The 144,179-nt window shown below is 43.1% G+C and overlaps 4 protein-coding genes across 5 annotated transcripts; 3 read left to right on the top strand and 1 right to left on the bottom strand.

The window, feature by feature from the left end:
* The first annotated feature begins 25,674 nt into the window (after positions 1–25,674).
* On the top strand, positions 25,675–69,992 carry PSMF1 (proteasome inhibitor subunit 1). Of its 2 annotated transcripts, XM_012755087.2 has the most exons (8): positions 25,675–25,843; positions 30,453–30,596; positions 37,884–38,036; positions 39,566–39,648; positions 46,089–46,274; positions 67,730–67,783; positions 68,896–69,054; positions 69,559–69,992. In XM_012755087.2, exons 2-8 carry the CDS (start codon positions 30,468–30,470, stop codon positions 69,608–69,610), a joined length of 816 nt encoding a protein of 271 aa, XP_012610541.1. In that variant the 5' UTR covers positions 25,675–25,843; positions 30,453–30,467; the 3' UTR covers positions 69,611–69,992. The 2 variants fall into 2 exon arrangements, with proteins under 2 accessions (XP_012610541.1, XP_075867120.1); XM_076011005.1 differs by lacking the exon at positions 25,675–25,843 and having other exon boundaries at positions 30,306–30,596.
* Positions 69,993–81,642: 11,650 nt separating this feature from the next.
* Positions 81,643–88,080, bottom strand: TMEM74B (transmembrane protein 74B). The gene is made up of 2 exons (XM_076011004.1): positions 87,858–88,080; positions 81,643–84,909 (listed from the first exon to the last, which is right to left on the bottom strand). The coding sequence occupies exon 2, from the start codon at positions 84,866–84,868 to the stop codon at positions 84,170–84,172; it is 699 nt and encodes a 232-aa protein (XP_075867119.1). The 5' UTR covers positions 84,869–84,909; positions 87,858–88,080; the 3' UTR covers positions 81,643–84,169.
* Positions 88,081–101,822: 13,742 nt separating this feature from the next.
* C16H20orf202 (chromosome 16 C20orf202 homolog) lies at positions 101,823–106,036 on the top strand. Its single transcript, XM_012754641.3, has 2 exons — positions 101,823–101,968; positions 104,635–106,036. Exons 1-2 carry the CDS (start codon positions 101,903–101,905, stop codon positions 104,866–104,868), a joined length of 300 nt encoding a protein of 99 aa, XP_012610095.3. The 5' UTR covers positions 101,823–101,902; the 3' UTR covers positions 104,869–106,036.
* A 7,473-nt stretch (positions 106,037–113,509) lies between these two features.
* Positions 113,510–141,602, top strand: RAD21L1 (RAD21 cohesin complex component like 1). Its single transcript, XM_076011003.1, has 13 exons — positions 113,510–115,732; positions 117,220–117,349; positions 119,257–119,350; positions 120,467–120,573; positions 124,111–124,281; positions 124,927–125,022; positions 125,952–126,065; positions 127,783–128,009; positions 128,241–128,340; positions 129,172–129,296; positions 131,308–131,403; positions 133,635–133,712; positions 138,892–141,602. Exons 1-13 carry the CDS (start codon positions 115,574–115,576, stop codon positions 139,078–139,080), a joined length of 1,686 nt encoding a protein of 561 aa, XP_075867118.1. The 5' UTR covers positions 113,510–115,573; the 3' UTR covers positions 139,081–141,602.
* Positions 141,603–144,179: the final 2,577 nt, after the last annotated feature.

Here is a 144,179-nt window from a genome sequence, read left to right as displayed (position 1 = left end):
CACATACAGGGCCTTGATAAAGATCTGTTGAATTAATTAACTAATTAGTTGAGTCTCTGAGAGTTTGGGATATAGTTGAGTCTCTGCTACCTATATGAATGGAAGTTTATAAATAAATTAAGTTTTTTCCATCCAAGTTGTTACAAAAAATAAATAAATAAATAAATAAAGTTTTGTATAGAAGAAATGAAGTTATGTTTACTATAATAGAATTTGTACCTGGCTCATCTGTGTTTGGTATTAAGATAGATTTTTTTTTTAAAGTCTTCCTGCTTTTAAGATCTGCCCTGTGTTTGTTTCTAAGTTTCTATAATAGTGAGAAGTGTATCGAGGACCCTGGAAATCCTGGCCTTGGCTCTGGACAGCTCACCCTAAAATGTAAAGCCAGATCTTAATGACTGCAAGATGTACAGGATAAGCCAAGGGCACCCAGCTTGATTTCACACAGCAATTCAGGCTCGAGGGGATAATTGAAAAGATTATCACCAGGAAATTGTTTACAGCAGCAAGCAAGCTCCAGACATGGCCATCACCACCTACCACCTCCAGCCCCCGCCTGGTTTTTATTTCACATAAGTGGTTCTCTAGGCAGAGCAAAGGGTAGAACCCTGTGTGATTTTGTAGATTTGTGTACCACCAGGAATAAAAGGGGGCACCCACAGAGGCCAGGGATGTCCAAGTCACCAAGGAGAAGAGAAGGTTCTGAGAACCTGGGTGCACCATGAGGTAACAGGATGGTCCTGGCCTGGGGCCTGAAAAGCCACACACCCATGGGGACCAGGCAGGTGACTTAAACAAGCAAAGATGGCCACGTGGGTGCTAAGGCAGACAGGCCATCCATAGCCCTTCTCAAAGGGGTAACTCTGATCAATTTTTGTCAAACAAGGATGGAGGTCCATTGTAGCCAGATTTTTAAATTTTTCATTAAAAGCCAGAAATTCAAGTTTGTATGTGAAACCTCCCTATTTTAAATGTTGGCAACAGAATCAAAAATTTTAGAAGCACAATTTTCCAGTTAATATTTCTGTGTAACAAACCACCCCAGATTTAGTGACGTGAAGCCAGTATTTTATGATGTCCATGGATTCTCTGTGTCAGAGGGTAGACAGGGCAAGTGGGGACGGCTTGACTCAGCTCCGTGGTGTCTAGGGCTTCAGCTGGGAAGACTCAAATGGCTGGGGCTGGAATCATCTGGAGGCTTCTCCGCTTACATATCTGGTGCCTGGGATGGCTCAGAAGATGTGTGCAGCCGGGCCTGTCTACAGGAGCACTTACTCATGGCTGTGTTCTGAGATGGAGTGTCCCGAGAGTGGGGACTGCAGGGGAACCAGGCGGAAGCCGCATGGCCTTTTATGACCCAGCCTCTAGTCCCATAGTGTCACTTCCACCCCACTCTACTGGTCAAGCGGCCCCAAACCCACCTGATTCAGGGAAGGGAGCACAAACTACACCTCTTGATGGAAGAGCATCAACGAATTTGTAGCCATTTACAAAAGCATCACACACTATGTGGGTCATGCCAAATGGCAGGCTGGATTTGGCCAGAATGTTCTGGCAGCATCCTGGAAGGGCAGATGTGGGTGTGGATGCAGCTCACATGTGGAGTGAGGCAGTGATGTCCCTAGAACATGTATAAGGGTGTGGAGCCAAGAGCAGAGGTGCCCCTGGAGCACATGGCCACGCGGGACCCCTGCTCCAGACCCCACGCCAGGGACTCAGGCCCGTCCCAAGCCACAGCCTGACCCCAGAACACATCTTCAGCGTGGCTGAGGCATCCTCTTCCTCATGGACCCAGCTCCCCAACTATTTTCTTTTCCTCTTCCTCTCCAGGAACACATTTCCTTAAGTTCTTGGACTTAAAGGGCTGATTTCACCCTTTCTCCAGGTGCCATAGACTGACTGTGTCCTCCCAAAATTCGCATTGAAACCTAATTCCCAATGTGACAGTTTGGAGGTGAGGCCTTCGGGAGGTAGCGCCCTCATGAATGGGATTAGTGCCCTTATAAAAGAGCCCCAGAGAGATCTCTTGCTCCTTCTGCCATGTGAGGACACGGTGAGAAGACCTCAGGAAGAGGGCCCTCATTAGACACAAAAGCTGCCAGTGCCTTGATCTCGGGCTCCCCTCCTCTAGAGCTGTGAGATGCACATTTCTGTTATTTACAAGCCACCCAGTCTATGGTGGTTTGATCAAGCAGCACGAATAGACTAAGACACTAGGCAATCTGTAGTAAGTGCCGCTGGTGGCCCAAGGATTCCCAAGTGGGAAAAACCTTCCTTGTTGATTACCCCTTCAGAGTGATCCCCAAGAGAATGCACAGGAAAGGGTGTGCTGGGGACAGGCATGGCCAATGTGCAGGGGAGGGGCTCACACTGGCCTCATGCCAGGCATAGTGCTGGCCTCTTTACATTGGTCCTTTCATGTAACACACACAATGACCCTGTGAAGTAACTGTTCCCATTTAAGAGATGAGCAAACTGAATTTCACAGAAAGCACAGAACTTGCCCAGGGTCACCCAGGCAAGGGAGTGGGTTCACACCAGGTGGGAACTATGGAATTGACTCTGAAGCACAAGTGGGCAGAACAAGAGCAAACCAGCCTGCTTAGAGTGGAGGAAGCGAGTTAGGGAGAAGTGAGGTGGGCCCAAACTATAGGGCCTTGCAGGGCCGACAGACAGTCATGAACTTAATGAGTCAGGCAGTAAGGAGCCATTCAAGGTCCTTCATCTGAGAGGTGACTTCACCAATTAAGGCCAGTGGTGATGCAAGCAATTTCTCATAGAGAGCTATATTTTGCAGATCTTCTTTTCCATGCATTTCCTCATCTGACTCCCACCTGTGCACTTAGGCTCCCCGTTTGCCATATAAGCAAAGTAAGAGTCCCAGAAGTTACAATATGCCAAAAGTACTAGTGGCAACGCCAATACGGAGTGCAGGCCTGCAGACTCCACACCCTAGTCAGCAAGGGGCAGTGGGGACTGCATGATACAGTGGTCGTCTGCCATTCATTCTAGCCACCTAGCATCTCTCTTCTTCATCCCCTCTTTTCCTTTTGGGAACTCTCCCTCCCATCTCTGACTCCAAGTGATTCTAGTGGGGCTGTCAATCATGTAGTCCTATGGGGGAGGTGGGCACAAGGCCAAGCTGACCAATCAGAGTCCTTTCTATGGATTGACATGGATGCTGGGGAAGAGACAGTCTCAGGTTTTCTCTAGCCTTGCCAGTGGTTAGGAGCCTCTGGCAACCGTCTTTAATGTCATATGGGGAATAACTGCTTGAGAATGAAGCCAACGAGCATGACAGCTGAGCTGAGAGATCAAAGAAGGGAGAGTGCCCCAGTGACACCAGTTAAGATCTCCCAGATTCAGCCATACCTGGGCTTCTGAACTTTGAGATCCACTTTGATTTGGTTTGCTGTCACTTGCACCTGAAGGAATCCTTGCACCTAAGTCTTACTTAGGAGTAAGACAGACTTGGGCTTTCTCTAAACCTCAATGTCTTCATCTATAAAATGAGAATAATCAAAATACAAAACTTACAGAGTTTATAGAGGATTAAATGTACTTCATAAACTATAAGGCAATAAGAAAAGAAAAGGAGAGAAGGGTATAAGAGCCCCGGAGTGTGAGGTTGCAGTGAGCTATGATGACACCACTGCACTCTTCCCGGGGCGACAGAGCAAGACTCTGCCTCAAGAAAAAAAATGAAAAAAGGAAGGTATAATGGGAAAGGATAAAATTTGCTGCCATTTGCAAATGAAATAATTATCCTCATAGAAATTTCAAACTACAAACTATTAGAACTCTTAAAAGAGTTCAGCAAAATTGCTGAATAAAGGATCAATATTCAAAAAATCAATAGTGTTTCTGTGTGCCAACAATTACAAATTGGAAAATACAATTTTTAAAAGAGACTCCATTCACTCCAGCCACAAAATCTATAAGATTCCCAGGAACAAATCTAATAGCAGATGTGCAAAACCTTATGGAGAAACTCATAAATCTGTCTTGAGGGACATAAAAGAAGGCCTAAGTAAAAGGTGAAATACAGCAAATTCATGGATGGGAAGGGTCAATATTATAATATGGCAATTTTCCTCCCAATTTAATTTATAATACAATGCAATATGATCCTAAAGTTCATGTTAGAGAATAAAGAACCAGAAATATCAAGCCTGTAAAAGGAGGATTCATCCTACAAAAGATATCAAGATTCACTCACTCTAAGGCTATAATAATGAAACTATGACATACTAAATGCAAATTCATTGTTATGCCCCCTGTAAAGAAATTCCTTTCTGGCTTACTAAACAATCCAAAGCAGGCAGTATTTTAAAACAGGGTGGCTGCTTTCAAAATGACAGTGTTAAAAAATTTTTTAATTGTGGGGTCACTAGGCTGAGATGGCTCCCATGCTTTGGGTTCCTATAAAAGCAAACCAAAGCTCAACATAAACAATAAAATAAAACTAGAGACTTAACCAATCAGAAACTGCCAATTAACCTCTAACTAGAGACTTTCCACCAGATTATGGCCAAATAAAGCAAATGCCTAACTTTTGTAGCCAATAAAGTAATTTCTATACTTTGCTTTCACGTTCAGCCTATAAAAACCTGCTGCTCACACTGCTAAAGTGGAGCTCTCTGAACCTCTTCTAGTTGTGAGTGCTGCCCAATTCATGAATTGTTCTTTGCTCAAATAAACTCTGCTAAATTTAATTTGTCTAAAGTTTTTCTTTTAATAGCAGTGGAATATATCTTTTATTCCCAAAGCTCCCTCTCTCCCTGAAAGAGGATTATACTTCCTGTGGCATTGACATCAGGCCTGGCCATGTGTCTTACTTCGGCCCATGATACATGAGTGTGGGTGATGTGATGCTACTTCTGAGCAGAACCCTTAAGAGCCGGCACATGTTTCTGCTGTGGCTTTTTTCCCACTTCCACCAGAGTGTCATACTCCAAATAGGGTTGCTGCATCAGCTGGGTCCAGGAATAATAGAGTTTGGCCAGAGCTGTAGCCAATCCTGGATGTAATATGAGCAAGAAATAAACATTTGTTGTTGTAAGGCAGAAAGATTTGATGGTTGTTTGTTATGACAGCATAACTTACGGAAGCTGACTAATACAGAAATATAATCTAATGAATTGACAAAATGCTGCCATTGTTTATGCTTCTTTAGAGTATAAATTACAACTTTTTGTAAAACAGCACATTGTTGCTTTACACTGCTTTCTCATTGTTCTGCTAAAGACATGCATTTCCCAGAATGTTTATAGGATTTATGTTTTTTAAAAAAGCATTTTGTGAGCAAGACAAGCTTGGGGAAATGCTGCCACAGCCTTTTTCATGAGATCCAGCCCTCATATTAGCATATTAAAGACTCTAAAATTCCTGCAGTAAAGAAACCTTAATTAACTCAGTATTTCCTGAAATCATTTGGTGATAGAACTTTAACCTGCCTGTTAATATATCATGAGAGTTTGGGATATAGAATTTTCTCAAAGTGAGTTTTTTCTTTTTGCTATCATGCATTTAGCATGAGGTGCTTTACCTGCATTGTATCATTTAAATCTTGTGAGAGAGGCACCATCAGTCATTAGTCTCAGCTATGGCTGAGAAGAAATAAGGCTAGGAGAGATAAGTTGAATTGCTCAGGAAAACCACAGCAAAAACACAAATGAATGAATGAATGAGGGAGCTAGGGCTTAGATCCAAGTCTGGCAACAAAGACTGAGCTCTTAACCTACCTTCCTCTTACCTCTAAAATCAACTCCAGGCTTCTGGAGCTAAAGATGAAGGTCCTTCATGAGTTGATATCGGCACAATCCAATCCTCTCCACTATACTCTGAACCACACCTTCTCATGCTCCACCTACTTTCTTCCTGGTCATTCATGTCTCACTCAGGGCCTTCCTTCCTGCTTCCATCCTTACACTTCTTCTCCATCCTTACGCCTTCTTTAAGTCTTAGCTCATAACCCCTCCTCCAAGAAGGGGTAAACTTTTTCTGATTTTACTTGCATAGGTAGCAGAGCAGAACATTTCCCTGGAATGCAAATTCTCATATACCCCTTCAGACCTACTGAATCAGAACTCTGGGGATAGGAATCAGCCATCTGGGTTTTAACAAGCCCTCCAGGTAAGATACTGAAAGTAATTCAAGTTTAAGAACAAATGTGATCTAAGCCAACCATGTTGGTTCCTTTCCCCTGACTAGCAATTAGCTTAGTAAGAAACATTGAACAAAATTCTGGACAGAGAGGTGAGGGGAATTGGTAGGGAGGAGTCTTATGGGGGAATTTCCTCATTCCTAATAAAAGACATAGGAAGAAGGCTATATCCATTAAGGTGTTTTTGGTTTGAAGCAATGGAAAATCCAGCTAACAGGAGCTGAAATAAATAGGAGTTTCATTCTTTTCACTGTCAAAAAATCTAGAAGTATACAGTGACTAGCATTAGTTTGATGACTCAGCAATGGCTGTGCTTCTCTTGATCCTTCCCTCTGAACACAGGATGGCTGCCATGGTTCAGGTATCACATCATATTCCAGGCAGGAGGAGGAGGTAGGGAAGACTGCTGCAAGCAATGACTGTCCCTCTAATCAGGAAAGTAGAGGCTTCCCAGAAGCCCCCAGGAGGCTTCCACTTATGTCTCATTGGCCAGAATTGGCCACATGGGCATTTCTGGCAGCAAGGGAGGCTAGGAAAGTGGGTATTTAGCTTTTCCAACCTCTATAATGGAGACAGGCACAGAAGGGCTAAGGCTGTTATAGAGCCAGCACATCCACAGTGCCTTCCTCGCTGAATTGAGTTCTAGCTACTCACTGCTGTAAAGCTTCATGATCATTTTCTTTCTCAGTAGTTGGAGGGATTAATAAAGCGATGTAGGATTCAGGCCCAGGTTCAGCTCAAAAACTCAATGAGGATCCACCACAGTTGGTATGGGCTTCTCCAACGTGTCTTTCTATGTCTCTTCTTTCATTGTCTTTTTGTTTTCTGCAGAATCATTCATCATGGAATATTGGGGGGGATGGGCCCTCAGAATTCACTGGACGAGTGAACAAGGTGGAATAGTTCAGGTTCCAAAGTGGAAGACCTTGGGCTAACTTCTGGTCCGTCACTTCTGCCTCTCTGACCCTCTGTTTCCTCATCTGTGAAACTGGGCTAAATGAGAACCCCTATATCTTCCCCAGGGAGGTATGGGGATGAAAGGAGATCAACCACACAAGGTAACAAGCTCAGTGCTTAGTTCTAAGGTAGGTGCTCAGTGAACTGGTATCTATTGTGATTATTGTCATTATTTTAGTGGAAGCCTATTGCTGTGGAGTTGAGGAAGTTGTTGTTCAGATATCAGGAAATTAGTGGGCAGGTTTCTCACTATACCTCCTTAGAGGGCTGCTTTCATAAAACACAAGACTAAATTCTCATTAGCACGTCGTCATGTCCATGTACTTGAATGTCATAAGCATGAACGCGGTCCCCTAGAGGGTGGGGGACACACCTTCCCCCTCAGCGTCTTGATCCAAAGATCCAGCCCAGTGGGAGGAGGGGAGGTCAGTGACTGTTCCCCCCACTCCAGGACGGAGGTGGCCAGCATTCCTCGCTGCCCTCTGCACTTCCTGACATTTGTGGTTTAATCAAGCCTCGTTAATCCCTCCCAGTTTCAAAGCTCAGCACAGGAACCACAAACTCCCACCGCCTCTGACGGGAATCGTGTGGCTAAAGCCAAGGGGAACTCTTTGAAAGGTAATTAGCGTCCTTTGAATCCAGGGTCCTTTGATTTTGCTTCCTGGCTTTAAATGGTCACAGGAGATTTTGCAGAAAGGGGAAACAACAAAAGAAGCGGCAGCTACAGCCCCTTTGGCTGGGCCTTCTGCTGCCTTTCAAGTTGAGCCGTGGCCTGAGAGAGGACACTTGTGAGCGTGATCAAGGGTGGGTGATCAGGGGCCATTCATTCTTTCAGGCTGACATACTACGGGCCAGACACCATGCTAAGCACTGAATGTGCAGTTTTCATTGTTCATTCATTCATTCGATTGACTATTATTTCTGTGTCAGTCTCTGAGCTCAGCCCCAGGGCTATAGGCTTATAGTGGGAGAGGCAGACAATAAACAAGTAAATAAATAAAAATAATTGCTGTTGAGAATAAAGCACTAAAAACTAAATAAGCTGAGTATTCATCCAGAGGAGAGCAAAGGATCATCTTTATAAGAGGTTCTGAGGGAAGGCTGCTCTGAGGAGGGAACAGTGCCTGTGGGCACCATGACACTTATAAATCAGTTATTCAATGCAGGGCAGAGGGGATATGGGGCAAGAGAGGCTTGTACTGTTGCCATGCTTGGGAGGATTCAGCACGCTGCAGAGAGCAGCTGGACGAGGCAGTACAGGCTGCTGTCGTAAAGGCTCTGAGGTCTTAAACCACAAACGTGGGGTTTTTTTGCTAACTCATATGTCATGGCTTGACTGTGGCTGTGGCTTTGTTCACACTTAGTGTTGTATAAAGCCAGGGGTTAACAAACTTAACCTATAAGGGGCGAGATAGTAAATATTTTAGTCTTTATGAACCATATGGTCTCTGACACAATGATTCTACTCTGCAAAAGCAGCCCTAGACTATATGTAAATGAATGGGTGAGGTTGTGTTCCAGTAGAATTTTATTTACAAGAATAAGTAGCAAGCCAGATTTGACCTGAGATGATAGTCTGCCAACCTCTATTTTAAGCCACTACACTTTGCAGTTTATTATGCAGTAATATATAACTAACCCACTCCCTGAATTTGTAAAGTGGCCTGAATGGAGCACGTTTCAGATGAGGCACACTGTCCGTGATTCAGAGGGCAGATTAGAAGCTGATGATGGCAGGGTGAGCCTCGAAGGGCAATGGTCCCAGAAGAGATGATGGGCCCAGGCTTCGGCAAGAAGAGGTATGAGTCCGGGAGACAACATAAATGTCCTTTGTGCTCCCTGCCAGCCAACATGACAATGATGATGCTAAAACCAAAATGGAGACCGTTCCCTTTAATTCTCCCTGCGCTGTGCCGTGCTGCCCTTGGACAGTCCCGTGATGAGTACATGGGGCAGACAGGGAGGAAGCTTTTCCCCCAGCAGCACTGTGAAAAGCTCGCAGAGCTGGCACAGGCAAGCTCCTAAGCTGGTAACAAGGCCATCGACACCAACTGAGCCATGAGCCAGAATAAAGAAACGCCTGGGGAGGGTCCCAGGACCACTGCCTGTTGCCTCGTCACTCTGCCACTTCCGTGCACCTTCCATGCACTTCCACAGCCCTTCTGTTGACCCCATCCCCGCCCCTACTGGGTCGGGGGAGCAGCTGGGCCCACACAAAATAGACAGACCAGAGCCTGAAACACCTGCAATATGGTGGGTAGGGCAGCTGGTGGGAGGGGGAAGAAATAGACAGAGGAAGGAGAAATGAAGGGGGGTTCATTCAGAAAGAGGAAAAGGAGGAGAAAGAGGAAAAGGAGGAAAGGGGAGGGAAGAGGGAACCAGATAGTCCAGGAGCGGCTGGATACAAGGGTTTAAACAACGCCATCAGAACCCGGCCTCTGTCTTAATCCATGAATGTGGACCCCATTCTCCAGCAACCGAAGTAGCTACAGCTTCTAGATTCCAAAGCCACACCAAGCAGGGACAGTCTTCCAGCAATTCCAGCGGCAGTTCTGGGATTCACTCCAATTGGCTCTCAGGTCACATGCCCATATACCTGAGCCAATCATGGTGGTCCAGGGAATACCTAATTCTGATTGGCTCTCAGCTCACAAAACCTACATATCTGAACCAATCACCATAGTCCAGGAAATACCTCACTCTGATTGGCTTAGGATCAGCACTCCCTCCTGCCCTCCCTGACCGAAGGAAGGAAAAGGCTGAATCCACAAAGAAAAGCAGGGCATTTTCCAGAAGAGTGAACACACGCAAGTCAGGATAAGAGTCACATGCTGTAAATGGCCTGTAGGGTTCAACTTCCTGCTATAACTTCTGGGAGAACCATTTGTCAAACATCTTCCAGGCTGGCTTAACCATTTGAGGCTGTAAGTAATTATTAATATTAGATACCTACCATGAGAGTGGAATAGCTGGTTGAAATTTTCCTTTTTGGTCCTTTCCTCTGATTAGGCCCGCAGAGGGAGGGGATCAAATTCTAGGTCTGGGGGTACCAAGTCCAACACTCCCTGGCAGCAGGGAGGCCATATAAGCCAAGTTCCAAAGAAGCCAGTGGGTGGGAAGAGTTAGTAAGCACAGAGAGCAGGGAGGAGGGTAGGGCCTCTCTCCACAGGAATTCTCCCTCTTGGGCTCAGTCTTCCTTTGAGGACTTGACAGTCTGGTGAAGGAATGAGACGGGGGGATGAGTGTGATCATGGCATTATAGAAGGAAACATTGCAGAGGTGGGCAGGGACCCTTGCCCAGCTTGGGGAGGTCAAGGAGGCTGCCTGGTAGCAGTGATGTTTGAGCTGAATTTTGAAAGATGAGCATGAGTTAGCTAGAATCAGGAAAAAGGCCTTCCAGTGATGGGAACAACATACACAAAAGCTCACAATGTGGCTGTAGAATGATAAATGGCACCATGTGACTGGATGTGCCAGTGAGAAGTAGGCGAGGAAGCTGAGGATGTCAGCAGACCCTGATGACAGAGCTCTGTGGCTGAAGCCAGGCAAAGGCTTGACTTTATTGTCCTAGCTTTGGGGGAAGACAGAAGGGCAGGGGGATTTTAGGATGGGGAGTGACCATTTGTAAATATGCAAATGACTTTGATCTTAGGGTTGGAGGGTGGTACAGGTGTGTGAATCAGGACTCCTGGTTGTAAGGGACAGAAGCCAACCAACTCAAACCATCTTGGCCCAAAGTGCTGTTTAGGAAGGACCCTGGGGCAACTCATGTTATCAATCCAAGTCATGTGAAACAGCCGTAGGGAGGTGATAGTGTACCTTGGTGTTTTCTTTCTGGAAAGCAGTTGGGCAATATGAATGAAAGCCTAAAACATAAATATTCTTCAGCCTAGAAATTCCACTGCTAGGAATTTATTCAAAGAAAATCAGTAAAGATGAGGGCACAGCTATAGCTTCAAGAATGTTCATTGCATCCCTGTTTATATAGGAAATAATAAGAAACAATCTAAATGTCCCACAGTAGGATCCTGGCCTGTTGTAATGACTGGAAGTCTGATGATGGACTTCTCTTCAGTCATTTGAGCTCATTTGAGCTTTTGCAGTGGTAAAGATTGATAATTTCCAGGAATTTTAGTCCTTAGGCTCAGACTGCTCTATGAAAAAGTTTTTGCTAGTTTATGGCAAAATCAGAAAAACAGAGACAACAGCACGATATGCTCATAAACCTTTTGCTTTCTGCAACATTATCTCTGTTCTACTTATTTGGTGTGGTGATGCTAATGGATGTTAACTTTTTTCTTCTTTCCAAGGCACAAATAACAAAAAATCCAATTAACAGTGGCATAAACAAATAGGGAATTGTTTTGCACATAAAATGAAATCTGGAAGTAGTGATGGCTGGGGAAATGTAGTGCTCACCAACCCTAGGCAGGAAGAGATTTCTATGAGTCTCTGCCCTTTCTCTCGTGGGCCCAAGGTGGCTGGCACTGCTCTTGGCATAGTACTCATGTTCACGACAGGAAGAAAGAGGATGAAATGGTGCCAATGACACTTTCTCTTTTACAGCAAAGCAAAATCTTTCCCAGAAGTGTCCAGTGGATTTCCTCATATGTCTCACTGGCTAAATTAGGTCACAAGGCCACCCTTTGCTGCAAGGGAGACTGGAATATCAAGAATCTGGCAAAGGGAATGGGATTACCATGTTGGGTTTACTAATGATGATTAATTGCCTGGGACAGGGTTCATGGCCCCTCAAACTAAACCAAGAAAGAAAGGAATAGAATGGTAGAAAATGGCTATTGAGGAAGCAGCTAGCCATTCCTGCCACACTTGATGAAAAGAAAGGTGGCAGCCCTGGGTCAGTCCCTCCTAATTTTTGGAAGGTAGGATGTACTGGTCCAGGAAACACTAAAGACCAGGAAGCACTAGAAAAAAATAATTGATTTCCAAACCAGATTCCTGTGTTGCCCAAAGTTATTTAGGGTCTGCTGTTAGGGTGGGAAGGTGGGAAGAAGAGCTGGGGGTTCAACCCAAACTTTTCTGCTCTTATCCAGACACATAAATTACACTTGATGTCAAGTAGCCCCCCTCATCTGCAGGGGGTACATTCCAAGACCCCAAGTGGACCCCTGAAACAGCAGATATTACTGATCCTGACTGCCACCCATCAAAACAGGTTTCTGCTCATGTCTTCCACTCACAAATTTAATGCCTTTTGCATCTTAACTAAGCACTTATCACATACTGCGACTGTAACTTGCAGTTTGGGGTAAGACAGCAAAATCAGCATGGATTTCTTTTTCCTTCTTCACAATTTCACTGGTAGAAGATTTCTGCTTATCAGAGATCTTAGCAACTTCAGCATATGATTTTTTTCTTTCCTTATTAAGTTGAAAACTTTCACCTTTCCACCTAAAGGAAGTACTTTACGGCTTCTCTTTGGCATATATGACTTGCCGGTGTCACTACTCTTGAGCTTTGGGGCCACTGCTAAGTAGAATAAGGGTGACTTGATGCTGGGTGTCCAGCAGCAGTTGATCTGATAACCTGGCTGGCAGTTAAATGGCTAACGGGCAGGTAGTGACTCAGTGTGCATAAGCTGGGCAAGGGAACGATTCAATGCCAGGGTGGGACGGTGCGAGATGGCAGGAGATTTCATCACACCACTCAGAACGGCGCACAATTTAAAACTTTTTAATTGCTTATTTCTGGAATTTGCCATTTAATATTTTTGGACTGTGATTGTTGATAACTAAAACCGTAGATAAGTAAGGTCTAATGAATATGTGTATATGTGTGTTTATCTGTCTATATGTGTATCCTTATTTTTATGTATACATATATGCATATAATGAATATACATAACCATATATAAAGATCTAGATGGATACCTAGCAGGGGATTTCAAACTAGTGGCCCCTAGAGCCTAAATCAATGTCTGAGATCTTTTTGACTTTTGAATGCCTTTACACTTGGCTGCATGCTCTCTATTACTTCACAGATTCAGACATTCTTGGTATTGTTTAATGTCACAGTTTGCATATTTATATCAATATTAATTACTTCACCCTACCCACGCACTTATATTAATTTTACTATCACTCGATTCACACGTTTATGTTAATTTAACAGCACCCAGTTCACCTTTACATTAACCGCCTGGCCCTGTGGACATTTAGTCCGTGACTCCGAATATACCCAGGCATTCACACTGGCTCTCTCTGGGTCATGAGTCGTTTTTAATTTTTCTTTTTCCTGGTCTGTCCTGTCTAATTTTGCTAAAATAAACAGACATGGCTTTTGTAATAAGGGGTAAAGACGCCATTTTAATTAAAAAGTAATAACAATGTGGGCTGAGATCCTGTGGGCTGTTCGGGCCGCACTCCACGGCCCCCACTGAGCCTGGCTCTTCTGGGCTGCTGCCCTTCCTGCCTTGCCAGCCTGCCTCGAATGTGTCGCCAAGCGAGTGGCCGGGGTCCCTGCCTTGCCCTGTGATGCCTTGGGATGTGAGTGGGAGCTGGGGGCTGGACACTCGGAAGAACGGGCCCTTCCTGGAAGAGTCTGGAAATGCAGTCGGAGTCTGAGGTCCTTTCAAATGCTGAACTCAAGCGTGGGGACACAGCCCCTGCAAACGCCAGCTGCTTTACTCTCGCTGGTGCTGTTGATAGATATATTGCTCCATGCTAATGTGGCATTATCACAACACGGTTCCACGCTCAGCTACTGCGAGTCACCAGAACAACATCTGGTTTGAATCTCTTCTCATTATGACCTAAAAAACTAAAAGCTGCAATCCAAACCACCACTTTAACACTCTGTCCCTCTTCCTTCTTTCTTCCTCTCCCTTTCTTTTTCCCTTCTTTCTCTTTTTCTCTTGTACTCCAGAAACTTAAAATGAGGTGGAGGAATGTAGAAATTATCTGACCTAAGTGTCCTTTTCCCCATTTTACAGATGGGGACAACTGAGGCCCAGGGAGGAGCAACGACTTGCTGTATCACCTATTAGGTGACCTGTGGCAAGCAGCTCCACTCCCTCAGGTTCCTATCTACAAGACAGGACAGTGCTGACCTCCCCCCATCACCCTCTAGGGCTCTCTTCGAGGAGACAGGATAATGGGCAGGAGAGGGCCTGGTGATCATTAAGGAACCTAGAAAGGCATTAGCTATTGTCATTCTCATTCAAGGCCTTCTAGTTAATTGGTAGCAAAATTAGGGCTTTCTAGAACTCAAGTCCTCTGATTTTCATTATAATTACAATTTACTTGATAATGTCATTTGTTTTTTTTTTTGTTTTGTTTTTGTTTTTTTTTTGAGACAGAGTCTCACTTTGTTGCTCAGGCTAGAGTGAGTGCCATGGCATCAACCTAGCTCACAGCAACCTCAAACTCCTGGGTTCAAGTGATCCTACTGCCTCAGCCTCCCAAGTAGCTGGGACTACAGGCATGCGCCACCATGCCCGGCTAATTTTTTCTATATATATTAATTGGCCAATTAATTTCTTTCTATTTATAGTAGAGACGGGTCTCGCTCTTGCTCAGGCTGGTTTCGAACTCCTGACCTCAAGCAATCTGCCCGCCTCGGCCTCCCAGAGTGCTAGGATTACAGGTGTGAGCCACCGCACCCGGCCTGATAATGTCGTTTGAATTACAAAATGTTTTGATTTTTTTCTTTGGTTGCTTTGCTTTAGGTGTCATATTGAAGAAATCATCACCCAATACAAGATAATGAAGACTTACTCCTAAACGTTAGTCTAAGAGTTTTATAGTGCTAGCTCTTAGATGTAAGGCTTTGATCCATTTTTAGTTAATTTATATATATATATATGAATTGAGACGGGTGTACCTTCAAAAGATTTAAGAATCTTTTGAAGGAATAGTACTGGAATACATAGATCTTCCAAGTGAGCATGGTGGCTCATGGTTATAATCCAAGCTACTCGGAAGGCTGTTGTGGGACTATCACTTGAGCCCAGAAGTTTGAGACCAGGCTGGAAAACATCGCGAGACCTCATCTCTCAAAAATGAAAAAAATTGGAATTCCTATGTAGTTTAGTACTATTTGTTGAAAAGACTATTCTTTCCCCCATTGATTTATCTTGGTATCTTTATCAAAAATTGATTGCCAGAAAATGTATGGATTTATTTCTGGACTCTCAGTTCTATTCCAGTGAACCATATGTTTGTCCTTATGTCAGTACCACACAGTCTTGATTGCTGCTGTAGCTTTGTACTAGATTTTGAAATAGGAAAGTATATTGTCCTTTTTAAGATTATTTTGACTATCTAGTCCCTTGCATTTCCATATGAATTTTAGGATCGGCTTTATCAATATCTGAAAAATTGTCAGCTGTGAATTTGATAGGAATTACAATGATCCATAAATCAATTTGGGGAATATTGTCAATATTACTTCTTCCAATCCATGAACATAAATGTCTTCCTATTTATTTAAATCTTCTTTCATTTCTTTCAATGGTGTCTTTGCAGTTTTTCGGGGTGGCTCATGCAGCACTTTGGGGGGCCAAGGTGGGAGGATCACTTGAGGCCAGGAGTTTGAGACCAGCCTGGGTAACATAGCAAGACCCCATCTCTACAAAAAATTTAAAACTTAGCTGGACATGGTGGCATGATTCTGTAGTCCCATGTACTTGGGAGGCTGAGGCAGGAGGATTGCTTGACCCCATGAATTTGAGGTTGCAGTGAGCTATGATGATGTCACTGCATTCTAACCTAGGTGAACTAGGGTAAGACCCTATCTCAAAAATTTAAAAAAAATTTTTCCAAGTCTTTTCCTTGACCCTACTAATATTTGACTTTCTAGTTACCCCTCTGACCTCAGGTCCTCTCCCTCCACTCCCTCCCTGGGCTCTGGACACACATATCAGGATCACTGCCACCTCAGGGCCTTTGCACTTGCTGTTCCATCTGCCTATGATATCACCTGCCTCCCTGGCTCATCTCCTTTAAGTCTTTGTTCATACATGCCTTGTCAGTGAGGCCTTCCCTGGCCTCCCTAGTTAAAATGTCTCATTTATTTGTAACCCCACTGTCTTCTCCCCGCTTCATTTTTTTTCCTTAGGACAATTTTGTCACACAAGCCAATAAATTGCTTTTTTGCCCAAACCAGTTTGAGTTCTCTTTCCTGTGCAAACCAAGTATTCCTATACATTACAGCTCTTGATGAAGACTTGACAGCTGAACTCTCTGAAAACAAGAATTCCTCCTTTGACCTCACTGAGGGCTTGGCATGGAGTTGGGTGCATTGGAACAGTGGCATGCAACCTTTCTGGCACCAGGGACCAGTTTCATGGAAGACAATTTTTCCATGGATAGGGGTGTGGGGGTGTGGGGAGAGCTCTATGGCCGGGTCCCTAATAGGCCATGGACCGTTAGCAGTCCGTGGACTGATGGTTGGGGACCGCAGCATTGGAGGCTTGACCCAAAGCAAGACAACTCGCCTGCTTCTGCAATTGGCACAGCATGCTCTAAGGTGACAGCTGTATGCAGGATGACAGCTGGACCACAGACAAGACAGGGAAATACTGATTCACATGGAGCTGGCTTCTGCCCTGCCCTTTCCATCCTCGCCAACTTGGGGGTTTGACCCAGTAATTGAAAAACATCTTTTCCTTTTCTCTAACTGTTGAAGTCCAGCTGGGGCCGGCCCTTTCCACTAGGCCATGTGAGCAAGATGGAAACTATGGCGGTTCTGGACGGGCTATGGTTTGCGTGCTGGGGCTGGACCTCATCCCTGCCATGTCCTGCCAGCCAGCTGCCCTGACCTACCACACCCATGCCACCAGCCCGCCAGGCCGTTCCCAGAGTTGCCAGAGTGGCAGCCGTGAAGCATCCCACCGAGTGGAGGGAATGGAGAGGATGTCACTCTGGAGGCCAGCTGACACAATGCTCCTGGACAGACGGGCAGACCAGAGCCCACCTGGGGAAGGGGACTCGCCAAGGTCAACAGGCATTGGACAAAGTCACATGGCTTGTGAGACTAGACAGACCTGGGTTTTAACTCAGTTTGTGCTTACTTTCAAAGTGGCCTTGGTCAGGTGCCACCTCCCCTGTGAGCCTTGCTTGATTCCCTAATCAAAAGTTACAATGGTCTCTCTTGTATTGGGCTGTGAGGAGGATGAAATGGGCAGCACACACAAGCAAGGTCAAGGTCAACAATGCACCTGACGCACACCGTCACTCAACACGTGGTGGCTCCTAGTAAGAACAGGTCTGGAGGTGACAATTTGCTGTCTGCAAGACTCATGCCAAGCACGCTGCCAGCTCATTTCTTCTTCGCAGCAGCCAGGAGGCGATACAGTTAGTAACCCCATTTTACAGATGAGGAAACTGAAACCTAGAAACACTGAGAAGTGCTGGATAAGAAGGCTGGAATCTTCAGGCCAGAATGGGCTATGGAGAAAACTATGTGATTCTAGCCCTGTTCAATGTGAGCTATTTTGCACCTCTTCGTAAATTGTAGGTGTTGGGACTGGAAAACAATACTCCCAAATTTGGCCTCAGAAGAGCCTTAGAAGCAAAAGTTTCTCTCTGACCTTCTCCTGCCCTCCTGCCTCTCAGTTCCATTCTCCCCAGAGGCAAGCCACAGAAATGAGAATCCCTCTACCCTCAAGGTGGGTCATAGAAACCAGAACCCCTTTACCCCAAAGCCAGCCATAAAACCTAAACCTAAAAATATTACTTTAACTTTCCTCCCACTTTTCTGTGTAAAAAACTGGCCATAAAGAAATGACCTGACCTACTATTTGACTGTAGGTCACAAGACCCCCATTGAAGAGATGGTCCTGCCCCATACCCAGAAGAAGGGAATGCATGTGCAGAGAGGCCAGGAAGAATCTAGACTGATTCCTTGCTGGGTTTCCCCACTCAGACTATTAGCACTAGATCATACCCTCATTGTCCAAATATATTTCTACACAGCTGTCTATACTTTGTAGAACCTAAACATGGACAGTTTCCCCCATATCTTTGGGTCTTCATTCTGAAGGCTCCTGTGTACACATTACTAATAACTTTGTATGTCTTCTCTTTTATTAATCTGCCCTTTGTGAATTGATTTTTCAGTGAAACTTCTGAAGGCCAAGAGGAAGTTTTCCCTTCACCACTACATAGGTAAACTGATAGATACACAAACCCTGTCTTGTCTGGTAGAATTGACTCCCTTCCCCTTTGTGGAAAAACTAGCTCTGCCTCCATTTATAACTCAGTTCCTTTACTCCATAGAAATTTGCACTTTCTTGACCTTTCCTTTAAACCAGTTATAGCATCTGTCTTGTTCACTCATTTTCTAACAAGTAAAATAAAATCTATAGTACATGTTCATTTTCATAGCTATATCAGAACCATGATTTTAATCTTTTTCTGAAAACTATCTTTTGACAGTGCCTTATAAATCCATGCCTGATTCTTACCGTAATAGTCCTGGAAACCAAGCTTCCCACTCCTCCTTGCTCACCTCCAGTGCTCAGGATTCAGCCACTCCATGTGAATTTTCTACATAATCCTCATACAGGTTGCTAACTGTCACCTCTCAGCTTACAAACGAGCAAATTAAGACTCAAAGAGGCAAAACAACTTGCCCAACGTCACACAGCTAAAGCGTGTGTGTGTGTGTGTGTGTGTGTGTGTCCTGCCTGCTTGACTAGATTGTCACTTCATCTCCAGGTGGAGTACTAGGGACACATTTGGAGACAGTCTGGGGCTTCATGGGGGCCAGGTGACACTGTGATGAAGGAGCAGGTTCCAAAGGCCTTGGCAGGTCACTCAATGTCCAGGCAGTGAGACTGCAGCAGTACAGTTGGTGGTATCTTTGACCCTCAAAATCCCCAGGAACAGTCCAGGCCGAGGTGGTGGCCCACTTCTGTCCCTTCCTAGATCTCCCCTCTGAGAAACGTGCCCAGCGTCATACTGTTTGTAAGTGAAAGAGCCCGGACTTGCACCCAGGAAGACTGACCGGAGACCTTGCATGCTGCAGGCTTGGAGGCCGGGACTTAAACCAAGGTTGTTCTTCTCAGATATGCGACCCTGGGAAAGTCACTTAATTTCTCAGAGCTACTTAACCTCTTATAAAAGTTGTCCAGAAAATTGAATTGGCTAATGTGAGCCAAGTGCCAGATACATGGCAAATCCTCAATAAATAGGTGCCGCTTTCCAAGGCCTCATTATTTCAAATAATGAGCCACCACGTAGGAGCCTATGCCATGAGCCAGGCACTGTGCGATGCACTTTACTACATCAACTCCAGGAATCCTCCCAACAACCTTGGGAGAGTTATCATTATAATCCTTATTTGATAATTTGGTAAGTCTTTTGCCCAGAGTTGCACAGTGAGTAAGCAATGAGGCCAAGATGTGAACCCGGGATTCCTGACTCTAAGACCTCAACACTTGCCCATGCTATACATCTCTTAATTTATTCATTCATTCAACAAATATTTATTGAGCACCTACTATGTGTGCCAAGGACTGTTCTAGGTCCAGAGGTAAGGTACAGCAGTGGACCAGGCAGACGCAAATCCCTGTGCTCAGGGAGAGGATGTTCTAGTTTGGGCGTTAGGCAAAGCCTCTGGCCTTTCAAGGTGAGGTCAGTCACGCAGGTCACCTGCCTGACCAATGTGGGCAGGTGTCTGATGGGACTTTGGGGCTGGAGCTGGACATGGCTGGGGAGGGTAGGGGAAGGGATCAGGACCAAGTCTGAGACAGAATGGAGACAGCGATGCCTGCCCAGGGAAGCAGGGGGCACGGGAAGGAGGGTGGCCTCAGAAACAGACCGTCTGTGTCCCCAGGACTTGGGTTCTCTGAGGACTGTCTCTTCCTGAGGTCAGTGATGCTCAGAGCTAAAGCAGATATTTTCAGGTGTGAAAACTGACTGCAGTGTGGACAGAGCCTGCCTGGGGCCTCCCCTCTAGGGCTCCCCTGAACCTCCTGGTGGAATGAGTCAGGATAAAAGAGATGTGTACATCGCCGTGAGTGGCTGTCCTCTGTGGGCATTTGGGTGGGCCCGGGCGCCCTCTTGTGGCTCCCCTTGTTTCTGCATGGACCCTCACGTGTCCCTGTGGTTGGAAGGGCTGCCTATGCCTAGCCAGACATCCTCAAACTATGGCCCGGGGGCCACATGCAGCCCGCCAAATTGATCTATCCCACCGGCCGGGTGCTTTTGCTGCCGCTGCCTGTCCTGCTTAGCAGCCCACTCGTCCCAGGCCCACAGTGCGCATGTGTGGAGTGTGTGCTGCACTTTCCAACGGCCCTCCGACGGTCTGAGGGACAGTGAACTGGCCCCCTGTTTAGAAAGTTTGAGAACCCCTGGGCCCTAGTCCATTTCTTTGTCCCCAGCTTGGGCGCTTTTCTCTATTCCCAAGGGCAAGCCTTTCTTGTCCCCTGACAAGGCCTGAAAAATGGTCGTTAGTTATGACCCTCACCTTTTCCTGCATAGACCTCAGAACTCAGTGCTTGGATCCTGCAAGCCCTTAGTGATGCTGCGGGAGGCCCGGCGCTACCGTGATGGGGCATGTAGGCTTACCACCTGGTTCAAACCCTGACCCTGTTGCTTGGGGACAACTGTGTAGTAGCATCTCTGTACCTTACTTTTCTCATTTTAAAAATGAGGATCATAATGGTTTCTACCTTAAAGAGTTGTTGTGGGACTTAAATGAGATAATATACACTGGGTAATTTGTCTGTTAAAGCCTCAGTAGAGGCCAGGCACGATGGCTCAAATCCTAGCACTCTGGGAGGCCTAGGGGGGCAGATCACTCAAGGTCAGGAGTTAGAACCCAGCCTGAGCAAGAGCGAGACCCCATCTCTACTAAAAATAGCAAGAAATTAATTGACCAACTAAAAATATATCTACAAAAAATTAGCCGGGCATGGTGGTGCATACCTGTAGTCCCAGCTACTTGGGAGGCTGAGGCAGAAGGATTGCCTGAGCCCAGGCGTTTGAGGTTGCTGTGAGCTAGGCTGACACCAAGGCACTCTAGTCCAGGCAACAGAGTGAGACTCCAACTCAAAAAAAAAAAAAAAAAAAAAAAAAAAAAAAAAAAAAGCCTCAGTACACACACATCTTCTGTGGCCCTTCCCTGTATATCAGGGGCCTGAAGCCTAACAACTGCCATTTTTCACAATGACTTGCCAGCAGGGTTCCGAGTTGGATTCAGCCAATGGGAGGCAGAAGCAGAGGCGCATTGCTGTTTCTCCAACAGCAGAGGCAGAATCTGCAGTTTCTGGATTCAGTTTGGCAGCAGCCCCTACAGGTTTCCCCAGGGCAGGAAGCTGCTGTGACCATTGCTGGTGGTTTCTGCAGCTCCGGTGCCTTCCAGACTCTCTGAAAGCTGGTGGCGGCTCTCCCTAATCTTTACATTCCAGCCTATCCACTGGTGGAGTAAGCACCACAGTTTTCGTTTTCAATCCCTTTCTGCTGGATGCGGAGCAGTTAGGGCTCTCATTCATTGCTGGTGGAAGTATAAATTGGCAAGTCCACTTTGGGAATCCATTTGGCAGTTTTCTATAGACATACATTCTCCCATATGATCCAGCAATTCCATTCCTGGGAGTTTATTCAAGACTAATAAAACCATATGGCTGCACCAAGCCCTATACACATATATTTGTAGCAGCATTTTTCATTATCACTCAAAACTGGAAACAACCCAAATGTATATCCATAAGGGAATGGATAATGTGTATTGGCACACCAAAACAATAGAATGTTACTCAGAAAAGAAAAGGAATGAACTGATACACACAACATGAATGAAGTTCAGACATGATGATGAGTGAAAAATGTCAGGCATGAAGGAGAACATATTTATGTCAGCCATGGAGGGGTGCCGATCTCCCTTAAAAAAAAAAATTGCCAAGCAGCTGTGAGGAGTGCAGTTTGCTAACAGACCCAGCTGTAGCACCACTGGGACAATGCTGAAGCTGTGATCCTCATGGTCAGCCCACTGGGCATGGAATGAGTACCAAGGCATGGCCATTTCAGCCCAACATGGTGCTCTCTATGGGAAATCTTGGTGCTGGAGTTCCCTGGTCGGCTGGCTGAGACTTTCTCAGAATTCACTGAAGCCTGAGGCTTTCCCTGTCCAGTCCTTATTTGTTCCCTGTTTTCTTTCATAGGTTTCAGACCTGCACAAAGGCCTGAAGGTTCTTCTCACATACCCCTATTCCCACTCCCCTTGTCTTTTGAGAGCCTCATCCCAAGTAAATGTCTGACAATGCTAACTCCATCTTGACATCTGCTTTTCGGGGACCCAACTAACATATATACATTTCACTTAAGTGAAATTTTAAGAGCGACAAAATTAATCTATGGAGGTAAAAGGCAGATCAGTGGTGGCCTGGGTGAGAGGTTGGGGAGATTAACTGCAAAAGGACATGATGAAATTTTTTGGAGTAATGTAAATGTGCTATATTTTGGTCATGGTGGTTACATGAGTTTATACATTTGTCAAAACTCATAAAGTGTAATTGAAATGGGTGGTTTTATTTTATGTAAATTAGACCTCAATGAAGATAATTTAAAGAAAATCTCTTCCTTCTGGAAATACCTAGAGGGTATGGTAGCTGTAGGACTGTGTGCAATTGTCAAAACTCACAAAATTGTACATTTAAAAAGGAGTTATATAGTACAATATATAATGTATACTTTCATGCAAAAAGAATGAGCCAGGAAAATAATATTTCTTACCGATTATCATCTGATTATTACTGAAACTAATTTTGTCATATAGATGAGGAGGGGAGTATTGAGAAGTTATCTGTTCCAATGGTGGATTCACACTTCCTGATTTCAAAACTTACTACAAGGCTACAATAATCGAAATGTGTGATAAGGATATAAAGACAGACATGTAGACCAATGGAGCAGAACAGAGAGCCAGAAATAAACCCTCACATATATGGTCAAATGATTATCAATAATGATACCAAGACCATTCAGTAAGGAAAGGATAGTCTTTTCAACAAAAGGTGCTGGGAAAACTGGATATCCACATGCAAAAGAATGAAGCTGCACCTGTAATCCTAGCACTCTGGGAGGCTGAGGCAGGTGGATCGTCAAGGTCAGGAGTTCGAGACCAGCCTGAGCAAGAGTGAGACCTGTCTCTACTAAAAATTAAAAAATTACCCAGGCATCGAGAATTGCACCTGTAGTCCCACCTACTTGGGAGGCTGAGGCAGGAGGAATGCTTGAGCCCAGGAGTTTGAGGTTGCTCTGAGCTATGATGACACCACTGTACTCTACTCTGGGTGATAGAGTGAGACTCTGTCTCAAATTAAAAAAAAAAAAAAGAATGAAATTGGACTTCCACCTCACACCATACATAAAAATTAACTCAAAATGGATCAAAGACCTAAACATAAGACCTAAAACTGTAAAACTCTTAAAAGAAAACATAGGGCAAATGCTTTACAATATTGGATTTGGCAGTGATTTCTTGGATATTACATCAAAGGCATAGGCAACAAAAGAAAAAATAGGCAAATTGGACATTATGAACATTAAAAGCTTTTGTACATTAAAAGATACTATCAACAGAGAACAAAGGCAACCCCACAGAAAGGGAGAGGATATTTGCAAATCATATATCTGATAAATAAATAATATTGAGAATATATTGAGAACTTCTAAAATTCTACAACAACAACAAAAACAACCAGATTCAAAAATGGGCAAAGGACTTGAATAGACATTTTTCCAAAGCTGTACAAATGGCCATAAGTACATGAGAAGATGCTCAATATCACCAATCATTAGGAAAAGCCAATCAAAACTACAATGAGATACCACCTTACACCCATTAGGAAGGCTACTATAAAAAAAACAAAAAAACAAAGAAACAGAAAATAACAAGGGTGGCTGAGGATGTGGAGAAATTGGAACCCTTGTACATTGTTGGTGGGAATGTAAAATGATACAGTCCCTCAGGAAAATAGTATAGTGGTTCCTTAAAAATTTTTAAATAGGATTACCACATGATTCAGCAATTCTACTTCGAGGTATATACCCCCAAAGAATTGAAAGCAGGGTCTTGAAGAGATATTTGTACAGCCATGTTCACAGCAGCATAATTCATAATAGCCAGAAGGTGGAACATCTTAAGAGTCCACGGACAGATGAATAAACAAAATTGTGGTGTGTATACACAATGCAATACTATTCTGTGTTATAATAAAAAGCAAGGGAATCCTGTCACGCGCCACAACATGGATGAACCTTGAGGGCATTATGCTAATAATGAAGTAAGCCAGTCACAAAAGACAAATATTGTATGATTCCACTTAGAGGAAACACCCAGAGTAGTCAAATTCATAGACACATAGACACAGAATGGTGGTTACCAGGGGCTAAAGGGAGGAATAAACAAGGATTTATTATTTAATGGGTACAGAGTTTCAGTTCTGCAAGATAAAAAGAGAATTCTGGAGATGGATGCTGATGATGGGTGCACAATAGCATGAACATACTTTGTATCACTGAACTGTGCACTTAAAATAATTAAGATGATAAATTTTATGTGTATTTTACCACAATAAGAAACCAATAGAGTTACATTAAAATGATAATACATTTCAGAAAAAAAAACAACTGCTCTGGGTATCAAGTATGCTGGGTAGCCCACTGACAAAGGGAATGGGAAGTCTTGGGTGCCAGTTAGCTACTTGGTAGAAACAAAGAACAATATTAACTGTGTAGGGCTTCCTGGGGGAGGTGATTTGGTTGTGCTAATGCTAGGCCAAAGGAGAAGAATTACAGTGGTGAATGATTCCACCTTGGTGCCCATCTAAGTACTGCCCTCTGTCATGGCCCGTTTGCAGGATGGAGGATGAACACAGAGCACAAAAAGACACACAGACACACACAAAGACGGTTACAAGACTGTAGTGCCAAACGCACCAGTCGTTTTATTTTTATACCCCCAAAATCAAAGTTAGTTCTACCTGCCCACCCAGGCGTGGCAGAGATAGCCATAAATTCTGGAACACGTAGCCTAAGGACACAGATGTCTCCTGACTCAATGCTTCCAGGCAGTTGCTTGAGGCGCCAGGCATAGATCACAGACTGAGATTAGCAAGGTTGGGCAAGGCCGCCACTGGGGGCATTTTTTGTCCCCAGTTCCTCTTAGGCCGATCCCCTGTGTCTGTGCCTGGCTTAGGTTGCCCCTCCCCTGAGGGGTCTTACCCGTCATTGACTAACCAGCCATCTTATGGGATTAAGCAGCAATCAAAAGAACAATGTGCTTATTGTTTGGCTTCTGGGCCTCCACTTATGGTGGGGCTGGGCAGCTCTTGCCTCAATGCAGAAACTCAGGTCTATTATTATGCCTCTAGGCAGCAACCGTGTTTGCCACAAGGGCCTTGTCCACAACACATTACTTTCAAACGCTCTGGGCAGAACATGGACATTACTCACTAAATTTAAATCTTAAACTAGGAAAATATGTCAGTCCTCTACAGCCCTCAGCTCCCTTCTTCATGGTTTCCAGGGAGACAGGGAATTTGGAATACCCACATTGCTGTCACTTGGCAACCAGGAACTGGTGGCTGCAGCCACCTGCTGAGTTCTTTCCATCATCCTGGGCCCTCATCTCTGGCATGGGCTCTATTCTTCCCAGGTAGTGGGGACTGAGCCAGGGAAGCACCTGCCACCTGCTTCCCTTCTCGGCTGCTCATAGGCCTGGGGCAGACTGGGATACCTGCTGATGTAGGTAAGTCCACAGAAAGTGCTGGATGGACCAGGGGCAAGACACATCAAAACTCTAGCCCCAGGAGATGCTCCCACTAGTTCCCATCCCTGGAGGACCCTGGGGTTCAGAGCAGATAGGACACAGTTCTGGCCCTGAGGGCAGGAGACAGAGCTCACTCCATTCTTTTTTTTTGAGACAGAGTCTCAATTTTTTTTGCCTGGGCTAGAGTGCCGTGGCATCAGCTTAGCTCACAGCAACCTCAAACTCCTGGGCTCAAGCGATCCTCCTGCCTCAGCCTCCTGAGTAGCTGGGACTACAGGGATGCACCACGATGCCAGCTTAGCTCACAGCAACCTCAAACTCCTGGGCTCAAGCAATTCTCCTGCCTCAGCCTCGTGAGTAGCTGGGACTACAGGCATGCACCATGATGCCCGGCTAATTTTATATATATATATGTTAATTTCTTTCTATTTATAGTAGAGACGGGGTCTCTTTGCTGTTGCTCAGGCTGGTTTCGAACTCCTGGCCTTGAGCAATCCACCCTCTTCAGCCTCCCAAAGTGTTAGGATTACAGGTGTGAGCCACCATGCCACGCCTCACTCCATTCTTTCAATACACAAATGCTAATGCCTACTCCAGCATGGCTCACCTTTAGTGGGTGGGGCGGGGTGGGACATAGCAGATTCACCCCTGGGCAGTCACTTCTAAGCACCAAAGACTGCTTCCTCTAAATTCCACAACTCTCTGCCTGAGGGCCTTTCATAACCTCAGAAGCAGCTCTCAACCTGTGGCAGATGCCTTCAATTGGAACAACTTTATTTATTTATTTTTTTATTTTTTGAGACAGAGTCTCACTCTGTTGCCTGGGCTAGAGTGAGTGCTGTGGTGTCAGCCTACCTCACAGCAACCTCAATCTCCTGGGCTCAAGCAATCCTTCTGCCTCAGCGTCCCGAGTAGCTGGGACTACAGGCATGTGCCACCATGCCCAGCTAATTTTTTTCTATATATATTTAGTTGTCCAATTAATTTCTTTCTATTTTTAGTAGAGACGGGGTCTCACTCTTGCTCAGGCTGGGTTCGAACTCCTGACCTTGAGCGATCTACCCGCCTCAGCCTCCCAGAGTGCTAGGATCACAGGCGTGAGCCACTGCGCCCAGCCTGGAACAACTCTTGAGACATGTCCTGCACTGCCTCCCAGAGCTCCCCACAGGCCTGAGCCCCAATTGCCCACAGAGGTAAATGGCCTGATCACACTCCCTCTGTTGCCTGCTTCCCTTCTTGTCTCAGTTCTCCACTCCCCTACTCTTATTTCCTGTAATCAGCTCCCAAATAAACCGTTCGAAGCCTTGTCTCACCATTGGCTTCTGAGGGAACCCATGCTAAGACAGGGATAATGGTGTAGAACAGGGAACCAGAGTTGTGCAAGACACATGCTACAACCAATTACATGCAAAGCAGTGTTGAACCAAGGTGAGGGTGCTGTCTGCTCAAGTACATTGTCTGTAAAAACTTAACAGCAGTAATAGAACTGACCAAAAGCCAGCCTGCTTTTTTTTTTTTTTTTGAGACAGAGTCTCACTTTGTTGCCCAGTCTAGAGTGAGTGCCGTGGCATCAGCCTAGCTCACAGCAACCTCAATCTCCTAGGCTCAAGCAATCCTTCTGCCTCAGCCTCCCAAGTAGCTGGGAATACAGGCATGTGCCACCATGCCCGGCTAATTTTTTTATATATATATATTTTTAGTTGGTCAATTAATTTCTTTCTATTTTTAGTAGAGATGGTGTCTTGCTCAGGCTGGTTTTGAACTCCTGACCTGGAGCAATCCGCCAGCCTCGGCCTCCCAGAGTGCTAGGATTACAGGTGTGAGCCACCACGCCCGGCCCAACCTGCTTTTTATAATCACCCTGAACCAGCAATGCTAGTCAACTTCAGTGATGAAATTCTTCTCCCCACTGAAGCTGACAGCTCCCACTGTCCAATGCCCATCCTCTGGAACCCCACTGATGCCAAGTGCACTGAGGAGAGAGTGATTGATCATAGACAAAAGAGATGAGCGAAGGCCTGCCTCACTTAGGAGGCAACATTGACCCTCTAATCACACAGAACTAGCTGCATTTCACACCTCTATGCCTTTGCATGTGCTGTTCCATTTTACTGGAACATCTTTTGTTCCTTAATCCACTCCCAATCTTCCTTTAAGGTTCTGTGAAATCAGGTCAAGAAGCCACCTTTGACCTCCAGCCTGAGTTAGATGCTTTCTCTGGGCTTGCACAGACCTCTGAGAGCCCCTCTATCATGGCAGTTTTTATACTAGGTTATGTTAGTCTGTAATTTTTTTAAAACCACCAGACAGTGAGCTCCACAGAGACAGGAACTTATTCATCTGGCTCTGTTTTACAGTAGGCACTTAGGAACGGGGCTGCCACCGGGAAGTCACCTTTGTGCAGTGTACATCCTGCACCACCATCCATGGCAGCTGCACCTATGGAGATTTATTGATGGAATGAATGAATCTGTGGGAAAATTTCCATAACTGGGTAAGGGTATTATAAGCAGAAAGGAAAGAAAAAATGGGGAAGACTGAATGTGCAGGGCTTCTCAGTGGAAAGAGCAAATAGCTCTATGCTACAGGCAGTACAACTCAGAGAAAGTTCCACAGCTACCCACTTTAGCATCACCTAGAATGTTGTCAACATAGCTGCACTCCACCTCAGACCTGCTAACTCAGAATCTCTGCAAACGAGGTTCAAGAATCTGGGCATCTCAGGGAAACCTAAGAATACAGAATTTGGAGAGGCACAGGTCCAGCTGACAAAAGTGACTAGTGGACCATAAAGGGGTGAGACTAGCCTGATTGGATTGGTCCTAAGGCAAGAACTCATTCATTCAGTACTCACTCATCATTTCTTTCAATAAGTATGTATTAAGCCCACAAGGTACTCAGGTACCTCTGTGTTCAAGACAGACGTAGGCCCTGATCCTTTGTCACAGACCTGTGGGAAGACAGTCATCAAATAAACAAGCAAACAAATAAATAATATATAGTGTCAGGTCACGATTAATGGGGTGGTGGGGGAAGCCATCTGTTGGGGCTGCTAGGAAGTGAACGAAGGAGTTATTTGATATAAACTAACAAACCATGCAAATATTTGGGAAAAGAGCATTCCAGAAATAGGAATGCAAAATCCTGGAGAACAGAATACGCGAGGAGGGAGACTGGTTGGGAAGCTAATACAATAGACTAATTGTGAGATGCTGGAGGCTCAGACCCACCTGGAGGCAGTGCAGTTGGTAGGAAGTAGTCAGATTCAGAACACACCTTGAGTAGAGCCAACTAGCTTTGCTGTTGGATCAGGTTTGTTTGTGAGAGAAAAGGGGAGCCAAGGTCATTGCAGCCAGGAGTAAAGGGGATGAGGACACAGTTGGAAGAGATGGCATCAGAGAGATAATGGGCTGGTGGGGCTTCTGGGGTGGAGGTTCCTGCAGACCACAGGGAGGACTTTACTTTTCTGTTGAGTGTGATGGGAACCCTGAGAGGATTTGAGGAGAGGGACATGGTCTGACTAGTATTCTAATAGAATCTCTCTGGTTACAGAGTGCAGGACAGACTGTAGGGAGTCTAGGATGGAATTGGGGCAGTTCAGAGGCTGACACCAGATATCCACCTGAGAGATGACAGTGGCTTGGACCAGAATGCTGACTGGGATGGGGAAACTAATTTATTTGAGTGAAAACAATAAGTGAATTTCAAGAAATGGTGTTGAAGAAATAATAGGTGGTAAAAACCATAAAGTGGGTAGGCAAATCAATGATTGAAATTTGGTAGTGGGTCAGCAGTTGTGTCTTCTTGGGGAAGTGGGCTCAACTCTATGAGCCATTTGTCATCTGCAAAATAGGGATGAAAATGGAGCATGCTTCATAGAGTTGTTGAGCCTGTGAGGTAAAGGTTTTGGCACAGGATGTAACATACAATAAACACTTAATAAATGTTATCCTAGGAGCCAATATGCCAAGTTCCAGTACCCTCTCCACCACTCACTGGTTTACTGTGTCATTTTGGTCAATTTATCTCTCTGTGCCTCAGTTTCCTCATCTGTAAAGTGAGGCATCTTAATCATGAATACCAACGGCATAGGCTGGGTCGTGAACACTAAATGAATACAAGTAAAGCATTCATAATAATGTGGCATGTAGCATACACGCTAACAACTATACTGAATATATTTTAGCCATACTTTTCTGGCCTCTTCCCTGGCTTCCCATTCCCCATTTTGCGGATGGGAACTCCGTGTCTCACAGCAAGGTGGCCGCTCTAGCAACGCCCTGAGCAAGGCAGCGCTGCCGCTGCGGGCGGACTCGGGAAGTGCAGCTTTGAAGGGCCGCACTCCCCGCGAGCGCTCCCTGGCGGAACCTTTAAGCGTCGCGTTCGCGTTTCCAGCCCGGCGCATCTTGCACAGACACGCCGGCTTTTGGAGCTACTTCCGGCGGCTCCGCCCCACCCCCTGCGCGTCTCCATTTTGGCTGTAGGTGTAGGAGGGGCTAGAACCCGCGGAAGAGCGGTGCTGAGTTACAGCTGTTCAGAGGACTAAGCCGACTCACTGCACTCTCCGCCTCCCTTCCTCCGCACGTAGGAGCCGCAGGCGCTCATGGCGGGCCTGGAGGTACTGTTCGCGTCGGCAGCGCCGGCCATCACCAGCACGCAGGACGCGCTCGTCTGCTTCTTGCACTGGGAAGTGGTGACACACGGCTACTACAGCTTGGGTGCCAGTGACCAGGTACGCCACGGAGCCAGCCATGGGGGGGAGGGCTGTCTTCTGCCCAAACCCGGACTACCGAAGACCTGGTCCAGAGCGTCAGACTTTACCCCTCCCCAAGTCCGGGGCTCAGGACAACATTGGTAAAGTTTGCAGGTCAGGGGTGCTCAAGTGTCCCACCCCAGCCCGGAGTCCCTCACAATACAGCTGACACAACACGATTTGTAAACCCAAGGCCGGAAACTCGCTTCAACACAGCCTGGGAGTCTCTTAGGCCAGGATTGTGTGGACTTGGGACTGAGACAGGGGTTTATCTCCGCAGAGCATTCCTCACTCACCTGATCCCCTCTAGGCCCCCTACCACACAGCCTCAGGTGAGGTTGAGGGGACTCACTCAATCCATCACACATCTGAATCCAAGCATGGGTATGGAGCTGAGCTTTGACTTACCCCGCCCCAGTTCAGGGCCCTTCCTATATCCCTCTCTTGGGCCCAGAGAACTCGCACACCCTTCACCCTTTACTGAAGGGCCCAGTGTAGCCCATTGTCATCCCCAATTCAGACTGGGAGAAAACTCCCTGCATACATGCTGAGTGTCAAATAAGCTATCCCCACAGGGCCAGCCCTCCTGCAGTTGCATCTCATAGCTCTGCCTCTGATAGCTAGGGACCCTGTCATCTTCACAGAGCCCCAGGATGGCTTTGCCCCACCCACCTTATTAAATCCTTTTTTTGAGCACAAGAGTCTCACTCTGTTGCCCGAGCTAAAGTGCCATGGCGTCAGCCTAGCTCACAGCAACCTCAAACTCCTGGGCTCAGCCTTGCAAGTAGCTGGCTATAGGCATGCACGCGCCACCATGCCCGGCTACTTTTTTCTATATATTTTTAGTTCTCCAGCTAATTTCCTTCTATTTTTAGTAAAGATGGGGTTTCACTCTTGCTCAGGCTGGTCTTGAACTCTGAGCTCAAACAATCTACCCACTTCGGGCCTCCCAGAGTGCTAGAATTACAGGCGTGAGCCACCGTGCCTGTGCCCGGCCCCACCTTACTAATTCTTTGCTCTGCCATCTTCCCTGTTCCCTCCCTGTGACCCTAACCCCCACATCATCCTACACATCAGCTTCCTGGGAGAACTGGGTTTCACCCACTTACTGCCCCTTCATTTCCCATCTGTTCCATCAGAGAAAATGTCCTCCCAACTGTGCTCTCCACATACACACACTTGGGCTCTCTGTACTTCATGCCTGCTCCTTGGTGTCACCGTCCTCATTCTCAGAACCAAGACCAGCTCTGGAAAGCAGACCATCCACCTCTTGCATCTTGAAGTGAGATTTTAACCTTCCCCTCATTTTTAACTGCTTCGATTCTCAACCCATTGCCCAGTCTTTCTAATCCGCTTTTAGCTTCTCAGATGTACATAGGAGTCTTATTAATTTTCTTGTCCTAACTTAGCTTTAGTCACTTCTCCCCAAACACACTTTATACATTCTGAGCACTTAGGCAGGTATCCCTCTCTCCCCAGTGCTGTCCCCGTTATTCTCTGTCCTTAGAACTAAGGACCAAGACCACTGTACCCTTCTGTCTTTTTTTTTTGAGACAGAGTCTCACTTTGTTGCCCTGAGTAGAGTGCTGTGGTGTCAGCCTAGCTCACAGCAACCTCACTCCTGGGCTCAAGCGATCCTCCTGCCTCAGCCTCTGAGTAACTGGGACTACAGGCACGTGCCACCATACCCAGCTAATTTTTCCTATTTTTAGTAGAGATGGGGTCTTGCTCTTGCTCAGGCTGGTCTCAAACTTCTTACCTCAAGTGATCTTCCCACCTTGGCTTCCCAGAGTGCTACCAATACAGGCATGAGCCACCACGCCAGGCCACTGTGTCCTTCTCACTCTATACCCCCATCAGCAGGAATCAGAGCACAAGAACTATCATGGATTTATGGCTCTTTTTTTTTTTTTTTTCAGACCTCAAATATCTCACTGGGACCCCAGGTACACATATTCAGCACCCCCATTCTAACCTACAGACTCACACATACTTCATCCCTCACATAGGCTCTAAGCCTAAAGACAAGGCTAGAAAACAAAGGTTAGTCTTTCTGATATACATACACACACACCTAGAAGCAGAAACCATTTCTTCCTCCCATATGCATCTGTCCTTGGCCCTTCTGTTAATACTGCTCTTCATTTTGCTCTTGTCTTTCAGAATTTCAGACCCCGGGACAAGGTAGAGATAGCTCCCCTTCCCCAGTCACAAGTGTCCGGCCCCCATTTCAGTGCATAGTCCTCCCAACAGACATCTCGTGTCTCCTCACTTGCCCTACTCTCGCTTTCTAATCTTTAATAGCTCTTCACTTGCCACAGTCATTTCATTTCATCTCTTCCTGGAAAGTGATGTGTAGGATGACGCAAGGTACAGTGTGGTTGGAAGGAGGAGTAAAACTTAGTTTTGACCTTGGAGCTCCCTCTGCTCTTTGCTCTGTCTTTCAGATGGAACAGGTCTGCCCTGCTCTCTGTCCCTCCTCGAGTACCTCACTCCCTTTATATACTCCCTGCTAGCTGCTTCTACTCTGTCACAATGTCAGAACCCCTTCCTCTTCTGTCCCCAGGACCAGGAACTTGTTTTAGAGGACCTATCTGACTCCCTTCTCTTTTTGCCATTCCCTAAGTACGTATCAGGGCTGCAGATCTGCTCCCACCACTCATTCCATCACTCATCCTGTGTGACTGTGTCAATTTCAGGACATCAGTTCACATAGGTTGGTGCCTCCTTCCAGCTGGCTTCATCTCCTTGCCATATACTTGAGGCCCCAAATTTTTCAGGTGATGTGCAGAAAGAATATTATCTCATTAATGCTGATTTTTAAAAAAACAAAGGTCCTTGACTGGTTCCCAAAGGTCCATATAATTCTACTCCATTCATGGTGCTATGTGTTGAGCCTCTGAAGACCAAAACCAGATGCTAGTTCCAGACATCTTCGGGGAGGCTGAGGAGTTTGGGGAATGGGGGTTTTGTAAGGCATTGCCCACTGTCTGTCTACCTCAGCACAAAGTCTTTCATGCCCCCTGAGGGGACAAGTGTTTGGATTGTGAACCAGAGTGTGATGTATTTTTCTCTCTGCCTTTTCTCCTTAAATGCCATGGGGGCTCAGGTTCCACTTGTCCTTCTCTTACTTTTGCTGAGTCTACTTTCATTCAGAGTAGAAGCTGTTTGGAGAGGTATCTTTCCTGTTAGTTTATTTAAGAGGAGGTTTAATTTTCTTGTCTGGGGCCAGCAGACTCAGCTGAGCAGTAGTGTTTGCCAAGTTCAGATGTTTGTGTTGCCCCTCCATCCACCTCCTGCTCCCCACCCTTCTGGGGGTGGTAAGGAGAGGAAAGTCCCAAGAGTGTGTACTTGACCATATAATACAGCAGTTAAATAGAAAGCTAGATTGTCTGCCATTGGCTTCAACAAAAACCCAATATTCAAATTTCGATTTCTTTTTTGACATCAGCATGACTCCTCATAAGAGCTTTACAGCTGTGTCGAGTGATTTAGGTAGCAAGGGGATAGAGATGGCTATACATGTAAATTAGAGAATTTTGGGTTTTGTTGTAGGAAATCTAGGGATTATGATGAAAGAGAGAAAATGCCCAAAATGATCTGTTCGAGTTTCTATGGATGCATTTTAGCCCAGAGGGACTGGGGTGAACTCATGGCCATTAAAGAATGCTTCTAGCCCCAGGATTTGCCTAAAAGACAATTATATTTACTCTCTGGATGCCAGTCTGGTGCACCTGGTTGCAAAAAATCTTCTCCAGCCATAGCCTGGACACCCAGGAGCTCTGAATTCTAAACCCAGTCATGTACCTGACTTGCTGTGACCTTGGGCAGTTCTTAGCTCTTCTCAGGCCTTAGATTTTTCATCAGAGGGAGTTAAACTACACAGCCATGTACTTTGGCTACTTTTCAACTGTAGCTTTCTGGGATACTTGATATTTGATGCCAGGGGCTGCAGGGCAGTTGATTGCCATGTTTGGCCTGATATCATCGGGGCTTGTCCCTCTCAGTCCCACTTCTGTTTTGGGGGGAACATCAGTACCACTGCCGTGAGAGACATCAGCCTCATCTGACCTCAGGGATTTTCTCTTAACTCTGGAAGCCAAAGTTGATGGGGTGATGAGCAGACCAAATTATCTATATTCCAAGAGAGAACTCTGGTAGTTTGAATGCTGTACATAGAGGATGTAATAGAATATAAACTGAAAGGCCCTTGACAGAACAAAGATTAGGCATGTCATCAAATTCCTGACTTCCAAAGTAAACCTTGGATCCACAACACTGAACTATTTACAGGAAATTTATCTGGTTTAGGGTGAGGGAATAGTTTCTCTTTCTCACTTAGAACGGTTTGATTAGTTTCACTTTCCTTTTGATCACTCTCATTTCTCTGCCTCAAGCCTGTGAATTTCATGGTCATCCAGCCAGGTTTTAACACAGGCCAGTTGTGACACCTTGAATTTTATTTGGGGCTGCTTTCCCAATAAATTCCTGAGCACCGAGGATCACTCACAGAGGAGAGGCCAGCGATTCTCAATTCATAGTCTCCTATAGCCTTCGGTGCCTGTAAAGTCCTGCTTGTTGGACTTTCGTCTTTTGCCATTGTTCTTCACCCCTGGTCCCATTCCCTCCCCTCCCACCATATTCTTGTGAATACAGATCTTCCCAGTCTACCTGCCCGTGTTGAGCAATATAAATATGCATCTACGAAAAAGATATGTTGTATTTTCTGTGTGTTTTTTAAAATTTTACATAAATGGCTGAGCTGTAAACCTCATTTTTTCTGAACTTTTTTAAAATGACATTTTTTATTATATATATAATGCTACATTTAGACCAAGTTTATTTCTTCTGACTGCTATATAGTATTCCACTGTAAGCATATTTTGTATTTTACCTCCACTTTGGCTACCCTAACTAAGGCTGTGATGAAAAGCCCTTGTCATATCCCCAGTATGTCCATGCTTAGGGTTTTTCCAAGAGTAAGGGATTTGGGGTCATAGGGTATTGTCTCACCTAATTGCACTAAATACTGGCAGATTTCCCTCCAAAGTGGCTGTACAAGTTTAAATACTCACCAGCAGTGCCTGGAAGTTCTCATTCTCCCCACACCCACATAAACATGGCAAAAAAAAAAAAAGAAAAATGGATAATACCAGTCAAATGGGTGTTACCTGGTGTCTCAATATTTCAACCTGTGCATCTCTGGTTGCTAGTGAAATCAAGTAACCCTTCATATGCTGTTAGCCACTCTTGTCCTTGTTTGTATTTTTCACCAGTTTTGAGGGTCCTCAATTCTTATTGTTCATTTTCTAGGCCTTTATATACAGGTTATTAATTCTTTTTCATTTGCAGCCATGGCAAATATTTCTTACTAGTCTGTTGCTGCCTGTTAACCTGGTCCATAGCATCTGGTTTTGAATATATGTTTAAATTATGAACAGTCTCACAGTTGGGCCCAGTGGCTCACGCCTATAGTCCCAGCTACTTGGGAGGCTGAGGTGGGAGGATTGCTTGAGGCCAGGAGTTCAAGACCAGCCTGGGTGATATAATGAGACCCCATCTCTAAAATAAATAAAAATAAAAATAAGGTCTAAAGATTTGCAGCAATTATAAATAGTCTCAGAGGCAGCATTTTTTTTTTTTTTTTTTGAGACAGAGTCTCCCTTTGTTGCCCAGGCTAGAGTGAGTGCTGTGGCATCAGCCTAGCTCACAGCAACCTCAATCTCCTGGGCTCAAGCAATCCTGCTGCCTCAGCCTCCTGAGTAGCTGGGACTACAGGCATGCGCCACCATGCCCAGCTAATTTTTTCTGTATATATTAGTTGGTCAATTAATTTCTTTCCATTTTTAGTAGAGACGGGGTCTTGCTCTTGCTCAGGCTGGTTTCGAACTACTGACCTCAAGCAATCCGCCCGCCTCGGCCTCCCAGAGTGCTAGGATTACAGGCGAGAGCCACCACGTCCGGCCTATCTGTGGATCTTGTTTAAGAAATCTTTCCCCACCTAGAAATCACTGTATTCGTTTTTACTATAGAAATAATTTGAGAACTATTTCTCAAACTTTAGTGTATAAAGGAAAGTCCTAGGATTATTAAAAAAGAAAAGATGTCACAACTTACAAGATGCATTTTATACCCACTAGGTTGGCAAGCATTAAAAAGTTGGACAATAGCAATGTTGCTGACCACAAGGAACAATGGGAGCTCTCAATACATTGCTAGTGGGAGTGTAAATAAATGCCTCTTTGGAAAACAATTTGACCTTGTCTTATGAATTAAAAGTTCTTCCTCCAGCCATAGTCTGTAGAAATGTATCCACTTGTATACCTATTGTGTACAAGAATGATCACAGCAGCATTGTTTATGATAGCAAAACAAACTGGAAATACTCCTAATCACCATCAACAAGTGACTGTGTCAATCACAGCATGTTCATGTGTTGGAATGCTGTGTAGCTATGAGTGTGAATCAACTATAATCACATGCATTGACATGGATGAATCTCAAAAAACAGTATTAATAACAGGCAAGTGGCATAAGTGATGTCATTTATATAACGTTCAGAAACCTTTGAATCAGCATATTATTATGGTTGCATGTATAGTAATACAACTCTAAGGAAAAACAAAGAAATTTTTTAAAATAGGGAGTAATGGGTACCCTTAAGGCAGAAGGAGGACATTCATTGGGGTATGCTACCCAGGGCTTTAGTAATAATAGTGATTTTCTGTTTCTTAAGCTCGTGATAGCTGTCATACACAGGTGTCCATTTTATAATCCTTTTTATCTGGTACATATGCTACATTTTATGTATTAAAATTGTTTATAATTTTTGTTAAACCACTGCAGTAGGGGGCTAAGGTATTACATTACCATCTGTGTTTTTAGTCAACACTTTGGTGATCCCATTGCAGATGGCCCAAGGTCTAAACTTTGAAAAACGCTGTTTTAGAATTTTACAATGTCCCCTACCTTACTCTTAGCAAGGGGATGAGGAGATGATTATTAAACAAAGACTGCAGACTCTTGACAGGTTCCAGTGCAGTGTCATAACGGCAGCCAGACGTGAGGAAGAGAGCAGAATACAAATCCAGAGACCTTGGTCCTAGACCTCTAACTTGCTCTAAGATCTGACACAAGTCACTGCTCTTGACCTCTGTGTCCTCAACTATGAAGTGAGGGGGTGGGATTAGATTATCTGTAGGGTCCTTTATATCTCTGTGTTCTAAGGTCATGATCTTTCTCCTCTCATCCCTGGTGTCCTCTCAGCCGAGTCCCAATGATAAGAAATCAGAACTGCTGCCAGCTGGGTGGAGCGACAATAAAGACCTCTATGTCCTCCGGTATGAGTCTAAGGATGGGTCCAGAAAGCTCCTTGTGAAAGCCGTCACCGTGGAAAGCAGCATGATCATCAACGTGCTGGTGAGTCTCTGAGACACGCAGGAGTCTGCTGCTGAGAGTGGGGTTTGGTATGGCCCTTTTGAAACACCCTTTTAACAGTATGGATCCAGAGCCATCAATGTTTGTGACCTATATTCAGTGATTCTACTTCTGGAACTTTTTCCTGAGGTGAGAACCCTAAATACAGAAAATATAGAAATGCAGATAAGTACACAAAGGTGTTTACTCCCTGGTATTAAGCAGGAAGGACTTTCTGTCAACAGGGAAATGGTTAAATAAATGAAGGTGAACCCATTCAGTGACAAGACAGGAGAAAAAAAGTTATTATAGCCCCAATGGGGTACTTTAGTTCCTTAAATAAGCCAAGTTCTTTGCTGCTTTGGAGGCTTTGCACTTCGTGTTCACTGGGCTGGAAGACTTCTGCCCTCTACTGCCTGCCACCTTACACATACACATGCATACACACTGTCTCCCTCCCTCCGTCCCTTTCTCCCGCTCTCCCTCCATACCCCTACCATTCCTTCAGCCTGGCTAACTCCCTCTCATTTTTACTTTCTCAAAAAGCTCAGTTCTGTCTCCCTATCCCTACCTGCCAGAAAAATTTAGATTATGCCTCTCTAGTCCATCATTTTATTTTCCTGCCTGGCACTTGTCACAGCTTGTAATTATGTAGTATTTGTGCTTTGCTTTAATGTCTGTATTCTGCCACTGGACTATAAGTGGCAGGAAGACAGTGACTGTTTTTTGATTAAAAGTTTTGTCTTGGTTGTCTTTGTGTGGTCATATCAAAGTATCCTGCTATATGTATTGTACTGCATCTTGCTTTTTTCTTTCAGTATGTCTTGGAGGTCTTAACATGGGAATACTATAGATAAACTTTATTTACTTTAACTACTATGTAGTATTCCATAATACCATAATTTATCCATTTCCTTTTTGACGAACATTTAATCTTGTATCAGATAGAGTTCTTGGTTGCAAACAACAGAATCTGCTCAGGTTAGTTTAAGCAGAAATGGCTTATTAAAAGAACCAGGATAGCAGCTTATTGAAAGAGGTTCAAAGCTGGGCTTCCAGGAACAGTGTCCCAAATTGTGCCGTGGAAACCACTGCTGCTGCTACGTCTGCCAAGTATTAGGTACTGGCTGATACCGTCCGCCCTGGTACCCTTCTCTCTTCAGCTGTTGATATTGTGACTCCTGCAGCCTCTGTTGCTACCCTCATTAGCAAAGTGGCTGGTTCTTGCTGGGCCTGCCTTCAGGTCAGAGCTGACACATCCGTTTAACACCTGGCTTATATGCCTGTGCCTGGGCTGTGAAGGAGCCTGGGAAGTAAGTTTTCTGGCCTCTGCCTTGGAAAGGCCATATTCCCAAATCAGAAAATTCCCCAAGCATTAAGGAGGGTCTTTCATATATCATAAATAGTCCTTATGTATGTCTCTTTGTGGATATCTGTATTTCTTTAGGTTGAATAATTGTTGCTCTCATCCAGCCCACCCACTCATTAGCCACAAATATTCCAGTCTCTCATTTCTGTTTTCATTTTTCTAGGAATATGGCACACAGCAAGTGGCAGACTTGACCCTGAACTTAGATGATTACATCGATGCAGAACACTTGGGTGACTTCCACAGGTACTTCTAAATGATGTCTTTTCCCTGGGAAAAAGAGAGAACTATTGGCAACCATATAATGAATCTAGTAGAAGTGTCCAAAAAATTGAGGATGGTTAACAAAGGAACCTTTCACTCTTGCACACAGTCACTTCTCAATTCTCTTTTCTGTTTTTAATTTATTTGAAGAGAAGACACACATGGGAAACGCCACATTAAAGAAGGTGATGCGAAGAGTCCACAAGTGCTTCAGTAGCTACAGAGTAGAGCTGGGGCCAGGCAACTGGTTCAGTCAGAGTAGGTTCCTGGGAAGAACTGTACCTAATCAGGTCCCCACTCTACCCTAACTTTTTTTTTTAATAGTCACTATTTTTTAGAGCAGTTTTAGGTTCAAACAGAATTGAACAGAAAGTGCAGAGTTCCCGTATACCTTCTGCCCCCACAGCCTCCCGCATTGTCGGCCCACATCAGCATGGTACATTTGTTACAGTGGATGAGCCTCCATTGACACGTGATTATCTCCCAAGTCTGTAGTCTATATTAGGTTCCACTCTTGGTGTTGTAAACATTTTGAAAAATGTTTAATGACATGTGTCCACCATTATCTTATCAGGAATAATTTGATTGCTCCAAAATCCTCTGTCCTCCTATTCATCACTCCCTTCACCCTGGCAAACCACTCCTAACTCCTGGCAACCACTCATCTTTTTTACTGTCTGCATAGTTTTGCCTTTTCCAAAATTTCATATAGTTGATATCATATAGAAGTATGATTCTAGGTCTTTTCAGTGGATAGAGCTAGGATACTTTTTTCCTTAAATTATGAGTTCAAACTGACACCTCTATTTTCAATATAACATCACAGGATTCTTCTTCTCTTATTCCAAACTTGTATCTCCTTTCTCCTGTGACAAGAACCCTGATTCCTGATAGCATCAATATATTTACTCATTTGCTTGTATTACTCATTTGCTCATTTGTATACATACAAATAGTTTCTGAGCTGCTATATCAGTACCCACCAAGAACAAACCTAAGTAAAGTTCCAAATGATTTCCAGTTCTTTTTGTCCTTTGACTATGTCCTTCTGAGGACATAGATAGTATTTTGTTCAAAGTACTTAGGTTAATGGTTATTTTTTCACCAGTGTAATGAAGTTATTTATTGGATATATAGTTAGGCTAATTTATTTCTGCATTATTCACTTTAGGGACTTTTCCCCCATCTTCATTGACCTCCTCAGGGTTTTAGAACAAGCTCAGCGTCACTGTATATTGATAGTTATCAAACCTTAACTGAATCTCAGAATTACCCAGAAACTCTATTGCATTTAATTGCATCTAGTCAGCAGTTACCACTTTGAATTCTTTCAGTTCCTCTCAGACTTTCACACCACCTGCTTTCATCATTCTGGCCACTGCTCTTTGTCTCCTCCCCTTGTCCTTGCAGCTTCTGTGTGAGGAAAACACTTATATGTTCTGCCCTTGCTCACCACCCTCCAGTGGATTTCCTACATAGCAGTAGGAGCAATCTTTTTAAAACGTAGGTCATATCATGGTTACAGCTCTTGCTTGGAAACCCTTCAGTGATACTACCTCACTCCCATTAGGACGGCTACTATCCAAAAAAACCCAGAAAATAAACAAATGTCATCAAGGATGTGGAGTAATTATTAATAAAACCCTTGTGCACTATTGGTGGGAATGTAAAATGGTGTAGCCCCTGGCAGTTTCTCAAAAAATTATATTATCACATAATCCTGCATTTCCACTTTTGGACATATACCCAAAAGAATTGAAAGTAGGATCTTGAAGAGGTATTTGTACACCCACATTCATAGAAGCATTATTCATAATAGCCAAAAGGTGAAAGCAAACTAGGTGTCCGTTGACAGATGAAGGGATAAACACAATGTGGTATATACATACAATAGAGTATTTTTCAGCTTTAAAAAGGAAGGAAATCCTGTCACATGCTACAACATGGATGAACCTTGAGGACATTATACCAAGTAAAATGAGCCAGTCACAAAAGGAAAAAATACTATATGATTCCATTTATATGAGATACCTAGAGTGCTCACATTCATAGAGACAGAAAGTAGATGGTGGTTGCCAGGGAGTGGGAGGGGGAGAATGAAGAGTTATTATTTAATGGATGCAGAGTTTGTTTTGCAAGATGAAAAGAGTTACAGAGATGGCTGGCAGTAGTGATTGTACACAAATGTGAATGCACTTAATACTACTGAACTGGACCGGGCGCAGTGGCTCACGCCTGTAATCCTGGCACTATGGGAGGCTAAGGCGGTGGATGGCTCAAGGTCAGAAGTTCGAAACCAGCCTGAGCAAGTGCAAGACTCCATCTCTACTAAAAATAGAAAGAAATTAATTGGCCAACTAAAAATATATAGAAAAAATTAGCTGTGTATAGTGGCACATGCCTGTAGTCCCAGCTACTCAGGGGGCTGAGGCAGGGGGATTGCTTGAGCCCAGGAGTTTGAGGTTGCTGTGAGCTAGGCTGATGCCATGACACTCTAGCCTGAGCAACAAAGTGAGACTCTGTCTCAAAAAAAAAAAAATACTACTGAACTATACATTTAAAAATGCTTAAGATGATGCATTTTACGTATATTTACTACAATTTTAAAAAAACCTTCAGTGAATGTTCATTGCTCTTAGGATAAAGAAAAAAAGTCCTTGATGAGGCCTTAAAGCTTCATCCCACCCCTCCAACTTTGTCCTGCACCACTTCCCCTCAGCCCCTGTGCCTCAGCCACGGTGTCATTGTCCTCCACCCCTCTTCAGCCCTCTTTCTTCTGCCTAGAGCACTCTCCCTAACCTCACACAGCCATCTTCTGTTCATCCCTTGGTTCCCAATTTAAATGTCAGTTCCTCAGATAAGCCTCCTCTGGCCCCCATGTCTGATACTTCAAAACATTCTTTTTTAAGCATTTAATAAGTGGGTATTTTATGGTTAACTTCTTCAAGTAGGTCTTCCCCATTGCCATGATCTCCTCGGGAGCAAGGCTTGGGTTTGTTTTGCATATAGTAAACAAAAGAATGAAGGAAAGAAGTGAGGCCAGGCCTAGTCATGGCAGAGAGCTGCTCTTCTGGGTGTTGCACACTCCATGATACCTCCAGCCCCCTTAAGGGGGTAAGGGAAGGACATTTGGAGTCTGCTGTCTCTCTGGACTTCATTCTGGAATTCCACTGGAAGAGAAATTGACAAAACCTGTGGAAGAACCCAGGAACTGTATTATCCATTCATCCTCATTAGAGCATTTAGTCCCCTCAGCAATACTGAGAGAGAATTGTGATTGTGTCTACATTTGTTTTGGGGCTTTGTGTGTGAGGGGGAGGGTGTATATTTTGTTTTGTTTTCTTCTTTGATTACTGTGAAATAGTAACCATGTCAGAGTGTTTTCTGAGAATAAAATGGAATGTCAGCAGACAGAGTGCTTAGTGCTGAGTCCAGCTCTTGCAAATACACAAAGGAAAAAAGTCTGACCACCAGGAATCATCTCCATGGAAACTGAGGCTGTGAGAGCTGGGGTATGGATCTGCGAGGCCCTCCCTTGCTTGCCTGCTTTCCAGCCAGTAGCACTCAACCCCCTTCCTCTCTCCAGCCCTCCTTGTTAGGTCATTGTGGTGTCTCAGCTCTTTTAGGAATTTGTGCCTCTCGGTGAGCAAATTCTGATTTGCTAAGGAGTATGAACCTATTGTTTATACTCCTGCTATGCTGTTTCTGTGTCAGACGAGATGATGGGCTGTCTTTTGCCACTACCAACATGGGGATTTTACTACCAAGGCTTAGAAATTGTACAAAAACTCCTTCAGGACTTGGTGGTCTTTGAATCTGGCCTGAGTTTTACACCTACTTAGGGAGATCAGAGGCCTTCCTCTGATCACACAGCTCATCTGATTGAAAGATAAATCTTCCACCCAGCTTAGTCAGGCAAGCAACAGAGCCCCTAAGGCTCTGTATTCTAAGTAGGAACATGATCTTTGTAAGATTTAGGCCAAGGTTCTTGTTTTTACCTCCGGAAATCCAATAGCTCCAACACTATTTGTTATTCCTTCATTGAATTACTTTTACAACTTTGTCTGAAATCAATTGTCTGTACTTCTATGGATCTATCTCTGGATTCTCTATTCTTTGCCATTGATTTTATGTATATTCTTCTGCCAATATTAATCTGCCAGTATTGGTTATTGTAGCTACAGAGTAGGCCTTAATATTGAGTAGAATGATTTCTCCTACTTTTTTCTTTGTCAGTATAGTTTCAACTATTCTAGGGTCTGTGCCTTTCCACATTAACTTTAGAATAAGCTTGTTTATGTCTATGAAAAACCTTGTTGGGATTTTGATAGGACTTGCATTAAACCTATAGATCAATTTAGGGAGAATAGACATTTTTGCTATGAACATGGTATGTTTCTCCATTTATTTAGGTCTTGATTTCTGTCATCATTTTGCAAATTGTAGCATAGGGATCCTTTATATGTTTTGTTATCTTTTTTAAGCAGGAAAGGAGGTATTTATAAATGATATTCTCTTCTTAGTTTTAGTTTTCAAATGTTCATTGTTAGTATATAGAAATGCAGTTGACTTTTCTGTTTAGATCTTGTATTCTATCATCTTACTGAATTCAAGGTGTTCTAGGAGTTTTGGGGTACATTCCTTGGGAATTTCAAGGTAGACTATCATGTCATCTGCATATGGGCAGTCTTATTTCTTACTTTCTAATCTGTATACCTTTTCTTTTTCTTGCCTTATTGCAGTAGCTGTAGCTTCCAATATTATAGGTTAAATAAGAGTAATGAGAAAGAACATCCTTGTCTTCCCAGTCTTAGGGGCAAAGTGTTCCGTCTTTCACCATTAAGCATAGATTTTTAAGATTAAGCTGTAGATTATTATAAATATTCTTTATCAAGTTGAGGAAGTTCCCCTTTATTCTTAATTTGTTGAGTTTTTATCATGAATGGATTTATTGTGTTAGATTTTGTCAAATGCTTTTTTCTGTATCAATTGATATGATCATATGATTTTTTTCTTTACCTTATTAATATGATAGATTGCATTGATTGGTTTATGATTATTGAACCAGCCTTGCATACCTAGAATAAATCCTACTTGGTCGTGGTGTGTAATTCTTTTTTTTTTTTTTTGAGACAGAGTCTCGCTTTGTTGCCCAGGCTAGAGTGCCATGGCGTCAGCCTAGCTCACAGCAACCTCAAACTCCTGGTGTTCTTAGTATTCTTGTATTATCCTGTCAGTGGCTACAGATCTGTTTTTAATATCTCCTGTTTCTTGATATTGGTGATTTATGTCTTCTCTCTTCTTGTGTTTGTTAGTCTTGATAGAAGTTTGTCAATTTTATTCTTTCTTTTTCTTTTTTTTTTAAGAACCAGCTTTTTGTTTCATTAATGTTCTCTATTCTTTTCATGTTTTCTGTCTTATTGATTTCTGCTCTTATCATTATTACTTCCTTACTTCTATTTGCTTTGAGTTTAATTTGCTCTTCTTTTTCTGGGTTCTTGAGATCAGAATTTTGATTATTGATTTGAGTTCCTTCCTCTTTTCTAATGTAAGCATTTAGTGTTATAAAAGGTTCCTCTCAATGATGTTTTAGTTATATCCTACATATTTTTTAATATGTTGTATTTTTTAATACTTCCTCTTTGATCCATGAATTATCTAGAAGTCTGTTGCTTAATTTCCACATAGTTAGAGACTTTCTGTTTTGATTTCTAGTATGATTCTGTATGGTCAGAGAACATATTCTGTATGATTTCAGTTCTTTTAAATTTGTGAGGTTTGGTTAATGGGCCAGAATGGGGCTCGATTTACCAGTTTTTGAGCAACCTTAGAGTGCTGCCCACTCTCTGTTACCGCAGCTTGCCTCAACACTTCAGCTGTAGCTCACCTTGCTTGTCTCTCACAGGCAGAGAGAAGAGGTCTAGGCAGGATGGCATTGATGTTAGTGGCAGCCTTCTGAGGACCCCTGAGTTAGTGACAGAAGTGGACTTGGAATCCCTAGAGCCCTGACTCCCTGTCCCTGGAACCTACTTCATCCTCCCCATGGAGACTTTACCTTCCGTGACCCTTCCCATGACACGCGATGAACACACAATGAAGCTGGGGGGGGGGGTTGGGTGGGGTAGGACAGAAGAGTAGCCAGTCCAGGCCCTGTGCCCCTCCACCCTTACCTCTTTCTAATGGGGTGGTAAACGAGGAGGGGCAACTCAGATGCCTAAGAAGCTTAGGCCCCAATCTCGGAGACAGCGTCGGGCTGTTGCCCCCCTCACCCAGGACCGCCGGACGGCCTGCTCCCACCCTGGCAGAAAGGCCAAGGGCAACGCCAAGAGCTCTCAGGGCCGCCGCCAGTGCCGCCGTCAGAGTACTGTTTGCAGGGTTGCCAGCCAACTGCAAGCAGTTGACTCCTCTTCTACTCCCCACAGTACCTACAAGAACAGTGAGGAGCTTCGGTCTCGTATTGTTTCTGGAATCATCACACCTATCCAAGAGCAGTGGGAGAAGGCTAATGTAAGCCATCCTCGCCGAGAGTTCCCCCCTGCTACCGCCAGTGAGGTGGACCCACTCCGGATTCCTCCACACCACCCACACAGAAGCTGGCAGCCTCCCTGGTGAGTACAGATCCTGCAGCGGGCAGCCCGTGCTTCTGCAGAGGGGTTCCAGCCAGTCGTCCCAATCCCGCCACTGGTCCCTTCCTGGTCCTCATATGTTTCCAACAAAACTGTCAAAGTCTTAGTGCATGGAGGTAGAAAATGAAGATAATAAATGAAGCAGTGAATTCTTGTCACTGCTCCTAGGCACCCTAACTACCCAGCATCTGAAGCCACCCAGAGTCCCTGAGTCTCCCCAAGGGTCATTGCCTTCGGGGCTTACATCCAGTAATCCAGGGTTGCTGCCCAGGTGATTCACAGTTCATTCATTCCAGAGGTCTTTTTTCAGGCCATAGGCCAAGCTTTTAGAGAAAATGCAAAGATGCAGACGTATTATACTTTCCTAGAGGGGATGTCTTAATTTCTTACCCATTTCATTTTATTTCATGGTAGTTTCCCGACCTCTCTAACAATTTTAGAAGTTTTCCAAAATAGCATGGGGTATAAGCAAGTCACATCCAAGGTCTTCTGCAAATTAGGATGCACAACATTAGGACAGGAGACTTCTGCTCTGAGAGAGGAGACAAGGACCAGGGGACCTTAGTCTCTAGCTGAGACAGCACTTCCCAGTTTGGAGCCCACATTGTGATAGTAATCAGTGGGGTTGGCGGGGAGGGTTGGCTACAGAGCATATAATAAGCACTTAATAAATGTAAACTACCATTGTTATTTTATTCCGGTTTGCAATTACATACCTTTGGTTGGTTAAAAATAGGAAATCAATTTAAATTTTACAAGTAATAATTGGCAAGTCTCTTTGGCAAGATCTTCAAAAATATTGGGTCCTGTGGAGAGAGTAGAGAAAAATAAAAAGTGGCTAAAAAGGTTGGGAACAGCTTGTCTGATCTAACCTTCTTATTTTACAGAAGAGAACAGAGGTAAGATGACCTGCCTAAGGTCACCAGCCACTAACAAAGAGGCAGGGCCAGGGCTAGGGTTCAGGTGTCCTCATTCCCAGCACTGTGATCTAAGCAGCGTATGGTGGCAAGATTGAAGATTAAGCCCTGGACAGTAGTCAAGTTGAAGAAGATTTTTAGACCTGAAGTAAATAATAATTCTCAGATCTCTTAGACCCACTGCCCATTTCCAAACAAATATTCTTTGAAATATCCTTTACTATATTGAGGTAGAATTCATAATCTATTAACTTACCTAATGTACATTTTAAAACAAATCAGTATAAAGTCATAACTATAATATATATGGAGAAAAGAAAGTAATTAATAAGATGATAATGTATATTTCAATGTGTAGGTATGTAAGCATGAGTATACTGGAAAACACTGATGCTTACATCAGTGTATGTGTATGTGGAATTATCTCGAATTTCACAGTAACAGATGCTGGCTTATACAGATGTATTATATCAACAACTCAAATACCACAAAAACTGTGTTGCTATTATTAACATGACTGTTCTGAAATGGTAAATAGCTCTTAGGAGAATTGCAAACAAAATAGTGGTTGGACGGTGTTTATTCACTTACACCATAGTTACATTCCCAGAAAAATGTGCTTATGTCAAAACAGTAGAAAAAAATACTTTGTGTTCATATATAAAATGATCTTATACTGAAGTAATTTATGTAGGCTTTATACATTTCTAAGTGTCTAACAAGACATTCAAAAGTTGTGTGGGATGCCGGTCATTGTTCATCATGCAGAACTCTGCTGTCGTCAGCATCTCTGCTCTCAGCCAATAAATGCCAGGAGGGTCCTCCAACTCTCGTGACAAGCAAAACGCCCCCAGGGCTTCCACAATGGTGTCTAGAGTCTGTGCCCCCTTAATTGGGAATCATAGACCTAGAGTCGAGAATTATGAAGGTAAAAATCCTAGCCCTGAAAGAATTAGAAAGTCACCATGTTGCAACTTCTGCTGAAATGATTTACCTAGTCACAAATTATCGATGGTTGCTAAAACCATTAGGTAAAGGTTAATAGGGGACTTCATAACAGATGAATCAGGCTGATAACACCTGAACCAGTTGATCAATGTTAACACTAAAAGCGGAACAGCCAGACATTGTACAATATTATATAATAGTAGGTTCACAGCAACCTTAATCTAGATCTAACTCACAGTTTAAAAGTTTGAAGGATAGAAGAATGAACTAAACAAACCCATGAGGTTATAACAGCCAAAATCAGAATGTGGAAAGTTTTTACAGGATAAATTGACCTTGATTTTTCATCAAATAAATGAATAGCATGGGGAGAAAAGGGAAAAGAAGGCCGTTATTAAAAGAGCCATATCAACTAAATACAATGTTGGACCTTGTTTAGATCTTGATTTAAACAAACTAATTCTAAAACTCATTTTTTAAACATTTGGGGGAATTTGAGCATGGACCAGGTATTATACAACATTAGGAATTACTGCTAATTTTGTTAGGTGAAATAAATACATTCTCATTATGTTAAAAGAAAAAGAAGTCTTTATCTGTTAGAGAAATATAGTGAAGTATTTAAAGGTGAAATGCTATGTCTAGGACTTGCTTTAAAATAATTTCAGCCCCACAAAAGAGTAAGATCTTAGGAGAAGGTGGTGTAAGTGAAATAAAAATGGCAGGCTATTGATAATTATTGAAGTTGAGTGGGAGGATACACAGGAATTCATGATAATATTGTTACTATTTTTTGGTATGTTAAAAAATGTTCTTAATAATGAGTTTTTTATTAATACCAGTTCTTCACAAAGTCTTCCAAAAATTAGAAGAGTAGGCAATACTTCCCAACTTCTGTGAGGCCAGTACTACCCTGATATCAAAACCAAAGATATCATAAGAAAACTATAAACCAGTATCCCTTATGAATACAGATCTAAAAACCCTCAACAAAATACTAGCAAACCAAATCCAGCAACATATAGAAAGCATTATATTTTACACCATGACCTAGTGACATTTATTCAGGAATGGTTGATGTAACATCTGAAAATAAATCAGTATAATTTACCATATTAATAGAACAAAGGACAAAAACCCACATGTTCATCTCAGTAGATAGAGAAATAGCATTTTATAAAATCCAACATTCTTTCATGATAAAATCATTCAACGATAGAAGGGAAATTTCACAACTCAATAAAAAGAATACCTACAAAAAGCCAATAAACAACATCCTCCTTAATGGAGAAAGATGGAATGCTTTCCCCTTAAGATCAGGAACAAGAGGCTGGGAAGGCTCACACCTTTAATCCTAACACTCTGGGAGGCCCAGGCCTGCGTATCATGTGAGCTCAGTTCAAGACCAGCCTCAGCAAGAGCGAGACCCCGTCTCTACTAAAAATAGATAGAAATTAGTTGAACAACTAAAAATATGTATAGAAAAAATTAGCCAGGCATGGTGGCTCATGCCTGTAGTCCCAGCTACTCGGGAGGCTGAGGCAGTAGGATCGCTTAAGCCCAGGAGTTTGAGGTTGCTGTGCTAGGCTGAGTGCTAGGTTGAGTGCTAGGCTGACGCCACGGTACTCTAGCCCAGGCAACAGAGTGAGACTCTGTCTAAAAAAAAAAAAATATCAGGAACAAGACAAGCATGTTTGCTTGTGCCACTTTTATGTAGTATTGTGCTTGAGATTCCAGCCAGTGCAGTCATTCAAGAAAAAGAAATAAAAGGTACCAGGTTAGAAAGTAAGAAGTAAAAGTATCTGTATTCGTACATTACATGAGATCTTATATATAGAAAATCCTGAGAAATCCTCTAAAAAACTTAGAACTAATAAACAAGTTCAGCAATGTGGCAGAATATAGGATCAATAAACAAAACTCAATTGAATTCCAAATATTCTGTGTTGGAGGGGAAGAAAAAATATCGATTGTATTTCTATACTTAGCAGTGAACAATCTGAAAATAAAATTAATGAAATGATCCCATTTATAACAACCTCAAAATAATATACTTAGGACTAAATTTAACAAAATAAGTACAAGATCTATACACTGAAAACTATAAAATGTTTAAAGAAACTAAGGAAGATCTAAATAATGGAAAGAGATCTGTATTTTTTAATATTAGCAATACTCCCCAACTTGGTCTGCATATTCAATGCAATCCCAGTGAAAATCCCAGCAGGGTTTTTCTCCCAGTAATGGGCAAGGTGATCCTAAAATTCATATAGAAATACAAGAGAACTAGAATGGCTAAAATAATCTTAGGGGGAAAAAAACAAAGTAGGAGCATTCACAATTCCCAATTTCAAAACTTACTACAAAGGTTCATTCATCAGTAACCTACTTATTGGGAGAAAATGTTTGAAAGCCACATATCCAATAAAGGCTTCATATCTAAATAAAGATCTTACAAAGCTCAACAGCTTAAAAAATCCAATCATAAAATGGACAAAGGATATAGAGGTAGTACACTGAAAAGGTTATACAGATGGCAAATAAGCACATGAAAAGATGCTCAGCATTGCTACATATTAGGGAAATTGAAAGTAAACCACAGTGAGTTACTCCACACGTATCACAATAGCTAAAATAAAACATAGTGATGATATCAAATCCTGGAGAAGGTGCAGAGAATCTGGATCTTTTATGTACTACATTGCTGGTGGGAATGTAAAGTGTTATAACTACTCTGGAAAATCATTTTGCAGTTTCGTAAAAAACTAAACATGCTTAATAATTAGATCCATGAGTCACACTCCTGGGAATTTATCTCAGAAATGAAAATTATACTCAACACTAAAAACCTGTACACAAATGTTCATAGCAGTTTTATTTATAAGAGCCCCAAATGGAAACAACCCAGATGTCCCTCAGCTGGTCGTGAATGGTTAACCAAACTGTGATACATCCTTGCTGTGGAATACTACTCACCAATGTAAAGGAATAAACTGTTGAAATTTGGATAATTAAGATCATTGTGTTGAGTGAAAAAAGCCAACCCAAAAGGTCACATATTATATGATTCTACTTATATAACATTTTCAAAATGACAAAATTATAGAGGTGCTAAACAGTTTAGTGGTTGCCATGGTGACGGATGGAGCAGGGCTGTGGGTGTGATGATAAAGAGCAGTAGCATGAGGGAGATCTTGGCGGTGGTATAACTATTAGGGGAAACTGAGCGAAGAATACCTAGAACCTCTCTGTACTATTTTTTTAACTTCCTGTGAATCTTTAATTATTTAAAAATAAGATTTTATAAATTTAGATGCTGAGGAGCCACTTAGGTTCTTAAGTCCATGGCATTTATTGAGCTCACTGTGTGAGGGGCACTGGATCTGGCCCTGGGTGTTTCACAAAGGCCCATGAGGCCACCTGCCCTCCTGCTGTCCCATCTCATCTCGTCTCATCAGGGCTGAACGATGTATTTGGGAAAGCGAGTAGAAAAAGGAGCCTGAACCACACTTGGTATTCAGGGAAGGCTTCCGCAAGGAAAGGACTGACCACTAAGCAGGCTTCTAAAGAATAAGGAGGAGATAGGCAGAGAACAGGACAGAAAGGGGCATCCCAGCCTGAAGTCCTGTCCCGTGCAGAGCCCTGGAAGGACATGCAGTGTAGCTAGAGCTGGGCAGGAGTGGATGGACAGGGCAGGGTTACAATACTCCTTATCAAGGTGAAGAATTACCAAGTAAGTGGTGTGGGCCTCAGTTTAGGGAACCTTTACTAAGTGAAAGCTCTGAGTCTTTGGGCTGAGAAAGGCTTTGGGGAAGATGCGGATATTTTACTAGGCCCAGAAGGTGGGGAGGGAGGCTGGGCATGGTACCAGCCAAGCACTGGCCTGTTGCAGACACAGCAAGTCCTGCCCTAACCTGCCCTTCAGGTTGTTTTGGTTGACAAAAACCCCTGGTTCCCTGTCCTTGGAGTTCACCCCATCTTTGATAATAACACCACTCAGTTATTTTTATCTAATCCTGAGATTATGGCTTTTTTCAAAGTACATATTTTCTTTGCTCACTTTTTCACCTCTTTGTAGCCCTGTCACCTGGACCTGTGTCTGTGGGCCGTCTATTCAGCAAACGTTTATTTTCCTCTGGGTTCAGGAGTTCCTGGGGCTGGGCCTCTACTTTGCTGTGGGAGACGGGTGAGTTAGTTAAATAGATAACTGCCGTTTCGGAGGTTAGCACAGAGCTCCTGCAGGGGTAGCCTGGGAGAGGCCTCTTGGAGGAGGTGCTGCCTGAGCTGTGTCTTCAAGAAGAGACATATTCTGTAAGCTCGCTCTTTTCGAGTGTCTGAATTATTACATAACAGATTTCTTTTAGAGAGAAGGTTGTTCCAGGCTGAAGGAACAGTAGAATAGAGGCATCAAGGTCTAAAAAGCATGAGACGGGTTTGAAGTTTGGCTAGAGAAAGACTTTGTGTCTGGAATCCTAGGATACAACAGCTGTAGAGGATTGGACCAGATTTTGGAAGGCCCCTGATGTAAAGTACATGAATCTCCTCGTGGACAGTTGGAAACCACTGAAGTATTCTTATGAGGTCAGCAGTACATTTGGCTGAAGAGCCTGCTGGGTTGAGAGGGTAGGGCAGAAGGCTGAGCCTTACTCTTCCATATCACTCTTACCAGGTTGGGCTTGGCCCCCTTATTTCTGCTACTGCACCCCAATCCTCATGTCAAGGAGAGAGTACTTCATGGCAGTTAGGAGTGTAGGCTTTGGAGATTCATCAGCTGGGTTCAAACCCTGAGCTTGCAGCTTTACCTGTCTTTCATTGAGCCCAGTTAGACTCTCAGAGCCTCGATTTCCTGATCTACACATTGGAAATAATTATGCCTGTCTCAAGTTTTGTAGGATCGAATGTGAAGATGGATAGCACACGTTGAGCTCATTGCTTAGAATATAGTAAATGTAGCCAAGAGTGGTGGCACATACCTATAGTCCCAGCTACTTGGAGGGCTGAGGCAGGAGGATCTCTTGAACCCAGGAGTTCAAGGCTACAGTGACACCTATGATGGCGCCACTGCACTCCAGCCTAGGCAACAGAATGATATCCCATTTTCAATAAATAAATGGATAGAGAGAGGATCCCATTCAGGTAGCTGGCAAAGATGAGAATAAGACTAAAGGTGTAATGAGTTGAGGGTCCCCCAAAAGACAACCTTGTTTTATTTTTTTAAATACTGAGCATCTGCCCTCCAAAAAATGATTTGATACAATGGAGCCACTTAGTTGTGAGAGTGTCAACCCAGAGGAAATGTTGGGCAACTGCATTTAGGCTGTCGCCCAGCCCATTGTGAACATTGTTTCCTGTATCATCAGCATGCTCACTGTATGTAAAGGATAGAAGTAACTTCCATTTCTTGGCTGTCCACCATGCACTGACTGATGAACCATGCTTTCAGTGATGGTTGCTCATCTTCCAGATAGCCCTACAAGATTGGTGCGTCCCTACCTTCCTGGAGAAGCAACAGTGGATGAGGGAGGTAGCATAAGTCCCCAGGGTTATCCAGTTGGGAGAGTGAAGACTGGGGCTTACCCCTAAGTGGGCCTGGCCCAGCAGCTTATGCTTTCTCCACCACCCATCAGCTTCAGTTCATATAGAAAGCAATGTGCACAAATTAAATGTAGTACAGACTGATGGTGGGGAAAAATCCAATCCCTTTCCCCTCCTCGATGCAGTCTTTCTCAAGCAGGCCTATCTCCCAGGTCTGTGACACTGAACTGGATGAGATGATTGGAAGAGGAGGCAGAATGGTTAGGAAGCTTTTTGTTAAACTTTAGCAAGTTGACAGCCTGTCATCTTCCCTATGTAGTCACCTTACCTGCTCCCTGCTTACTACCTTGCTAGCCTTCACATAGCCCCACCACTGTGTTGCTTCACAATCAGGCACTCAACAATTCCACCTTTGTGTTTCTCCCTCAAATGTGCAGTTTGGGGATGGAGCCCCCGGGCAGGGAGGAGTGGATAAGCAACCCAGAAGCTGTCCCCTCTGGCTGCTGCAGGGTGTTAATTACGCCATCACTGAGCAGCCATCATGGAGCTGCCTTGATTGGTGCTGAGCAGAAATAGCCGCCTCTGCCTCTTTCCCCAGGACACAGTTCTGTGCCTCACCCTTCACCTTCCACATCCCCATTTTGCCTCGCCTATACCTGGAAATTTCCAAATGCATACTGAAGTTGGGATGTGTGCCCTAGTGCATAAAGATACTCGTTTCCCTTTCCCTAAGTATAGTGACATGTATCCAGAGCTTGTCACAGGATACTGGGTCTGCTATGATACTGGGTACTTCTAAGCGTGCAGTATAGCTGGAGAGAACATTCCATTGTGGCAGAGGATTGGGGTGAACAGTAGGGTCTTTCCTACTTCTGAGATATCTAAGAAACAATTTTTGAAAACAACCCATCTGTAAGGGAAAGATTTTTTTGTTGAAGCCTAAACTTCATATTGTTGTCATTATGGGTCTAACCCATTTCCCTGTGCTCATTCTGTCCTCAGATAGGAAACTGTATGCCCCTAATCCTGTTCCCTGTTTTGAAAAAGCAATTTTTCTATGCTTAACCAGCTTCACTAAAAATAAATCTTTAGATATAAAGCTCTTATTTATGTCATTCTGAATTCATTTTTAATCTTGATCAGTCTGTATCTTTACATATTTTTAAATGTTCAAAATTGTTTGTGTTCCACATTTTCTTTTTAAAATTTCCTAGTCCATTTACTAAATGCTAAACATAGCTCTTTTAGAATCTGATGTTTGGATTTACTAGTGCGCTATGGTTTGCCTAACCTCCAGGCAGGTATTTCAAGCACTTCTAATTTTCATTGTAGATGATACAGCTATGAACATCTATATATATTAGAGGTTTTATTTTTCTTTTACTTCCTCGTATTATATTCCTTATGCTGAAGGCTCTCAAACTTTGTGGTCTCAGGAACCGGTTCCTCCAGCACTTTTAAAAATTACTGAGAACCCCAAAGAGCTTTTGTTTGGGTTGTGTCTATCAGTAGTTACCACATTAGAAATTACAAATGAAATTTTAAAAATATACATTTTAAAATAACAGTAAACCCATTATGTGTTAACGTAAATAACAGACTTTTATGACAATACCTTTTCAAAACAAAACATTTAGTGAGAAGAGTGACATTGTTTTATATTTTTATAAATCTGTCTTAACAAAAGACAGCTAGATTCTCATTTCTGCCTCTGTATTCAGTCTATAAGGGATATATTGCTTTCGTTGAAGCCTTGCATAGATAGGTTGTTGGAAAAGAGAGTGGCTTAATAGCCTTTTCAAATAATTGTGGGTATTCTTCTTTGCTGTTACACTAAAACTTGACAAGTGATAGTTTCTCTAAGGGTTAGTTGCAATATGGAATCTGAATCCTCTATCAGTGAACTTTTTGTTATCTGTTAACATTAAAATCCACTAGTCTGGCATGCCCTTTGAATGGATCTTTTACCCATGCATGATATCAGGAGATCATGTATTTGGTCATTTGGAAAATATTGATTTCACTAAGATATGCAGACCTGCTCAAAATTCATATATTTGGTTATGTAATATCAAAAAATCATATTCATTAATATTACTGATCTCATCAGAAAAGTACTGGGAAGCTGTCAAGCTAATAATGGTGGATACAAATTTTCAAATTGCTAATTTTTGCTTAAAAACTTGAATTTTATCATTGGCAACAAGTACCATCCATTGTTTTCCTTAAAGTAACAGGCTCACTTCCTTTTGAAGAAAATGTCTACTATGTAGCCAAGCCTGAATACCCCTGGTTTGTCTGTCAGTCATTCTTTAAAGTAGAAATGGTTTTTCTTGAAAAACTAGCCAGTTTGGCAAGCAACTTAAACTGCAGAAGGACTTTTCATCATGACAACCATTGTACTTATATATGTAATATAATAGAAGTACATTATTCATATTTCCCACTTAATGCAAAATATTTAGAAAACATGTGCTTGAAGATTGAGATTTTAAAAAACTTGATCAACCTTCATCAGGAATATTCTAAGTGAAACTGGATGTGGGTGGCTGAGTGGTGAGACAGGATACAGAGAATACTAGGTTAGTGCCACCGCTTTGATTCTTACGAAGGCATCAGCAGTTCTACCCATTATTGCTTTCGTACCATCAATGCAAATGCCCCAGAATGAAAAAAGGAAATAGCTTCTGAGATAAAAGAGTTTTGGCTACATGGTCCAGACATTTTTTTTTTTTTTGAAGTTCACTAGCCATTTGTATTTCCTCTTTTGTGAAGAGTGGATTCAGATCTCTTGTCCATTTTTTATTGGGTTGTCTGTCTTTTTGTGAATTGTACACATTGTTTATATACTCCATATTTAAGCCCTTCTTAAGTATTACAAGCGTCTTCTCTCTGTAGCTTACCTTTTGACTCTGTTAATGGTGTTTTTTTATTAAAACCTTCTTAACATTTATTTAATCTAGCTTGTCAGTGCTTTGCCTTTATGTTTGGAGCTTTTGTATGTGTTCAAGAAATCTTTGCCCTACCTGTAAGTCATGGAGAAATTCTCATATATTTTCTTTTAGAAGCTTTAATATTTTACCTTTTATATGTAGATCTACAGTCCATTTAAAATGAATTTGTATTTGTGGTGTGAGATAGATTTGTATTTTTTCATATTGATCTCCAGTTGGTCCAGCACTATATTTTGAAAAGAGTATGTTCTACCTATACCACTTTAATAATTTAATTTTCATTACTTTTGAAACTATTATTCCCTGTTCCTAAAATTTGCCTTCATCCTTTTTCTCTTGGAGCCAAATAATATTTATCCCTTTTGTTTTTTTCTATGGACAACAAAGTTAGTTCAATAATATTTGTATAGCTACTGGTAATTGAGTGCCAACTCTTCAAGACAACATGCTAAGCATTTTATCCATGTACTCTTATTTAATCCCCTCAACAACCTCGTGAGAACAGTAAGGGCTATCCCCATTTTACAGGTAAGGAAAGTGAAGTTCATGTAACCTTAAGTAACTTCATCACAATTGGTAAGAAGCAGAAGTTGTGTTATAATAATGGAATATTGCCTTATTACTGAACTCTTTATTATGTATTAGGCACTATGCTTTTGTAAACATTCTCCTTTAATCTGTATAACAACCCTGTGAAATGGATACTATTGTCTGTATTTTACAGTAGAGAAAGCTAGCGCTTGGAGATTTCATGACTTGCCCTGGGTCACACAGCTATTAAAAATGGTGTAGGCAGAATTTGAACTTGAGTCCTATCCTTAAAGCCTTTGCTTTTTCTTATCCCCTAAGTCAACCTAGTTAAGTGTCCATTATGTGTGAAGCACTGTGCCAGGCACTGGGAATACACGATGAAGTATAGACCCACCTGTCAAGGAATTCACAGTTGGTTAGGGCCAATTGCCCTTTTCATTCCAGACCAGAAGTCTTTTCGAAGCAGTGACAGAAGTATGTCTGAGATCTGCTGAAGTACAGAGAAGGGTAATTAATCTGCAGGATAGAAGGAAAGGCTTCACAGAGATGATGACTGGTGAGCTAAATTTTAAAAGGACCAGAAAAGTTCTGTGGTTTGGGGGGGTAAGTGATTTTTATGGCCTAGGGAACAGTGGGTACCAATGGGACTATGAGGGAAGTGGGTTGTGATTCACTCATGCTGGCATGTCAGTGTATGGGCCACTATGTGCTAAGGAGCTAGATCTGATCCTGGGGTGATGGGAAACATCAGAATGTTTTTGAAAAGTGATTTGGTTGAGAGCCCTTTAACCACTGATTTTTTTTTTTTTTTTTTTTTTTGTCTCTCAAAGAGTCCCAGTTAGAGTCTGACAGCTAACATGCTAACATGGTTAATATTTATTGAACTCTTACTGTGTGCTGAGCAGTTACATTAACTACAAAATATATGTAAAACAATCTCTTTTAATCTTCATAATAAGAGAATGAGGTAGATGTTGTTGTTATCCTCATTTTATAGAAAAGAAAGCTGAGACACCGAGAAGTTAATTAACTTGCTCAAAGCAACTTACCTCATGAGCATTAAAGAAGATTCAGTCCTTAATATTTCCTCCTTTTGAAGCATGTATCATCAACAGACAGTCTTGGCTTAGGTTATTCCAAGAACAAAGAGAAAGGTTATTCCAAGAACAAAGAGAAAGTTGGTGTGGCTGGAACAGAGTACACCAGTGGGGCAGAGAAATGGGAGGTGACACTGTGGGGTGAGCATAGGCCAATGCATGTAGAGCCATGGGGCCAAGATCAGAGCAGCAGGAAGCCACTGGATGGGTTTGACAAGGCATATTGTTTACATAAAAAAAAAAAAACCCTCTAGCTCCTTTATAGAGATGGACTACAGAGGGACTAGAGTAAAAATAGGAAAATAGGAAGACCAGGGAAGAGGCTGACACAGGCATCCTAGCAAGAAATAATGGTGGTAGGTGGTGGTAGTTAGGTAGGTGGATCTGGGGTATATTTGGAAGTATACCTGACAGGACTTGCTGATGGGTTGGCTTAATGAAGGGAGGAAAAATCAAGGATGATGCAAGGGTTTTTTTTTAGCCTAACTCATTTCTAATTTGGGCTACCATAACTAACGCTTCAGTGGACATACTTTCTATGCAACTTGGAGCATATCTCTGAATATTTCCTGTAGCATACATTCCTGTAGAATTAGTACATTAAGGACTAAGCCTAAGATTTTGACACATACTGCCCAGTTGCTCTCCTAAACAGTTATATTCTTTGGCATTCTCACTATGTTTCAGTGTTGTTTCCCTACCCTTACCATGTTGGAGTTAGTCTCGTTTTTTCTTCTAAATTACTTAAAAAAGCATCATCCCCATAACAGTTGCAAGCTAACTGAATGCGAAGTATAAGGTAAGTAGACTGGGGAAACTATTTACGGCATATGTGTATTAATTTTCTATTGCTGCAAAACAAATTGTCATAAACTTAGTAGCTTAAAACCTAATGCTCATTTGTTATCTTGTAGTTCTCTAGGTCAGGATTATGGATATGCTTGGCTCATTTCAGTCCCTGGCAGAATTCAGTTCCTCCTGGTTGTAAGACAGGTCCCATCCCTCCCCATCAGTTCCGTAAGACCTCCACATTTCTCCTCATGTGGCCTCCTCCATCTTCAAAGCCAGCAGTGGTGTGTGAGTCTCCTTTTCTGCCTTCCAGAGTTCTCTGGTTTTAAGAGTTCTTGTTATTAGATTAGCCTACCTAGATAATCTCCATTTTTTGAGATCAACAGTGCTGTATAACAAAATAATCACAGGTATAACAAAACAATCACAGGAGTGCTTTCTCATCATCACATTCTTCAGTTCCAGGAATTAGGAGTTGTAGAGTCTTGAGAGGGGACCAAATTCTGCCCACTGCATTCTGCCCTCTGACCTCCCAAATGTGAACTACATCTTTCCAACTCCAGACTTGCAAGAGTCTTACCTCATTATTACATTAACTCATCTTAACTGTATGTCATCGTCTAATTTTGTTGAGGCTCCATAGCATAACTCGTTTCCATCTATTAGCTAAAGAAACAAGTTATCAGCTCCCAGTGCTCCCATAACACAGTGGTGGGACAGACAGAGGGTTAGTTACCAATTTGTAACATAGAAAAAAAACAAGTGCATGAAAGTTATTACATACAATATTACTTATAGTTACACACACCCAGAAGCTATACCAATCTATAGTAGGAGATTAAGTAAAATTTTTTAATTTGCTACACTTGAGTAAATATTGTTGGCTATTAAAAATGTTAATAACACCTAGCACTTTGGAGGCCTAAGCGGAAGATTGCTTGAGCCCAGGAGTTTGAGGTTGCAGTGAGCTATGATGGCCGGGTATGGTGGCTCACGCCTATAATCCTAGCACTCTGGGAGGCCAAGGCAGGAGGATCACTTGAGGTCAGGAGTTTGAGACCAGCCTGAGCAAGACTGAGACACCATCTCTACTAAAAGTAGAAAAAATTAGCCAGGTGTGGTGGCATGTGCCTGTAGTCCTAGCTACTCAGGAAGTTGAGGCAGGAGGATTGCTTGAGCTCAGACGTTTGAGGTTGCTGTGAGCTAGGCTGATGCCACAGCCCTCTAGCCTAGGCAGCAGAGCGAGACTCTGTCTCAGAAAAAAAAAAACAGTTGTATTAGTAACTGTTAAAATTAGTTACTGTAACAGTTAAAATGTTAATAACAAAGACAACTTGGGAAATAAATGCAGGACCTATGTGGATGAAAATACAGGAAATTCAAAATTATAATATAATTGTATAAAAACACACTTGTTAAAGGAGACTAGAAAAGAATAGCAAAAATAATCATTATGTCAGATTATGGATGACATTTTTCTTTTCTGAATGCTTTATAATTTTTTAGTATAATTTTTGTATATCTTTTGTCTCTTTCTCTTTCTTTAAAAAAAATCTTTAATTGCTTAACCTAAATGCAGTATTTCCCAACCCTTCCCAGTCTCTGGTTCACTCTTGAACTCATAGGCTATCCTCAGAGTGGGGAAAAGGAAAGGTTTATTGCCCCATTTTGTCAGGGCACTGTGACTGGTGCTATTCTTGGTTATGTACACACACACACACACACACACACACTTCTCTACAGTTACTGGCATCTCTACTTCCCCAATCCTAAGTTTCCACACTTGGCAAAACAAGATAAAATAAACCCAGACCACGAAAATTCCACAGCTGAACTTGTACCCTGACTGGGAAACAGCCTAACCATCTGTACTCCCCAGGCCAGCAGTGTTAGATATGATCCCCCTGGGAGCTTAGGAAAAATGCAGAATCTTGGGCCCCACTCTTGATCTATTGATTTAGAACCTAAAATGCAAGCTCTCCCACTGATTTGTGTGCACGTTACAGTTTGAATAGCACTAGCCTAGGTGGTTCAAACAACACTGGGGAATTAGGGGTTAGGATCTCAGGTCGTTGCTGCTGGGTGCTCCATGAAAGCACAGCTGGAGAAGCCTGGTGTGCAGGTAGAGCATTCACACCCAGCAATCAGCCATGGGTGTAGACCAGCAGCTGCATTCAAAGCAGCCATATTGGTGTTCTGCACTGATTAAGGGGGTTCTATAAAGTCCTTTAAATAGCCTATTGAAACAAAATAAATAAATAAAAAGAAGGTTCTGTTCTGGAAAAAGCACATTCCATCCTCACTTTCCCACTCATTGCAGTAGCTGTGTGAGGACTTTGCAAAGTCTTCAGATTGGGAAAGCAGATTGGAGAAGGGTAGAGTTAAAAGTACCACCAATTAGGCAGTGAATTCACCTTTGTCCCCTTTGTTATCTTCCAGTCTGAATTCAGAGAAGCCCAAAATGAGGAAGTAGACAGTGCTCCAGGAAAGCCCTGCACTTCTGCCTAAAGGGATAGGAAGGGTATCTACTAATGCTCCGAGAGCATAGGGAAAATCTGTTTTTATTTTTTCTTTTCTCCATTCATTTGTACCTTAGCCTGTGGCAGTCTGAAAACACCCAAAGGTAAGCAAGAAGAACCTTCCTTTCTAATAAGAGGACTTGTGGTCTCAGGAGCATGAGGCAAACCAACAGTTGCTTTTTTCCCCTTCCTTTTTCTTCCCTCCATTTGATTCTAGACACTGGCACAGTGATGGGAAGAGCATGGCAGAGCAGGGTAAATAAAGCCCCAGCTTTCTGGCCATAAGACCCAAAAGGGAGCCCCCTAGGGAAATGGAAAGTACCAAGGAGACCACAGAGAGGGAAGAGCTCAGAAAGCACCCCATAAAATTGTTATGGCCCTACCCATACACTGTATATAAGTGGATCTGATCCTAAATAGCATACCAGAGACTTTGAGAACAGAACTACAGGATAGCCCACTGTTCAGGTCCCAGACTGGCCACCAGATAGCACACACACGTATAGCTCTGAGTAGTAGTGCCAAGGCTTCAGAAACAGAATTGACATTGAAATTAGAACTTAAAGCCCAAACCCAGTTGGTTGATTGCCTGCTAAACCAAAAATACCAGGATTTCCCCAAAGCCTATTGGAAAATGTTGAAAATGTCTGGGATAAAGTCCAAAATTACTGAGCATAAGAGAACCAAGAAAATTTCAGCTCACCAAAAGACAATCAACAGATGCCAATACCGAGATGACACACACAGATGTTAGAATTATCTGACAGAATTTAAAGCAACTATTATTATAAAAATGCTCTTAAGAAGTGAGGGCAAACAGTCTTAAAACGAATGAAACAATAGAAAGTCTCAGCAAATAAACAGAAGATGTAAAGAAGAACCAAATAGAAATTTTAGAACTGAAAAATATAATAATCAAAATAAACACTCACTGGATGACTAAGCAGAATGGGTTTGACTGAGGAGTCAGTGGACTTGAAGATAGATCAATATAAATTATCCTATCTGAACAACAGAGATAAAAAAGATTTAAAAATAAAGTCTAAGGGACCCGTGTGACAATAATAAAAAGTCAAACACTGGGACCATGGAAATCATAGAAGGCGAGGAAAAAAAGTGCAATACAGAGAATTATTTAAAGAAAATAATGGCTGAAAACTTCAGATTTGGAAAAAGACATAACCTACAGATTCAGAAAGCTCAGCAAACCCTAAGTAGGATAAACCCAGAGAAGTCCCTGCCCAAACATATCATAATCAAACTGCTAAAACGTAAAGACAAGAAAAATCTTAAGGCCAGGTGCAGTGGCTCACACCTGTAATTCTTGTACTCTGTGAGGCCGAGGTGGGAGGATTGCTTGAGATCAGGAGTTTGAGGCCAGCATGAGCAAGAGTGAGACCCCACCTCTACTAAAAATATAAAAAATTAGCTGGGTGTGGTGGCACATGTCTGTAGTCCCAGCTGATTGGGCAGCTGAGGCAGGAGGATTGCTTTAGGCAACAGAGCCAGACTCTATCTCAACAACAACAACAAAAAAAAGAAAAACAAAAAAAATCTTGAAAGCAGCTAGAGAAAAACAACGTATTATTCATAGAGGAACAAGGATTTTAATGATTGGGAATTTCTCATTAGAAACCAAGAAAACCAGAAAAAAAGTAGTGCAGCTAAAGTATGGAGGAAAAAGAACTGTCAACCCAGAATTCTATATCCAGTGAGTATTTCACCTTTGTTTCTGAAGGATATTAAGATATTCCTAGTGAAAAGAAACTAAGAGCATTCACAGTTAACAGGTCTTCTCAAAAGGAATAACAAAAGGAAGTTCTTCAGACAGAAGAAGGGAAATGATACCAGATGGAAACTTGGAACATCAGGAATAACAGGAAGAGCAATAGAAATAGTAAATATGTGGGTAAATATTATAGACTGTTCTCTTACATTCTCTAATATGTTTTATAGTTGAAAGCAAAAATTATGAGATTGTCTGATGGGGTTTTCAATGTATGTAGAGGTACTATATGACAACCATAATATAAAGAGGGGAGAATAGAGGCGCCTATGTGTGCTGGTAAGGTTTCTGCATTCCACTTGAAATGGTAAAATACTGTTTCTAAGTAGACTGTGAAAAGTTGAGCAGATAGTAATCTCTTGAGCAACCGCTAAAAAAACTATACAAAGAGATAGTCAAGTTAAAATTATAAAAATAGGAAACAGCAACAAAAAAGACGGAACAATTGGAAAATCAATAATAAAATGGTAGTTCTAAATCTAAACATAACAATAATCACATTAAAGGCAAATGGGCCGGGCGCGGTGGCTCACGCCTGTAATCCTAGCACTCTGGGAGGCCGAGGCGGGCGGATTGCTCGAGGTCAGGAGTTCGAAACCAGCCTGAGCAAGAGCGAGACCCCGTCTCTACTATAAATAGAAAGAAATTAATTGGCCAACTAATATATATACAAAAAATTAGCTGGGCATGGTGGCACATGCCTGTAATCCCAGCTACTCGGGAGGCTGAGGCAGGAGGATTGCTTGAGCCCAGGAGATTGAGGTTGCTGTGAGCTAGGCTGATGCCACGGCACTCACTCTAGCTTGGGCAACAAAGCGAGACTATGTCTCAAAAAAAAAAGGCAAATGGTCTCAACACACCAATTAAAAGAGCATGGGTTTTGAAGTTGGGCAGGCATAGTATAAATCCTACCTTTGCCATTGGTCTTGTGCAAGAAACCTTCTCTGGGCCTCAGTTTCCTCATCTGTAAAATGGGGATAATAATCATACCTACTGAGAGAGCTGCTGCAAAGATAAGATAATGTGTGTAAGAGACTCAGCACATTCCATTCATCTGTCAAAAATGTAGGGGAGAAACATTTGCTTATATATGCAGAATATCTTTGGAAAGACATATAAGAAACTGGTGTCATTGCTTGTCTGTGGGAAGACTTGGTGGGCTGGGAGACAGGGATATAAGGGAGATTTTTTACTATTACGGCTCCACAATCTCTTGACTACAATTCTGAAGTCAAAAGATCTCTCAAATGTTTGCTTCATAAACTTAGTTGCAAAACCTAACCTGAAATGGCACAAAGCTCTTTATATATTTCATTTATCTCATGTAAGTGTTAATATCTATTCATTTTGCAGAAATATTAGGATATCAGTTATAGGGTGCTGCTTGGAATATTATACAAAATATGTTGTTGTACCTATCTAACCTTTCTAAAATATGAAAAAATACCAAATTCCAAAACACATCTAGCAACTGGTGACTGCATTTCTTCAGAAAGTTAAATTTTAAAAATTAATCTTTTAAAAACTAAATTAAAAAAAACCTAAATTTGGCACAGCATCTGACACAAAGCAAGCTCTCAGTAAATAGCAGTGGCTGCTGTTATTCCCTTCTTCCAGGCCTTTCCTGTCAACAAATCTGTTCATGTCCAAAACTACATTTCACCATCATGGCAGACCCTGTGAGTGTTACTACTTAAATTTTGTATCTTAAAAGACTGAGGTACAGTAGTTTTGTGGCAGGCCCTGCCAACCAGCTAGATAATCCTAAACTCAAAGTCCAGAGTACATCTTCTGACTCCCAGTCCTGAGAGTTACTTCACCAGGCCACTTCAGCCATAAGAAAGATGTCAGCTGAATTTGTGTGCCAAAGGTGGGTGTGTTGCTTTTATGTAAGAGAACAGGGGAGCACAGAAGGAGGAAATATATGTGTTATAGCTGGAACGTACTGCCCCAGTGGGCCCAGCCATGCAGTTTTTTCTGCAGGGTTAGCATGGCTCACTCTTTCCTTCAGTTGGCTACCAAATGAAGTAGTAGGTGCTTGAGTACACAGGCCATGTACAAAAATGACTTTTTAAAAAATCCCTAGAGTCTTATTTAGCACATCTAACACTGAGACTCAGCCAAGGGGGTTATGGAAAGAAAGACAGATCCTTGTGCTATTTGAAATGTATTCTAAGGGTGTACACAATGAGTCACTGCGTGTGTTGCAGTGAGCCTGTGCTGAGTGTGAGCCTACTGAATATGCTGTGACAGTGTTGAGTACACAGATGATTGGGGTGGGCCCTACAGCTGCTCTGTAGCCGCCTTTGTTCTCTGCTGCTTCCCTCCTCTCCACACTCTGGTCCAGAGAGAAAAATAGAGATGGCTGCTTATTTCAGGAACAATCAAGGCTCTTTATTCCCTGACCTTTTAATAGCCTCTAGAAGCCCCCTCTGTTTTCTGCTTTGTAGGGAGGGGGCTCACCTCATGGAACCAGGTAAGAGGCTTGCTGCCCTCCTGGCACCACCTGGTCTACCTCCAGTGAGACAGGAGGCTGGAGAACACCAGAAATTTTTACTACTGGCTGCAGGAACCAGGACTTGGGAACAGTAACCTAGGTCAGGAAAAATTCCTTCCCTTGGGAACCTGGCCTAGTCCACTTACCTTGCAATATTCTTTCCAGCCCACTAGGTGGAACTGACTGGATTCTTTGGATTTTTTCCCAGTTCTCAAATGGCTCTTACCTATAAGCTTGGATTAGCGGCTGTTTATAAGGCTTTCCTGAGGTCTGGCGAGCTCCGCCCATACCCCAGAACTGCAGGTATCAGGTTTGTATTGCTCAGCAGGGCTCCAACACTGATTCCAAAGCACGGGGTGTTTTTTTTGGTTTTTTTTTATTATGAGACAGAGTCTTGCTGTCACCCAGGCTAGAGTGCAGTGGTGTCATCATAGTTCACTGCAACCTCAAACTCTTGGGCTGAATCAATTCTCCTGCCTCAGCCTCCCAAGTAGCTGGGACTACAGCCGCACACCACCGTGTCTGGCTAATTTTTCTATGTTTTGTAGAGACAGGGTCTCGCTCTTGCTCAGAGCTCTTGTATAGGCTTGTGATCTTGAACTCCTGACCTCAAGCAGTCCTCCCACTTCAGTCTCCCAGAGTGCTAGGATTATAAGTTTGAGCCACTGTGGCCGCAAAGCACACTTTTTAAAATACTAAATTTTTTATTATTGTATCTATATCCTTTATAGAAAAAATGAAGTATAAAGTGGAAACTCACCACCTAGGAGTAACTGTCACTGTTTACACTGTCAGTATGCTTCTTTCTATTGTTGTTTATACACAAACACACATTTTTCTTAGTTGATTTCCCTAGGCTATTGATAATCTCCTTTTCCCCCACACTTAACAACTAGAGCATGAACATTTTTCCACATCATTTTTAAAACATTCTAAGAACATTATTTCTGTTGTTTTCATGGCTGCATTTAGGGATATACCATGATGTACCTAACTGATCCCCATTTAGGCTGATTCAAGTTTCGTTGATTAAAGTTTTACTGGATATATTTTAATTTGAATTCTGTGTTCTTTCTTTAAGATAGATACCTAAACATAAACTTAGATCATAGAATATAAAGGTATATGACTTTCGAGTGATAGATTATATTTTGTGTGTATATATATTAGAGAATATAGAATTGTTCTGTGGAATCCATGCACTCATTTATGCTCCTTCTAGCTCATGCATTCTCAGTAAAGGAAAAAATTGGTTCTTGGTAGGACAAAGGGGTTTGTCCTAGAGATTACAATGGTTTGTGCCCCTCCAGCAGGCTACAGTGTGTACACAAATATATAGTATATGTGTGATACTAAAGTTTCATACAGAGACCATAATGACAAAAGATTGAGAAGCACTATTGTAGTTATATATGACTCCACACATCTGTCTCACTCCACCTTGAAATCTTTTAAATCTTAGCCTTGGAATTTTGGTTTTTGGTTTTAGAATAAAACTGTTCTGATACAAAACTTCTTGGTTATTTATATGAAGTTGAGGAATTTAACAAATGTGTGAATAAAATAAAATTCATCTGGAGTTTACCACTGTTAATATTTTTATCTTTATACAGAATTGAGCTCATCCATGTTTTAGCTTTGCGTTCCATCCTTTTCACATAATTGCCATTGAAATATTAAAAGTGTTAATCTGGGCCACAGACCACTTGAAATATCCCTTGTGCTATGATCTCATGTAGGGGTTTTCCCTGTCCTCCATGCCTAGTGGTGCATTTGTGACCCCACAGGCATCAGGTTCTGGCTTCTGGGAGCCCAGGCACTGGCTGCTCTGGGACTTGCGATAATTGTCCCTTGTTTGTTTCAGGTGTGATCCCCTGGGCCAGTTTGCTGTCGGTGGAGAAGACCTAGACCCATTTGGGTGAGTACTGTTGGGGAGGTGGTAGCAACACAGCTTGCTTTCGTGGCTTTTCAGCCCTAGCTCATCTTCTAATTTTAGAGTTTTTCATCAGTCTCTTCCTTTGGGGTGAAGGAGGCAATTGTTGCTGAGCTCTGCCACACGGAGAGCAGTGCAGGAGAGCTCTGAGTGCTGCCGGAAGCTGAGCAAGCCCAGCAGGCGGCTCCTCAGTTGTTTCCCAGCCTCCCCCCCCCCCACCCCTCCCACAAACACACACCTAGTGGAGGACAGTGGCCCTGCTTTGGATGGAAGGATACTAGAGGATTTATTGGGTGCATATGGTGGGCCACAGACCTTAGGGAAGCTCAGGGCCATTCAGACCTCACTTAATAAAGACAGGACTCTGGTTCTTGCCATACACCTAACAGAGTTCTGGCAGCTTCAGCTATGTGCCATCTTCCCTGAACGATTCACACTGGATTGTAACTTCTGCTGCAGAGTGACCCCAACTTTAGCATTTCATTCCTAGACAGAGGGGAAATCACTTAAATCTACAATGCAGCTTGAGCAGTGACCTCAAAATTTGGGGAACATCAGCCCATTCATCCTAGTTTGAGCACATGAGGTCAGGTCCATGGAACTCAGTGAGCAACAGATGCTATCAGGAGCAGGACTTGGGCCACCCACAGTCAAAAATTGCCCTGAGGCAAGGAGCAAAAAAACCTAGCATCATGAATTGTCTCAATGCTATTATTAGTCCTTAGATCTAGAGAGTGCCCTCCAGAGCCTTGCGAGGGTTCTGCATTGACCCTGGCCAGTCCTGGCTCCTGTTCTTGATCAAATTGGCCCCCTTGGGTGTGGGACATGGCAGGGACCTCAATTTTGTGGGCTCAGGGAACCCTATAGAACCAAGCCCTGCAGAACCAGAAATACTTAGCAATAAGGTGTGCTTTTTGTATAGGCTTGTGTTCTGGCTCTTGCCCACTTCTTGGTGGCTCTCAGGCAGCCATCCACATGTCTGCGTAGACTATCTAGAATAGACATCCAGTCATTCTTAGTCTATGCTCACCTCTCTCGCCTCTTCTCCAAGGGCAGTCCCTGCCACACCTGCTTACCTATCTCTCTTCTTGCCTCAGGTGTCGGAGAGGTGGCATGGTCGTGGATCCCCTGAGGTCTGGCTTCCCAAGAGCACTTATTGACCCATCTTCAGGCCTCCCGAACCGACTTCCTCCAGGCGCTGTGCCCCCAGGAGCTCGCTTTGACCCCTTTGGACCCATTGGGACCAGCCCATCTGGGTAGGTAGTCACTCAGGTATGCTGATAAGTAGGACCTACTTCAGCAATGCAGGTTTCTGGCCTTAGGCACAGAGTTGCCACTCCCTCTGCTTATTGCTGCCAAGAGAGTAGTCTCCTCCAGGCCCTGCCTGATTCCTCCCTGGAGCCTTCCAGGAGCTCCCTATTCCTTAGTGCCTCCCTTCCCCCAGCTTTCCTCCAGGGAGGACTCAGGAGGAGGAGGAGGAACTAACAGTTCTTGAAAGTTAAGTGTGTGTCAGAAACTTATTGGATCCTTATATCAACTGTCTCGGGTAGATAGTACTGTCCACATTTTACAGACTCAGAAATTGAGGCCCTGAAAGATTAGGTGACTTATTCCAGATGGGGGAGTCAAACCCACGCCGTCTGGCTCTAGAGAACATGCTCTTAAATTCCATGCACCACCGTACCATTCTGGGTCGTATCTGCCTGTGTGCCCCTGGCCCCTCCACCACTCCAACTCATCAGCCCCTCTTTCCATTCCAGACCTAACCCAGACCATCTCCCCCCGCCGGGCTACGATGACATGTTCCTGTGAAGGCCTCAAGAATGTAACATCCCAGCCTTCCCTCCACTCTCCTGGAGCTGCCACCGCCGGCCCTATCAGCAACCGTGTTCTTGCGGGCTGGGGGCAAGGGACTCTGCCCATGTGTTTGCAGGCTGGCTGGGATTGCTTCCCCACCCCTTACCAGACCCAAGGCACCTGCTGCAGCTTTCCACCTGGCTGCATATAGGTCCCAAAGAGAAATCAGTGTGTCTCTTTCACCACCAGCTCCTCCCCACCTCCCAAGGGGTACTCCGGCAACATATATCCTTGACCTAATGCAGTCCCAGCGGCAGCCCTATGAGAACAGAATGCATTTTGGATGTTATTATTAAGAACGAAATGTCAATACAAAATTCATGTTGCCGTTCTCCCACTTTTCTTTTTAGTTTATTGCACATCCCCTTCCAGTCTTTTTAGGGCTAAATGATGCTTTTCCTGCCCAGGGCCCATTCTTGCTTCTCAGGCACCTTTCTTTCCTAAATTGCTGTTGCTCCTGACATCATGAAGATGGGTCCCAGTGTGGCTGCATGGATGGAAATGAATGGCTAGAAATTTCACAAGGGCAGGCACATTGTCGAAAGATGGCAGCATTCTGGTGAGGGCAGAACCCTCCAGTTGTTCCTGTCTGGGTCCATCTGTGCCTGGGCAGCAGCAGTCTGTAAGCAGAGGAATAAACCAAATAGACCTGAATGCCAATCTCATTTTGCCACTAACTGAGTGACCCTAAGCAAATCCCTTCTCCTCTTAGGGCCATGTGCCCACCTGTGAAAATCAGAGGTGCCTTTCCTGCTCCAAACATTCTCATGTCTTCCTCCGTACAACAACCCCTAGAAACCGAGGCAAAAGGAAAAGGATGAAGGTTCCAGGTGTTATGTGATACTCACCTGTAGAGTCTGTGACTGATTCTTGGCCCTCTTGGGTCCCAGGGAGGAGTAAGGAGCCCCAGCCTCTGGAAGCCTGTGCCCTGTGTCCAAGCCCACCTGACCTTTGGTGTTCTCCGGATCCTTTTCAGCCCGAGGCCTGACAGACGTGGGCAGTGATGAGCCCTTGTGCTGGAGTGGAAAGAGCACCACAGAGCAGCAGGCTGAGAGGCACAGGATCGAGGCGCTAGTCACTTCTGCTCCACAACTAGTCTTTCAACCACGTGCGAGTCCTTTCATTTCCCCGCTCCTTGGATGCCTTCCCCTAAATTAGAGTGTATTATTTACCGGTAGGCAGCAGGCTACCATAGCTTTTCAGAGGTGTTTGCTAGGCTATTTTCTATAGCCTAAGATTGACTGACTGCTCAGCTAAGAATGGATAGGGGTACACTAAACTGACAGGCCCAGGGTCAGTCTCAGATGGATGGTGGGCCTACATGGAGAGGCTAGCACGAGCAGCTCTCTAGGTATTTCTGACGGTCCCATGCCAAGCACTGATTTAGTAAAAGACCCTGGAGACAAGGGAGCTGACTACCTTAAAGCCTTTAAAACATCACTGTTCTGGAGAAAAACCTAGAGATGAGGCAGAGGTGCAGTGCAGTCAGTAATCATTACCTTCTTCCTTGAAGGCTGGCAAATGGTGGCATGTTAGTTTTTGCTTTGGAATTGGACCACACCTTCAACCAAAAGGACTTGGAACAATTTGCACATAAAAACATCCTTTATTATAAAAGAAAGCATTTAAAGGAATATCAGACTAGAGACCATCAGACAGTGGGGAAAGGGTGTAACTTTTAGGACCCTGATTTGAGGAAAAGACAAAACTTAATAAATTTGCCACTGAGATTTTCTAGTAGCAAAGGTCGAAAAGATAGTCATGTACATAATTCTGTTTTCTGGAAACAGAAAATTGAGCGATTCATCTGCAGAATCAGCCATTTTTTGTGTAGGTCTCCTTGCATCAAGGATACTAGGAAACACAGATGATGTCTTAGATGTTATTTGGCGGAAAGTAAGTGGAGTTCTTAGGAACTTCCAAGTCAAGCTGTTGGTGTTTGTTTTGGTCTGGGCCATTTTTCTCCTTTGATACATGAGTAATGACCAAGCAGCAATATTTCAGGTCTATGTTTTGTAGAACCCAAAAGATTGGAGCCTTAACAATAAACATCAGCACTTAATAACCGGTTCCTCTTTTTTTTTTTTTTAATAATAATAGCTTTATTGAGATGTAATTGACATACCCATGAAGTTCATCCTTCTAAGGTATACAATTCAGTGGATTTTAGTATATTCACAGTGTTGTACATCCATCACCGTATATAATGCCTGAACATTTCACCACCTCAAAAAGAAACTTCATCCCATTAGCAGTGACTCCTCATTCCCCCCCCTCAGCCCCAGGCAACCACCACCACCTTCTATCTTTAAAGATGTGCCTATTCTGCACAGTTCTCATAAACGGAAGCATTCCATATGTGGTCTTTCATTTAGCATAATGTTTTCTAGATTCATTCATGTAGCAGTACTTCATTCCTTTTTATGGTTGAATAATACATTGTTTGGACATATTACATTTTGTTTATCCGTTTATCAGTTGACAGGCAGTTGAATTTGTTTTTGCTGTTATGAATAATTGTGCTATGAACATTCATGTACAAGTTTTTGTGTAAACAGATGTTTTCACTTCTCTTGGGTATATACGAAGGATTGGGATTGCTGGATCACGTGGTAACCCTATGTTCTACTTTTTGAGGACCTGCCAGGCTGTTTTCCACAGGAGCCACATCAGTTCCCATTCCCACCAGTAATGCGTGAGGGTTCCAGTTTCTGCTCATCTTCACCAACACTTGCTATTCTTCATGCTTATAACCATCCTAGTGGGTGTGAAGTGGCATCCCACTGTGGTTTTTTTTTCTCTTTATTTTTAAAAAGGAGAATTTTGACCTAGGCCAAGCAAGGCAGAGATCAGAGCCAGTCCCCACTTGGGGAACAGACCATGGCTTTGATAAGAGCCACCTTGGGGTGCATATGGCTGGTGAGCTATAGAGGAGTTGGGTTTGACTTTTGGGGATGGGCTGGGCTGGGTGTGATACAGGACAGGTTCTGTCTCTAGGGAAGTTCCCGTGACCTTTTCAGGTTTAGAGAGATTCACAATATCACTTTTCTTGGTTTGAAATGTCATTGTTCATCCAGTTACTTTACAAGAAGAATAAAAGTCTGGTTCTAAATCATTGTTTTTCATGCTGAAGTGCCATAGACCACTTGGGCTATTTCAGCCCCCACATCTGACCTTCTCTTCCTTGGCTTGTCTCCTCCCAGTTCTCAGAACTGGCTGTGATTCTTATTGCATTTATCTATGGAATCATGAGCTGCTATCACGAGTCTCTTAAGACCGAAACTCCAAGAATGTGTTGTGCTCACAATGGAGGCTACATTCCTGTGCTGGATGGCCAGTGCCTATTGACACATAGTTAGAGAACAGCTAGCAAGTCCCAACAACCTTACTTTGGAACCCAGCTTCCCTCATGGCCTCCCTTCTGCCATCATTAATGCCATTCTGTTACTGATCCATGCTTCTCTTCACAGGAGGAAAATTAGAATCTGTGGAGCAATTCATGTTTTCTGTCACCTAATCTTGTCTACTTTGTTACAGTTCCAATAAGACAGGTCCCACTACCAAGGAGAGGAAAGATTCCCTACATGCGTATCCCCAGTTTTCTCTGTCATAACACTTGCATGCTTCTAGGCCATGATCAACTTTTTGCACCAAAGCAGAGACTCAAACGCAGGCTTCCAAGTCTCCACCCCTTGGTTGCCTTTGGGATAATACAAGGCACACCCCAAGTCACTCTAGCTGTGCTTCACCCTGAATCTGCCCTGAGGAGTGGGTCATAGGCAAGGGTGGCAGGCTGGATGGTAGGCAGTGAGGGGTGGCAAGGCCCAGGTAACTGAGGACAGACCCTAGAATTCAAAAAGCCAGGGAAGAGGTTTGAATACCTGACTCAGTGGCAGTAGAAGGTGCAAAGTGGAGGGCCCAGTCCCTGCTTAGAGGAACACGAGGTTGACGGTACAGAGGACACTGGATGACCACGTGAATACTGTTTTAGATGAGCTACATAAGGTGAGTGTTGTGAGAGTCACAGTGTGACGGGGGTTCAGAGAGATGAGAGAGTGAGAGGGTCCTGCTGAAGGTTTAGTCCTCTAGTTCAGCTGCAGTACACAAACTAATGTAGTTTTTTTAACCAAAAAGGTTAGGGTCCAGAGAGCAGCAGGATGACATCATCATTACCATGATTTGGGGAATAGGAGCTCCAGAGCCACACAGAAACTGCCTACATCTGCACCAGAAAGTGGATGCCCTTCATACTACCATCTTGACCCCACTCACTCAGCTCAGTTCCAAGTTCAGGGTTCAGTTGAATGCATCTGATTTGTTGGAACCTACATTGCCTCTCAAACCATGTGGCAAGGGATGTGGGGAAAATTTCTTTATTCCCTCTTCCCACCACTACATTCAGAAGGGGGCATTGGGACAGAGCTCTGGCAAGCCAATCTGTCTGCCTGCACCTTGGACCATGACATAGATGGGTACCACAGCCTTGCATGCCCAAGATGCCTGCTCTGAGTACATGTCAGTGCATGCTGGGCCCCAGTCCAGATCTCGAGGGGAGGGCCTTCAAATCTGTTTCTACAAGTTCCTCTTGTGATTCATATAATCACTCAAATTTGAGAACTGAGAAAGGAGGGAAAGACCTTCTACATCCTGGCTGCTCAGACCAGCAACAGCAGCATCACCCAGGAACCTGTTAGAAACAGAATCCGAGCCCCACTCCAGACTTACTGCATGAGAATCTGCATTTTAACAAGTTCTCCATGTGACTCATGCACAGTAAAGTTTGAGAAGCCCAGGTGTATGAATTGTATGTCTTCTTCCTTCACCTGGATATCAGGTACAAAGAATTGAGTTTATCTTCTTGGTTGATGGCACATTATTATGAATGCATGCGAGAGCTTTTCATTTTAAGTTTTCCCTAATTTTACCCCAGTATCCCCTCCATTCCCTTGCCTCCCTGGGTCACTCAGATGTGTTTCATCTGTCTTTAGAAATGCAGTACACTTATAAGATGGCACATATTATATCTTCATATCATAACCATAATGAGATATTATCCCCATTTTCTAGCCCAGAAAAAGAGGGTTTTGAAAAGTCCAGTAATTTGCTCAAGGCCAAGCAGGTACCTCAGAATCAGGCAGACGTGAGTATGACTCTCAGCCCACTGTGTGCACTTTCTCACGACCATCATCCCGATCTGCAGGATCTAACCCCAAAATGTGTCTTATGAAGAGGTAGTTGAGACCTGGTGGGCGTGGCTGGCCACTATTATTACTGCAGCCATATGGGAGGATGTGGGTAGGGCTCAAGAACAAAGAGGAGAGGAACCTTGGGCTGCCGCCCTCACTCCCAATGCAGGAAACAAGCATTTATCTGGTGCTAGGCCTCTCATCTCATGTAGTACCCTAACAACCCAAGGTAAATTCTTAGTGGCATTAGTCAAGGTGCTGGACCCCTGGGTGTGGGTGGCGGAATTGTGATTGGAAGCCAGGTCAGCCTAGTTCTAAAGCCAGTGCTCTTTTCAGTAGAACTGCTGTACCCAGACCTCACACCTTCTCCAGGTGAGAAGCATGGATGCCTGGGCAAACTCATTTCAGAAGCTGGAAAACCAAATCAGGATTATGAAAAAGGAACAGTGCTGCCTAATTTCCAAGATGGTCTAAGACTCCTAAATCAGTCCTGCTTGCAGAGTGGGCCTCATGTTTCCAAGTACTTCCATCCACAGCCGCAGTCCCAGAACACCCCAGCTAGAAGGAGCGTCTGAAGCCGCCCAGCACAGCCTCCATTCCACAGGGGAAGAAACAGGTCCAGGAAGCCCCTCTGTGAGGGTGAGCCCTTGAGAGGCTTCTCTGTGCAGGGCTCTGTCACCTGACCCCAAGTACTGCTCACCTGGGCCCTCTGAGTTTAGTAGGATGGAAGCTACTCTTTTCTACCGATCAGGCGAAAGAACAGGTTGAGGGCCGTTGAGTGACTTTCCCAAAGCCACACAGACCACAGAAATCCTGGCTCCAATTTCAAGGTTTTCCAACTAAACATTTCCCAAGACAGTTATGGAGGTCCCTGAGTGACAAAAATATGAGGGTCCCATTCCTTTCCACCTCCTTCTCCCCTCAGCTAGGCTTAGTGTTAAGACAAAGGTGCCGTAGAGGTTCAGCACCCTGGTCAGCGCCCACCTTTCCTGGAGCGGCTGGAGGGAGGACTTTGGTCCAGATTAGGCCAAACAGTGTCTGCTGCTCCCCAGTCCAGGATGGCTCTCTCCTGGAAACAGGCAGGCATTCCGAGAGGAGGGGACCTGTCCTACCTCAACTATAGCCTGGCCCTCTCCCTCTCCTTCAGATTAGACCCACAGGAGCAGTTTCATCCCTTAGGCTACTTGGTTCCCACGACATTGATTCAAGTGAGGGACCTATACAGAGACGGATAGGCCAGGAGCCTGAGCCGTGGTGACACTGGGAAAGTCCTGTCCCATTTGGATTTCCTCATCTATAAAGTGGAGATAAGGATGGACCTTGCTCTCCCAAGATCCTGACCACCTGTGAGATTCCATGACTCTAAGTGGGCTATGGGCCTGATGGGGTTCAGTGCCACCCCCTTACCTGCCCTCCTCTTCTCCCCCAGAACCTCCCAATTCACATGTAAATCACAGGTTTCAAAGTGCCAGCCCACAGGCCGGGCATGGTGGCTCACGCCTGTAATTTTAACACTCTGGGAGGCCAAGGCGGGTGGATTGCTCGAGGTCAGGAGTTCAAAACCACCCTGAGCAAGAGCGAGACCCCGTCTCTACTATAAATAGAAAGAAATTAATTGGCCAACTAATATATATAGAAAAATTAGCCGGGCATGGTGGCGCATGCCTGTAGTCCCAGCTACTTGGGAGGCTGAGGCAGAAGGATTGCTTGAGCCCAGGAGTTTGAGGTTGCTGTGAGCTAGGCTAATGCCACGGCATTCACTCTAGCATGGGCAACAAAGCGAGACTCTGCCTCAAAAAAAAGAATACTTTACTTACATTTTTCATCTGTTCAATCGCCATCTCTCCAAAGCCTAGCACAGAGTGGGTGCTCAAATCTTAGTCGAAAGAATGAATGAAGGACACTTGGATGGGCAACATTCAAGTGATCTGCGAATCTTGCAGCTCAGCAAGCCTCCAGCTGGGAGGCCGGCCCCATTTTTGAGCTTGCCCTCATCTCTGTTAGTGATTAAATTAGCCCTTGTCTAGGGATGGGGTGGGGGGTGGATGTCTGGCCCCAGAAGGTAGCATCTCATCGGACACTCCCTTGTTCTCAGCTTTGGCCTCAGCCACAATTCTCAGGCAGTGGGATAATCCCTCTCAGCACCCTTTTACTCATGCAAAGTCCAGCTGTCCAGCTGCTCTTGAAAACTCAGGAGCTCTGGCAACGCTGAGCCCATCCACCACAGGGTAACTGCCAGCTAGAACTGGAGCGGGCACCCCCTTTGATCCTGCTGCTGCCCACAGCCACCTGCTTTGTTCATTAATGTCACCTGCTGAGTCCTGCAGGCATTTGCACTTGGGCCCCTGCTCTAATCTGATGGGGGAGGATGGGACTCTCAAGAGGAGAGTCAGGTGCCTGGCAGGCGAGTCAGCAATAGTAACAGCTCTCCTGTGGGAGCCTAACCTCCATGAGCGACTTCAATGAAATGAGACGTGGACACAGAGAGAGGAATCAAAAAGAGGAGGAGGATAGGGAGATTAGAGGAAGGAAAGACAGAGAGATGGCAGAGGAAGAGAGATGGCTTTTGCTGAATGCCCTCGGCCCTAAGTCAGTACTAGCCCAGACACTGCGCCACCCAGGAAGAGGTTGGCATGGAAGCCGCCTTCTTCTCCTCCCTCCCTGCTCCCCTGGGGCCAGCTTTCTTGCCAGAAGTTCCTTCCACTCACTAACCTGCCCCTAGGCCCAGAAGAGCAGCAGCCACTACTTTGACCTTGGTGGCTCAGAGACCAAGTAGGGACAGGCTGCTGATGGGCTGCTGAAATGGAGGCCTGGAGCTTCAGATCATATCCTCTGGCTGCAGTGGGAGTCCTGAGAGAAGGGCAGGGAATGCTAGAATCCAGAGTCCCATGGACTGCCCTCCCCAGTGCCAATGTCACCCCTACAATGCATCTCACATCAGAAGATTCTTCCTGCCACACACATCTCCAAGCAATTATAACAGCTGACAGTGACCTCTCAGCATGTGCAATGCACTGAACCTGCATGAACTCAGAGTCTTCAAATGACCCTGAGACTTTAGCACTGTGGTTGTCCCCATTCTACAGATGATGAAACACAAGCCCCCACCATGAGGGCCCTGCCCTTCAGCATGCCTCATCTCAACACTCCTGCACAGAACCTGCAGCCCTCCCTGCTACCCAGCCTCGCCCCAGTGCACACCGGGCTGTTTTTGGCCTCTGAGCCTCTCTGCTCATGCTGTCCCTCTCTGGCCCAAGTGCCCTTCCCTCTCTCCACCCTCACCGCACACTGGCTCCTGCCTCGTTGTTTAAGATTCCCATTAGACACTCCCCTTTCCAGAAAGCCTTGTCTGACCCCAGCTCAATCAGATACCTCCTCTGCACACACAGCCTGCTGTGCCTCCCCCTCACAGCAGCAGTTGCCCTGCCCTGCTGCCCCAGACAGCCTGTGGCCTGGAGCCAACTCAGGGCAGGGTCTGTGTCTATGCCACAATGCCTAGCTCAGGAAAGAATGCAGATCGTGTGAATGAATGAATGAATGCAAATAGCTAACATTTATCAAGCAATTAGGAAGTACCAGGCACTGTGCTATGTGCTTGACAGCTATCATTTCATTTACTGTTTGCTGCAGCCCTATGGGGAAGGTGCTGTTATTAGCACCACCCTTTTACAGATGAGGAAACAGACTAAGAGGCATTAAACCACCACCAAGCATCCAGGTAGACTCTGGAGGCAGCACCCTCACTCTCTTACCTGAGAGACCATGTTCAATGGACTACTTGGTAGGGGGCCTGCCCCCAAACCCTCTGAGATTTGAGTGGGAAGAAAGCTCAGAAGTATGTGATTTTATTTATTTTCTGCAACTAAAGAAGAAATAAAAAAAGAAAGCTCAGAAGCACTTGTCCCCCAGGGAGGAGGAAAGTGGTAATCTTGCCACCTTCTGCACTATTCAGCTGTCCTGGTTCTGCCCATCTGCTCATGGACTGCCTGATCTAGGAAGAGGAATGATGTGGGGAAGAGGGTTTAGGAGCCAAAGATGAGAAGATACAGAAGGACTGGGGGTGTTACTATCTTCGAAAGAGAGGTTCCTACCCAACTTCACTATGCTCCATCCCTGAAGATACCTAACACCTGACTAGTAAATGCTAGCATACCTCCCCTGACAAGGAGCTCCCTACCACTCCAACCCAGATCTCAGCAAGCTTCTCTTTCCCCTAAATGAAATCTGCTGGGGAACATAGGGCGAATCCACTCTCTAGGGCCCCTCCCTGACTCCGGCCACTGACAGCCCCTCTCCCGACAGAACGCACTCCTGTGACTTCATAATGCCTCCCTTCCTCTTTCCCCTTCAAAGCTCTTCAGACACAGAGCACCCTGCTCTCAGCTCTGGGTAGCCCTCTGCTCGTGTTTCCTGATCCTCCAGCCCCCAGAGAAGACAGAGTAGGAAGATTTTCCATTTTTCTCTGGAAGACCAAAGAGGTGGAGTGATTTGCCCAAAGGCCCACAGGGAAGGGTTGACCAACAGGACCTGACTCGCCTGGTTCCCAGCCCATGACCACACGGTCCTGTCCAGAATGGCAGAATGGAAACACTCCTGGACATTTCTCTCCCACCTGCTAAGTAGGTGGAGGGGAGCAGGAAGGTCGCAGAGACACCAGCCTAGCTTAGCCTGGGGAGGGGAAACTTCACTGTTGCTGTGAGCTCAGCTACCTGGGAACGGCATGGCCTGCGGCTGGTGGAGAGAGAGAAAACACTGTCAGTCATCAGAGATGCCTTGGCTGGAGCTGCTTCACAAGAGTGTATGTCCTTGGCTTCGGAGCTAGGTCAGACGAGAAAGCTCTGTGTGTGTGTGTGCATACATGCAGATGTGTGCTCACACACATGTGCATGTGTATGTTTACAGATGTGTACATGCAGGGAGGGACAGTTTATTTTATTTTTTTTTTGAGACAGAGTCTCTGTTGTCCAGGCTAGAGTGCCGTGGCATCAGCCTAGCTCACAGCATCCTCAAACTCCTGGGCTCAAGTGATCCTCCTGCCTCAGCCTCCCGAGTAGCTGGTACTACAGGCATGTGCCACCATGCCTGGCTAATTTTTTCTATATATTTTTTAGTTGACCAATTAATTTCTTTCTATTTTGAGTAGAGACAAGGTCTTGCTCTTGCTTAGGCTGGTTTCGAACCCCTGACCTTTAGCGATCCTCCCGCCTCAGCCTCCCAGACTGCTAGGATTACAGGCATGAGCCACTGCGCCCAGCCTGGGAGGCACATTTTAAAGAGAATCTCAGGGAAGGCAATGCTTATTCCCTTCACAGGAAGGGAGCAATACAGTGGCATCTTGGGCCGCAGGCACTTGGGAGACACCTGGGGAAGTCACCTGGGGAAGACACAGGGAGACACCTGGGGAAGTCACCTGGGGAAGACACAGGGAGACACCTGGGGAAGTGAGCAGATGTGATAACAGATCCTGGGGTCCCAAGCTGGTGTATTTCACAGGCTCCTAAGCACCCAGCAAATGTCTCCCAGGTCTAGCAGGGACCTGGCTATGTCCCAGCAAGGCAGGGGAGAGGGGTCTTCCTCCATCAAGGAGACCCCTCTAACTCTTCCACATAAATGCCATACCAAGGCCCAGAGAGGGGAAGGCAGATGGGTCCATGAGCTCCAGCTGCAGGGCCAGTGACAAAATAAGTTCCTTCAACACTTCTGGGCATGTGATCTTCTGCGCAACTGATTCTCGCCCTTCGAGAGGACTCCAGGAGGCGGGGAAGGGACTGTGGGGCTCTGGGGTCCTGCAGAGGGCCCTGCGGCACTGGCAGGCATAGCTGACTTTTGTCATATTTATTCATTCATCCATTCAAAAATGAACACCTATTACACTAAGCATCAAACGTGTTTCTAGCACTGAGAGTGCAACATGAACCAGTGAGACCAAAATGCCAGCTCTCATGGAGCTTGCAACCCGGGCTGCTGGGTGGTGGTTAGTGCGCCAGAGAAATAAAGTGGGTAAGGAGTGGGAATAAGGTTGGGGGAGGGTAAGATTTCAGCAAAGGCCTCACGGAGAAGCTGATATTTGAACAAAGCCCCTAAGGAGGTAAGGGAGTGGGCCTCACAGACACGAGGGGAAGTGCCTACCAGGCAGAGGAAACAGCGTGCAAAGGCCCTCAGGTGCAACCCTGCCCAGCAAGGTCAAAGAAGGGCACACAGCAAATGTGGCTGGAGTGGAGTGAGGGAGTGTGGGAGGAATGGGAGGTGAGGTCAGAGAGGTACGGGGGCCAGATGGCATAGGGCCTTGGAACCACTGTGAGGAATGGTCATGGGTTTGGGGGGACCTGAAGCTGATGTGGAAAGATAAATCAAAATCACAAATACAAAATCTGGTTCAGGGCCTGCGCAAATGAGCTGTCTGGACATGTAAGCTTTGCTAGTCTTGCTCTAAATCCGCCTCTGGCTATGATGAGAATTTTGGCTCTTGCCTGGAGTAGAAGGGAGGCATAGGACAGTTTTGTGCAGAGGAGTGACATGACCTGACTACCCTCTTAACAAGCTTCCTCTGGCCACCAAGTGGAGGATGAACTGGGGTGGGGAGGGGAGTAGGAGAGAAAGCCACATCACCAGTGAGCAACCTGGACCAGATGGCGGCAGCTGAGGGTAGACAGCGATCATATTCTGGAAATGGCGCTGACAAGATCTGCTAGTGGGTCAGACATGAGGGCTGAGAGGAGAGATGCAGAAGGGTTGACCATGAGGGTTTAGGCCTTGTTGTAGGTTTCAGCCTTCCCCAATTGAGGAAGGGAAGGAGAGCCTCATTGTTCTTGGACCTCATACCATGCAGATCTCTATTTTACTGCTAATCTGCACCCCCTCTGCAGGCAGAGCTTTCATTAATCTCACTTCACAGATAAAGTAACCCAGACTCAGAAAGGTGGAGTAACTTTCCCAAGATCACACAGCCAGTATATGGCAGAACCTGGATTTAAATCCAGGTCTTATACCAACTCCAAAATCGATATCTGTTCTGATGCGCCAGGAAAAGCAAGGTTTGGGGGCCCTAGAGGAATGCTGGGTGGGAGAGGCACTTCCTGGTGGTGTGGCACATTCTAGCAACCAACAAGGGCTCTTGGGACAACTCTATGCTTACCAAAAAAAATCCTGTGAAGAAAGTTCTCAGCACCCTATTCCATGCTCTTCCTCAACTTCTTAAACCTGTTTCTGATCCACCAGCTGAGAGATTTCAGCTGCAATCTTGGGGAGATGTTTTTTGGCATCTCTCAAGTTTTCTTAATTCACTGACAGGGTAATGCCTGCCTCGATCCGTTGTGCACATTTTCTCATGGAGTTTCTACTTTAGAATGCAAAGCAGGCTTCTCTGGCTTAGAAAAACCTGAGGTTCGTGGGATTTAATCTTCGAACAGATTTAGCCCCTAAATAATAAACTGATATGAATTGATGGTCCCAGATGCATCCACTCAACAGGTTTAGTATCCAAATGAGTTCCCCACTCTCACAGAAATCCATATGGCTTGGATTGATATTTTTGTTATTAACACGGATTTGAAAAGCCTTAGCCCATTATTTGGGATGTCCAATTCCACTGTCGTTTACCTAGAACGGTTCATGCCACTTTCCGCTACTACGCCTTGCTTGGAGCTGGGGAGAAACTGACAAAGCAGTGGAAGCTCAGGACTAGTGCATCTTTCACTATCTCGGGGCTTTGTTCCTTTCACACCCCTTCCACACTACAACAGAACCCAGCAGGCCACGCTACACAACCCTTGTCCCCTCTGGCCCTCCCCCAGCCCTCTGTTCCTGTCAAAACCTGCCAGCAGGAGCAGAAATTTGATCTGTCACGGAAGCTGTGATATTACACTGCCCAGATGTTCAACTCACAGGACTGCAGGTTCATGTTACAGCTGATCAGGGCCTGTCTACCCTACAGACCCCATGCCGCGCCCCCCACCCCCACCCGAGAGGCAGGATCCACGGCCCACATGGCCAATGGGCACGGAGCAAGTGGGACCTGCATGTGGCAGGGGCTCACTGAAAGGGCCCCTTTGGGGTCTTCATACCAGTGGCCTAGAAGGCATGTGCTCTTGAAGCCCTCTAGGGCCATCTGGACTGAAGGGTGCCTCTCCACAGTCCTCAAACACCTGTATCTCCTTGCCCTCCCCACCCCAGGGCCTACTTTCTCACCTTGTCAGGGATTTAAAGGGAGTCTGGAAGAGCCTGGAACATTCCACAAGAGAAGAGAACAAACAGCAGTCAACATGGCCAGCATGTCCAGGCCACCCAAATGTGCCTGAATTCTCCCCAGATAAACTGGGGCTGCACTTTACTACTAAGTGGGGACAGTGAGGTCACAAATACAGCATTAAAAACAATTTTTTTCTCCTACCAGAATAAGGCAAGAACCAAGAGACATACTACTGGGGAGGAGAGGGTAATAAAGGCCTGCCTCATGCCAACAGAACTGCAACAAAGCCCTCACCTTTCTTGTATGTGAGATCCTTCTACCAAGAGAACTCAGAGAAATTGTGCACTTGGCTCTGTAAAATATGCCGCTGCAGAAAATTAGTCACTGCAGGAAGATAGACCCCAAAACCCAAACCCAGGCTGTGGCAAACTCTGGATTGAACCCAGCCTGACCATGGAGCTCTTTGGCAGGACCACGAGAGCTGTCGCCTGCCTGATATGATCACCGAGGTCAAGGCCAGAAAATGGCAGGGAGAATGGTTAGTGTCAGGGGGTGGCCAGAGGCAGAGGCTGGGCAGAACTGGAGGGGGCTGAAGGATCATCCAGTCCAACTTCCTCACTTTGCAGACAGGGCGACTGAGGCCCAGTGAGGGGAGGATCATAGTTCAGGCAGTGGGAGTACTAAGGGGTCACCTCAGTACTGACTTCCTCCCTCATCATGAAGCCACCTCCCACTTAAATGGTCAAGGCTGAAAGGGGCCCAAGGTCATCCAGTGCCCTCACTCAGCTGATAAGGAGGTCCTAGAATTCCCCAAGGCATGAGGAATGGGAAGGGCAATCTTTCAAAAGCTCCCAATCCTCGGAAATGCCAAGAAACCTCATCCTCCAAGAGAAGCAGTTTCCAAACGTTTGTATTTTTAGCAGCAGAAGCCATCTTCCGAACAAAACCTTATGCAAAACCTCAGCTACAAAACAGATCAGTGGGCTGCTCGCCCACGTGGGGCCTGGGCCGGCCCTGGGCTCTCCCTCTGGCACCCAGTGCTCCTTCCACGGGCCCTATGTGGAGCTCAGTTTGAAACCTGTGGCCTTTTGGGGCCTTGTGGCCCTGCAGCTAAAGCAGCCAGATAAAGTGGGGTCTCATTTAAGAGACCTGGAGAGTGTGGCTAGTCTCTGGGACCTGGACAACTTCGTTCTCCACCAGGGCCTGGCCCCCGTCCCCATTGAGCTGTCTCATGCGCAGGTTGATGGAGCCATAGGTCTTTCTGGAGCCCCTGCCGGGGACGAAGGTCCGCCGGCGGTAGAGCTCGCCCTTGCACAGGGAGACCATGAGCAGCACCGACAGGAGCATGCCGCCCACCGTGAGCAGCCCCAGGCCCGCGATGATGCACTTGTCCAGGTGGGAGCCCAGGCGGGCATAGTACATCTCTAGTCGTTCCATCTCCCGCGCTGTCACTGTGTCCGGGTTGACGCGGGCCTCTCGGGGGATGGCGTAGGCTGTCACCACCAGGAGGATCCCACTCACCAGGAAAACCAAGGCAGAAACGAAGCCATAATCCACTGGGCGGCTCACGGGCTCCAGGCCTGGCCCCTCCTCTGAATGTAGGGACAGATCATCCCGCTGGGATCGAAGAAGTGAGGGGACACCCCCTGGGGGACTGGGAGAGCTGCCCGGTCTGGTGTTCCCAGGGTTCTGGAAATGGGTCTCATGCTCCTCCGAGGAGAAGCAGGCATTATCCACACCCTCTCTGGGTGGGGCTGCTGGGCCCGGGGGAGACGGTCTCCTTGGGACCTGGGGACCATTGCTCAGTGTCTTCAGTTCCAGACCAGGGTGAGAGGCCATTGGGAAGGAGGGCCCCAGCTCATCCCTTGGCCCCTTGGCAGCTAGAAGAGAAAACAGAAAGTCAGTTGAATTTAACAAACCTCTACCAAGTACCTCCTGGTGGCAGGACATCACACGAGTCCCCGAGCATGTGAAGGTGAGTCAGACACAGTTCCCACCTGGGGGAGCTTGTCAATGGCTTTGGGCAATTCACTTATCCTCTCTGGGCTTCAGTTTTCCCATCTATAAAATGACAATAATACCCCAACTCCAGACTTCACAGGGCTGGTGCAGGGATTTAGATAACCCATGTAAAGTACTCAGGACAGCAAGTGCTCAGTAAGTATTAGAAATGAGCTACTATTATGATGCAAGAGATTTAGACAGAGTGGATAACAGGTTCAAATCCCAGCTTTGCCACTTGAGGTTGGACAAGTGATGTGACCTCTCCAGACTCAGTCTTCTCAACTGTAAAATGGGAATAAAGAAAATGCCTCCTTCATAAGGTTGTTGTGAGGATGTCATAAAATAGTGCATGGGTGGTGGAGATGACGAAGGTGTTGTAGGAACAAAGAGGAGAAAGTCAAGGGAGCTTCTGGGAGTTGGTGGCATGTGAGGCAGACCTCTGAGGATGAGCTGGAAATTCTCTAGCAGGGAGACGGGATGAGGGCATTCCGGGAAGTGGAACGAGATGCCTCAGAGGCCAGCCGAGGCTGGCTCACAAAGCACTCTGAGCCACGCCAAGGAGCCAAAGAGTGACAAGGAGCTGAGGTATTGGAGCTGGAAGTGCTGGGATCTGCCTGGGTTTCAGAAGGCAGGAGAACTGCCGGGATGGGAGGGAACAGAGTGGAGGACAGGGGTCCAGCAAGGGAGCCAGCAGGTTGTGAAGGACAGAGCAGAGAGGGCAAAGAGGAAGGAGCAGACTTGAGCCAAGACTAAGGTCAAACTCAAATACCTTTATGTCAACAGAAGCAGGGGGAGGACACAGGGTGGGGGGGGAAGGTGAGCAGGGAGCAAGCTCTGTGCTGCAAAGAGGAGATATCCACCCAAGTACCCGAACACACACCTGCACGGACGACAGACAGCACGTGGGCATTCCCATCAAAGCATACCAACTTACAGCCTGTGGGCCATATTTGGCTCATAGAAGTTTTTGCTTTGTTTTGTTCCTGGTCTGTTCATTTGTTTTTGGTGAATTAGTTGCTAATGTATAAAAAGCAAAAGATTTTACATTTTAAACTTTGAATTTCTGGCTTCTCTTACAAAATGGAAGAATCTGGCCACCCCATTCCCTCACAGCACTCAGCTGGAGTTGGTGCCTGGGTCCTCGCCAGGTCCCCTCACCCCTTCCCCACCTGGCCTGCATGAGTCCTGATCCCACAGCGGAGCTGTGCCGTTCCATGCACACACTGATGTCCTGACGGTACACGCACCCAGGGCCCAAGGCACACAAGTCCCCACACAGCACCGAGCCCCCCAGGGGCAGAGTGGTTCACACGTTCTACATACACATGATTCTCACACTTGAGTTTATTCTCTGGTGCTCTGTGGTGTGTGTGTGAAAACACGAGCAAATGAATGGAGTGAGAATCAATGAATCGAATGAATGAAACTCAAAGCGTCTCAGTGCAGGAAGGCACATTTTTCAATCTTTCTGACCTTCCGTCTAATATGAACTTGCATCAGACACTTCCTCTTAGCACACACAGGGCCTTTCATCTGAGTACAAAGCCTGTGTCCACTTACAACCCATTTCTGTCACTACATCCCTCCTTCCAAGTCCCAATTTAGTAAATGTTTACTAAGCACCTACTACCTGTTGGGCCCTGAACCCGGCACCTCACTCAGGAGTACCTTGTGTAACCTTCACCAGCCACTCAATCAGGAATGAAACATGGCCAAGCCCCCCGTGGTGTGTATGTGGGGGCCAGGCATTGAATGCCGGTTCCCTGCAACTCTGCAAGCCCATACCAGCGTCATCACTGCACCCTCACTCCCTGGCTCTGCCAGCCCTCACTCAGAGACCCTCCCCTTATTCCAACTGTTTAACAGCAGCAGTGAGCATTTCAAGGGCAGGGATACGTCTGAATTCTGTCTGGGTCCTCAGTCCCAGCCCAGACTGCTTTCACTTCCCAGTGAATAGAAAGGAAAGGTGTGTTGGTTGGCTTTTTACTCTCAGCACCAAAAGCATTTCCTGAGTGGAAACAGGGCCGGGCAGTCGGTGCTCAGATGTGCCCCCCCCCCAGCACCTTTCATAGAACTCAGCCCATAACATGGCCCAGAAACCCCTTCCCCGACTGACATATCGATGCCTCCATATCCCAGAAGGAATCCGGGGCACACAAGTTCTGGGAGCAGGACTCTCCTTCACCCTGCAGAAACCTAAAACTTTTCAATAGGATGCCAGAGGGAGGGGGCAGAGAAAAGAGAGGTTCCTTCTCCCCCCAAGTTAGGATGTCTCTCTCTTTCTCTCATGCACAGGTTCAGCGATATGCACTAGTTAGTTACACAAGGCCATGCCGGGTCAATTACCCAAACATAAGCAAAAACAAACTGACAGCATACCGTGCCCAGCGCCCACACCCCACAACCCCACCAGTTACCCTCCGATTTCATATGTAGTCGGACAGGTCCTGAAGGAAACACTCCAGTTCCACACTCAGCCCCCCAGGGGCTGTCCCCACGCGTAGTACCCACAGGCACCTGGAAGCCACGTAGTGTGACCCACAGATCTGCGGGCCACACTAGTACGCACACCCCAGGAGGGGGCGGAACTGGTTACACATACATACATACACACACACACGCACACGCTCTCGCTCTTTACTCCTAGGACTGCTAAAATGCACGCCAGATCCACCGAGACCCGCCGGCCCAACAGCCCACCCACCGCGGGCACGGACACAGCGGGAGACGTACGCACGGTGGATGTGGGTGAAGCTTCACAATACCCAATGGACAGGCACACGCAGGAGTTGTACACAAAGCCTTGGTGCGCGCAGATACGCACACGCAGGTCCACGCTGTCATACCCAAAGTTCCGCGCAAAAGCCCAGAGCGCCGCTGCCCCCCGCGCCCGCCGGCCCGCAGTTCACACCCCCTGCTCCTGCCCTTGACCGTAAACGCGGCACGCCCGGCCAGGCCGGACCGGACCGGGCGGCGCCCGCAGCAGGGAGGCCAGGCGGCCCAGGGAGGCCGGGTTCCGCGGGGCCGGCACGCAGCGGGTGCCCTCGCCGCTTGTCCTTCGGCGGGCCGCGAGGTCAGGCTAGCTGTCCTTCGCCGCCGTCCCCCGCCTCGGGCCCTCAGCCTCCAGCCGCCCCTCGCGACACCCCCTCCGCGTGCGTACCTGTGCCGGCCTCCCTCCCTGCCTCCCACGCGGGCGGCGAAGGGCGGGCGAGGGTGCGTCCTCCCCGGGCGCCCGCCCGCCTCCCTGCAGCCGGCGCCCGCCCGCCGGGGTCTCTCCTGCGGCGCAGCCCGGAGGGCGCGGGCCTGGCCGCCACTGCCTCGCCCTCCCCGCTCCCGCCCCCTTCCCGGCCCGGCCCGGCCCGGAGCGCTGCCGAGGCGCACGTACCTGCTCGCGCCGCGCGGAGCTGTACGGCGGCGGTGGCGGCCTCTGGGGGGCTCCGGGGACGGAGGGACAGGGGAAGGGGCGGGGGCCGGGGACCGCGGAGCGCCGCGGATGGAGCTCCGCCCGCGGCCGGCGAGGGCGCCGGGAGAGTTAGCGCCGGGAGGGACGGGGAGGCGGGTGATGGGCCGGGGTGAGGGTGTGAGGGTGCCAACCCATCCTCCCTCCCCTGCGCTCAGGGCAGGTCTGCACCGCCAGCGCCCGGGCTTAGGGCACTGGAGCTTTGAGCCCGCGGTCCCCGGGCGCAGGGGCGGGGCGGGGGGGTTGCTGGAGAAGACCCCTCCCCCGCCGCCTGCCTGTCCCCACCGCCGGGCAGCCCCTATTGCGCCAACCCCAGATGCCCCTCCCCCTCCCCACCTCTGTCCCCCCCACCTCCCCACACACAGCCCTCGGGTAGGACCCCGGGTCCTCTCTGAGGTCCTTAGGTCCCGACTGTCTCCTCAGGCGCGTGCGGGTCTGTGGCTCAAGGGCGCCACCTGAAGGCTGAAAGGAGGCATCGGACGAACCCCCTCCCCCCTTTCTCTGCTCTTTTTTTCTTCTGTGGGACAGTGGAGCGCACAGCCTAAGAGGGGTGCTCTCTTGGGGCACTGTCAGTGGCCACGCACACCCTAGTCCTCCAAGGCCCAGCCCTGGCGCCTCCTCCCCTGGGCTGCCTGCCTGGCTCTCACACACGCTCGCCACCTCGGCGCGCCCTTTGCCTTTTAGCTCTGACGGGTGCGCTGTTCTGTTGAAGGGCCAGCCCCTCCACCAGACTGGAGGCTCCTGGACAACAGGGCCCATGTCTGATCCCCTGGAACCCAGCAGGTAGAGGTGGGCGAGTAGGTAGTGAGTGGGGTGACATTTCCTTCCTTTACGGGGAGAGATTAAGGTGAGTTGAGTGAAATGCCCAGAGCACAAAATTCAAGGAGACATTCCTTCTTTGGGGGCCCAGGCCAAGCCCAGAAAGAGGATTGTTCCAAAGATCATGGAGTTTCCGGGAAGACTCAGTGGCCGGCTGACTTGAGTGGCCCCAGGTAGTTCCCTTACCTCTCTTAGCCTCGGTGTCCACCTCTGTCCATGGGGATCATGAAAATGCAGGCTCTGGGGTCACTGGGACAGCCAGCAGAGGTCGGCCATCTGGGAGGACAGCCAAATGTGAATGCCCTGTCCTGGCTCCTCAGCCACCTGGCAGAGCCTGACTGAGGCCTGGGTAGTCCTCACCAACCAGGAGACTGGAGGTCACCCTGGAAGCTGGGTGCCTGTGCCTTTGAGGCCGGCATAGCATAGCACCACAGCTAGGAAGGCCATCATCTCCTCCCCACATTCCAGAGGCTTGACATGTTGTTAGGGACTTCAAAGGGAAGCTAGCTCTGGCCCCAACTCCTGTTCAAATCCCAGCTGTACCCCCACATTTGTGTGCCTTTGTGTAATGGGCTCCACTCTTAAGACTCAGTTTCCTCATCTGCAAAATGGACCTAGAATGGGTCATGTGCATTTAGATGAGACACTTCCCTTAAAGTACTCACCGTTCCTTCCCTCGGTCATGCACAGTACTGCCTCACTGCCTTTGCCTTAGCTGTTCCTTCTGCCTGGGACAGTTTTCCTCCTGATATCCCCAGCACTCACTCCTTTCCCTCACTTCCTCCATCTTTGCTTCAATGTCATCCTTCCCGGACCATCCTTTTAAAAACAGCAGCTGCTCCGTTTACTCTTTATCAACTTCTGACATCAGTTTCTTTGTTTATTGCCACCTGCACTAAAAAAATAAGTGCCAACAAAGTAGGGGCTTTGCCTGTTTCCCTCCCTGCTGTACCCCAGATGCTAGAAAAGGGACTGACACCTAGGAGGTCCTTGCTTAGTACTCATTGAATAAAGAACAGAGAAAGTGAGCAAATATTTATTGAACACCTACTATATACTAGCTAACTAGGTAGTCTAACTAGGTGGACTCCATCCCTACCCTGGAGACGCTCGTATTCTAGTGGGAGAAAGGGATACGGAAATGTAACGTTGCAGCTGTAGTAAGTGCTACGAGCCAAGGCACACAGTGCTGTGCGAGCCTCAAACAAGGGTGCCGACCTAGCCTTGGGGATAGGGATGGCTTTCCTATGAAAGTGAGGACTGAGCTGAGATGGGAAGAATGAGTAGAAGGCAGCCAGGTAAAGAGTGCAGTGCTGGAAGTGCAGCAGAGGGCTGAGCACCGACAAGATCCCTGGGGCAGAAGAGAGCATGGTGAGTATGCGAGTAGGAGACCAGTGTGGCTGCCATGGGGCGCTCGTGAAGGAACGTGGTAGGGGATGAGGCTGGACTTGGCAGCAGGCCAGGTCACTGCAGAGCCTTGTAGGCCAAGGAGTTTGTTCTTTATCCACAGAGCAGGGGAGCCACTGATGAGAATGGGGAAGGGCTTAACAAAACCTTTTCCTCAGCATGGGAATTTGACCTTTGGTTAACTGTCAAGCTCTGTTCCCTGGAAACAGATAAACATATGTCTGCTATGTTACTTAGCAACATTGCTTATGACAGAAAATGACCTCCTGAGGAGGACGCTAGAATGATCCATGTGGTGATGGATTAGAATTGGAGGTATCAATATGAATTTGTGTTTAGCTTAATGTAGATGCAGATGATGATATACAGAAATAGTCATAGATATGTATATACACGGGTTAGTATACACATGTATGTTTCCTTGCTCTATCAGCTGAAAGGGGCTAGAAGCAATGCTATTCCATAGCAACAAGCACATGCACTACTGAGATCTTGGTTTCTAATACCATTCTTCAGTAAAAGGATCCATGGCTCCTTGGAGAAATGGCTGTTTCTAGGACTTGGGCAGGAAATATACAAGATGAACCTGTAGTATAATCTTATAGGGCCAGAAAGTAACGAAATGCTAAACACACACACACACACACACACACACACACACAATGATGGGGGTATGTCAAAGAACATAGGGGCCAATTGAAAGTGTTCCCAATGACCAAAGCTTGAAAGTTTTAAGCAATAAAATAAATAAAGTAATATTAAATTGTAACAGAAAGTCTGAAATAAATATCCTTGAATCCATACTGATATAAATAACTGAACAAATATATGAACAAATGGGAAGAAAAGATAAATCTCCCACACAGAATTCCAAATTCTATATACAGATACTCAGTTCTTAAGGAGGGGGAATATAACTCCCCAATTCTTAACTGTGGGCTGCATGTAGTGACTTCTTTTCTGAGAATACATTATGGAAATGGGGGGAAAAGAGTAAGTGTACAATAGAGAAATCCGACAAACCTCATCCGGGTGATCAAGGTCAGTAGCAACAGGTCAGCACAATAGTTGATAGTATGTAACTTTGATATGATGTGATGAAAATGGCACTTCACCTGTGGTCTTCCTCCTAAAAACCTATAACCCTAGTCTAATCATGAAATAAACATCAGATAAATTCCAACTGAGGGACAGTCTACAAAATACCTGACCCATCCTCAAAACTGTCAAGGTCGTCAAAAACAAGGAAAGTCTGAGAAATTATCACAAACAAGAGGAGCTTCAGGAGACATGACAACTAAATGTAGTGAGATATCCTCAATGAGGTCTTGGAACAGGAAAAGGACATTATGTAAAAATGAAGGAAATATGAATACAGTATGGACTTTAGCTAATAGTATTGTATAAATATTGGTTCATTAATTGTAACAAGTGTACCATACTGATGTAAGAAGTTAATAATAGGGGAAAGTGGATTTGGGGGACACAGAAACTCTCTGTACCATCTTCCTAATTTTTCTGTCAATCTTAAACTGTTCTTAAAAAAAAAAATGAAGTTGTTGTTTTTAAACCCCCTGATAGGTAAATTGCATCTGGACTGGGAGGAACTATACATACCTGGTGAAAAATTCATACTTTGGGCCTCCTGAGCATGGTGATTCATGTAACTGGGTAAGGCCAAAGATGTTGGCAACTGTGGGGACGTGAAGCTTTTAAGCCAGTACTGTTCCTGCACCGCCCGATGGGGAGTTCCTCTTGCACCTGAGCGCTACTGCTTGGCTGGATGAAGCAAGGACTCCTGCCGAGAGGACACCTGATGGCACTGAGTGCTATGGCTGCAAGCTGAAGTCCTGCCCTACATCCTTTAGAGTAGGTCAAGACCAAGTGTGGCTTATGGCCGTCTGTTGAGTCTGAGTGTGGAGTGAATCTAAGAAGATCCCTCTGTGGACATGGCAGCAGGTGCGTGATTAGCAGGGGAGTGATGTGATCAGAATGACACTGTGAAAACCTTCTCCGTCTGGCTACTCCCAGGTGCAAAGGAACAGAGAGAAAACAGACCATGTGGGAGGTTATTGTGGTCATGTCGCCACACGGTCGGTCCTCCATCAAAAGGCTGTCATTGTATATCTGTGGAGACCTGTGATCTGTGAGAGAAAGAATGGGACCTCTTCTAGAACATTACAGTATCACTTAATTCAGAATTTACCAAAGGGTACTGGCATATATGACATGATTTTAGGTGCTGTAATATATAGATAAATATTGCTGCATAATAAGCCACCCCAAAACTTAGCATTTTAAAAGAAAGTCATCATTTATTTGCTCACAGTTTGAGCTGATCCCAGCTGGGGCAGCTCAACTCTCTTCTATATGGTGTTAGCTGGGGTGACACAAAGAGTGGGAGCTGGTTGGAAAATCTCAGATTGACCATGTATCTGTGAGCTTGGTTTTTACTGTCAGCTGGGTTTTTCCATTCTCTTCCACATGGCCTCTCCACCTGGCTAGCTTGGGCTTCCTTACACAATGGTGGTCTCAAGGTAGCCAGAGTTCTTACATGGCACTCAACTTTCTCCAGAACACAGAAGGGGAAGCTGTTGGATCTTCTTAAAGCCGAGACCTGGAACTGGCACCACATTGCTTCTGCTGCATTCTATTACTATGTGCAGGTCACAGGCCAGCCCAGATTGAAGGGGAAGGTATAGACACTGGGAGGCATGGATCACTGGGAGTATGACAGTAACAGCCTCCCATCGTCCACACTATATCTACACATACACATATGTATGTGCATATATTCATTTCAATTGCTAAATATTGATTTTAAATTGTTTTAGAAAAATATACAACTAGCCCATGAAACCAGAAATATCATGGGCAATATTGTTTAAAAAGGGCAGGAAAAAAATGAGTCTATATGAAGTTAGTGCAATAAAGTCTGCTGATTTCCTCCAATATTCGCTCACCCTTTATTCCACTGGGATAGAATCCTTGATCAATAGCTGGCACAGTGCACCCAGAACAAGGATTCCATTTCCCAGCCTCCCTTGCAGCTAGATATAACCAAGTGGATGATAAGCCATTAGGACATCAGAGGCGGTGGTGTGGACGAAATGCTTTAAGTGTCCTGAAAAGAAGGGAGTATGCCCTCCTCCTCTCCTTTCGTCCTTCCTGCTGCCAGGGTGCAGACCTAATGGCTGGAGCTTGAGCAGCCATCTTTGCCTCGTGAAGTGGATGCCTGTTAGGATGGGAGAACAACAAAATTGAAGGAACCTGGATCCCCGATGACCAGATGGAAACACCAGCCTGGAATAGTTCCCCATACTTTTATGTGTGAGAGAACTAAACTCCTATTTCCTGTAAATTATTACTATTAGCTGGGATTCTCTGTTACTCAGAAGAAGTATTCCTATCTCATGTAGTCAGTTTAAAGACAAATATAAGTAAATCAAAGTGGAAGTGACAGGAAAAAATCTAAGAGGTATATGAGTGGGTGAAAGTTGAGAAATACAGACCCAATTCTTTGCCCTGTGTTCCAGGGGAGAAAACTGTGAAACCAGCCTGCAGTGTGTCCAGAGGGTGATTTAAAAGAAGTAATAACTCAAGTGAAACTGAGGTTTTGCTAGGTGAAGGGACAAGGGGAGCAAGGAAAAGTGTTCTTAGAAGAGGGAACAACACTTAAAAGGCCCAGAGATGAAGTATTAGTAATAAATTATTTGCATGTTTATTTTATTTGACAAACATATAACCCTGCTCATATACCAGGCATATGATTTACAAATATTAACTCACTCAGTCATCTTAACCACCTTATCATGTAGGTGCTACTATTATCCTTATTTTAAGATAAGGAAATTGAGGCATAGAAATGATTAATCGCTCTGGTTATTAATACAAGCAACGGGAATCTCACAGACCTGAGATTCAAAACCAGATTTCAGCTCATTGCTTCTAACTGTTATGTTGGGTTTCATTGTAATTTTCAAAGCACTCACAAAATTCTTGAGGGATTTTTTAATATCACCTTCATTTTCACATTTGGGAAAGTTGAGTGCCAGGAAGAGAATAGATTGTCCTGTGGGCACAGTGAGAGGTCCAATCAGACCCGTGGTATCTTGCAGAATGGTGTCTTCTGGATTGATTTGAGAACCCCAGATGGACCTGAAGTCCCAGGGCTGAGTGGCCACATGTGTGCTCTCCCAGTCTCCACTCACTTTCCACCTGTTTCTCAGAATCTGGCTGAGTTCGAGTGTTCGGGTTTATTTACTTATTTCATATCCCCCCTCCCCCATTGAACCAGCCCGCTCATTCGGTTTTCCTGGAGCTCTAATGCTCTACGGAGCAGCCCTTATATCATGGTTATGGGACATGGTTCAAGGATTTGAGGAAATTAATCGATGGTCACACTCCAGACCCTAAAAGGAGTGTCCAGAGACACCCCCACATGTGTTTGGCAAAGCTTCAGGCAGCCCAGCTGGCATTCCCTCCCTTCCACCTGGTCTGTCTGGAGCTCCCAGCCTTGGGGAATGAAAAACCTGAGCATTGTGTTCTCTCCCTGTGGTGGAAAGAGAAAGGAGAAGGGAGGAGGAGGGAAATCAAGACCCACATTCCCAGCTTCTGCAGGAGTAAGTGCCCTCTAACCGCCACCCCGGCAGCTTGCCTTGTCATCTGTCATCTAGGTTTCAAGCCGCTCCCTTGGGAGCAGTTAGGCTCAGGAAGAAAGGAGGAACTTTGATGGGGGTCGCTTGGTGGAGCAACTCCAGTGTGGCAGTCCCTGTATGTGTGTGTTATCTCACTGCCCCCTCTACACTCTGACAAATTGGTCACCTGGAGCTCATTCACCAGGAGAGGGAATTAGAGCTCATACCAATCAGGCTTCTTGCCTCGGAGTTACACCCAAGGCTAGCAGAGGTCAAGGGACGCTGTTCCCATTGTCCTACTCTGCTTTGCCCGAGTCTTCACCACCTCCCCAGGGGCGGGGGCTGCCCTTCAGCCCTAACAGAAGGTGCAGGATGGTGTCCTAGATACATGTGCATGGGACAGGTGTGTATAGGACACAGGTACACAAGGCATGAATGCACAAAGCAGAAGGGCTAGAATACCCATGTACAGCTCAGCTGTGTGCAGAATGAGGTGCAGAGGACTCATGTGCACAGGGCACATATGGATAAGACACTGTCATTGTCCCTTCATGCTACTGTAACAAAATACCTGAGACTGGGTAACTTATAAAGAACAGAAATATATTTCTTAGAGTTCTGGAGGCTGGGAAGTCTAAGATCAAGACTCCAGCATTGGCATCTGGTAAGGACTTCTTTCTGCTTCTAGGATGGTGCCTTGTTGCTGTGTCCTTATATGGCAGAAGGCAGAAAAGCAAAAAAGCACTCCCTTCAACCTTGAGCCCCTTTAGATGGGTACAAATCCCATTGATAAGGTCAGACCCCTCATGACTTAATCACCTCCCAAAGGCCATACCTCTTAATACTGCTGCATTGGGGATCGAATATCAACATGAATTTTGGAGAAGACACTTTCAAACCATAGCAGACATGCTGTAGATTGACTTCTTCTGGAAGTAGTCCTGGGACAAGAACTTGAGTGCAAGTGGTGTATTTGGAAGGTCATCCCAGGAAGCAGGGGTGGAGGGATGGGGAAGCAAGACTGGGGAGGAAGAGCAGCCAATACACTGCAGAAGCATCAATGAGCAAGTGGCTATTGTTGGCAATGGGAGCTCAATCCTGCTAGGTTGAGAATTGTCCCACCTGAGAGCAGAGGACACAGAGGTGTTTATCCACAGGCACCTGTTTGTCGGTTGAGGGCTATTCCCAGCACTTCCAGCCTGTCCTGGGCACAGGTTGAGCATGCACAGATTCAGGCGGGCTTGCACTGGGAAGCCATAGGCACACATGGAGAAGGAGAATGTCAAGGGGATAGGGATGGGGTTCAGAAGCATTTGCTACAGGACACAGGGGTACAGGGTCTGCGTGTTCAGGACCCACAAGGACACAGATACAGGGCATAGGCAGAGAACAGATAATTGAGTTCTCGCCTTTCTTATCTGGGCCACAGGGAAAGTCTGCTGGAAGGGGGTAAGGAGCTGCAGAAGGAGAGGTGATGATGGCCCCCAGCCACCTGGTGCTCTGTCTCCATGCTCCTCTGGTTATCATGATGGCACGTGCTTACGTGGCAGGAAGTGAGGGTGGGAGGGCTTGAATGCTCTCACAATGCAAAGGCTTCTCTCTGCTAGACTTCCACCTCATTTGTATTTTACAAAGTGGATGAGGGCTAAGGTGCCCAGAATAGGGGAGAGGGCAGCCTCCAAGGGTAGGAAGAGTGCCGGACTAGGAGCTGGGCACAAGGACAGCGCTAAATGACATCTCTGAGTCCTACTTTCTCTATCGAGAGATAGGAATAACTCTGCCCTCATGTCTCAGGGCAGATCACCTACCACTCTCATATCTTTGTTTCCCTTCTCCCCAGTGAGGGCCACAGAAGTCCTGTATCTGCCATGGAAGGAGCAGATATGGTCATGAACAAGATAACACTTGGGAAAGAATAAGACATTTAAATACATAAGTGGGGGATTATGGAAAGGGCCTGGATGGGGAAATTAGGGAACTTGGCTTCTGCTCCAGCTCTGCTGCTATATTGTTAGGATATTGATTTGACTCCTATAATGAAGATTCAAAATAATCGTGCCTTCAGTAAAACAAAATTTATTTCTCTCCCTGTAAAAGTCTTCTTGGCAGTTGAGGCTGACATGGTGGTTCACCAATCAAAGAAACCTTGGTTTATTCTATCTCATTGCTCTGCCGTCCCCTACCTTGTGGTCCAAGATAGCTGCTCCAGCTTCAGCCCTTATCACTACATTGCAGTCAGCAGAAGGAGGACTTGGGGGAAAGGGAGGCACCCTCTTTCTGCCTTTTAAGGGCACGACCTAGAGATTGAACATATCACCTCCATTTGTATCCCATTGGCTGCGATTTAATCACACGGCACACTTACCTGCAAGGGATTCTGGGAAATGTAGTCTTTTGCCATGTGTGAAAGGGAGAAGCGATATCAAAGGATAACCTGCAATTTTTGTCATAGCTGCTGATTTGCTTGGGCACCCACATCCCCACCTGAGCCACAGTTTCTTCATTTGCAAGCTCATTCATTCATTTGTATAATAAACACACAGAGGGGTGTGTGTGTGCGTGTGAGGCAAGTGATATAAAGAAAGATTTTTGAACTAATCGATTGCTAATGGGCCTCTTACCTGCTGGGCCCTAAGCCCTGAGAGGGCAGGTGTGAGGTCTTCCTTGCTCATCACTCCGTCCCCAGCATCACAGCAGGGTCTGGCTCCTGCAGCCCGTACTGTTGGCTGCCCATGCATGGTGAATGGACGGCCATATTGGCTTTCATGTTGGATGGTGACATTTTCCCCACTCAAGGGTTTAAGTTCTTTCCCTTTCCAGGCTCCATCTCCCCTCACCTCCACGTGCCAAGCCTTTCTGAGTCTATCAAGTAAAATGTGCTCTGAGCCAGAATCCCGAGAGTGAGATTACAAATAAATGAAAGTGCATCAAAACAAGTTAACCACAAGAAATGGCTTTCCAGGGTAATTAGGTGTCCACGCTAGACGCCAAGGCCAGAGCACCAGATTCTAAGTGCCAAGCACTCTTCTTGATACTGCCACTGTGCAGGGCAGAGGGCAGTGTGAGCCCCTGCCTGGCCCGCCACTGTTTCAAGACAATAGGCAAGACCCTCCCGACATAGATCGGGGAGAACAGGTTCTGCTTCCAGCTCTGTTGCTTACCTGCTGGAGTAATCCTAGGAAAATCCATGCCTCCCTGAGCCTCGGTTTCTTCATCTGTAAAAATGTTGTTAGTAATAGGATCTACCTGAAATCATCTGTGAAATGCAGACATTGTAGGTGCCTACCTCATAGGCAGAGGTTCCCAAACGTTCTCAGTTCACAGCACTCTTAGCATCTTAGTAATTTTTTCACAGTGTGCCAGGTCCAAAGAGGATACCTAACAGTTGTTTATTAAGTAGTCAGCTTCAAACAACTTAATAATAGTTGTTGGCATAGTATTCGACAGATGTCATTGTATTGTATTTCCCTCAAAATTTTAAATATTTTGCAGGGCCTCTGTGAGTTTTCTACAGTGACCAAGGCGCCTCAGCACACAGTTTGGGAATTGCATTCATAAGGTGTTTTGTTGTTGTTGTTTTGTTTTTTTTGAGACAGAGTCTCACTCTGTTGCCCTGGCTAGAGTGCTGTGGCGTCAGCCTAGCTCACAGCAACCTCCAACTCCTGGGCTCAAGCGATCCTCCTGCCTCAGCCTCCAGAGTAGTTAGGACTATAGGGCACACCACCACACCTGGCTAATTTTTTTACTTTTAATAGAGACAGAGTCTCACTCTTGCTCAGGCTGGTCTTGAACTCCTAAGCTCAAGCGATCCTCCCACCTCAGCCTCCCAGAGTGTTAGGGTTACAGGCGTGAGTCACCACGCCCAGCCAAATCATAAGGTTTTTAAAGATGAAATGAGGTTATGTATGTCAAGTGACTCACTTTGCCCAATGGCACGTGGCAAAAGCAACAACTGTGACAATTCTGAGCCTAAGCCTTGAGAGGCCTCCCCTGGTTCCACTCGCTCTCTTATCCTTTGTCACTGCAGAGAGAAGAACATGCCCCAGCAGCCTCATGATTGCAGGAGGACAAGAGATTTGCAGAGCAGACTCAGACCTGCAGGTTTACAGCCCCAAGCAGACCACCCAAGCCAACCCACAAACTCATGAGCAAGAAAAAGTGATTGTTGTTGGAAAGCATGGAGTTTTGGTGAGGTTTGTTACACAGCATTCTTGTGACAACAACCTCTCTGTGGCAAATTCAATGTCTCCAAGAGCAGATCTGATTGGGTCATTTGATCACCACCTAGAACACAGCTCCTCGAATACCAGTTACCCACAAGCCAGGACCTCTCTCCTGTCCAGTCTGTAGATCGCTGCTGGGGGGCAGCTGTAGGACAGGGGAACCCATCTCTGTCCCAGGCAATTGTCTCATGATTTCAGGGCCATGCAACACATAGCCTGGTGACCTGCCTGGAAGGAATAATTTCTGGCCCCCTGTGTTCAGAAGAGGTGTGAATGTGGCAGGTAGGAGTTTCTTTGGTTCTGAAGAGTGACAACTGAACTAGGAGAAATTGCACAGAAAATTGTGCCTGCATGTGTCAGTCGGAATGCATCTCAGGCTGTAAGTCCCAGAATACAAGAAATGTGACATTCCTCGCAACTCACTTTGGTAACTATTTTGAGCCTCGTTAGCCCTAAAAGGGAAAGGATGAGGCCCAAGCTCACAAAGAAAGTTTGGTAGAACTGGGTTAGAGCCCGCGTGTCCTGGCTGCCTATATAGTGCCCCTTTTCCTGCATAGTTGGCCTAACTGTGGAAGGAGCCCCAGGTCCCACCTCCAAACCAGTGGAACCCCTTCCCCAGTCTCCCTGATCATCCAGACTGTGCTTTTGCACTCCACTGACTGCCCTCTGCTTATAAGAATTCCAAGCAACACCTTCCCCTGCTGAGTCTCAGCCTGCCTCCCTATGTCCTGTACCCACTCTCCTACCTCTGTCTTCTGGGCTTACCATAAATGTACACCGTTTTCTCTTTAATTTATAAATATTGTAATATTTACTTCTATAAACTCTATTGAGTTCTTTTTCAAATCTGCCTTTTTAAGTAGTGTCCTTTTTGGTATGATTTTGATTCCTTCTTGTATGCCTTTAATTCTTTTCAAAATATTTTTTAATCACCTTCATCTGAAGTTCTTGGGGAAAGAGCGGTCTAATCCTGCTGTGGATAGTGTCTGCTGACTCTTACTTATGGTGGATGGTTTCCCTGTGTGTTTTGTCTTTTTGGATTATGAGTTCATCTTTGGAGGAGCTTTATTTGTTGATATTTTGTATAGTCAGAGTTGAGGGCAAGTCCCCCTAAGATGGGTCGAGTTTATTTTGCCAGGCATCTCAGATCTTTATCTAGGATCACTATGCTAATTCTCACTTTAGGGTTCCTAGTTTATGTGGATAGGATAAATTTATATTTTTAAAAACCTATGTGAGACTAGATTCTATTTATTTTCATCATAGCATTAATTTGACTATTGTTTATTTCCATTCACTACTAGGATGTCAACTCCAGGAAAGCAGGGCCTTTCTTTCTCTGATTTTGGGTGACATCCCCAGTGCCTAGAGCAGAAGTTTGGCAGGTAGTAGACACACAATTGGTGAAAGAGAGAATTAATGAATACTCACTAAACAGTGTGATGTGAAGAATAAATGGTGTATCAATCAGGATTATGTTTTCCTGCAAGTAGCAGAGTGCCCAATTAAAAATAATGTCCATTATTGTCATAATGGACAAATGCTGTTTCTGATTCTGTGACTCAATGATTTCAAATATCTCTACAGTTTTTTTTTTTTTTGGCCTTTGTCTTATGGTTGCAAGATGGCTACTGCAGCTCCAGGCATCACATCTGCATTCAAGGCAGAGGAAGGGGGAGAAAGTAGGAGTAAAGGGAAAGCATCAGTGGCATTTTTCTGTTTATTAGGAAGATAAAATGTTTCTGGAAGCCTAACAGAAAATTTCGGCATTGATATAATTTGCTAGAAACAGGTCACCTAGGTATTCCAGAAGTAAGGGAACTTGGAAAATTAGCACTTCCCCTAATCTAAGCTTATTATAGACAAGTAAGTAAGAGAGGAAGGGTACCTGGGGAGACAGGTACCCCCAAATGAGATGCACTTTATATGTAAAACACAAAACAAGCCCTCAGGTGCTCAGAAAGGAGCACCTATTTTCATAATAACCATTATTGTTGCCATTTAAAGCTTTACGGTCTCTATGATCCTGTTGGCATCACATCTTCTTGGCTTCTGGAACCATCAGGCACTAGGGTACCCAGACCCTTAATGTTCTGCCTCCCTCCTGCCTGGTTCTGTTCAGAGCACTAAAGCCCTTTAAAAAAAAAAAAAAGAGCCAAATGACATTTTCCACCGTGAGCTACTTCCTGCTCTCATTAACTCCATCTTCAGTGACTTGGCCAGAACCTGCTGCCAGTGTGAAGGAGGTCGGGGGCTCTACAAGTCAAAGATCCCTCGGGCCCATAACCAGGTCAGCGTCAAGGTTGCTCCCAAGGACACTGAGATGAAAACAGCAGAAGAGCCAACTCCAAATCTTGGGCAGACCCTGGCGTGGCTGAGAAAGGAGCTGGTAAGGCTTTGTGTTTCCATTTCCTTAATGTCCCCACCATGTATTTTGCAAGGATCTCTGGTCTCCTCTTCCAGGTGCCCTCCAGGCTGGGGTATGGGCCCTGCAATCTCCCCTCTGGGACCAGCCACACAGAGCACAATTGTGATCTTAGGTGTGGGGATAAGTAGGTCGTGGCCTACATAGTAGGCGCTCGGTGTGGTGCTCGCCAGACTGGGTTTACAATTGCACTGAGTCCTGGGTTTGTGCCCAGCCTTGCTGCTGTGTGGCCTCCAGCGGGCAGCTTTATCTCTTTGAGCCTCAGTGTCCTTCTCATAAGATGGGCATAACAATAGTGCCAACACCGTAGGGCTTATTGCAAGGATTCGGTGAGGAGATGCTTGAATTCACTTAGTGTATGCGTAGCACATTGATGTTGACTATTGTAATCCTGACACAGGTGGACGTGGAGTACACCCACAGTCTTAGCCAAGGATTGAGAGACTAAGAATTTATTTGGAGGTACGAGCCCAGAGTGTTGGAGGGAGGGAAATGGGGAGTTGCAGCAAAGACCAATGCTACGCCAGAAAACGATGCCGGGCGTTGTGCTACCCAGCTGGCCACCGCCGCAGAAGGTCTCTCAGCAGCTGCTTTACCTGCTAGAGGACTTTTCTGCAAGGGGTGAAGGAGGAATTGCACCTTGGTGGGGAGAGAGCAAAGAGGACATCTATTTGCCCAGCTGGCTGCTGTCTCTGCATTCCTACTGGTAAAGGTCTACCCCACAGGCACTGACTTTCCTGAACATATGTGTTATGTTACCTGGTCCCCTAGTGGCTGTTCAGGAACCTAGGACCTGTGCCTTTCATTGTGATGTTTTCTACAAGTCCAAAAATAGAGGGGTGCCCCAAAGTGCGTGGGGACACGAGCCAAGAGAGAGAGGGGGGCAGTTCAGGGAACCTCAGAAGGTCTGTTTCCCAATATGCCCACTTCTCATTCTGCAGAGAGACGGGATTGTCCAAAAATGAACTTTCTGGGTTGCCAGGCAACAAGCCAACTGGGACCCAACCCTGTCTTCACCCCAGAGGGAGGGGCTGACCCAACAGGGCTTCTCATGGGACCAGGGGATTCCAGCAGCAGGAGCTGAAGCTTCTCACAGTCGCAGGCATCCAGAGCGGGGCAGCTGGCACTCCTCGTGCTCCCCTACATAGTGGGCACCGAAACTGAAGCCAGAACGTGTATTTCCAGCTGAGGAAGTGCCTCTCTCTCAGCCATGAAGGGGGAGGGCCAGGCGGGGTCCTGCCTGCAACACAGCCTCCCGGCCCAAGCACCTCCCTCTCCCTGACACCAAAAGGTGCCCAGCCTGGAGCCTCCTCCTGCAGAGTGTGACTCATAAACTTCCCAGTCATGCTTGTTTTTAACCCCGATCGCACAGAGTGACGATTCCGTACGAGCCCTTCTGGAACCCACCCAAAAAGCCTCACTCGGCCATCCTCAGGAAAGGACCAGCCGGGGACAGTCATCTCCCGCAGCAGCGGGGACAACTCAGGAAGGCCAGTGACTACCCTGGGCAGAAGTCTGGTGCTCTTCCTCCTTTCCTTGTATCTCATGAGCCCCAGAGTCCTGGCGAGGGGAACGAGCTGCAGCCACCTGTCACAACAAGGCAAACCAGCCTGTGGGCATCCGTTAGGTGGGACAGAGCTGCCTCACCTGGGGCCTCTTGGTTTGTGAGAAAAGACACTTCCCTACTGTTGAAGCAGCTTGGTCAGGGTTTCCTATCCTCAAGGCCAAAGGCGTTGTGTCCACCCCGTCCCTTAACATCGCCCCAGCGCTGGTCATGCCTCTGTGGCCTCAGAAGTGCATACCCAGAGCTGGTGCCGAAGGTTGGACAAAAGGATGTGGGGGGGGAGACCCCAAAATTGAGAAAACACAGACTGAACAATTTCTGAGGAAAGAAAATGTATGGAAAAAAATTCCTAGGGGAAAATGGGAGAAAGGGTGCAGATGGCTGAGTGACAATAGTAGAGTTGTAATGTAGTGATTCTCAAACATTTTCATTAAGAACACCAAAAAGCTTTTGTCTCTGTGAGTTATATCTATCACTACGGACTGAATTAGAAACCAAAGCTGAGAAATTCTTAGCATTATATTACGAGTGCATTTAAAAATATAATAAACTCATTACATGTTAATACAATATTACTTATCTAAAATAACTATATTTTTCAAAGCAAATATTTAGTGAGAAGAGCAGCTCTGTTTTACATTGTTGCAAATTGCTTTCAGTCTGGCTTAATAGAACACAGCTGGATTCTCATATCCGCTTCTGCGCTCAATCTGTTGAGATATTACATGCCATTAACTTCTGGAAAACTCCACTGTATGCTCATAAGAAAATGGAAGTTAAAAAAGAAAATAATATCTTAGTATTGTAATGAAAGCAGTTTTGAACCATGCTGACCCCCTGAAAGTGCTTTCCAGTGGACTAATTCATCCAGCCATGATAAAATGCTTGCAAGGCAAGCAATTTGCTTTCCACTTTGCAGAGAAGCAGAGGCTTTGGCGGATATGGCTCCTGCAAGTTCGTGCGACTCACAAGTGGGCTTGTCTGCGAGGAGACTGTGGTGGGAAAGGGCTCTACGGGGGACATCAGTGCTTTGCACACCCTCTCACGGACTCCTCTTCTCTCCTAGTCTGAGATGCAGATCCAAGACCAGAGGCTCCTGCTCACACTGAGGCATCTTCACAGCGTCCTGCAGGAGCTGCGCGCTGACAATGCCCACTGGGAGGATGCCAGGTCCAGCGGAGGGACCTCCCCCATCAGGGCTCGAGCGGGCTCTGAAGGCAGGGGCTGCCGGCACGTTTCCTCAAGGGGGCTGGCCCAGCTCCTCCAAGGGGAAGATAGCAGACGAAGCTCCCTCCCTTAACTGGCCACAGGTGACCCTGGGCTCAAACCCTCTTACCACTAGTCTAACCTTTGTGATGTTTTCGGGGGAGAGCACCAGGAAGCCAGAGCTCTGGGTTCACCTCTGCCCTCATCTGCTGTGTGTCCCTGGATCCATCACTCAGCTTCTCTGTGTCGCTGGTTCCTTTTCTGTCCTTCAGGGTTTCTTTGTGAGGCACAAATTGGATGTGAACACACTTTGAAAACACAAACGTGTTATGTGGCTCTGGCAAGCACCATGGCAGCAATCCTAATCTTGGGAAATTCTTAAAAGGTGATTGTTAAAACAAAGAAAGAGCTAAATGTGCAGTAATGGTTACCAGGTGTTGCCATGGTGAAAAATTGAGACCCTGTGTAGTGACTTTGTGGCTGTTCTCTTGTCTTCCCAGCAAGCCTCCCCCTTCCCCTTATCTGATAACAACAGGATCTATTGCCACGCTGGCCATGGGAGTGGGTATATTACCAGGCCTGGCCAATTATATAACCTGTGGTTGCCCCAAAAGCATGATTGGCCCAGTGGGGAGGCATGTGACTCAACAGAGCCAATCACAGTCCTTCCCTGTGATTGCTATCTGGACACTCTTTCTATTACAGTTATAAAGCTGAGGCTGCCATCAGCCATGTTTCCTGCCAAGTGAAGAAGACCTGTCTGCAGTAGCAAGGAAAGAGGCTAATATTCGCACAGAAGTAGAGAGAGGGCCACACAAGAGATGGACAGAGAGGAAGAGCGCCAGCTTTTTTAAGTCTGTGATTTTAGGCTCTAGTTTTGCTAGTTACCCCTGTGTTCTTTGCAGCAACTGAAGCCAGTAAATTCTACAACCACCACCCACAGCCACACGCACCAATTTGTTTTGTTTAAGCTGATTTGAGTAGGGTTTCCCTCATTTGCAACCAAAATGGTCATGAGGAATACAATCCAGATGTTCAAAGAATCAAAGAAGAGGAAATCATTAAGAAAATGGCATTTCATTCATTCAGGGTTTGTGACAACAAACCTTTGTTGCCTGTCAGTAACAGCAGGCAGGAAGGCTCAGGAGGCAGCAGAGACTCTCAATGGTAACAGGGTGCTGCAGACATGACTGAAAAATTACATCTGCCCATAAAAAAACTAAAGAAAGGTGAAAATAAAAAAGTGGTGGTGTTTAGATGGTCCAGTTATTGGTAGGCCTTGTTTGTTTTTGAAAATCTACCTGCATATTGTTAGAATAGTGGCTCGTGCCTGTAATCCTAGCACTTTCAGAGGCTGAGGCAGGATGATTGCTTGAGGTCAGGAGTTTAAAGTTGCAGTGAGCTATGATGATGCCACAGCACTCTAGCCCAGGTGACAAAGCAAGATCCTGTCTCAAAAAATATATATATATTTTGAGAATATATATATATATATTGTTTTCATGGCTTTGAAAAAGTAAATCCATTGTGAACAGAGGCAGAGTGGAGGGGGTGCATTATAAGTACAATGTTTATAGTCAGACCAACCTGGGATTTTTATATAATATTTGATAATATAAAAAAATTCCTGCTCTGTGAGGTTGGGGCTGGGTCCCTGCAAATCACATTTCTGTGTTACCAGCTGCTGCCTGGTTAGACTTTGTTAGATTTTGACAGAAAGCAGGATGGGGTTAGATGACAAGGCTAGAGAATAGAGAAGGGACTTGCTCCTTCTTCTCTGTTCCCTGTCATGTCCTGTGGACTTCCTGTTCCTATGATTGTCACCCAGCAATGGTTCCTTACTGCACAGTTGCAACTCCTTCCTGGGGCTCCATCCTTCTTCAGGGTCTGGGTCCCAGCCCCATGGGGCCCCTCCCCTGAACTCAGAGACACAAGCGCCAAATGCCAGTACCTCCTCCTCTGAAGTCTGAGTCCCTTCCCTACATACCTGGCCCTTTTCTGAGCTCAGAGACACCAGACCTAGCTAAGCACAGCTCCCTTCTCAGATATCTGAATTAAGCTCCACAGGGCTCCTCCTCTAAGTTTTAAAGTTTTAACCTGAATTAAGCTCCACAGGGCTCCTCCTCTAAGTTTTAAAGTTGTTTCGGCCTCTTTTCTTTGTTCCCTCAGACCTGGTGTGGTAGACACTTCCTGCAATTGCTATCTTAGAGTTCTTTTTATCACTTTTCAGTAACCTAGTTAACAACTTTATACTTAGTTAACAATTCTTCATATTAAATTCTCTGTGTTAAAATACCTGGTGTGGTTTCTGTCTCCTACCTGCCCTGGATTGACAGTTTTTTGCTGTTATTACCAATGCCACTGTAGCTATTCTTCACGTTTCCCAGTTGGTGCACAGGCACAAATCCAAGAGTTTCTTTAGAATATGTATCTAAGAGTTGCACTGAAGGTATGGGAACTCTTACATTTACAAGAAACATGTTTTCCAAAGTGGGTCCATTTACACTCCCACAAGCAGTGTATGAGAGTTCCTGTTGATCCACATCTTCTTCCTAACATTTGGTATTCTCAATCTTTTTTTTTTTTTTTGAGGCAGAGTCTCACTTTATTGCCCAGGCTAGAGTGAGTGGCGTGGCGTCAGCCTAGCTCACAGCAACCTCAAACTCCTGGGCTCAAGTGATCCTACTGCCTCAGCCTCCCGAGTAGCTGGGACTACAGGCATGCGCCACCATGCCCGGCTAATTTTTTTCTGTATATATTAGTTGGCCAATGAATTTCTTTCTATTTATAGTAGAGATGGGGTCTCACTCTTGCTCGGGCTGGTTTTGAACTCCTGAACTTAAGTAATCCGCTCAATCTTCTTAATTTTTGCCAATATCATGGGTGCAAAGTGGTATTTGATTGTGATCTTAGCTTGCATGATCCTGATTACAAACATGGTTGGTAACTGGAGTGTTAATTCCAGCACCGCCATTTATTTACTTTTTGATCTTAGATAAGTTATTCAGCCTCTCTGATCCTCAGTTACCTCATCTGTTAAAAAGGAGGTAATAACCTACTCACAGGATTATTGTGCAGATTAAACCGGACAATGCATTTACATCACCTTGCACAGTACTTGGCCCTGGAAAGGGCAATAAATGGCAGCTTGTTATTATTGCTTGGTGATTATACACTGAGTTGTGAAACTGCAACTATTACAAGTCTACAAGCTTGTTAGCTATCATCGTCTACAGAGACATCTTCCTGGCCACACAGAGTAAAAATAATATTGCAATTCCCAATCCTCATTTTTAAAAAAATCTATTTTCTTCCTTCAGCTCTTGGTCTTCTTTGACATGATGAGCTGTTAAACAGACAGAATTAAAAAATACTGTTGATCTGTGCAGCTATTCCCAAATTCCACTTCAAACAGAAGCACAGTGCATGGTTGTCAAAAGCTGATAACGGACTGGAGGACTTGACCCTCATACACTCTCACCAACCAGACTCGTGTGGTAGTGGGACCAGTCAGGGGGAAATGTTAGAACTAAATCATGAGTATAGCAGCTGTCAATTTAGCCTTTATGGCTTATTAATGTTCTAATTGTGCCGGTCAATCTGAGAGGATTATTTCGCTGAAATTTATTTTATTCTTTGGTATTTTAAATACGTTCATTTTAAAGATAAAATAAAAATATAAAAGATGAACAAAACTGTATTAATAAAAATAAAAGGATTTGGTCTGTAAAATTTGGATTCAGTCAAAAGGCTGCACTTTAAGGATCTAGAAAGCCACAGGTTCCCCACCTCTGCTCTAGGACAACACCTCTGGCATCACTTAGGTTAGTAAGCCAACCCAGAATCTGGTGTCCCCTTCCCAGCTCTCCAGATATCTTGAGCCCCTGTTATCGGTGGGATTTCTGTCCTGTCTCTGCCACCCTGCCTTGTTTTGCCCAAACCCTCTCGAGGCCTGAGTTCAGCTCATGTTTCACTGGGCGGAAGTCAGTTTCACCGGGCCAAATTCAAGGTGTTGGCCAGGCTGTACTCCCTTGGGAGCCTCTCAGGGAGAATTTCCTCTTTGATTCTTCCAGTTTCAGGTGGCTGCTGGCATTTCTTGACTCGGGGCTACATCACTCCAACCTCTGCCTGTGCATGTGTAAAATCTCCCTCTGTCTACCTCTTATAAGGATTCACGTGATTGCATTTAGGGCTCACCCAGATAATCCAGCATAACCTCCCATGTAATATTCTTGATTTGATCATACCTGCAAAGACCCCTCCTTTTTCCATATAAGGTAACATTCACAGGTTCCAGGGATTAGGGTGTGGGAGCCATTTTCCAACCTACCACAGTAGGTGACCATCGACAGGAAATTTTCCTCTCATTCCTCCTGGAAGTCATTCTCTGGCCAGTGCTCAGGAATAAGAAAAATTTCACATCTCTGCCGAGTGCCTTGGTCCCTATCAGAAGAACTCGTTTGTTGAACACCTACGCACAGGCATCATAACATATTGACTAGTAAGTACGAGTTAGTGTTTCCATTTGACGGAGGAGAAAACTGAGACCCAAATGACCAAGGAAGCAAACGCAGGACAGGTGAGAAAAAATGAAACTGGAGGTCCAAAGTTAGGCTTCTGACAAATGTTTTGCGTTCTTGACCCTGTGCGGTCACTATAGTAACTGCTCGGTACTGCTCTGTGCATGTGCGCCACCTAGCGTCCAGATGGAGTAATTCTTCTGGGAACGCGTCCGCTCTGGCTTGTAGAACTGGCTCCTGCAGCATCTGCGTTCCTATTGCAGGGCAGGCAACTTCTCGGGAGAGCGGTGGAGAATGAGGCTTTCTGGCTCCAGAGAACTGGGTTCGAACGTTAGCTCTGCCACTGACTGGGTGACCTGGGGCGAGTCACTTTTCTTCCTCTGATCCTCCATTTAGCTTTAACTCTAATATGAAAATGACACCTGCCAGGGCTGTGGAGAGGATGTTGGGAAAGTGCTTTGTAATCTGGTAATAACTGGGGGCAGTGGAAAGAAGAATTGTTTGCAGTGGAACAGGCCAGGATTCAAAAAGTACTTAATATGCACCTGCTGTGTGCCAGGGCGCTGTTCTGGATGTGGGAATGTAGCAACAAATAAAACAGACAAAATTCATGTTTTCATGTAGTTAACCTTCTAGCATTCCCATTTTTGAGTCATTCATTCATTCACAAATATGTCTCTGATACTACTATGGGCCAGGCACTTTCCTAAGCCACGGGCACAGAGGGTATCCAATATGGCTGGAGCACAAGGATCAAGAAGGGTACTGAGCAGGGGCAGATCCAGGTTTGTGGGGCCTGAAGCTTATGCAATTTAGGGCATTCTTTAAGAGAAAGAACACAAAATCACAAATTAGGCTAAAAAGAGAATTTTTTTAGAATGAGAGAAGAAATAATAAATTACAAATTTTTAAAGCCTGACAAGTATCACAAACATCATGAAATCTAGAAACATGGCATAATATTTTTATTAATTAACTGCATGATATGGCTCTATAATAATTTCTTTCTGTATTTTTGGCTGTATATTCTTTGATCATCTAGTCATAAGACAATGATTTAGTTGTATTATTTTCTATAAAGAGACTGTGGAAATAATTCGGTCTTTCCTCTACAGGATTAACTTTTTTGTGTGGATATTTTAAACAATTCTCTTTAAGTTGCAAAGCTTAATGCTATGCATGTTTTTAGGATTATTGTCAAATTTGGGGAAACCCCTATGTTTCTTTCATATATGAACTGTAAATCTTCTTGTATAGTGACTCATTTTAAATATTCTTTGAGTTGACAGCACATTAGCTACTTTTTTGTTGATGCCCCTATTGTAGTGGTATATTATGAGTTCTATATTTTCTCCTTCTATGTCAGTATTTCATGTCAAATAATCAAGAAATTTAAATCTTTCCCAATATATTTACATGATCCATTCCTCTTAATTAGATTATCAAATGATCTGACTCTATTTATTACTTTGACTTGAAATGTGTCTATTCCTCTTAATGAATCACTACTTTTGCTTTGATCTAGAGGCCATTTCATTTGTAAGCACTGGACACGCTTAGGTAGATATGCTAAGGAAGACACGAGCCAATGCAATGAGATCACAGAACAGGCAACTACCCACATGGATGGTACTGTTTACAGTACCACCACGTGTGTTGTACAAACACAAGACTCTGACATCTTCTACTTTGAGAAATGCCTATCAAAAAAAGAAAAAGAAAAAGTGTACAGTGCATTTATAAGTATATATGCTGCGTTGCCAGATAGAATTCTCAAAGGAAAGAACTTCTGCTTTAACTGGGCTTTGATGAGAACCAATCCTTGGCTTATAGTTATTAATAGATATGCTTGATGATTCGAAGAATTTTCCATAGACTTGCTTCTGGCTCTGTATGTTTCAAATCTTGTTTCTTATCTATTGTGTATACACTCCTGATGCTGGGCACTAACACAGTTTATGGCCCTAAACCTTCATGTCACAGCACAGAGTGAGGCGGCACGGTGGGCAGTGGGTGTGTTCCTGGAAGCCATTCCTAACTGAGATAACAATGACGTAACTATAGGTTTGAAGTGACTGTGGATGACGTGAATAGATCCCTCTGGACCTAAATTAAATGTACATCTAACTCAACTCTGCCCTAGATGCATCCTTCAGGTACTCCATTGCCACCAACATAGTGTGACAGAGGGAGAGTTGGGAAGAGACATGGATCTTAAAGGATTACAGTTAAATATCTTATTTCTGCAAAGTTTACAAAAACATAGCCCCTGTGAACAAATTGCCATGCTTCTCTCATGGAAGCCAGGACCCTGAAACTGAAGATTCATTATTGTTAAGGTAAATCCACCCATATGAAATGAAGCCAGAATAGTTAGTAAGGGGAAATCAGACGGGGCCTTGTAGTGGTTAGGAGGAAGTTTGAGTTTTATTCTAAGAGCAATAGGAAAACTTAAAAAGCTTTAAAAGGGGAGGTTAGGAGGTAATAGGATTTTATCTGTGTTTCTCAAAGATCCCTCCAGTTTGAGGAGAATGGGCTTTAAGGGTGGAAAGTGACAGAAGGGAGACTGCTAAGCAGGCTATTGGAGCTTTTCCAGGAGAGAGGTGGCTTAGACTAGGGTGGATTGGGTGGAGATGATGAGAAAGGATAAATTAAAGTCATATTTGAAGTTGGAGTGACGGCCTTGCTGATGGATTGGCATTAAGGTAGACGAGAGGGTGGCAACAAGGGTGTCTCCCAGACATCTGCATGAGTGGTTACTGTGCTGCCATTCCCCGAGGGGGGAAAATGGTAGCTAAACCTGAGTTTGAATCCTGTCTCTATGTGACCCTGGACAGGTTGCTGGTTTTTTCTGTGGCCATTTCTTTGTCACAAAAGGGTGAAAACTAACAACTACCTTGTGAACTACTTTGTTTACAAAGTAAATGAGACAACCTATGAAAATACCCAGCAAGGAGCCTGGACTTTATCAATAACCTTATATTGGCTGCCACTGCTGTTCCAAGATTTATAAGTATTTACTATGAAGCTCAAGAGAAGAAACCAGCCTCAGATCCTTGGGCTCTTGCATGAGTTTTTTCGAGTTCTAGCAATTGGCTTTAGCTATGGAAAGCTGTCATGCTCCAGGCTGGAAAACGTTTGCTGTCCCCAAAGGGCAGGTCAATCAATGTGAATGATCTTTTTAATAATAACAATGATAATAGTTAATATTTAAATATTTATTGAGCACTTATAATGTGCTAGGTCTTTACATATTTCATCTCATTTATTTCTTTTTCTTTTTCTTTTTTTTTTGAGACAGAGTCTCACTTTGTTGTCCAAGCTAGAGTGAGTGCCATGGTGTCAGCCTAGCTCACAGCAACCTCAAACTCCTAGGCTCAAGCAATCCTGCTGCCTCAGCCTCCCAGAGTGCTAGAATTACAGGCGTGAGCCACCGCACCCGGCCTTTTTTTTTGAGATAGAGTCTCACTCTGTCCCATGGGCTAGAGTGCAGTGGCATCATCACAGCTCACTGCAACCTCAAACTCCTGGGTTCAAACTATCCTCCTGTATTGGGTCTCCCCAAGTGCAGGGATTGCCTGCGTTGGCCACCGCACCCAGCTCATTTATTTGTTATAATAGCCTGTGGTGCAGGTACTTCTATTAATATCATTTGCACTTTACAGATAAGAAAAACTGAGGTTCAAGGGATTAAATAACTTCCCCAGGGATCCCTAGCTAGTAAGTGGAACAGACAGGACTGCATCATAGGGATGTTTATAGATGGGGCAGAAAGATCACCTTTCACAATGGCACTATAGGCGCCGTCCCCGTCATACCCCTGCACAGCTGATGTAGGAAGTCTGAGCCTTAGCACAGCGCCAGAGACTGCGCGGGGTCCCGCGGTCCCGGCCCCATCTCCTGACCCCGCCTTCTGTCTGCCCCGCCCCTTGCTTACTGCCCCGCCCCCTGTCCCTTCTCCCTCGCGGTCTTATGTCCGCCCCACCCTCGCCACTGCCCGGCCCCTTCACGCCCCGCCCCTCGTTCACTGCCTCGCCCCCTTCACGCCCCGCCCCTCGTTCACTGCCTCGCCCCCTTCACGCCCCGCCCCTCGCTCATTGCCTCGCCCCTGCCCCGCCCCTCCACGCCCAGCCCTCTACACGCCCCGCCCCTGCCCAGCTGCGCGTCGCTGACGCCCCGCGGCGCTGGAGTCGAGCGCTTAGAACCTGACGCGCGGACCCGGCGACTCCTCACTGCCCAGCTCGGGCGCACCTCGCCTCAGACTCGGCGCTGCAAGTAGGGCGCACGCAGCCGGAGAGGCGGGGCGGGCCCCGAGGGCTGTAGGCGGGCTGGGTGATGGGGGCCGCGGCAGCCCACATCTCCACAGGCGCCCCAGCTAGGCGCCTCACCGGCCCCTCAGCTCGCGGCGCCGAGTGCTGAGGGCCGGGCCTGAGGGAGAAACGCCGCCGCCCGCAGCCCTCCAGGGGCTGAGGCGCGACCTGCGGTGTCCTCGCCCGCTCGTGGGAGGAAACGGGCGCTCGCGGTCTCCCCTCTGGCCTCAGGGTTCCCTCTGCGAGCTTCTGGCCGGAGACTGAGGAGTCGCGCGAGGAGGGGCCCCTGAACCCCTGCCCCTGACGGCCGTGGGCAGCTCCTCTCAGCCCTGGACGTCGCCGGCACCTTCGGTTTTCCGACCCTCGCCCGCGGTGGCTCTCCGGGAGGGCCTCGCCCCCGCCCCGCCCGGCCGCGTTCCGCCCCTTCCAGAAATGCTCCCCCGGACCTCCTGGGTCCCTTATGGGGGTGGGTTCGGGGAGGGGGTAGGTAATATGTGCTCGGGAAAATCAATATCTCAGGAATGTTAAATCAGTCACAGGGGTTTGTTTGGGGGGTTGTGTTTTTTTTAAGCCCATTACTTTAAAAATTAGTGCCTCACACCACTGGGAGCGATTTAAAAAGATAAATTGGCCTTTATTCAAAGCTACCAAAACACACGCAGAATAGAAAGGAAGAAAGTGGAACCGAGGCAAGGCACGGTTTTTTGTTTTTTTTTATTTCAGCATATTGTGGGGGTACAAATGTTAGGGTTATGTATATTGCCCATGCCCCCCTCCCCCCTCGAGTCAGAGCTTCAAGCGTGTCCATCCCCCAGACGTTGCACATCTCACTCATAACGTTTGTATATACCCATCCCCTCCTCCCCCTCCCCCGCCCGACACACCATAAATGTACGAGCCACAGATATTAAAACCTCTGGTTGTCCCCCGAGGAACGCGGTTTGGCAGATTGCATAACCTTTAGTTTGGGCATAATGATTTTCTTCTTGTGGTGGAAACAGGCATTGATCAGAATTCACCGAAGTTTTAAAGCCTGTGGTTGACTTTGTTTTTGTGTTCATTTTGGCTCCATCTTCTCTTTTGCCAGACCTTTAGGTAGAAGAGAAGAAAAAGAGGCTTCCATAGTGGCAGTTTAAGATTACTTATATGTAAGCAATAACTTGATTCTTTTCTAAAAGTGAACCAAAGTGCTATAACATTCCTTCTCATGTGGGGCTTAATAATAGAGCCTTACGGTGCTGTTAAGAATAGCATAATTTGTAGAAATGTGCATTAATTATTTAAGTGAAGATTCTTTTACCATTCTTGTTTCAAAACATTTACATTTGATTCTTGTTTTCTTCCTTGCCTTTTTCTGATTCTTTTCCTATAGTTTCTTGTTTTCTTCGTTTTTCCACTTACGGTCCTTTGGAATCTCATTATTTTAACTTCAGGAATTAATATATTGTCGAATAAACCAGAGCATCTTGAAGAGAGAAATGAAATTAAACATCTGGATATAAATCAATGATCCAACACTTCTCAAATTCTTAAGTTTCAGAAGAGAAATGACCTATATTAGCTTTTCATAGTTTTGTCCACCTTTTCCTATTCTTGTTTCTTTCCTATTTCCATCACCTATTTTTTCAACCTTCCTCCTTTATTTACTTGATTATATTGGTAAGAAGAGAATTCAAATCCTTTGTACAATAAAATATTAATAACTAAAATGTAAGAAGAGGTCATTAATCAGGATACATTTAAACCAGGTTTGGTTCACAATATATAGAGCTCTGTCATTAGTTTATAATTTTATATTCTAAATAAGTTTCTCTTATTATAACTTGAATAATGCATTGAAGAGGATGTAATCTGAATATTATTTTATAGAATTAAAAAGTGTTTTTGCTTGCTGTAAAATAGCACTAGAAAGTTTTGTAATCAGATTTTAAATGTCATCTTATTCTCTCTAGTTCATTAGATACAACTAATGAATACAAACAACATGTTCTATACACATGTGCTTATGAGTAAACGAGGGCCACTGGCTAAAATATGGCTTGCAGCTCACTGGGAGAAGAAACTTAAAAAGGCCCATGTATTTGAATGTAATCTAGAGATAACCATTGAAAAAATTCTTTCACCTAAGGTATGTTACTTATTAAAATGATAGTATGTATTTGCAATGACTTCTGGAGAGGAAAGGAATCAAAATTCATTTATTAATATATCATGAAATACATTTCCAAGGAAGTTTTACTTCTCAAATCATCTTTTAATTTCTATAGCATTTATTGTGTGAACATCAATATATTGGTTTCTGTTGATAATTAACTGTTTTGTAAATTTATCATAAATAGATTGGACCTGAAGGATAAAGGCTATGTTTTATGCATATTTTGTAATCCTTTCTAATTTCTTAACAAAATACTGTATACATAGTAGTTACTTAGTATTTCTTAGAAAATAATGAATGAATTAATCAGGAAGATAGAAAAGAAGAAAGAGGATTGATTATAAATCAAAAAATATATAAAACATGTCATAAATAGTAAAGTACTATGTTCATTGTAAACAGCTATTAGAATTTGCATTAAAATATTTTAACATTTTTATAGGTTAGGTATTTTTCTGTTAATACTTGAGAGAAGGGCATGGGGGCTCATGCCTGTTTTTAGTATTCTGGGAGGCCAAGATGGGAGCTCAAGGTCAGGAGTTTGAGACCGAGACCAGCCTGAGCAAGAAGACACTGTCTCTACTAAAAAAATAGAAATTAGCTAGACAACTAAAAAATATATATATATATAAAGAAATTAGCTGGGTATGATGGCACATGCCTGTAGTCCCAGCTACTCAGATTGCTTGAGCCCAGGAATTTGAGGTTGCTGTAAGCTAGGCTCACGCCACAGCATTCTAGCCCGGGCAACAGAGCCAGACTCTCTCTCAAAAAAAAATACCTGAGAGAAGGATGAATTATAATTGAAAGCCTACTGTGTGTTAAGCACTGGGCTAGGCTTTATGCTTAATCATTTAATCTTCACAACAACCCTATGAGGTTGGCTTTTTTGGGCTCTGTGAATTGTGGTCGTTAGCATGAACTTTTGAGTTGGTCAAATGAATAATTAATTCCTGTTCCATTACTTAATAGGTGTATTACTTTGGGCATGCTACTTAACATATCTGAGTCTCAGTTTCTTCTTCTGTAAATAGAAGTGGTTATCAAAATTAAATAAATGAATGTACAAAAAGCTCTTAGGGTAACACCTGGCCCAAAATACATATATAATAAATTGTAGCCATTTTTATTAAACTGAAATTTAGGAAGGTTAAATGACTCAGCCTCAGCAACTGAGATAAGGTTTAAACCCAAGTCTTCCTGACTGCCGAGTTTATATTCTTCTCATAATACCAATAATAGCATTCTTCACCTAAGTGCCACATTAGATTATCTTCATTGAATAAGAGTAAAAAAGTTAATCATTTTGCAAGGTGAAGTAAAAGTTAAATGATTTACCTTAAGAATACAAAACGTCTGCTTTTCAAAAAGAAGAAATTCTTATGATTTCAGTAACTTTCAAAGAATAGGATTTATCAACCTAATTTTTATCATTCTAATACTTAAAAAATTATTGCAAGGTGAAAATTGCACTTCGAACTTCAGGACACCTTCTTTTGGGAGTTGTTCGAATCTATAACAGGAAGGCAAAATATCTTTTGGCAGATTGCAGTGAAGCATTTCTTAAAATGAAGATGACATTTCGCCCAGGTATACATCCGATGTTGATTTGTCTCACTCTTCTTGGTTCCCTTTTGCATTTTTATTTTGTATGTACTCTTTTAATATACTCCAGGTGAGTATAGTGAATGTAAACTTTGTTTTGACTAAATTTAAGTTTACATGATCAAGGGTAAATTTTTTTCCTTGTTCTTTTCCTGTGTTTGCAGGAAAAGGTTATACTTCCCAAAACTTATAATGTTCCTGCATATATATGTAAGACATATTTAAAGCCACTACACTTGTGCAAGAAATTCTGATACTCTGTTTTTTTAATGGGTCATTAAGTTTGTCACATGTGTTTTTGCCTTTATGAGAGAAATTAGAAATAGTGTGATTGACAAATGTGACTATCAATAATTGTAATTTTTTTCAGAATTCTCAAGACTCTAAATAGCATTCTCTTTATGAACTATTATAAAAAATTCCTAGGCATTCCAAAGTGCTAGAGAGTTACATATGTCATGAATATAATACCTTCAAATTTTGATTTTTTTTCTTTTAGCTACACATTCCAAACCTATCAAATTTTAATTTAGAGAGCATCTATTTCCCTTTTAAGATATTCATCATCTTCTGCCTTGTATTATGGTTATTCAGATACAGTTCTTGCCTCTATCACTAGTCTTGAAGCTCCTGAAGGCAATGTTTTTGTCATATTATTTTCTGAATTTCTTATAGTACCTGTCTCAGTGCCTTGCACAAACTATTCCCTCAATCTATATTTGTTGTATTGGGATTGACATGTGTTTTTGTCTTCATTTAAAATATTTGTAGAATCTCTAAGTAGATTTATATTCATAGAAAGTATGGTTCATTTTTTCATTTATTATTTCATTTATATATTCCACAAATGTTTATTGATCCAATACTTTGTGCCAAATGCTATGTTAGGCTCTGGAATACAAGGACAAATAAGGGTGGGCACAGTGGCTCATACCTATAATCCTAGCACTTTGGGAGGTCGAGGTGGGAGGATTGCTTGAGGCGAAGGGTTTGAGACCAGACAGGGCAACATAGTGAGACTCTGTCTCTACCAAAAGCTTGAAACTTAGCTGGGTGTGGTGGTATGTGCCTGTAGTCCCAGCCACTGGGGAGGCTGAGGCAGGAGGATCACTTTAGCCCAGGAGTTTAAGGTTGCAGTGAGCTGTGATGACACCACTGTACTCTAGGCTGAGCAACAGAGTGAGACCCTGTCTCAAGAAAAAGAAAAAAAAAGGACTAACAAGACAAATAAGGACCAACAAGACAAACAAGACTCTTTCAGTCTAGTAAGGAAATCAAATAACAAAAAAGTTTTTATAACTTATTGCAATAATTGTAGATTGTGATTGTGCTATAAAGCAAAATAAACAGAACACTACCACAGAAAATAACAGGGAAGTTCACTTTAGTTAGGATAGTCAGGAAAAGCCTTTCTGAGAGGATAGAATTTAAACTCAGACTTGAAAAATGAGAAGTACCCAGCCATGTAAAAAGTCCCTGAGGGAATAGCATTCTGGGTAGAGGAAACTGCAAGAGCAAAGGTCTTGAGGTGGAAAAATGCTTGACTTTTTCAGAGAACAAAAAGGCTAGTATGGTTGGAGTATAATGAGTAAAGAGGAGAGTGTCATTATGATGCCTGATAGGTTTGTCAGGGTTACAGAGCCCCCAATTAGAAATTTGGATTTGATTCAAATGTACTGGAGAAGTCACTAAACCATTTTAAGCGTGAGATTCAGCTTTTTAAAAATATCACTCTGGCTGCTTTATAGAGAATGGACTGCAGAAGGGCAGGAGTGGGGACAGGGAAACCAGTTAAAGAGACTAAGCAGTAGTCCAGTAAAAGAAAATAGTTGGGAGTTCCTTATTTTATATAGCATCATTGTTTATTGAACATAGTTTTTGATTCTTTTCAGGACTGGTTGACCTTCCAAAAGAGAATTTTGAAGCAGCTTATAATACTATCACATTGCCAGAAGAATTTCATGATTTTGAAAACCAAAATATGAAGTAAATTATTTTATTTATTTTCCTTCAATTTTATTTTCTTGATATTATTTTCATATTCACATTTCATTAAGGCAAATGTAATATAGTTAATAACTGAACAAGTACACATGCAGTTGACAAAGACTTAAATTTAGTATGAAATTCCAAAGTACAACAAAAGTGTATCATATTTATTGAATGTAGTTTGCAGTATTGACAGTATATTCATCTATTCATTCAGTACATAGTCATTGAGTGCCTTTCATATGCCAGGCACTGTTCTAGGCACTGAAGACATAGCAGTGAATAAAACACAGTTGCCTCATGGATCTTACGTTTTAGTTGGGTAGACAAACAACAAACAAGTAAATATTCAATATGCCAGAAGATAAGCATTACGAAGAAAAATAGAAAATGAAATAAATAATAAGATGGTCAGGAAAGGTTTTTCTGAAAAAGGTAAGAACAGAAACCTGAAGAAGGTGAAGGAACAAATCATTCAGTAATGTGGGGGAAGACTGTTCCAGGTAGAGCAAGTGGAAAGGCCCTAAGACAGAACACATTGGACATTTTTAAGGAACTGCAAGGAGGCAAGTGAGACTATAGTGGAGTAAATGAGGGGCTGAGTGGTAGGAAATGAAGAGCAGAGGGTACAGGTGATGGTCTGGTGTTGTAGGCTTCAATAGAACTTTTATTTTATTCAGGAAGCATAGAAGGGTTTTGAAAAGAGGCGTAAAGGGATCTGACTTGCTTTCAACATGTTCCCTCTGGCTACTTATTATATAAGAGGGAAAGGGAGGAAGCAGAGAGCCTATGAGAAGATTAGTGCAGTAAGAAGTCCAGGTGAGACAATGTAGTGATCAGTTCTCCATCTTCATCTTATCCAGGTGGTAGAAGTCAAATTACAGATATATTTGAAAGGCAGAGCCAACAGGATTTGCTCATAAATTGGATATGGCTCTAAGAGAAAGAAATTAAGAATGACTATATGATTTTTGGCATGAGAATGTAGTTACCACTTAGTGAGATTAGGACAACTAGGGAATGGCATATCTAAAAATTGTTTTATTAATAGGTTTTTTCACTATATTGCAAAAAAATTATCTTCTGTTCACGTTTTCTTATATTTCTCCATAGTGCTATTGATGTTTCAGAACACTTTACTCAGAACCAGAGCAGACCAGAAGAAATCACACTTAGAGAAAATTATGAAAATGATCTACTTTTTCAAGCTGGGAGTTTTGGTGAGAATATTTGAGAAATCAAGATTATAAATTATAACCAATTATATTTGTACTTTTATATTGAAACAATACCCATAGAAATACCTATAGAATGAATCTTTTGATCTATAAATGTAATCCCAAATATATATTTCCTTCTCTTTTTCTAGTATAGATGTCAATGCTAAGACTTGTCTTAGGTTATACTTCCATTCTCAGTGTATAACCATTTACTGATTAACTACTATATGTCAGGTGTTATCATAGATATAGGTGGTACCAAAATTTAAAGAAGCTGTTTATACCTTCAAGGAGCTACGGGCTGGAAGAGAGACATGCAAATAAACAGTTGCTATAGTTAGCATATATACAAGATTTTATATGTATGTTGTATAAGATACCTTCAAAATATCATATTTATTCCAGTATATGATGACATCTATGTAAAATAACAGATTTTAAATTAGCCTGGGGGCAAGGAGGAGGAAATACTACCACAGTAAATGTACATATTGATCGTGAAACAGAAATTTATTTTTAAAATATTAAAATTTATTTAGGCAAGGTGAATGTACTTTAAAATTGACACCATGTGATGTAATTCAACTATATAATATTTTTTCTTTTTGTGGCATCTACCACTCTCTGTCTTATATCATGATATTTATATACTTCCTGAATTGGTCTGCAAATTCCATAAGGATAGAATCTGTGTAATGTTCATCTTTGAATTTCTTATAAAACCCAAAATTGTGAGTGTAGGATAAGGATGGCCTACATCTGTCTTGAATCAGGGAGGGAGATCAAGAAAGTGATACCTGAGCTACGTCTCTAATCTCAACTTCTCATCCTCACTCTGCTTTCATAATTCTTGCTATCTATAGTAGTGTTTCTCAAAAAATCTGTCGTGAAGGACCAGTTTTATAATTTTTGTCAATTTCCAATCTGTGTATATTGTATTTTTATAAAAGTGCAAAAATGAATTACTAGACAATTGAAAAATTTAAAAATCAAAACACAAGCCTCAATTTTTTGTTGTTAGAGTCAACATATATAAAATTACTGTCAAATTGCTATAAAACTTTCTAAACATTTACTTATAATTTCTATATTTCTTTCTTTTTTTTTTTTTTTTTGTCAGAGTCTCACTTTGTTGCCCGGGCTAGAGTGCCATGGCATCAATCTAGTTCATAGCCACCTCAAACTCCTGGGCTCAAGTGACCCTACTGCCTGAGCCTCTGAAGTAGCTGGGACTATAGGCATGCACCACCATGCCTGGCTAATTTTTTGTAAATATTTTTACTTGGCCAGTTAATTCTTTCTATTTTTAGTAGAGATGGGGTCTCGCTCTTGCTTAGGCTGATCTCGAACTCCTGACCTCGAGCAATCCGCCTGCCCTGGCCTCCCAGAATGCTAGGATTATAGGCGTGAGCCACCACACCCGGCCTCTATATTTATTTTCTTGTGGACTAGCACCAGTCTGTTGACCATATTATGAGTAGCATGGATGGATCGCTTACTAGCTGTAACCTCAGACCTAGAAATGTAACACATTGGAAAAGAGATAATTTTATTCCCTATTCCCAAAACAGTCTACAAATTTGCCTGTAAATGCTACCGCTATTCATTTCTTTGCGCCTGAAACTTGAGGATCTCTTTCAACTATACTTTCTGTCAACTTCATACCAGTGCTGATTTTTTTTATATTCTGAAGTCTGTCTTTTTTCTATTTCCTTAGCCACCAGTATAGTTCACCAATACCAAAGGCGTGAAGTACTGCAATACCCTCCTATAAATCATTTCTGCCTCTTCCCACATTTTATACACCTCCACAACAGCAATAATCTTTGAATTCCCTTTTTGTTCATACCACATTCCTCTGCTTAAGTGCCTTGGATCGCTATGACTTACTTTATCAAACACCTCTGCCTAGCTTCAAGGCCCTCTACCAATTTATCACCTTCTTTATTTTATCAACTTTATTTTATTATTAACATGGACTTTTTGTTCTAATCAAGCAAATGTTTTACCATCCAACAAATAAAATTTAGTTGTTCATAGTTCTGTGTCATCTTCTACAATTCAGAAAGGTGGGAAGAACATGTACTTGGTAGACTGACAGACCTGGGTTTGAATCTGGACTTTCTCTGTTCACTTACTGTCTGATATTGGGCAGATTGCCTAACCTCTCTGAGCTTTACTGCCCTATCTGTAAAGTTGGGATACAACTAGCAACATCGTAGGGTTATTTCTTAGTTCATCCTTCAGTCTTCTCCACCAATATGCAATTTTTCTCTCCTTCAAAAACTACCTCAAACCTAATGTCTTCTAACAAATGTTTAATATTAATCTATCCTATTCTGGATTACAATATAAGATTGAAGGCAATGATTTATTTCTTTTGTATAACCTCAGATTCTTGTTATGTTCAGTGCTCAGAATATAGTATCTGTTCATAAATGTTATTATCTGGTTGACTAAGGTTGACTTTTTTTTTTGAGAGCTATCAAGCTGTACCTGGATGATGTGAACATAATCTTAGTTCCTTTTGAAAAGTAGCTTAATCTTTTCTGTTGAGCAAGTCTTAAACCCAGTGCAATGAAGGTTGCTTTTTTCAACTCTTCCTTTCTAGAAGATGTAGCTGTATGGAAGAATTCTCAATATGAACAATTCTTTATGATTTTCTTTACTGTCTAACACTTACTTAGGTTGGTAGAGGGAGGGAAGAAAAGACCAACCTCTAACCTTTGAAGTTTCAGACTCCTGCACCTGACGATTCAAACCCAAGGGAGAGGAAGAACCAACTTCTTGTTAAGAGCTGACTCTGGTTCCCTGTGACTATCAGTATAGCATAGTGACTATCAGAATGCAGACTTTGGAGTCAGAGAGAGCTAGATTCAGATCCCGACTGTCATTTTTAGAGTGTGATTGTGTGCAAGTTACAAAATGTCTCTGTGAATGTGTTTCCTCATCTATACAATGAGGATTATAATAGTATCTTCTGTTATACAATATAATGCATATAATAAGCACTCAGTTAATGTTAGCTGACTGAACTTTTTTATTGCTATATCCCCACCCCATAGCATATTCAATAAATATTTATTGAATGAATGTTATAAGCCCATTCTTTATATTTTACCTACCTTTCCATTTCCTAAGGAGACAGATATGTTCCTTATTTTCCAAACCCCCATTATGGATGAATAGTACAAGCAATTGTCTTTAAAATAATATGAAATATTCTTGGCCAAGCAAAATTTAACTTAAAGTAGAAGAAATCATTCCACTGCCATAATATTTCTACCTTAGGAAATTCTTCAACTATAAACCCTACCTAATGTTTTAGAATTTATTTTCCTATTGTATTTGAAAGAGATTTAGACTAGAAATCCAGTTTCTACTAACTGATTGACTTTAGTTAAATAATTCAAATACATTTTTCAGCTTTCATTCTTTTTATCTATAAAATGATGGGGGAGATAATATCTGAATTTCCTTCTAACCCTAAAATTCTGTTTTTATCTAACTTAGTATTAATGATATATATTTATTTAGGGGAGGAAGCTGAAATTCTCAGAAGACATAGCTTCTTTGATGACAACATATTATTGAATTCCAGTGGTCCTTTACTTGAACACAGTTCTGGAAGCCTTACTGGAGAAAAATTTCTGTTCTATGACAGTGGAGATGGATTTGGTGATGAAGGAGCTGCAGGAGAAATAATTGGTATACTATCTGGTCATTCAGAAATCAAATATTTATTTTAATCCAATTACTATAATGTGTTAGTAGATTTATTACATCAATCTAAAATTTCAGATATACTTTTGTGTTATTAGTTCAACACATTTTTTACACAAATTTTCAAAGTCTATGGCATATTTAAACATATAGACTAGGCCTATGTAAGTAGCCATCTATTTAAACACGTTTTACATAGAGGTTGTGAACTACTGCTTATTTTTATTTTTACAAATTTCTAATTTTTGATGGTAAGGAGTGAAGTTAGTATATACCTCACAAATTATGCTAGACTATATACTGGAAACCATTGTTTTCTTTAACATAAATTGTGGTATGACTATATCCTAAAGGATCTTTCCAACATTTTATATTATTATTTTATATTTATATTATGATGTTATTATAAAATAATAATAGAAATAGAGTATATAAAAACTGGACAATCCAAATGCCCATATTTTAAAGATTGATTATTGATTGTTGATATCAAATTTTTTTTTAATTCTCTAGTTCACATTAAAAGTCTGGTTATTCCTTTACAAGGCCTTGCATAAAGTAATGTTAATAAATGTTTAGTCAATAAATGATGGATTTAAGTCTATGACGAAAAGTATTGCATTTTTTAAGACAATCTATTGAAAGATGATGAGAATATTCTGTTAGAAGACACGCATTTGAACACAGAGATTTCCCTGCCTCCTGAGCCTCCCAGTACTATAGCAGGTATGTTGAAATTTTCCTTTGTGTAGAAAGTGAACAGATAGTAATATTTCAATTAAGCCTCAGAACTTCTGAGTTAAAGTAGCAGTATTGTATAGTGAAAGACAATAAAGAACATAGTCCCTCAAACTCTATTTGTCTGACTCTAGACAATTTAAAATAGGAATTTGAGATCTGAGAAAGGTACAATGAAGAATTTAGTCAGGATTGGGTTTAGTATTAGAGCACTTTTAAATATGCTTCCAAAATACCGTGGTTTTGAATCATTAAAATAATATATGGTACATGGTAATAAAAAATTATTAAATAATATGGTTTGATAATCTATATGTAATTTGAGAGAAATTACAAATGTGGGAATAATTTCCCTACTTGAAATTTATATCAGAGTAACTCAGATGATTTGGGGTCTTTTAGTCTGAATTTTCTTAAGAATTAAAAAAATGTGATTAGACCCATTTGGATTCTTCTCAATTTTTGATGTTATATTTGCTTTCTAAAACAATAGTAGAAATTGAAAATGTGACAAGAGTTAGGCAATACAAATTTTGTTGTAGTTATTTATGGGTTAACTAAAAAGTGATTTAACAGAATACAAATTTTTTAACAGAATATAGCCAAATTTATATCAGTCATCTACTGTAGTTGCCACCACTGTTTTCAACTCAGTTATGACTATAGCCCAGCCTTAAATGCCTCATGTGCAAAAGGGAGTGATAATACTTGACTCACCTGAACACTATGGATCCCAGACCATATAATCTCTGAGCTGCTTCGATTCTATTAAATATATAATTCTAGGAATTCAGATGTGGCTCCAGTTAGCAATAGAAATCTTCAGTTAGTTTATCTTTCATTTTAATTCTCATATAGTCCTCTAGCTTGAAACATAATCTTTTTTTAATAATTACTTTTATGGCAATGTTGATTAGTAAAACCAGATAATCCAGAGTATGTATGTCTACCTGAAAATGAAAAAAAGGATGAAACAACATTATCATCAAATGAAGAGGAAGGATTTACCCTTGACCCAATTGATGCCTCAGGTTAGATGCATTTATGTTTTTGTTTTTATTTTTGATACACTGCTAACTTACTTATTTTGAGATATTTAAATAAACTATGAAATATTATAGGAGGTAGTAAATCTAGTAATAGAACTTATAGTACAATAGCTGAAGCATGTAAAGAAATTTGAGATCATGCTTTCATTATGTTCAGTCCTGTTCAAACCATATATCTAGTTTAGGAAACTGGAATATTTAAAACTGAGTTCAATTTAAGAAGATATTGAGCCAATACTCTGTGGTGGACACAGGAATGAAGACATGTTTCCTGCTTTTAAGAATCTTACAATCCGATCAGGAAGATAAATAAACTTGCAAATTGAATATAGGATCAGAAGAGAGGCACTGTGCCCTCTAACATTTAGCCTCAGCATGTTTTTAGAAATAAATAAGTATGAATCTAATATATAACTAGGTCTTTTAGGAACATTCTAGTTTTATGTAGCATAATTGATATGAATTTCAGTTTATAAACTCAGGTATGCAAGGAGTAAAGCATTCAAATTTTTTCTTTTCTGAATTCAATTCTGAGCCTCTGTCCCCCTGGGATGGCCAGAAATTCAGTCTACTTAGCTCTTCTATCTGCCCTGAGCCATGTAGTGCCAAAGTTTGGGGAAGTGGGGGAGAAGATGGAAGGAAACCTCAGGTCATCAGCCACATCAGTGTGGTACCGACTGCCCCAGCCTACATAGCCTCTTGGATCATCCCATAGCCAGCCCTTCTGGGATCTTGTCATGTTCCCAGGATTTTACTGAGGCACATTAGCAAGAAGGTTTCTGTACCTTCTAACTCCATCTGACCTTAGATCTTCACCCATTCTGAGATCTAACCCTTTCCCCTTTTTCAACTTTACTAAAGAAAAGCTTGACTTCTGCTTTGTGCCTGGTAAAAATTCCTAAAGGAGTGCAATCCCATGGATCTACTTGGAATTTGTATATGAATTTTAGTGGGCTAGGGAAAAATATACTGGACAAGCACAAATTAATGTTTCAGAAAGTTATCCTGTTACATAGGCATTTTAAGGAACCCCTAAATTGGTTGACTTCCATCTCAATATAGCTTCTTCCCCACATTTCCTCAGTTGCCCACTTAGCAGATCAACAGAGTCCCTCCTAAGCACTTTCAAACAATGCCTTACAAAATCTATCAGCTATTGGCTGCTCAGGTACTCTAGCTGTGCAAAAACCTTATAAAGCATAATTTTCAGAGGAGGGAGAAGGAGGATTTTCTTCCCAATACAAGTCTGTAGGTTGTATTGTGGTAGACATTTCTTTTTTTTTTCTTTTTTTTTTTTGAGACAGAGTCTCACTTTGTTGCCCGGACTAGAGTGAGTGCCGTGGCATCAGCCTAGCTCACAGCAACCTCAATCTCCTAGGCTCAAGCGATCCTACTGCCTCAGCTTCCCAAGTAGCTGGGACTAAAAGGCATACACCACCATGCCCAGCTAATTTTTTGTATGTATATTTTTAGTTGGTCAATTAATGTCTTTCTATTTTTAGTAGAGACGGGGTCTCGCTCTTGCTCAGGCTGGTTTCGAAATCCTGACCTCCAGCAATCCGCCCGCCTCAGCCTCCCAGAGTGCTAGGATTACAGGCATGACCCACCGCGCCTGGCCAACATTTAAATATGCAGTAGAATATTTAAGTTTTACAAAGCTTTATAACCAATTGCATTTGTGCCTATTTCTTATATTTAGACATTGCTGGGAAAAGGAAAGACAAAAAGAGGAGATTGCTCATAGATCCAGTCAAGGAAATCAGTAGCAAAATCATGCATAAACAGCTTACTTTCTTTACGGACACACTCACGGTTTTGGAACTTGCACCTCCTACCCAAAGATTAATGATGTGGAAAAAGAGGGGAGGAGCAGATACACTTCTGTCAACTGCTTCCCAGGACTTGATTCATGCTGAACTGAAAATGGTAATAGTTTTCATCCTTTTACAAGGGTGCAGTGTTTTGTTATAAATATATGCATATTTACATGCATGAATACAACATAATTTAAACTTGTGAAAAAATACTCACTTTTGAATTAACTTGCTGGATGTGTGTATGTGAATTGTAGTTTTTACTTTTTAGCATATGTACTTGTGTTTTATTGAATGGCTTTATTAGTGCAAAAACAAGAAACAAAAATGTGTATTTTTACAGTTGTTTACAAAATGCTTTCTGCCCTCTGCCTTTAAACTTGGAAGAAAATTGATACAGAAGGAGTCAGTAAGGGAAGAAATGGAAAGTAAAAACATAGTAGGTGAGACTTCCTAATTCTGTTGATGTTGAAGGGAATGTTATGGGAACAAAAATTTCATTTTACATTTCAAAATGAAGATGGGATCCAATTACATATTCTCAAGTGTAAATGGTATCTCTAGAAGAGTATTTTGAACTTAAAAGAAATTTTTACTTCAGTATCACATTTTTCTGCTTTTCAAATTAGTTTTTGTCCCAGAGACTTCATTAAAAAGATATATACTATGTGGACCATTCTTATTCTCACTCCTTTCCACCTCCTCCATCCCCAAAGGCAGTATCCACAAACCCTCAAAAAACAAAATATTCATGTCTAAAAGGATAATGTTTCAACTTAAAACAACATGAAAAAATGTAAAGATAAGGACACCTAATACAATTAACCTGAGACAAATATTTCCATGCACCCAGAGGGTCCATGAGGTATTAATAATCACTGATTCTTATTATGATAATTATAAAGTAATATTAAAAGCAATATATATTGTGAATGAGCCACTACTTACTGATTACTCTTCCTGAAGGCATTAAAATCTACTGAAAAATGTACTGTGATGGGCTTGAGCTGTCTGTGTTTTCTTGTGAGTGAATGTGTGAGAGTATGGGTGGAGGAGATGATTGGCAGAGGGTGGGGATTGGAGGTGATAGAGACAGAGGAGGGGAAAAGAAAGATAAATATATGAGACTTGGGGAGCCATAAGAAAGTTTGTGCATGCTTTGCTTAAATTCTTGGATCCCAAATTGTCTGTCAGAAGTTTTCTTTTGTAACAACCATATGCCAATTCAAGTTTGAAAGGTATTTTGGTGAAATCTTTTTTTCTTGATAATTCAGAGACCTCCATGATGGAAGAGCCAAATTTCCAGCAAGAGTCAAGTGAACCCCAAACTTGTAAGGATGTGTTTGATGTATCTAAGTGTAACTCTCATGAGGATCCCAGTAAAAATATTAACTCTGAGGTATGTTATCCAGAGAGAATCATAAAAATATTTTTTACAGTTATAGTGAAGGTATGTTGGAACTCTGGTATATCTTCTTATATTTATAGTTCATATTTTCATCTTAAATTTTTCTATAAGTTCTTAGTAAACAGCAGGGTAAAACATAATTTCATCTGCAAAAGAGTATTTTCTAGAAGTTTAGGATAGTAAATCACAAAATAAGGTAGTTTCATAGTGAAATAGTATTTTACATGACACGTTTAATGAATGATTGCATTTAAATCTGGTTATTTGCTGAGAATCCTACTAGGCCCACATTTCACATGTCATAGACCCTTTTAGAATAGTAGCCAATATATCTATGTTTTGTTTCTCATCATAAATTCACCCTTCCTACCTCTAAGCATAATTCTTAGACCTATCAAATACTTTGGCCTTGAATGTGAAAGACTGAAAGAAAGATCCATAACCAAAACAAAAATTTTTTTTATATTTTTACTTGAACAACATAGTTATTTAAAAATGTAGTTAGAAACAATGTGCTTTAAAATATTTCCTCAGTTGTCACTTTATTGGTTGTACAAATGTAAATATTATAGTCACATCAGATAAAAATAAACCAGTACTTTTCTGGTCTGTTCTATCATCACTGTATTTTGATAACCACTCAGGGAATTCAAAGTCAACACACACTGAAACTAAATGCCCTTGGAAGGAAAGACAATTTCACAATACATTCAGACAGAATGTGTTTTACTAAATATTTGCTAATATACTGGGTGTTGAGATACTGAATTGCCAGTACTACTCTCGTCCTCATTTAGGTGCAGACATTTCTTAAAGTTCACCTACTGAAAAATATATTTAGGCAAACTTGTTTATGATTTGGGGGAAGGAAAATATAACTTTAGTTATAATAGACATTAACAAAATAGATTTTCCTACATGCTTGAAATGGAGAGAAGAAAAAAGATTGATGTAACAGTTCTTTTGAACCTTTACGCCTATGTTTTAACCTTCAATTCCATTCTTATTCTGCTTCCAAAAATGGTGAACAAATGTGAAATATAGTCAAGTATGGGAGCACAGTAAGTATGAAAGAACAAGAAAATACTAATTCTGATTAATTTTCAAATCTTTATAAAATAGTATTTTTATACACAGTAATGGCTAAACTAAAAGTATCTAAAATGCAAAATATTCATAGAGATTGAAAGAGAAAAAACGTAAGGCTGCACAAATATGTATATTAAGGAATAAAATGCAACTCCTTATATTCACTAAAATGTTTAAGAACTGAAGTGAAAAATCAAGTAAACTGTGTTAGAGGAGGCTCTTAATCAAGATCAGGGATGACCACTATGGAATGAAGCTTAGAGATAGGTTGGAGATGAAAAAGGGCTGACAGCTTTTATAGCAATGAGAAAGGGAGGAGATGATGGGGAATGAGGAATTTCTGGCTCTCTCTTTTTCCTTCTTCCTTCATGTCTTAGCTCCCCTTCCAGCAGACACAGTTTCTTCTTCCCTTTTGCCAGTGACAGCTTCAGCCTGGGTATCAGGAACTCTATCATAGCCCTGGGGAAGGATATTAATATCCCTTCCCTCACTCTCACTCCCTCTGGCTGCCCATTGCGGATCTTTTTCAAACTCTGCCACCTGGTATTGGCATGAGAATAGAGATAGGGGACTGGGACTAGAAAAAATGCTTCCAAGCAAAAAGATCTCAGTAGCACAGAAGTAGAGACTTTTAATGTGAGGCTTGCAGTGAAGTGGGAAATAGGAAGGAAAAAGATAGGAAGGGAAGAGGCATGGAAAGTTCCTCATTTGTGGGAGCCATATGGAAAACAGGAATGTTTAAGTCAAAGATTGCCTATCTGGGCTATCTCAGAAATAATATTTTGGGAATATGTGTAATATTTTAAATTAGTTTGAGAAATGAGCATTCATGTGATTAAAGCACTTAACAAAATTAAATTGTTCCTGTGATAACCACTAGCTGAATTACTTATCTTTCCCTAATTTGCTTGAGCAGGATATTGTTGAAATGATGTCTTCAGCTGCTGTGGAATCATCTTTAATGAATGCCTTCTTGGCACAAGAAATTGAATATAGTCCAGTTGAATTGGTAAATATATGTGTAGTCTTGGGGATAGTCTTAAAAACTTTGTTCCTAAATATTTAACACCTTAAGAATTGATTTTTAGAACTGTCATGTTACTTTCTGAATTTATAATTTAAACTTGTGATTTCAACAGGGATGTTTGTGAATACTTTGATAAAACATTCAAAATGACTTCCATATTTTTTTGTCTTTCTTTAATTTCTTCTGAAACTTCAAATAATTTAAAAGGAAAGTGTGAGATTTTTATGCTGATCAAAAGTAGTTACAGGTTTTAAAATGTTGAGAATCACTGTTTTAAGTCATATAACATTTCTAGAGAAACAGAGCTATATTAGGGATATGGCCTAGGAGGACATTCAAACTTTTATTTATGAAAAAAGTCATGGGCATTTTTTCCTTAATGTTAGGTGACTCACAGCCTACATCTGTACAAGACTTCTGGAAATCAGAAGAAAGTGGTCTGTTTAATGGGCCACATGTTAATGGCAAAAACTAAAGTAAAATCTGACTCACCTGACTGCCTGTGTGTTACTGCCTTATTTCTCTGGTCTTGTCCCAAAGTACTGAAGGCAATTTTAAGATTGTAAAAGGAATTTTGTCAGAAAGTTTTTTAGTAAATAATATCAAAACACCTATTAATGCCTAATGTTAATGTGTTTTTAAATAAATTATCTTTATCATGAGTTCCAAGACTGTTCGATTTTTTTCTTATGTGGAAAACAGACTGAATTCTCTGAATAATCTAGGATAGAATAAATAACCTGAACTTTTTACCTGAAACATCCAAATAGCTGAGCCAGAAGTGGGTTGATGCATTTTTGCCATTCTCTTTGCTTCTATAGACACAGGTTATTTTCATACGTGGCCAAGCAAACCACAACACAGCACAAGTTCAGCTGTTTTAATAATCCACCAAGCTTTCCACACAATAGTTTCAGCTGTAGGTTGTCCAGATAGATCAAGTGGACAGGCTTTAGCAAAATGCACAGACTATTTCTTCTGAATCTTTCTCTGGTTAGTTTAGTTGTGTGTTATGAGTGAAGCTGGAGTCTCATGGATCTTTAACAAAGATAAAATAAACATTAGTAAGTGAGTAACCTCACTTATCCAAGGACAGACCAGAAAGAAAGAAACATAAATTGTAGCTGGAGGGATTTGGAAAATTCTTCAGAATAGTGACCATATTTTCAAATCAATCTCTTTGGGATTTAAGAAAAGATAACAGCATAGACAGGCCCAGGAAGCTGAAATAGCAATTCCTGGACTAAGCCAAAGGGTGCCTTTAGCCTCAAATCACTTAAAATGTCATGTAAGATATTCTAAAGCTTTCTGAAATTGCCTTGGAGTCCATGAAATTGACATCACTTTTAGGAAATGTCTGGATTCCAGAGCTACATGAAGGCTAGACAAAAAGTAGACATGTGATAAAGGTGACACAGATGCCGTTGGGTTGCATGGTCAGAACTAGTCCAGGAAAAAATATAAAGTAGGTCATATTTGTGCCACTTCTCTTTCGCCAACCCTTTGTAGGCCTGCTCTTTTGTCAGATTCATAACATTTCTGTTCTCACCTCATAAGATATTAATTGGCAAGGGATTTCAGTGAGTTCTTGCAAAGGGATTTCAACTTTACAATTTTTAAATATTTAGTTATTTTTGAAAGTGGCTAAGCCTTAAGTACTGAAAAGAATGTCTCTAGATAACATGACAAGCAATGGGTTAATCTTTTTTGGACAAGGTACCTCAAAATCTAAAAGATTTCTAACCCAGTTATATACAAACTACCAAACACCAGTAATGTTTAGAGCTTCTATATCACCAGGTAAGTTCAGATAAAGGCCTTTACAGGGCAGTATTTTTTATAGCTTTATATTTAATCCTGTCAACTGAGTTCAGATTGATCAGAACTAGGATAGTCCTATCCAAAAGTTGTTGTCTTTGCTAGCTTTACTTTTCAAAGTAAGGGCATAATGCCCTAGATGCATTATCAAATAAAGACTGCAGAATGTACTACTTTGGAGCTGCCTGAGAAATATAGGTGTAGTCCTACAAAGGTTGATCTATGTTTACATGTTAGTCTTATTCTATATTATCAGACTATAAGCTCTTTACTTGGCAGGACCCATGTATAGTTGTGTTTCTTGTGGTAGCTAACACTACTACACTTGGCAAATACTAAAAAATTTAGTAAAATTTGCTTAAATGAAATATTTTATTTATCAATCATTGAAACAGGAGTCATCAGGGAATGAACAAAATATTGAGGCAGAGAGATGGAATCGAAGAATACTTCAGATGTTAAATCATTTACGGGTGAGATGGTAGACTTTGTCAACCCTATTTTTATTTTCAAAAATAAGTAAAATATTGACTTCAAGCTTCTACATATTAATGAAAATGAAACAATTTTCCTTATACATTTTTAAAGCCAAATTGTACTAGAGTGAGATGATTTTCAGTGGTATATCCAAAGCCAAATATAGGAGCTTGGTTTTGGTGCCTGCATATTCTAATCAACTTCTTACCTACACTCATGCCCCTAGACATCTATCCTGTGTCCCATTCTTGTTTGTAGCAGGCTATCAACTAATTCTCAATATGAAACTAAATGTATAACAGTTCAAGAGTGATAACCTGGGTAATTTTTCATTTTAATTTATATTTTTATCAAAATAACACATGTATATAATTTTTAAAGTTCAATAATACTATGCTATAAGACTGAAAAGGAAAGACAAAAGGGTCTTTGTCCTACCCCTCCTCATCCCTAAGTCCAACTCACCAGGAGCAACTATATTAAGCTATTTCTTTTAGTATATATCCATATTTCTAATTAACATGCTTTTGCTGCTCTGGATATATCAGCTTTAAATTTTATCTATTGACTTCTTTTGACAGAAATGAAAATTTAGCTTAGTTATATTCCCGACCCCCGTATACTTATAGCATAGTATTCAGTGTTTACAATGTTATAATTATAAGGTTATAATGCAAGTTTGATTGTGGCAGAGAGTCAAAATATTGGTGGTTTAAAAAAGATAGAAGTTTATTTCTATTTTTTTTCTTAAATTTTAAATTTACTTTTTTTTTTTTTTTTGAGACAGAGTCTTGCTTTGTTGCCCAGGCTAGAGTGAGTGCCATGGCGTCAGCCTAGCTCACAGCAACCTCAAACCCCTGGGCTCATGCGATTCTCCTGCCTCAGCCTCCCGAGTAGCTGAGATTACAGGCATGCGCCACTATGCCCGGCTAATTTTTTGTATATATTTTTGTTGGCCAATTAATTTCTTTCTATTTATAGTAGAGATGGGGTCTCCCTCTTGCTCAGGCTGGTTTCGAACTCCTGAACTCGAGCAATCCGCCCGCCTCGGCCCCCCAGAGTGCTAGGATTACAGGCGTGAGCCACCACGCCCGGCCTACTTTTTAAATTTTATAAAAATTTTCTTTCTTAAATTCAGCAGCATGCAGTGTCTTACTGCAGAAGTTTATTTCTTTCTCAGGTAAAAGTCCAATCTGGTATGGCAGCTATGCTCACAAAGTTGTCAGGCACCCAGGTTCCCTTTGTCTTGTTTTCCACATTCTCATGATCTAAAATGGCAAACTACCCACCATATCCGTATTCTAATCAGCAGCAAAGTTTCCCTAAGGGTACTACCCAGAAATTGGGTGTGTTGCTTTTTACATTTCATTGACCAGTACTTAGTCACATTGCTACATCTAGCCAGTAAATATAGTCCTTATTTGGTAAACTTGGGCCCAGCTAATTAATTCTAGTACCGTAGAAGAAGAGCAGAATAGATGTTAAAGGGCACTAGCAGTCACTGCCACGAAGACTATGTAAAAATTAATTTACATTGAAGCTTCATAGTGTAGTTACATTTCTTTTCTTGTCAACTTTGTGGTGGTTTTTCTGTTGGTTTTTTTCTGAGTTAATCATTACCTCATATATTCTATTTGCTTAGTGTCTGTATACCCATCCTTAATTATTTTTCTGAATTCTCTGACAACATAGTAGAACCCTTTTTAGTATGGTGAAATAATATCAACTGATCCATCAGTTCCATTTTTTTTTTCATAAAGTTATCTCTCCTGGAGGTTCTCATTCTCTTATTCTAATCCAGACTAGTTGCGCTTTAGGTCTACTCCACAGTTTTTGTCTTGGGACATTCCTTTATTATAAACATGGGAATTTCTTTGTATCTTTTTTGTACATGTTAGTTCCTCTGTTTTGGGGGGGCTTCTTTTTTTTTTTTGAGACAGAGTCTCTCTTTGTTGCCCAGGCTAGAGTGAGTGCCATGGTGTCAGCCTAGCTCACAACAACCTCAAACTCCTAGGCTTAAGCAATCCTTCCGCCTCAGCCTCCTGAGTAGCTGGGACTACAGGCATGCGCCACTATGTCCAGCTAATTTTTTGTATATATATTTTTAGTTGGTCAATTAATTTCTTTCTATTTTTAGTAGAGACGGGGTCTCGCTCAGGTTGGTTTCGAACTCCTGAACTCAAACGATCCGCCTGCCTCAGCCTCCCAGAGAGTTAGGATTACAGGTGTGACACGCTACCGTGCCCGGCCAAGCCTGATTTTTCAAAATTTTAACTTGATTGATTGTCTCTGGACATAGGTTGAAAATATATTTCTTTCAGATGTTGAAGACTTTGTAACATTTCTAGGATCCTTGTGTTGTTACTGAAAACTCAAATGCTGTCTTGATTCATGATCCTTTGTAGGTAACCTTTATTTTCTCTCTAGAAGCTTTTAGATCTTTTTTTTTTTTTATCCCTGGAGCTCTGAAATTTCATAATGATGTGTTTTGATTTTTGTTTAATTGTGCTGAGCACAATTTAATAAAACATTTTATATCCTCAAGTTCTATGAAATTTTTTTTTTCTTTCTTGGACTTTCTGTTTGTTGTTTATCTGTTCTTTCTTGTGGAAGGGCCCATGCATGGGTCAAATGTTAGATCTCCTGAATTTTTTAAAAAAATATTTTATCCTTTATATTAATTTGTCTTTGTATTTTTCTCCTCTCTAGATATTTTCTCAACTTTTTCAGTCTTTATTGAATTTTTATTTCTGCTTTCACCTTTTTGTTTTCCAGGAATTTTTTCTTATTAACTGTTCTTTTATCTTATAGCATCCTAAGCTTTTGATTCAATTATGCATTTAGTTTGTTTAAGTATCTTTGTTGAGATATAATTAACATGCAATAAACTGTACATATTTAAAGTATACAGTTAGATAAGTTTGACATATGTATATACCTGTGAAACCATCATCACAAGCAAGAGAGTGAATATATCTAAAATTCCAGAACATTTCCTTGTTCCCCTTGAGAAACCCTCATCCCATCCTTCCCACTGGCCTCCCTCCCCCATTTCCAAGCAACCACTGATCTGCTTTCTCTCACTATCATTCAAATTATTTTTCATGGTTACAGTGAAAAACTTAACTTCAGAGGTTATACTTTTCTTCTGCTCCCTGCATTCTCTTTCCTTAGTGATTTTCTTGAATGCATCTTTGTTTTTGCTTTTTTATTTTTTTGAGACAGTCTCACTCTGTTGCCTGGGATAGAGTGCCATTGTGTCAGCCAAGCTCACAGCAACCTCAAACTCCTGGGCTCTAGTGATCCTTCTACCTCAGCCTCCCAAGTAGCTGGGACTACAGGCATGCGCCACCATGCACAGCTAAGTTTTCTATATATATTTTTAGTTGTCCAGCTAATTTCATTCTATTTTTAGTAGAGACAGGATCTCGCTCTTGCTCAGGCTGGTCTCGAACTCCTGAGCTCAAACAATCCTCCTGCCTTGGCCTCCTAGAGTGCTAGGATTACAGGCTTGAGCCACCACGCCCAGCCAGACTTGTGGTCTTTATAATGAGTTAATTGGGTGGCACCTCCCAGATGTCATTATCTAAAGGTTTTTTTCCTTAGAATGGCCAGTTTTCCCAGAATAATCTTTAAATACACTGCCTGGGAAATATAAGCATGATGCCAGTGGTTCAGGAACCAAAAAGAGGTAAGAAGAGGCTGGTAACCAGTCTCACTATTCTGAATGTACAATTTCATATTCTCAAGATCTCAGATTCACTGTGGTATGATACTTCCCCACCATCCATAGTGCCAGTATCCGAAGCCCAGGGCCTCAGTGGTTGGTATCTTCAGAAGGGCAACTTCTTGCCTCCTGCTATGTGAGTAGTGGTCTCTGATTCTGTGAGGTAGTGGAGTAGATAGAGGAACTAACTGTTCCCAAGTAGACCCCCAAGGAATTCTCCTGTTTTCAGTTTTTCCTCCCATCCCCAGTTTATGACATATTGATGTCTTTAATTCCTGAGCTTTTTTGAGGTTCTGTATCTCAAATTGGCTTGCTTTTTGCTGGCTTTACTGCCTACCAGCACTTAGGTTTTAGCTTTCTCTACTTTGCTAAGTCAGTCATGTCTTCCACGTTGTCTGTCTTTATCTCCTTCCTTTGTCATTTTAAGAATTATTTAAATTGAAAAAGCCATCCCTGCTCTCTCCCAGGGGAAAAAGCCACTCAATTCATATCTTTTATGTCAAGAGAGGGAATAAATGAAGATTGGGTGTGCCATCTCTGAAGGGTTGCTAACCCTGAGCCATACCTTAGGTTGAGATAAAGTAGAATAAAGTATTTAATTTATTAATTTGTTAAGCGTTATGAATTAATTTGTTAAGTGTTAAAAGTTACAAAACTTTTACATGATATTTCTAAAAATACTTTCACAACTATTCAATGAGTATGATGCTCATAGGGATACTGGCCAGAATTCACTATACTACAGTATTTCTTACTAAAGAAACCATACTTCTACTCTAGGAATCTGATTCCAAGTCCTAGTCTTCTTCATGAAAGGAGTTATCTTCATTCATAATTAAATACCATAATTAAATGCTTTATTGTATGTCTAGTGGGTACACAGGTGCCATATGGTAAACCCAACATCTTTTTAATCTGTGCAAATAAACTGGGCAATGTTTACATTGTCATAATTCCCTACAGCAGAAATGTACAAATGTACTTCTACATTTACCACTAGAATTGTTTATGGTCACCACCCCACCCAGTACCTTTAAGGAGAAGAAGCCTGATAGGCTGGTCATTTTCATTGCATTCGAAGCCTTCCAAAGTCCTGGAGATTTTTTTCTCCCTGCAAGTCTAAATTATTAATAATTACACTTTCCACAGGAGCAATTTATATTAACATCATTTTTAAAAAGACCTAACATTTGTATAATATATTATAAATTTATATTATACTTTGGAGTTCTTTTTCACACATGTTCTCAATGAACCAAGCTTGTGCTCAGTGACTTAGGGTATTTTTTATAAGTTTACTAAAGAGTCATTTGCATTTTTCCATTTAAGGATTTTATAGTCATTTAATAAAAAAATGTTAATATTTTGTTGTTCATTATGTATCCACAGTCTACTTTACTTCAAATGATCTTGTTTTCCTTTTCTCTTCTCTTTTCTAATTTTCCCAGGAATCTAACAAGATGGGAATGCAGTCCTTTAGTCTGATGAAGCTCTGTAGAAATAATGATCGAAAACAAGCAGCTGCCAAATTTTATAGTTTTCTTGTCCTAAAAAAACAGCAGGTTATTGAGCTGAGCCAAAGCACTCCCTATGCAGATATTATAGCTACGATAGGACCAATGTTCCATAAAATGTGAAGGAAATCCAGAACATGCACATTTATGTCATCACTAGAATTTCTGTAGATTGTTCAATGTAATGCAGAACCATGTGGAAGCAGCTGAAAGTCTGATCCATTTCATAGATAGGCCGACCTCCTATTTCCTGTCTGTAAGTTCAGAAAAATCATAGCCAGAATTAGAAGCCTATATGCTTACAAAAATAATTATAGCTAAGTGATTTTTTAACTTAGCTGATTTGAATATATAACATTTGTGAGCCTTTAGAGCTCATTTAGGATACATTTAAAAAACACTATATATATGCCTTTGAGAAACATTCAAGGATGTTTTTTTAAAGGCTATTTTACATTGGATTATTTACTTGAATTTTGTGGGATTAATTAATGAGTAATACTTTCATGTTTCTACACAGACAATTTATTTGCTTGCAATGTATGTCATCCTTGATTTGACCTAATGCCGTGGTTTTTAATCTAGTATCTTAATTGAAGAGTTATGAAGTTTATCTTTGTTTTAAATTACCTGAGTGGCTGTTAGTGTATTTATAGGTCATTTAATCATTTTATTTATTATTTAATGATTATTATAATCATCATTCATATGTCAACAAAACTAAATCTTATGTTAAAAAAATTAGCACTTATTCAGCATATTGTCTGCAGCTACAAATTGAGTAAAGATCACTAAGATAAATGTCCTTTTACTTAATGTTTACTGAGCATTTTTGACAATGAAACTATAGTTTTTCTTTTTTCTTTTCTAGTTGTATTTTGAGTTAGAAAATTTTCATATTCTCTGTGAGCTCCATAGTACACTGTAAAATGAAGCCTATGGTACTCTTTAAAATACTATTGTATCTGTAATTATGCTACAAACAACTAAATTCTAAATGTCCTCTCTGAATGTATTAACTATAAGATTTAAATGTCAAAATTGTGTTTTTAAAATTTTATTTTTTAAATTAATATGCAGAAAAATTGACTTCTTAATTTTAGTGCACAGTTCTATAAATTTTGACAGATGTATAGATTCTTGTGGCCACCTCCATGATCAGGATATAAACAGTAACATCACCCTGAAAAACTCCCTTGTGTTATTCCTTTATAGTCACACTTTTCCCCCATTATAACATTTGGCAAACATTCTTCTCCATGACTACATTTTGTCTATTTGAGAATGTCATACAAGTGGAATCATACAGCATGTAACTTTTTTGAGAATGGCTTCTTTCACTCCATGTAATATCTTTGAGATTCATCCAAGTTCTTGCATGTGTCAGTAGTTTGTTCCTTTTTATTGCTGAGTGGTATTCTGTTATCTTGATATGCCACATTATTTATTCTGTTACCCCTGAAGGATATTTAAGTTGTTTTAAGTTTTGCCAATTATAGTATAAATAGAGCTACATACTTTTGTGTACAGTTTTTGTGTGAATGTAAGTTTTTATTTCTCTCGGGTAAATATCTAGGAGTGGGATTGCTGAGTCATGTGGGTAATATATGTTTCACTTTACAAGAAATCACCAAATTATTTTCCAGAATGTACCATTTTGCATTCTAGTTGATTTTTTGTTTACTTGTTATTTTGAGATGATTATAGAAGAAATAATGCAGAGATCCTGTATACCAACGTCCTACATACCAACATCTTGTATAACTTTAGTACAAGGTCACAACAAGGAAATGGGCACTGATACAATCCACCCACTTTATTTAGATTTCACCAGTTTTATATGCACTCGTTTTTGTGTGTGTGTATGTGTGTATTAATTCTATGCAATTTTATCACATGTGTAGCTTTGTGTAACCACCACCGTAGTCAGGAAACAGGACAGTTCCATCACAAGAATCACTTGTGCTAACCTTTGTTAGCTACAGCTACCTCCCTCCCTCTCCTACTCCCTAGTCCCTGAAAACCACTAAGCTGTTCCCCATCTCTATAATTTTGTCATTAATACAGTTGACTTTTATGGGTTAGCTTTGCATCCTGTGACCTTGCCAAACTCTCACATTAGTTCCAGGTGATTTTGTTTTTGTTTTTGTAGATTCCTTGGGATCTTCTATACAGACAATCACCTTGTCTGCAAGTTAGGACTGTTTTATTTCTTCCTTTGCAATCTGTGTTCTTTTATGTCTTTTTCTTACCCTATTACACTGGCTAGACATCCCAATGTGACTTTGTTTTGTTTTGTTTTGTTTTGTTTTTTGAGACAGAGTCTCACTCTGTTGCCCAGGCTAGAGTGCCATGGCATCAGTCTAGCTCACAGCAACCTCAAACTCCTGGGCTCAGGTGATCCTCCTGCCTCAGCCTCATGAGTAGCTGGGACTATAGGCATGCACTACCATGCCTGGCTAATTTTTTCTATTTATTTTTAGTTGGCCAATTAATTTCTTTCTATTTTTAGTAGAGTCGAGGTCTCACTCTTACTCAGGCTGGTCTCAAACTCCTAAGCTCAAATGATCCTCCGCCTCAGCCTCCCAGAGTGCTAGGATTACAGGTGTGAGCCACCATGCCCGGCCCCAATATGACATTGAATAGGAGTGGTGAGACTATACATTCTTTTTTTTTTAACATAAGATAGATTTATTTAATTACAGTATATAGTCTAATTAAAACAATTCTGAGGGGGAGAATCACTCCCAAATCTTTCCTGATTTTTATAAACATACCAATTTACATTTATTTTACGTAATTGTTATCAGCGGAGACTGGACATTCTTGCATTGTTCCCAGTCTTAGGAGGAGAGGATTTACTCTTTCACCATTAAGTATGATATTGATATACTTGGGTTATTTTGGGGTTTTTTTGTTGTTGTTATTGTTGTTTTTTTTTTTTTTTTTTGAGACATAGTCTTGCTTTTTTGCCCAGGCTAGAGTGAGTGCCATGGGGTCAGCCTGGCTCACAGCAACCTCAAACTCCTGGGCTCAAGCAATCCTGTTGCCTCAGCCTCCCAAGTAGCTGGGACTACAGGCATGCGCCACCATGCCCGGCTATTTTTTTCTATATATATTAGTTGGCCAATTAATTTCTTTCTATTTATAGTAGAGACGGGGTCTCGCTCTTGCTCAGGCTGGTTTTGAACTCCTGACCTCGAGCAATCCACTGACCTCGGCCTCCCAGAGTGCTAGGATTACAGGCGTGAGCCACCACACCTGGCCAGGTTATTTTGTTTTTGTAAGGTCTTTTTTTTTTTTTTTTTTTGGATAGGACGTGTAATTTTTATCATGTTGAGCACACTCCTTTCTATTTTTAGTTTGCTGAAAGTTTTTATTATGAATGGGCACTGAATTTTGTCAAGTTTTTCTTTGCATCAGCTGATTGGGTCATGAGGTTTTTCTTCTTTGGATGTAAAATGGTGGTATACACTGATGGATTTTTAAATTTTTAACCAGTCTTGCATGTCCAGGATGAACCCCACTTGGTCATGGTATATTATGCCTTTCATATATTGCCGGATTTGCTAGTATATTTTAATAGCTTTATTGAGACATAATTCACATACCAAAAAAATCTACCCTTTTAAAGTGTTCAATTTGGTGGTTTTTAGTATATTCACAGTATTATATAACCATAACTATTATATAATTTTAGAGCATTTTCATCACCCCCAAAAGAAACCACATTCTTTCTAACAGTCACTACTCATTCCCCTCCCTTCCTACAACCCTTGGCAACCACTAATCTGCTTTCTGTCTCTATGGATTTGTCTATTCTGTACATTTTTATTTTATTTTATTTTATTTTTTAAGACAGAGTCTCTCTTTGTTGCCCAGGCTAGAGTGAGTGCCGTGGCATCAGCCTAGCTCACAGCAACTGCAACCTCCTGGGCTCAAACAATCCTTCTGCCTCAGCCTCTCAAGTAGCTGAGACTACAGGCATGCGCCACCATGCCCAGCTAATTTTTTCTATATATATTAGTTGTCCAATTAATTTCTTTCTATTTTTAGTAGAGACGGGGTCTTGCTCAGGTTGGTTTCGAACTCCTGACCTCGAGCAATCCGCCCACCTCGGCCTCCCAGAGTGCTAGGATTACAGCCATGAGCCACTGCATCTGTACATTTTATATAAATGGAGTCATACAATATGTTGCCTTTTGTGTCTGGCTTCTTTCACCTGGTATAATGTTTTCAAGGATTATCCACATTATAGAATGTATCCATACTTCATTCCTTTGTATGGCCAAATAATACTCTGTTCTATAGATACACCACATTTGTTTATCCATTAATCACTTGATGAACATGTGAGTTGTTTCCACTTTTAACTGTTATGGATAATGCTGCTATCAACATTAGTGCATAAGTTCTTTGTATATATGTTTTCATTTTTCTTGGGTATATACACCTATGAGTGGAATTGCTGTGTCATATGTTTAACTTTTTGAGGAGCCAACAAGCTGTTTTCCAAAGTACCTGTACCATTTTACATTTCCACAAGCAAGGTATCAGAGTTCTAATTTCTCAATATCCTTGACAACCTAATTGTCCCTGTTTTTTTATTATAGCCATCATAGTGAGTGTGCAGTGGTATCTCATAGTTTTGAGTGGATTTTCCTGATGGATAATGACATTGAGCATATTTTCCTGTGGATTTGCTAATATTTTGTTGAGGAGCACAGTTTAAACCTATGTAGTTCAAGGGTCAACTATAATCTGGAGTAGTTAGGTATAGTGTTCTGTAAATGTCAGTTGGACCTACTTGGTTGATAGTATTGTTCAGTTCTTCTGTATTCTTGCTTATTTTCTGTCTATTAGTTCTACTGATTACTGAAAAAGAAGTGTTTGAGTCTCTGGCTGTAATTGTGGATCTGTTAATTTCTTCTTTCAGTTGTCAGTTTTTGCTTAATGTATTTTGAAGCTGTTTTATTAGATGCATATACATTTAAAATTATATCTTCTTGGTGAAGTGACTCTTTTATTGTGTATTGATTCCCTTTTTACCTGGTAATTTTTTTCCAAAGTCTACTTTTTCTAATATTAATATAGCTATTCCAGCTTTCCTTTGAGTAGTGTTTGCATGGGGTATCTTTTTCCCTCTTTTACATTTAGCCTACTTATATCATTATATTTAATGTGACTATCTTGTAGACTGTATCTAATTAAGTAATTTTTAT

This window comes from Microcebus murinus, chromosome 16 (genome assembly GCF_040939455.1).
Source record: "Microcebus murinus isolate Inina chromosome 16, M.murinus_Inina_mat1.0, whole genome shotgun sequence".
NCBI lineage: Eukaryota > Metazoa > Chordata > Mammalia > Primates > Cheirogaleidae > Microcebus > Microcebus murinus.
This window is presented reverse-complemented; position numbering and strand designations above follow the sequence as displayed.

Excerpts from the sequence above, each read along its gene's own strand:
- PSMF1 (XM_012755087.2), top strand. The coding sequence starts at position 30,468 with ATGGCGGGCCTGGAGGTACTGTTCGCGTCGGCAGCGCCGGCCATCACC. Across the intron at positions 39,649-46,088 it reads CACTTGGGTGACTTCCACAG|TACCTACAAGAACAGTGAGG; the intron begins GTACTTCTAAAT and ends TACTCCCCACAG. Across the intron at positions 46,275-67,729 it reads AGAAGCTGGCAGCCTCCCTG|GTGTGATCCCCTGGGCCAGT; the intron begins GTGAGTACAGAT and ends TGTTTGTTTCAG.
- TMEM74B (XM_076011004.1), bottom strand. The coding sequence starts at position 84,868 with ATGGCCTCTCACCCTGGTCTGGAACTGAAGACACTGAGCAATGGTCCC.
- RAD21L1 (XM_076011003.1), top strand. The coding sequence starts at position 115,574 with ATGAATACAAACAACATGTTCTATACACATGTGCTTATGAGTAAACGA. Across the intron at positions 131,404-133,634 it reads AATATAGTCCAGTTGAATTG|GAGTCATCAGGGAATGAACA; the intron begins GTAAATATATGT and ends TCATTGAAACAG. Across the intron at positions 133,713-138,891 it reads AGATGTTAAATCATTTACGG|GAATCTAACAAGATGGGAAT; the intron begins GTGAGATGGTAG and ends TAATTTTCCCAG.
- C16H20orf202 (XM_012754641.3), top strand. The coding sequence starts at position 101,903 with ATGAAAACAGCAGAAGAGCCAACTCCAAATCTTGGGCAGACCCTGGCG. Across the intron at positions 101,969-104,634 it reads CGTGGCTGAGAAAGGAGCTG|TCTGAGATGCAGATCCAAGA; the intron begins GTAAGGCTTTGT and ends CTTCTCTCCTAG.